The sequence below is a fragment of the Bufo gargarizans genome, chromosome 5, assembly GCF_014858855.1.
Source record: "Bufo gargarizans isolate SCDJY-AF-19 chromosome 5, ASM1485885v1, whole genome shotgun sequence".
NCBI classification, from domain to species: domain Eukaryota; kingdom Metazoa; phylum Chordata; class Amphibia; order Anura; family Bufonidae; genus Bufo; species Bufo gargarizans.
Genome location: NC_058084.1, coordinates 20638278 through 20770451, shown reverse-complemented (window position 1 = coordinate 20770451; position 132174 = coordinate 20638278). Strand labels below are relative to the sequence as shown.

The window sequence follows — 132174 nt, the reverse complement described above, 5'->3', positions numbered from 1 at the left end:
GATCGCACGTCCCTGTGATGTCCACGATCCATTTGGATATCTTCTCTATCAACTTTCGATGTTCTTTTCTGAGCCTACCATGTTGGTCACAGTTATCGGCGAATCAGGGTTCCACGCCGGAGAGGGAGCGTAAGAAAGAGACCAAATTCAAGGGAGGTTTATTATTTGAAATTAAATATGATCGAGCGGAAAAGTGGGACAAATTATTGAAGCGCAAATGTGGGACAAGTTGTTAAAACTTAAGCATTGACTGAAAGGAGGGGGAGCGCATCAATTAAAGAAGAATTTTTTAAATTTCATTCCCTGTCACCTATGCAGAGCAGAGGTTTGTATATGAGAAAATTGGTAAAATGTCACCTGACAATGTAACAGGCGATTTTTTTAAATTTAAGTCCCTGTTACCTATGCAGAGCAGGGGTTTAATTACGGCAAAAATTGTCAAATGTCACCCAAGAATGTAACAGACAAATTAGTGAAATTTTTTTAACTGTCTACTAGGTATAGCAGTGGTATATCACACAAAGATTTGTGAATTTCACCCAAAAATGTAACAGACAAATTAGTGAAATGACATAAAAAAAATAAACTTGATTTATGAGGTGGAGGTCCATATGGAGCAGGAGTTTGAGACGGCGGTGGAGGTGGAAGTGGCGGTGGAGGAGGATGAGGTAGCCAACACTGGTTTTAATTTTTTTTATTAGGGTACACTCCAAAAGAGTGTGAAATATCCAAAATACAACAATGAGCAATTGCGCTGAAGTATAACAATGGCTTGTTAAGGCCGATATACATGTCTATTCTGCACAATGTACGGACAAGTCCTGTGGGATCCATGCCTGGTTCATTTTAATGAACATGAGCTTGTCCACATTGGCTGTAGACAGACGGCTGCGCTTGTCTGTGATGACGCCCCCTGCCGTGCTAAACACACGTTCAGACAATACACCGCTGCAGGGCAGGCCAGCACCTCCAAGGCGTAAAGGGCAAACTCAGGCCATGTGCCCAATTTGGAGATCCAGAAGTTGAAGGGGCAGTGGGTGTGGGAACCCACCCTCATTGGCCACTTGTGAATGACTGGCCGGGAAACCCTATGAAATTATCCCTCTTCCTCCTCCTGTGCCAGGAGCGTTTTTTCAAGGAGGTATAGAAGTGGGATAGTAATGCTGACAACGGCGTTATCGGCATTGGCCATGTTGGTGGAGTACTCGAAACAGTGCAACAAGGTACACAGGTCTAGCATGTAGGCCCAGTCATTGGTGGTGAAGTGGTGCTGTTCTGCAGAGCGACTCACCCGTGCGTGCTGCAGCTAAAACTCCACTATCGCCTGCTGCTGCTCGCACAGTCTGGCCAGCATGAGCAAGGTGGAGTTCCACCTTGTGGGCCCATCGCATATGAGGCAGTGAGCGAGAAGGCCAAAGTTACGCTGCAGCGCTGACAGGGGAGCAGCAGCAGGGTGAGAACTCTGAAAGCGCGCACAGACGGCCCGCACTTTATGCAGCAGCTGTGACACAGCAGGGTAATTTTTAAAGGAACCTCTGCACCACCAAAATCAGCACATGCGCCAGGCAAGGGATGCGAGTCAAACTGGCTAGTCCCACAGCTGCTACCAGAATTCGCCCATTATCGCACACCACCGGGCCGGACTTAAGGCTCACTGGCACCAACCACTCATCGGTCTGTTGTTCAAGGCCCGTCCACAGCTCCTGCGCGGTGTGGGGTTTGTCCCCCAAACAGATAAGTTTTAAAACTGCCTGCTGTCGTTTACCTTTGGCTGTGCGGAAGTTGGTGGTATGCTGAACGGATGAGGAGCAGATAGAGGATGAGGAAGCGGAGTAGGAAGCAACAGGAGGCAAAGAGAAGCACCCTGCAATCCTTGGTGGTGGAAGGACATGCGCCAAACTGCTATCCGCCTCAGGCCCAGCCGCCACTGCATTTACCCAGTGTGCTGTTATGGAGATATAACGTCCCTGACCATGCTTACTGGTCCACGTATCCGTAGTTAGGTGGACCTTGCCACAGATGGCGTTGCGCAGTGCACACCTGATTTTGTCCCCCACTTGGTTGTGCAGGGAAGGGATGGCATGCCTGGAAAAGTAGTGGCGGCTGGGCACAACATATTGTGGGACAGCCACCGTCATAAGGCTTTTAAAACTCTCCGTCTCCACCAGAACGAATGACAGCATTTCAAAGGACAGTCATTTTGAAATGCTGGCATTCAGGGCCAGGGATCACAGGTTGGTAGGGGGGTACTTCCTCTTCCGCTCCAGTGTTTGGGAGATGGAGAGCTGAACGCTTCCGTGGGACATTGAGATGCTTGGTGACCCAGGTGGTGGTGTTGCTGGCAGATCCTCTTTTGCGGGGTGGCAAGTGGCACTGTCACTTCAGAGGCCGATACTGCAGCAGAAGAGGAAGCAGGAAGAGCCAAAGACCTTTGTTGGTTTTTGAGGTGTCTACTTCACTGCAGCTTGTGCTTTGCACTTAGATGCCTGGTCATGCAGGTTGTGCTCAGGTTGAGAACGTTTATGCCTCACTTCAGCCTCTGATTGCACGTCGTCAGCACATTGTCTGAAGAACTGCCATGCCAAGGAACTCCTTGGAGCCGGCTTTGGTGTGCTCGGTCCCTTGATGCGGTGGGCAGTAGCAGGCGTACTGTCTAGGGGACGGCCGCTCCGCTTTTGCACCCTGCTCCCTCTTCTGCTGTGCTGGTGGCTCTGTGCAACCACCGCCTCTTCCTCCAAACTACATAGGTCACTTACATCATCTTGATTCCATGTGGGGTCGAGGGCCTCATCGTCCTCCACATCTTCCACCCAGTCTTCACCCCTGCAGTTGGCACCTTTGTTTCGTCATCATCCGAGACATGCTGCGGTGGTCCTCCCATGTACTCATCTTGAAACATTAGTGGATGGGCATTGGTGTACTCAATCTTTTCCACTTCTGGGTCAGGGCTAGGTGGATGGCCCTGGGAAACCCTGCTAGCAGAGTCATCAAAAAGCAGAAGAGACTGCTGCATGACTTGGGGCTCAGACTGCTTGGCTGATTTGCAAGGGGGTGAGGTTAAAGACTGATGGACATCGGCTGCAGGTGCCAACTCTGATCTTTCAGCAGGAGACTGGGTGGGAGACAATGTAAAGGAACTGGATCCACTGTCAGCAACCCAATCTACTATCGCCTGTACTTGTTCTGGCCTCACTATTCGTAGAGCTGCATTAGGCCCGACCAATTACCGCTGCAGGTTTTGTCGCCTACTCGCACCTGAGGAAGGGGTTTCACTTGTGCGTGTAGCTGGCACAGATCGACCACGTCCTCTCCCTGCAACAGGAGCTCCACCAGCAGCACCACATCCCTTATTTGACGCTCTCCTCATATTTCTCAAATTTAGGATCTTGCCCAAAATGGGTGTTTTTTTAATAACAAACTAGAACAGCAGTATCTAACGCGTGTATCTTACACTGACAAGGCCGCAAATTTATTATTTGGCCCAAAATAGGTGTTTTTTTTAATAACAGAATAGAACAGCAGTATCTAACGCATGTATCTCAGACTGACAGATGCAGCAAAGGCTGCAATTTAAAGTACTTTGCCCAAAATGGGTGTTTTTTTAAACCCAGAATATTATTGCTGTATTTCAAGCTTGTATCTCACACTGACAGATGCAGACAAGGCCGCAAATTTAGTTTTTTGCCCTGTTTTTTTTTTTAGAACAGAATATAACGCTTGAATTTCACACTGACAGATACAGCAAGGGCTGTAAAATTTATTATTTTGCCAAAAAGGGTGTTCTTTTAAAACCCAGAAAATTATAGCTGTATTTCTAGCTTAAATTGCACACTGACTAATGTGGCATAGGCCCCAGATGGTGGGTATTGCCAAAAATGAGTGTTTTTTTAAAACCAAGAAAATTATTGCAGTATTTCAAGCTTAAATTGCACACAGACAAATGCTGCAAAGGCAACAGATGTAGGGTCTTGCCAAAAATGGGTGATTTTTTTTAAACCCTGAATATAATTGCAGTGTTTCAAGCTTCTATTTGACTGTCACAAATGCACATATGCTGTGCTGGTGCACAGAACTTGCATAAAATGTCCACCGCCGCCTACCTAAGGCTACTTTCACACTTGCGGCAGTGTGATCCGGCAAGCGGTTCCGTCGTCGGAACTGCCTGCCGGATCCGCCGATCTGGATGACTGAAAGCATTTGTGAGACTCATCCGGATCAGTCTCACAAATGCATTGCAAGAAGGGATCAGTCTCTCCGCTTGTCATGCGGACAGACGGATCCGTCTTGTATCTTTTTTCACATTTTTACTGGTCTGGGCATGCGCAAACCAGAAGGACAGATCCGGCATTCCAGTATTTTGAATGCCGAATACATTCCTAGGGGGAAAAATGCTGGATCCGGCATTCAGGCAAGTCTTCAGTTTTTTTCACCAGAGATAAAACCGTAGCATGCTGCGGTTTTCTCTTTTGCCTGATGAGTCAAAATGACTGAACTGAAGACCTCCTGAATGGATTACTCTCCATTCAGAATGCATTAGGATAAAACTGATCAGTTCTTTTCCGGTATAGAGCCCCTGTGACGGAACTCAGTGCCGGAAAAGAAAAACGCTAGTGTGAAAGTACCCTAACAGACGGATAAAAGTTATTTTCCTGGGTCACTGGGCTCAGAGCAGGGTAAAAAGATTGTGCTCTGCACCCAGAAAACACAGAGATCGCTGAGTTAACAAGCACTTAAGATTAAAGATTCTTTGCTATTCTCTCCCTCACAGCAGCAGCAGCATCCTCTCCCTACACTAGTAACAGCAGAGTGACGTGCGGTGCTACCTGACTCCAGCTTATATAGAGCCTGTCATTAAGGTACCTTGTTGAGAGGGAGGAAGAGTGGTAATTTTTTTCTGGAGGGGAAGACTCCAATTCCACATCGTAACCCTCTTTTATGATGTTTAGGATCTATGAATTTGATGTTACTTGCTCCCCTTACCCCCTTTTGCATAACTCCACCTCCCCGTTTTCCCCTTATCTTTCTTATGTTCCGAATGTTACTGACGGCCACAAAAATGTTGTCTTTTTTATTTAAATCTCTCTTCTGGAAAACCTCTCTTTTTGTCAGTGGCGTTTTCTAAGATATTGTCTAGATCTGGTCCAAAAACGTATTGGCCATGAAAGGGAAATGAGCTTGTTTTTGGATGTAATATCCCCTGCCCATGCTTTGAGCCATAGAACTCGTCTGGCTGTTAGATAAAACTGCCATGCGTGCTGAAAGTTTTACAGATTTAACTGCAGCATCCGCTAAAAAACTAGTTGCCATTTTTTTATCTGATCTATTGGCGTTTTATTGATTAGATAAATCTCCAATTGGTCTAACCACAAGTTAAGGGTTCTAGCTACACAAGTAGAAGCCACCCCTGGCTTAAGAAGATCTGCCATACCCGCCCAGGTTTTTCTTAGTAGGCTCTCTGCTTTCCTATCCATGGGGTCTTTAAGTTGCGCTGAATTTTCCAATGGCAGGGTGGTAAGTTTTGCTACCTTAGCCACAGGAGCGTCTACTCTGGGAATGGATTCCCAATCAGCGCAATCCTCATTGTTAAAAGGATAGCGCCTCTTGATACCTCTAGGAATGAAAGAGCCTTTATCCGGCTTCTCCCATTCTGACCTAATTAAAAGATAACTGTCACACTTAGACCCCAATTTCAATTTTCATATACAGGTCCTTCTCAAAAAATTAGCATATTGTGATAAAGTTCATTATTTTCTGTAATGTACTGATAAACATTAGACTTTCATATATTTTAGATTCATTACACACCAACTGAAGTAGTTCAAGCCTTTTATTGTTTTAATATTGATGATTTTGGCATACAGCTCATGAAAACCCAAAATTCCTATCTAAAAAAATTAGCATATCATGAAAAGGTTCTCTAAACAAGCTATTAACCTAATCATCTGAATCAACTTATTAACTCTAAACACCTGCAAAAGATTCCTGAGGCTTTTAAAAACTCCCAGCCTGGTTCATTGCTCAAAACCGCAATCATGGGTAAGACTGCCGACCTGACTGCTGTCCAGAAGGCCATCATTGACACCCTCAAGCAAGAGGGTAAGACACAGAAAGAAATTTCTGAACGAATAGGCTGTTCCCAGAGTGCTGTATCAAGGCACCTCAGTGGGAAGTCTGTGGGAAGGAAAAAGTGTGGCAGAAAACGCTGCACAACGAGAAGAGGTGACCGAACCCTGAGGAAGATTGTGGAGAAGGACCGATTCCAGACCTTGGGGGACCTGTGGAAGCAGTGGACTGAGTCTGGAGTAGAAACATCCAGAGCCACCGTGTGCAGGCGTGTGCAGGAAATGGGCTACAGGTCAAGCCACTTTTGAACCAGAAACAGCGGCAGAAGCGCCTGACCTGGGCTACAGAGAAGCAGCACTGGACTGTTGCTCAGTGGTCCAAAGTACTTTTTTCGGATGAAAGCAAATTTTGCATGTCATTCGGAAATCAAGGTGCCAGGGTGTGGAGGAAGACTGGGGAGAGGGAAATGCCAAAATGCCTGAAGTCCAGTGTCAAGTCCCCACAGTCAGGGATGGTCTGGGGTGCCATGTCAGCTGCTGGTGTTGGTCCACTGTGTTTTATCAAGGGCAGGGTCAATGCAGCTAGCTATCAGGAGATTTTGGAGCACTTCATGCTTCCATCTGCTGAAAAGCTTTATGGAGATGAAGATGTCATTTTTCAGCACGACCTGGCACCTGCTCACAGTGCCAAAACCACTGGTAAATGGTTTACTGACCATGGTATTACTGTGCTCAATTGGCCTGCCAACTCTCCTGACCTGAACCCCATAGAGAATCTGTGGGATATTGGGAAGAGAAAGTTGAGAGACGCAAGACCCAACACTCTGGATGAGCTTAAGGCCGCTATCGAAGCATCCTGGGCCTCCATAACACCTCAGCAGTGCCACAGGCTGATTGCCTCCATGCCACGCCGCATTGAAGCCTCCTGGGCCTCCATAACACCTCAGCAGTGCCACAGGCTGATTGCCTCCATGCCACGCTGCATTGAAGCCTCCTGGGCCTCCATAACACCTCAGCAGTGCCACAGGCTGATTGCCTCCATGCCACGCCACATTGAAGCAGTCATTTCTGCAAAAGGATTCCCCACCAAGTATTGAGTGCATAACTGAACATAATTATTTGAAGGTTGACTTTTTTTGTATTAAAAACACTTTTCTTTTATTGGTCGGATGAAATATGCTAATTTTTTTAGATAGGAAATTTGGATTTTCATGAGCTGTGGCCAAAATCATCAATATTAAAACAATAAAAGGCTTGAACTACTTCAGTTGTGTGTAATGAATCTAAAATATATGAAAGTCTAATGTTTATCAGTACATTACAGAAAATAATGAACTTTATCACAATATGCTAATTTTTTTAGAAGGACCTGTATGTAGTTACTAATAACATGATATTCCAGAATCAGTTACTATTAGACTGACTTACCCCATATTTAATAAGATTCAGCCTTTAGCAACCAGTCTGCATAAAACTGCAATCTCACTATTCAGTTAAGATAGCCGCCACTGCCCCCCCCCCCGAGGCTAATCTCGCCTGCCCTCTCTGGCCAGTAACAATAGCCCCCCAAAAGTGTCAGTAACCAGAGCCTTCCCCCTAAAGGGTCAATCTCCTGCAGCACAAAGGGGTCCTCTTACCACACGTTGCTGTCATTTATACACTGAGCAGACGGCAGATCTCCCTTCCCAGGTCTGCGCTGCTCCAACTCTGCATTCTCCAGCTCTGCTGAGTGAGGGAGCGTCTGCCAAGCGCAGGGACAGGGAGAAGTGCACACAGCCCAGGCACTGTTATCAGCTGCTGGGGAGGACCTGGCACTAATCATTTACCTACAGTCCCTGGCTGTCATTAAAGTGACCTTGTACGCTGCGTGCTTCTGCGTCCTCCGTCCTTCAACAGATAGACGGACCCTGCCTAGCAACAGATAGACGGACCCTGCCTAGCAACAGATAGACGGACCCTGCCTAGCAACAGATAGACGGACCCTGCCTAGCAACAGATAGACGGACCCTGCCTAGCAACCCTATTTTAAGCAGAGGTAAAAGTAGGCAGTAGAGGGAACAAAACTGTGGAATTAAGGGGTAATTGAATACACAGTGAAAAGTTGAAATAGGGCCACCAAGGAGATATTAATCACCACAATCCAATACTCAAAAAATAAAATAAAATGACAGTTATACTTTAACTTTAAAATGTTATCTGGAACTGGGAAAACAGACTTCCCCTAAATATCTCTTCCTGCACCGACTTAGGCTTCTTGGGTACCTCTATCTGTATTGCGGCTCTAATCGCTGTTACAAACTCATCAATGTCATCCGGATTAAATAAGAACCGTTTATATATATTCATTATCTTCTTCAGAAGATGCATATATTTTTTTCTTACATTTTGGCGTCTGAGCCTCCCAAAACATCAGAATCTGAGTCATACACTGGATTGTGATCATCAAGGATGACCTGAGGAGGGTTAGGGGGAGCTGGATCCCGGGAACTTCTTCTTTAACTAATGTTCTGATATCTTCCAGGAAACTAGAGGATTCAGCTTTAACCACATTAGAAGTACATTCTTTACATAAGGGTTTAGCTCCTGTGCTGGGCAAACGTTTATAACATATTCCACATTTCCTTGTCTTTTTAGGAGCTGAAGCAGAATCCTGTTCTCCCTGAAAGATGTAAGGGAGAGAAGGATCAGCTAACCAGGGTATAGGGGTGGTATCCCCATGTGCCCGATATCAGGCTACTCACAACTCCCGGATCTGCTGCAGGCTCGGCTCCAGAGTCCGGTGTGATCGGGGCACTCATCTGGAAAAAGCTCCCGTACGCCAGCAGCTGCACTGTTCCTCCTCCGGTCAAAAGGATTGCGCTGTCCGGACGCCACTGAGCAGGTCCTGCTATCTTTTATACTTCCTGTGACCTGCGGCGCCTGGAGACGATTTCATGATGTCCAGCCCCGCCCAGCGTTTGACATCATGCACCGGCAGGAGGGAACGCATCTCAATGTCACTCCAGCCGCCATCTTCCTTCCCCTCTGCATGAAGCCCGCCTGGACCACCGTAGGAGAATCTTCGAATTGGATCGCAACAGTCTGAGCCCGTGCACAGACCACCAGAAGGAGGACGAGCCGCCCTGTGGATCAGACCTTGGCCTGCATATATGTCTTACAGGTAGGCCCCAAAAGACCCTCCATGCACCTCTCCTGCTTCCTATCCTGGTAGGACAGGAACAACACTGGTGATGGAGGGGAAGGGGTGGGATTTAAACCTCTCTGTGTTTTTCCTATCAGGAAGTCAGTCTCAGGATGTGGTGTCATGGAGACGACTGGGCTAACCAGGATGCAGGAGATGAGCGGGAGCTATGAGGGGAGACCCTATGCCGCTATTGGACTCTGCCCCGATATGGAACGAGGCAGGAAGCAAAGGACTCCCGGGGGCCCGATGCTGCCCCATGAGGGCAGGGAAGAGCACCATAATATCATCATAGCTGAGAATGGGCGCAGGCTACGGTGGAGGTGAGGGACCCACATGGGGAGAAGGTGACCCCTAAACAGAGTTTAGGGAAACCCGACTGAGCCCAGGATCCAGTCAACGCATGCAGGCCAGCCAAGCCGATAGCACAGCAACCCCCCCAGCCACCGCAGGATCAGATGCAACCCAGGGGGAGTAATGGAGGGCAAGGGGACCTGCCACAACATGAACCACGGAACAGGGACCCAAGATAATATGTCCCACCAATGACGCTACATGTGGGCGGAGGGCACTGTGAAAATGGGGAAAGCACCCTCTGAGAAAAAGGACATCTCGTCCTCCCACTGGAAATTCCCTGCAGAGACCTCAAGAAGGCCATGAGGGAGGCAACACCCCTAGAAAAAAACAGGAAGTCAGAAAAAATGTTGGGAAAGAGTTTGACCTAGTCCTGGCAGAAACAGTAGATAGTGTAGCCAAAAATGAGGCACCCCCGGCGGACTGAAGCTGCAGGGAAGCAGGAAAAAGCTCCAAAAGGCTACAAAAAAGGGTATGCACAGAAAGGGGGTCAAAGCAACCCCCATTGGTGAGAAAAATGACCCAATAGAACCCCTGAATGGCAGGGAAAAATCAGAAAACAGATGTGGCCTTGTCACAGCCGGAGCAGGGGACTAAAGTAGATGCAGCCGAAAAGAAAACACCCTAAGCGGGCGGAAACCGCGGGACCTGGGGAAAGGAGGAAGGAATGGCCTGAGGCCAGAGCTTTTACGCCTCATGTTACAAACCCCTCCTGGTCTTTCATCTTTTCGGTCACGTTTTGTTCCTCCTCACAGACTATGACTGGCCCTAATGGCTGCATCTCTCACAGAAAACACACCATCACGTCTCGGGCTCAGGCCGTGCGGACGCCATAAATGGAAGAGTTTCCCGCCGGAGGTCATGTGACCCGCGGCACAAGTCACCTCCATCTGACCGAAGCTCACCCCGCGCCTGCGCACTGCTAAGGTCGTCCTGGCCATTTTGCTACACCCAACCTGACCTGAACTCCAGGCGTCCTTCCAGGACTGGGGAGCTGGAAGATGGCGGCAGGAAGTGACGTCATAGCTGTCAGTGAGGGCGGACGCCAGAGTTGTGACTTCCCTTCTAGCCGGGAAAGATGGCGGCGGCGTGTCTGGTACTACGGAGGTCGCTGCGGGCGGGACAGCTGCTCGGGGGGCGAGCCGCCTGGCCTGTGGCTCCTCAGGTGAGAGGCAGAGCGGGGAAGGCAATGGTTGGAGTCGGGGGCCGGAACAGGGTGCTGGGCGGAGGGGAAGCCGGTGACCGGGCGGTGAATGAAGGTCACCGGGGGAGAGAGAGGGAGGACGGGCCGGAGCCTGCTGCAGGTGGTCGGGTGTCAGCTGCTGTGTGGTGCCCTGGTGGGGGCAGGCCTGTAATGCCGCAGCGGTGCCGCATGTGCGGCCAAGTGTGCAGCAGGGCAGATCAGACTCCTTACATTAGCCCCCTGTCATATATGATGTGTGGCTACAGGGGCGGACGCCTGCACCGCTCTGGTCACACTGGACCGTCGTCCGCCGCGCTGCTCCTGATGTCAGAAGCTGAAGAACCGCTTCTGTCAGGGCATGCTGGGAGTTGTAGTGTTGTGCGGTAATGGCTCTCCGTATACACAGCCCTGACCGTATACAGGGCCCTGCCCTTATGTGATTGGTGAGAGACAGCGGCCATTGTGTCCAGCCTAGAGGAGAATGACGCGTACCCCAAATCTGCCATCAGAAATCCAGTCCGTGTGAGCCTGAGCCAGTGTATTCAATTCACCATCACCTCCTCGCTGCCCCGACTGTAGGGAGGCCCATCTATGACTATGATAAAACCTTCTTCCCTGATGTGGAGGGCGCCATCTTGTCCTGGGCAGACCGGGTATCGGGTCATCAGCCGGTCCTCTCTGCTGTCCCTTCATGTATTTGCTCCCGCTCTGGGCGACTGTTCGTGTTCATTCCTCCTAATGATTACATTTTATACGGGTATTCCAGTTATGAGAAGTTATTGCGTATCCTCAGGATAGGGGGATAACTATTAGATTGGCGAGGGTCCCGGCAGTAGGACGGGGACAGTGTGCCACTCAGGACCCCCCTGAAATACATAGCAGGCGGTTGGGCATTCATCTCTATGGGAGGTAGCGGAGCGCTGTGCTCGGCTGTTCCTGGAAGTCCTCTCCTGATGAATGGAGCGGGGGTCCCACCCATGGTCCACCTGCTGCTACGTTTTGCTTTTTCCTTTTAAGGAGGGACTCCCACTGTCCTGATTGGTGGGGATCCTGGTATTCTAATGTCTCACATCAGCAGTGCCCCTCTAGGAAAATCTAAGTCCAATTTTTGGTTGCCAGGGTCAGAAATTACTCCACACAGGCTGCGCTGATACACTGTTCCAGAAGTGAATGGGGCAGAGTGCAGTACCAAACACAGCCACAATACAGTGTACGGCGCAGTGCGCCAGGGCCTTCTCAGACAGCTGGTCAGTGAGGGTCCTGGATGTCGGACCCCCACCGATCAGATACTGATGACCTATCCTAAGGAAAGGTCATCGGTATAAAAATCTCAGAAAACCCTTTTAAGGTCGAATGCACACGGCGGTGAGCGGTCCGCGGTATCCCGGCCTGGCATCCTGCTGAGAGCAGCAGCGCACGGCATCATTGGTTGCTATGCCGCGTGCTTCATGCCGCCGCTGCACTCTGATCTATACGAGTGTATTACTGTAGTGCAGCGGCGGCATGAAGCTCGCGGCATAGCAACCAATGATGCCGTGCGCTGCTGCTCTCAGCAGGATTCCAGGCTGGGATACCGCGGACCGCTCACGGCCATGTGCATTCAACCTAAGTTGAACACTGAGATTTTTATTTATTTTTTGCGATATCACCCATCTACCTACATGTACAGTATAATTAGAGGCTCTGTCACCAGGACCAACCCTAATAAACCAGACATACTGGCTGGTGGGGCTGATCATGCTGATTAAAACAATACCTTTCTTTTGTCTTTATGCTAAACAGCTGTAGCTAAATCTCCATTTTTTTTTAAATATGCAAATGAGAAGTTGGAGCACCAGGAGGCGGGGCCGAATCCTTACACCTTACGTCTGTGGAGGCTTCGATCGCGGCTTTGGCTCCCAATCGCTGACCGAGCCCTGACGTGTGAATGAGGCTTTATTCACAGGCAGAAGGTACAATCGCACAGACGCCAGGGACACGTCTCGGCTTCTAAGCAGAGAAAAGGCTTCTTGTCATTTAACCCGTAATAAAAGGCTATAAAAATAATATCTAATAATAAGGCCTTACTACATTGAGAATAGTGGTGGTGTTTTTTTGCGGAGAAACCTGAAAACTATTACTGGCACAATGTATGACTATAAAGAAACCAGCAATACGCGTTCGCTGGACACGTGGAAGAAAAAACAAATATGTGAAGAAAAAAAACTTTAACGTTTCTCAGAACTGGGATCTCTACACACAAAGCCATGCTGATACCTCCAAGCTATAGGATTACTACATAGAGGAAAAGTGTCTCTCCCAGGATCTCTACATGCCAGCCGTGCACGTATGACCAAGCGACAGCATCACCACACAGAGAAGTACAGTCCTGATCAAAAGTTTAAGACCACTTGCTAAATGGCAAAAAATCCTATTTAGCATGGCCGGATCTTAACAAGGTCCCAAGTGGAGCTTCAACATGCAACAAGAAGAAATGAGAGTGAGACATTTTTTGAGCCTTCAATTTAATGAAAACAACGAATAAACTGAAACCGGCTGTTTTTCAGCTGATCAAAAGTTTAGGACCACACCTCCAAAAAAAACTAACCCCCCCCCCCCCCCCAACAGAAATCCAACTTCCAAACATGACCTCAGTAATGAGTAGCTCCGCCGTTATTGTTTCGGCATGCTTGATGCAAGCGTTTCCATGAGTGGGAACATTTCTCCAAGTGGTGAAGATGGCCGCACGAAGGCCATCTACTGTCTGGAACTGTTGTCCATTTTTGTAAACTTCCCTTGCCATCCATCCCCAAAGGTTCTCAATTGGATTTAGATCAGGGGAACACGCAGGATGGGCCAAAAGAGTGATGTTATTCTCCTGTAAGAAGTCCCTTGTCCTGCGGGCATTGTGTACTGTAGCGTTGTCCTGTTACCACACAGACGAGGGCCGTCAGCCATGAGGAATGCTCTCTGCGACATCTGGACATAGCCAGCGGCCGTTTGACGCCCCTGCACTTCCTGAAGCTCCATTGTTCCACTGAAGGAAAAAGCACCCCAGACCATTATGGCGCCCCCTCCACTGTGGCGCGTAGAAAACATCTCAGGTGGGATCTGCTGGTCATGCCAGTAACGTTGGAAACCATCAGGACCATCAAGGTTACATTTTTTTCTCATCAGAGAATAAAACTTTCTTCCACCTTTGAATGTCCCATGTTTGGTTCTCTCTTGCAAAGTCCAAACGAGCAGTTCTGTGGCGTTCAAGGAGACGAGGTCTTTGAAGATGTTTTTTGTTTTTGAAGCCCTTCAGTCTCAGATGCCGTCTGATGGTTATAAGGCTGCAGTCAGCACCAGTAAGGGCATTAATTTGGGTCGAGGATCGTCCAGTGTCTTGACGGACATCCAATTGGATCCTCCGGCTCAGTGCTGGTGAAATTTTTTGGGGTCTTCCACTTGACTTTTTTGTTCCATAACCCTCAGGATCATTTAAGAAATTTCAAATGACTGTCTTACTGCGTCCCACCTCAGCAGTGATGGCGCGCTGTGAGAGACCCTGCTTATGCAGTTCAATAACCTGACCACGTTCAAAAAGGGAGAGTTTTTTTGCCTTTGCCATCACAACGTGTGACTACCTGACAATGAATCCACATCTTTGCACAGATTTGGCCTTTTAAAAGCATGTCGTCCTAAAAAAAATGTATCAGCTGAAAAACAGCCTGTTTCAGTTTAATCGTTATTTTCAGTTAATTGAATGCTCAAAAAATGCTTTGTCTCCCTCCCATTTCTTCTTGTTGCATGTTGAAGCTCCACTTGGAACCTTGTTAAGATCCAGCCATGCTAAATAAGATTTTTTTTTGCCATTTATCAAATGGTCTTAAACTTTTGATCAGGACTGTGTGTTTTCTCTCTGCTTAGAAGCTGTCACATATCACTGGTGTCTGTATGATCATATATTATCTGTGAACAAAGCAGTGCTATGTAGGTGAGCTTTCTGAGCAGATCTCAGTGTGGTGATGCTACAGTACATAGTGTATATGATATGTAGATGCTAGGACACAGCTCTGCCCTCAGCATGTCTTTCCTATACTTAGAAGCTGTCACATATCACTGGTGTCTGTATGATCATATATTATCTGTGAATAAAGCAGTGCTATGTAGGTGAGCTTTCTGAGCAGATCTCAGTGTGGTGATGCTACAGTACAGTGTATATGATATGTAGATGCTAGGACACAGCTCTGCCCTCAGCATGTCTTTCCTATACTTAGAAGCTGTCACATATCACTGGTGTCTGTATGATCATATATTATCTGTGAATAAAGCAGTGCTATGTAGGTGAGCTTTCTGAGCAGATCTCAGTGTGGTGATGCTACAGTACATAGTGTATATGATATGTAGATGCTAGGACACAGCTCTGCCCTCAGCATGTCTTTCCTATACTTAGAAGCTGTCACATATCACTGGTGTCTGTATGATCATATATTATCTGTGAATAAAGCAGTGCTATGTAGGTGAGCTTTCTGAGCAGATCTCAGTGTGGTAATGCTACAGTACATAGTGTATATGATATGTAGATGCTAGGACACAGCTCTGCCCTCAGCATGTCTTTCCTATACTTAGAAGCTGTCACAGATCACTGGTGTATGTATGATCATATATTATCTGTGAATAAAGCAGTGCTATGTAGGTGAGCTTTCTGAGCAGATCTCGGAGTGGTGATGCTACAGTACATAGTGTATATGATATGTAGATGCTAGGGCACAGCTCTGCCCTCAGCATGCTGATGGCTAACCTGTCAATCAGGGGGAGTGTGCAGAGCACAGGGGGTGTTACAAAGAAGTGCTCCAAGGATTCAGCACCGCCTCCTGGTGCTCCAACTTATTTACAGATGAATAAAAACACCACTGTGCGGCTGATTAGCATACCGACAAAAGAAAGGTATCGTTTTAATCAGCACGATGAGTCCTACCAGCCAGTATGTGTGGTTTATTAGGGTTGATCCTGGTGTCAGAGCCTCTTTAAAGCCATCCTGTCATGCCGTGCCCCCAACCCTTCCTGTGGTCGCCTCCTCTGCTCTAGTTCAGCCGTGTCCTCCTTAAACACAGTACTTCATACGTGACCAGGGGAATACGCATGTATACCGGGTAGATCTGTAATATCATACATGTTATATACGTGCTCAGCACATTATATACTATACAGTGTAAGGCTACATGCGCACGACCGTATGTGTTTTGCAGTCCGCCCCAAAAAAGGATGACATCCGTATGCCATCTGAGTTATTTTTTATTTTTTTTCGGATACATTGTAAGAATGCCTAAAACGGATAAGAATAGGACATGTTCTATTCTTTTTGGGCAGTGCTATAGAACGGACATACGGATGCGGATAGCACACGGTGTGCTGTCTGCATTTTTTGCGGACCCACTGAAATTAATGGGTCTGCATCCTATCTGCAAAAAAATGGAATGGAAACGAACAACGTTCGTGTGCATGTAGCTTAATACACATATACACCGAGTAGATCCTGTGAGGAAGGCTGGAGAAGAGTGCCTCCTAGATCCGGCTGCAGCTGCTGCATCATCACCAATGATCAGAGGTTATTATATAGTATGGCTTCCTCGTATCACACTGTAACGGATCTCCTGGCACCCCGACTGGGTACCTCTGTTGATGGATGCTCCTAGTCCTGTCCGAGGGCTCCAAGCACTCACTTGTCACTTAAGCACTGCCAACCCCACGAACTGCCGCAGCTTGGTTGGGATCTCGCCTTCTTGTACCCACACTGGGCCTATGACGAGGCTTCCAGGTCCCAGTGGCTGAACCTCTCTTCCTTCAGAGAGCGATGCAGGAACAAGCTCTTAAAAGAGCTCGGGGATTATAGCCAGGGGAGTATACAGCGTACAGCATTCCCCAGTGTAGATGCAGCCTTGTCCCCCACACATGAGACAAGACTCTATTGACCAGTGTCACTTTATGTGGTAATAACTTTAAAACGCTTATACTCATCCAGGCCGTTCTGAGATTTTCTTGTCACATTCTGTACTTCATGACAGTGGTAAATTTGAGTCAAAATATTTTTCTTGGTATTTTTTTTATAAAAAAATAAATAAAAAATTCGCAATTTTCCACATTTATATTTCTCTGCTTTTAAAACATAGTAAGTAATACCTCCTAAACTAGTTATTACTTTACATTCCCCATATGTCTACTTCATGTTTGGATAATTTTGTAAATGACATTTTCATTTTTTTGGGGGGGAAGTTAGAAGGTTTAGAAGCAAATCTTGAAATTTTACAGAAAATTTCCAAAACCCACTTTTTAGGGACCAGTTCAGGTCTGAAGTCACTTTGTGAGGCTTACATAATAGAAACCACCCAGAAATGACCCCATTCTAGAAACTACACCCCTCAAAGTATTCAAAACTGATTTTGCAAACTTTAACCCTTTTAGGTGTTCCACAAGAATTAAAGGAGATGTAGATGACATTTCAGAATTTCACTTTTTTGGAAGATTTTTCAAATTTTTTTTCCCACTAACAAAGCAAGGGTTAACAGGGGCATAACTACAATAGCGGCCGACCATGCAACTGCTATGGGGCCCAGGGCAAGAGGGGGCCCAGTCTTAGTTGGGATTATCTCTTCTGCTGGAGGAGAAAACTTGGTCAGGACTCTACCCTCTAAAGCAGGGGTGCACAACGTTTCCTGATTGGGGGCCACATTGCCAGACTGAACCAATGACGAGGGCCGATATTAAAATTTAAAGGTGTATTAACAACTTAAATATTGTACTTATGGCATATTGAACACATATACCATTAATGTCTAGTTACACTTCCAGGACTCCCATCTAATGGGAGAAATACATGTGAGCAGCCACAAGACATAGGCATAGATGTCTGTTACCAGATGGTTGGGGGGCCGCACAGAATGGTATCAAGGGCCGCATGTGGCCCCCGGGCCGCAGGTTGTGCACCCCTGCTCTAAAGGAACAACTTTTAACAAATGAGGCAGCGGAAAAATGGCCCAAGGGTCATTGAAAGGGGTTTAGGAAAAAATCTTCTGTCCTGTGTGGGGGGCCCGGTTTCATCCTTGCTATGGCTAACCACTAATTCTGTAGTTTATAGAAATACCCCATATGGTCGTAAACTGCTGTACGGGCACACGGCAGGGCGCAGAAGGAAAGGAAACGCCATGTGGTTTTTGGAAGGCAGATTTCACTGGGAGAATTTTAAGTTGCCATGTCACATTTGAAGACCCCCTGATGCACCCCTAGAGTAAACTCCCAAAAATTAACCCCATTTTGGAAACTACGGGATAAGGTGGCAGTTCTGTTGGTACTAGTTTAGGGTACATATGATTTTTGGTTGCTCTATTACACTTTTTGTGAGGCAAGGTAACAAAAATAGATTTTTTGGCACAGTTTTTATTTTTTATTTACAATGTTCATCTGACAGGTTAGATCATGTGGTATTTATATAGAGCAGGTTGTTATGGACGTGACAATACCAAATATGACAACTTTTTTGGTTGTTTCAGGTTTACATAATAAAGCATTTTTGAAAAGTTTTTTTAGTGTCTCCATATTCTGAAAGTCAGTTTATGTAGGGGCTCATTTTTTTTTTTTTCGGTATGAGATGACTGGTTGATACTATTTTTAGGGTGCTTATAATGTTTTGATCGCTTGGTGTTACACTTTTTGTGATGTAAGGTGTTATCGTGTTCACCTGAGGGGTTAGGTCATGTGATATTTATATATAGCAGGTTCTTACAGACGCGGCGATACCTAATGTCTACTTTTTATTTTTTCTGGGCGATTTGTCTTGGGGTATTATTTTTTGCGGAAGGAGATGACTGGTACTATTTTAGGGTGCTTATGATTTTGATCGCTTGGTGTTACACTTTTTGTGATGTAAGGTGACAAAAAAATGGCTTTTTTGACATCGGTTTTATTTTTTTATGGTGTTTATCTGAAGGGTTAGCTCATGTGATATTTTTATACAGCAGGTTGTTACGGAAGCAACGATACCTAATGTCTACTTTTTTATTTATTTAATTTTTTTTACATTTTAACACAATAAAAGCATTTTTGAAACCAAATAAAATCATGTTTTAGTGTCTCCATAGTTTATTTAAAAAAACTTTGGACGATTCTTAGGGGCTCATTTTTTCCGGGATGAGGTGACGGTTAGATTGGTATGATTTTGGGGGGCATACGCCTTTTTGATCGCTTGGTGTTCCACTTTTAGTGATGAGGTGACCCAGTCGGGGTGCAAGGCGTTCCGTTACACTCTCCTAAATCCAGAGCAGGGACCAAGAACAAGCTCTTACAAGAGCTTCTACTCAGGGGAGTATTGTGATATAGCAATCCCCAAAATACCACATATCCCCATAAAAGTCACATCCCCCGATAACCTCGATCTGGGTGAACAAAGTATCCAAAAATCACCCAGATCGGGTCAGGGGTTCGGGAATTTCCTGGAAGTCTTATTTTTGCACATGGTCCCATGCCCCAAATAGTTCCATACACTCAACGTAAAACACTGCTGAACAATTTAAGATGGCCGCCGCCACCACATGTTTAAATCTGTTCCAGTTAAAAGTCCAAGGGGCAGAAACGGTGCCTTTAAAATCCAATATGCTCAAATAGTGTCCCAGGGGCCATAGTCACAGGGCAAGAGGCTGGCAAGCAGGCCTTTCCAAATCCCAGTGACGAAGGTGCTTTCGCCACACACCCCAAAGCCCAACATATCCCCATAAATTATACATCCATGGATGGCTCTGATCTGGGCGAACAACATATCCAGAAATCACCCAGAGCCGAGCAGGGGTTCCCGAATTCCATGGCTGTCACATTTGACCGCACGCATGGCTTTCCTGCCCACAACAGTTCCACAGATTTAGGCTGTGCGGCCGGTCTGTCTTCTCCTTCATAGTTTTAGTATATGGACCATAATCCTGAGGGAGGAGGCTGCAGACGGGCCCCTCCAAAACCCAGCGGCCAAGTTGGTTCCACCACACCCACAATTCCCTGCTCTGCATTAGCCATAGCTGTGCTCATCCTGAGCCTCCTGATTCCATCACTTATCTTAACTCTTTCTATTCTCTTGTTTCAGGCCAACATGTCATTCTCCTCCCTTTCCCGAGGCAGGAGACTGGCACTCTCCACCATCGGGGTCATCGCCGCCGGAGGAGCCGGATTGGTTTTCGCTCTCCACAATTCGGTTAAAGCCACTGACCTGGAACTTCACGCTCCTAGCTACCCCTGGAGCCATGGCGGCTTCCTCTCCTCCCTGGATCATGCCAGGTAATGGCCTGAGAGTGGAAATGCTCCTCATCTGCCCCTTCATGGTGTCATGTACACATGATAGTGACATGGCAAAATTATTAAAGGGGGTGTTCACTACCAGCAGCAATCTGAGGGTCCTAGGACACGTCTACCATGTGCATGGTAAGGTGGGCATCGCTGTATCTCCCAGTGGGCAGAAGCTGCTGGAGGTGAACTGCACCTTTAAAGAGCATCTGTCAGCAGGTTCAACCCTATTAAACCAGGCATAATACCTGGTAAGTTTGTTCTTCATCCTCCAGTAAAATGATATCTAGGATGTTACTGTTATGCCTATCCTAAAAAAAAGAGGAAGAGGCTGTAGTGCATACCGGAAGTCAGACCCCACCAATCAGACACGGTCTATTCTGAGGATAGGCCATCGATATCAAAATTTCAGATATACTCTTACATATGCAAATTTGATCTTCAGTGCAGTAAGGAGTGGATACAAGGCCCTCGGAGCACCAGAGCTCTTATGTTCTGCACTTAGACCACTCACCAGCGCATCTGCCTCTGCACCACCCTGCAGCGCAGGCGACTACTGTAGATGCGCCAATGATCTCATCCTTCACCTGAATGAAGCAGAGGGTCTCCACTTCCAGGTGGAGGATGTCATCTGCAACGCTAGAGAAGTAGAGGCAGATCTACTGCTCAGACGTCGATATATGGACTATGGCGCAGAAGTGAGATTACGGGTCCAGGGGAGATGCCTGGTAGTTGTAAACTAAAGAGACAAGTGGGGTGGTCCACGTGCAGAGCACAGGAGCTTTGGTGCACGGAGGGGCGTGGGCTCATCCCCCGGTGCACTGAAGTCCTAATTTACACGGTTGTATGGGGTTGATCCTGCTGTTATGTGCTCCTTGAAGGGTCACAGAGTTTTTAGTAACTTTTGATATGTCAGACAGTGTTTTGATCGCGGGGTTCTGAGACCCCTAACAGTTGCTAGAACGAGGAGAGGAAAGCGCTCGCATATCTCACTTTCATTGCTGCAGGAGATGGGCTCCATAGAAATGGGCCCATCTCGCAGTGAGGGGAGAGCGTGAAATGTGAGTGCTTCTCTAATCTCGTTCTAGTGTTCCTCAGGGTCTCGGCACTCCAATCCCCGCCAATCAGAACCCTTGATATGTCTGGTGATTTTATTTATTTTTTTAAACTCGGCTTCTGGCATTTTAGACGCTGGAGTTTTGCAGCAGGTTGAGGACCACTGCCATAAACAATAACCCAGCACCTCATTTGTGGACATAGTAGTCTGGGTGTGATGTAACGCTGCTTCTGTCCCATGCAGCGTCCGCCGTGGTTACCAGGTGTACAGGCAGGTGTGTGCCGCCTGTCACAGTATGGACTACATCGCCTTCAGGAACCTGGTTGGGGTTACTCACACAGAAGCCGAAGCCAAGGCCCTCGCTGAGGAGGTGAGTGTGCCCTTCAGCTGTGGGGGGAGGGGAGCCGGCCGCAGCGTTATTTCCTGCACCTCGTTGTTGGACTGACAGCAGCTGCTGCTTTGTCTTTATTTTTTTCTCATAAGTTTGAGATCCTGGATGGTCCCGATGACAACGGCGAGATGTTCACCCGTCCCGGTAAGCTGTCCGATCTCTTTCCAAAGCCGTATCCCAACCCTGAAGCAGCTAGAGCAGCCAATAACGGAGCCTTGCCCCCGGATCTCAGCTACATCGCCAATGCCAGGTACCCTGCCGCCGGTACATAAATCGGGCTCCCTGCAGGATCTCTGTATCTCTGTACACGGCCCCTATAAAGTATTCACACCCACCTGGAACTTTACATCCTTTCAGCTTATTGTAAAACATTGAGCCTCAGTGAATCTGCAGTACTGTGCAAAAGTTTTAGGCAGGTGGAGAAAAACACTGTGCCGTAAGAATACTTTAATAGGGATATAGGGTGTTTATATTAATTCACAAAATGCAAAGTGAAAAGAGAAATCCAAATCCAGCCAGTATCTGGTGTGACCGTCCTTTACCTCCAGCATCACTTTCGGCAGGGAGGTTCTAGACCTCTCGTAGAACGATGCACAGATCTGTGGCTGTCGGCTTGCTCAGATCATTCTGTCTCCGTATAATCGCAGACAGACTGGATGATGCTGAAATCAGGGCTCCCGGATCATCTTTAAGCTGAAGTTTAGTTCTTAATGACAATGGCCGGATGTTTGGGGTGGTAGTTCTACTTCACAAACTGTGCAAGTGTACCCAGAAGAAGTGATGCTGACGGCAAAGAGCGGTCTCGCCGAAATATTGATTAGATTTAGAATTCTCTTCTTTGACTTTGCATTTTAATTGGTAAAAATAAACCATTAACACTTAATTTGCAGCATTTTTCCACAACTTTTGCACAGTACTGTAATATGGTTTTTGTGACCATGATCCTGAGAACCGTATGACTGGATCTGCATCTGGGTGCTGATTCATTCATTTCAATGGATGCGGACAGCACATGGAGTTTCGCGGCCCCGCGAACAGCATGTGGACAGCACATGGAGCATGTCCTTTCTTGTCCGCAATTGTGGACGAGAATAGGCATTTTCTATCATGGTGCCGGCCGCAAATTGCAGAACGCATGAGGAGCACTTGTGTTCAGTCCGGGGTGTGAATACTTCATATAGCACTGTATTGCTAACCACTGAACTGTTGGGTCTCCTAACCTCCTTGTTGGTTGTGTTTCCAGGCACGGGGGAGAGGATTACATCTTTTCTCTGCTCACTGGATACTGCGACCCTCCAGCCGGCGTCACCCTGAGGGAAGGACTGTACTTCAACCCATACTTCGCAGGCCAGGCCATCGGTATGGCACCTCCCATCTACAGTGAAATTCTGGAGTATGACGACGGTAGGTGTAAATACTTGTGTAGGTCCATAATCAGTCTGTGTACATACATTGTAATAAAGCGTTGAGGCACTCAGGTTGATTTGCAATTCAAGTGAGGTTTATTTCATAATCTCTGCATCATCCATTTGCCCGTGGTATATATGGAATCAATAACAAAATATTTCTGACCAGGCGTTTCGGTCACGGTGGACCTTCATCAGTGGTCATGTTATCTGAGTGGTGGGTAGTGGTATTTCTGGGGCGCTGGATACATTATCCTGTACTGATGTGGAGTAACATCCTGTTTCTTTTATTAAAATTTAAAAACATAACAAATACAGAAATCACAGCAAAACATAACACAAAACCCAAACCAAGTATACAGACCTAATGCTCCTCAGCACGGTACAGACAACACCCATCCAGCCCAACACTCACTTCCGCATAGAACACCCACTATTTACAGGATTTACCATTTCAATATCGATGTGCTAACCTTCCTGATCCGGTTGCACCTACCTACAAACAGCAAAATTACAGAAATCTTGCAAAACAAACTTATAAAAATCCCAAGCACCAACAATACAACACACAACAATTCATAATATTATATTTTATTTTTATTTTTTTGGGCCCTGAGCAGCCCACCACCAGGAAGACCACAGGCTAGGGTACCCTAAAGGTAAAACCCCTCCAGAGGAGAGAGGTCTGGCCACACACAACCTCTCATACTCCAGAGAGTGCACCTTCACCAGGTCTCCAAGAATGTTCCTAACCACCTCATCCATGGGGAGGATTTTGCGCTGCTTCGAGACTAAACATCGTGCATGCCACGTGTAGTACCTGACCATTGAGCTGACTAGGAATAAAGTGCAGCGGTCCCTACCACCCAGGTGTCTGAATGCTTCATAGGCCCATTCAGCATAGGAAAGAGTGACCAGCCTAGGCAAGCCGATGGAGGTCCTCACCCTGGTGTAAACCTCTGTGTTAAAGGGACAATTAAGCAGGAGGTGGTCCATGCTCTCCAGCACACCACCGCGCTCCTCTCGGGGACACCCCCTGTCCTTAGAGCTCTTACACTTCAGATTTTCCCTCACACACAGTTTCTCATGGAAGCAGCGCCAAGTCAAGTCGAAAAACTTTAAAGGGATCCTAATGGAATAAAAAAAAGTGACCTGACCCCCAGATTCTGACTTTGGCAGTCCCTGAGGGCCAGAGGCTTCTGGAAATGGGTGAACAGAACCCTCTGAAGGAGTTTCCTTGACTGAGTCCTGATTTCCCACATCCCCAGACCCCACCGACGTAATACCTTCAGAACCACGGCAGCTTAAGCAGGGAAATGCCCATGTGGTGTGCGGAGATTCTTCACTTGCCCCCCTGTCTCCCATTCATGGAAGAAAGGCTGAAACCATCCCCAACAGGAGACTACCCACGGAGGAGCCCTCTCTTTCCGGAGGCTTGCAAGGTTAATCTTAATAAAGGTGTTCACCAGGAACACCACAGGGTTGACCATACCAAACCTTCCTAGTCTCCTCGTACGGTAAAGAACCTCCCTCCTGACAAGGTTTAGTCTATTTCCCCATAACATCTGGAAGAACAGACAGTAGACCCGAGTCCAGAAAAGTTCTGGCAAGATGCACACACTGCCCAGATATAACAGCAAAGGGATCAGGTAGGTTTTGATAATGTTCACCCTTTTCTGGAGGGTCAAAGACCAACCCTTTCACTGTTCCACCCTCTGAGCGGCAATCTTAAGCCTGTTGTTCCTCTTTCTGGATCATTTCGGTCACAATGTCGAGAGGTCCACTCCTGGTTCAGGAACAGTTGCAGCCAGGAAAGCCGATTATCTTATCACGATCAAGATCCCTCTTCGACATAAGATATGAGTAAAAGGATCTGACGAACTCAAAGATCCCTGATCTGGACCTTTTTAGGAAACCCGTACTATCAATCAGTCCTGACACAATCTTACTACTCGCTAACATCCTGCAGTTTCTGTAAGGGTCGGGTGAGCGGTATGTCCCGTAATCCTTCTCAAAAACCAAAGATACGTGTCTATCGTACTGACTCCACGTAAGCAAAGACTTCACTCTGGAGATCTCCCCATGGCTACCCCCCAGTTGAGACAAGACGTTCTAATTTCCTCCTCAGGCTCTGATACAAGCGGTACCTACTCAGATTCCTGAAGCTCAAGAGCTGGTGGAAGAATCTCCCCACCCTTTCCTTGAACATCTCCCACCACTCAGACTTACTGCTGCAAAGATCCAGCAATGGTACCTAGCTCTGAACGAAATCCTCAAAAGACCGTCTTATCTCTGCGTCTTCTGGAGGCTCAAGAGATGAATTGAGCCTCCAGTAGCCTCTTCCCATCTGGGGGGTCTCTGTAATATTGAGAGAAAACAAAATCAAACAGTGGTCGGAGAACTCCACCTCCACAGGAGACGGCTTCCTCTTTAAATAAAACTTATCTATTCTAGACCTACAACTACCCCTATGATAGGTGAACCCCAGGTGGCCTGGGGTGTGCCAGATGTGGACATCCATCAGGCAAGCCTCACTAGCTATACTATTAAGCGTGACGCTGTCATAAGTCAGCTTGTCCCTGGAACCTCCCCTATACCGGGGGCCTCGTGACATTATTGAAGTCCCCTCCAAAGAGCACCTCCCGACTTGTTAAAAGATAGGGCTTGATCCTAATAAAGAGACTCTTCTGGTCCCACTTGGACTGGGGACCATAGATGTTAATTAGAGGAAGTTCTTGTCTCTTCATGAGGACATCCAAGATCAGACACCTCCCCACTTCTAATTCAATAACCCGTCTGCATTCTACCGGTGCGGAAAAAAGGACCGCCACATCCTGTATTATACTCCAGAGTTGCAGTCACTATTCTGCTGGTGCAGTCACTGTGTACATACATTACTTATCCTGTACTGATCCTGAGTTACATCCTGTATTATACTCCAGAGCTGCACTCACTATTCTGCTGGTGCAGTCACTGTGTACATACATTACTTATCCTGTACTGATCCTGAGTTACATCCTGTATTATACTCCAGAGCTGCACTCACTATTCTGCTGGTGCAGTCACTGTGTACATACATTACTTATCCTGTACTGATCCTCAGTTGCATCCTGTATTATACTCCAGAGCTGCACTCACTATTCTGCTGGTGCAGTCACTGTGTACATACATTACATATCCTGTACTGATCCTGAGTTACACCCTGTATTATACTCCAGAGCTGCACTCACTATTCTGCTGGTGCAGTCACTGTGTACATACATTACATATCCTGTACTGATCCTGAGTGGCATTTTCTTCTTTAGGGACACCAGCATCAATGACTCAGGTGGCTAAAGATGTCTGCACGTTCCTGCGATGGGCCTCTGAGCCAGAACACGATGACCGCAAGCGCATGGGCCTTAAAGTGAGTTTTCCATGTAGACCGGGTGTAGGAATTATCAATAAGTTTATTTTTTCCTATAATGTTCAGTGCATGTTGAATTTTTTTTTTTAAAAACCCTCCCCTTTCCTTCCTGCCCCACATCCTTGTCCTCTTCCCCAGACTCGTATTGTTTGGCTGCAGTTGTGATGTCCTGTGTACCGCTGCTGCCACTTCCTGCTTCTGTCCTGACACGGCAGGAAGTGGCTGTGAATGCGGCTCATTCACTGGCAAATTTCCTGCCGTGTTTATCACAATCAGGAAGTGGAGCACAGTGGGGACCCGGGCACCATCGGATCAGCACCGGAGGGGAAGTTTTTTTTATCTGCTGGTGTACCCTCTTGGGACATTTTAGTCCACCCCTACCCTGTGTTGTTGCTCCAGTGCTTGGCTGCAGTCGGCTTCCTCCTCACTCGCTCCTTTCTGTCTCCAGATCATCTTGATGTCGACTGTGATTTCCGCTGTCCTCTACTACATGAAGCGACACCGGTGGTCTGTGCTGAAGTCCAGGAAGATGGTCTATAAACCTCCAAAGTAACGCAATGATTGTACTTCTTTCGAACCCTCCTCATCTGCGTTAGCGGCCTCGACGGTGAGATCCGGATCATGGCATCAGTCCCTTTCCTGCCTCTGGAAGCTGCACTTGGACAGAAAACTCCGTTGTAATATTATTTCCGGGCTCCTGTCGCCACAGGGTTCGCTCCTTTACATTTTTCTTTTGTTATTTTTGCCTGTCGATCAGTATCGTCCACCTGAGAGGATAAGGGACTGCAGGGGAAATCCACACAAAGTTCTCGATGTCCATTACAATCCCTACCTGGGGAGGCTGATAAATTAAATAAAAAAAAATCTTTTAAAACCCACGGAGGGTGAAGGGTCATTCGTGTCCTCACAATCTGTGCTGTGATTGGCTGCTGAGTCTCGTGAGGATCGTCTTTTGGATCTGCTGTGATAAGGTTTTATTTTGCAGCTGTTTGCTGAGGTTAGAGGAGCTGCCTTGGTTTTTGTGAGACATGTTAAAGTTTGTTGTTTTTTTTTTCATTTCATCCTCCATGATGGCATACCATGAGAGATGACCCCCCTCCAACCATGTAGGGACAGGAAGAATAAATTTGACCCTCCTCCAGCTCCTCCTCGGTGTCTTCCTGTCCCTCCAGGTGGAGATAGATTATCCTCATGGCACTTGCTGTGAGGCCGCTTCTGTGTAAGGCAGGCAGAGGTGAGTTATGATGGAATGCCTTCCACATGAGGGAAGCAGGCAGCACCCGTGCCCTAGTTGAGTATTTGAGGTGCTGGTAAGAATTGGGATCCCTGGTCCTTTCCTCCCGCTCTGCACGTCTGGCGTGGAGGTCCATGTGCGGACCGGACACTCGGAGTCCCTCCGGTCGTGTTCAAGCTCCTCATCGCAGCCCGATACCTTTCGGCACTTGCGATGATGTCACCGGAAGCCGTGTGTTTTTAGGAGGTACTTCCGGACTGTGGAGCGGACTAAAATTGGCACGCAGGATCAAGGCGGATGTCGCCCGCTGAGCTGAGGTCTGCAGGTAAGAGTATTTAAAGGGGTCAGAGGTAAAGTGGCCAAACATGTCTGAGCCTGGTACAGTCCAAATGGCGACCTCCCAGGGGCCAACCATTGTTAGTTACTAACAGTCTCTTGGGGAAATGCTGTATTTTGTTACTTATGCTAACACCCTTGTACCGCTCTCCCTGTGTGCGTGCAGAGTGATGAGGATAAAGCTCAGAGAGCTAAACCTAGTCCAAAAACTAAGAAATGTTATATGTTCAGTAAAATTACCTGAAAGGTATTACAAATATGGCAAAGGATCTGGTTCCTTCCATTAGAGAGGATTTAAGGGACGTAATCGGGGAAGAAATGCGAGCAGCTCTTTCTGAAAATTCTATGCCTACCCCTAGTACATCTGCGTCAAAACATAGGGAACCTAAATTAGGTTACTCTAGTTCATCAGAGTCAGAACAAGACTCAGATACAGAGGGCCTTGTCTCTTCTGATTCCTCTGGATCGGATTCAGAATTGAATAGTTTTCTCTTCTCCTCTAAGGATACAAAGGAGTTAATCAAAGCTGTCAGGGCTACCATGGATCTCTCGGATGATCTCCGTCCAAGATCAGATGTTTAGTGGACTAGAACAAAGGAAAAAGTTTTTTCCAGTACAAAAAAAATGCAGGAATTAATAAAAAGGGAATGGAAGACTCTGGATGGGAAGTTATTCCAGAAACTGTGAGACGGCACCTTCTATTTAGTGATTTAAGACCAAGCATTGTTTACATCCTGTCCTAAAGTAGATGTATCCCTATCAAAATTAGTCATGGGGCAAATGCCCTTCCATTTGAGGACATGGGGTCCCTAGAAGACCCCATGGATAAGAAAGCAGATTCAAGTCTGAAGACGACCTGGGAGGCCGCAGCTGCTTTATTCTAACCAAATCTAGCTGCTACATCTGTTTCTAGATCCCTAAAAAGATGGTTATCACCGTTGGAATCTCTTCTAAAATAAGGGGCTACTTATGACTCTCTAAAAGACCCCTTTCCTCTCACCCACGAGAGAGAGCGGATCCGTCCCCACAGACAGGAAACCTGAAGTACAAAAAGGCGGAGGCTCTCCTCCTACTTCAGTATGGTTTCCTGTCTCTGGAGGGAAGCCTGAAGTCACGTGTGGTTTCTTCCTTGGGTGCTCCCTCTTACCTGGTCCCAGTACTCTAGTTTGGTGGCATGTATTATGTGCCGGTGGACTGGCAGAGGCGCGGTAGCTGGCTGGAGAGTCCTGAAGCGCTTGGTGCATGTTTGGTGGTGTGGTTGCGCACCTTGGGCAAACTGAAGAGCGTCCCAGGGGAGGAGCGGGTGCTTCTGGAAGCTATCGGTGAGGAAGTCTGAATTCGAGGCTTGGAACACATGTGCCGGATGTGTAGGTGCGGTGTAATGACGTCATGGGAGGCGCATAAAAGGAGCGCGTAACCCGAATGTGGCTGCCGGCGGGTTGAATGGGAATTAAAGCACTGCATGTGAAAAGGCTCCTGGCAGGTCTTTTGCAGCCATACAACCTGGATTAGGAGCGTTGAGAACCTCTGGCAAGCCACAATGGAGGAAGACTAGAAGGATATGCCTGATGATCCTCCCTCCACTCCAGCTCTGGTACCTGAAACAGGGGGTGAGCGGCCTTGGCCATTTGTTCTTTCATAAAGCCTGTGTTAATGGTATATATAAGTATGTATATGTTACAGGGAAAGCCTAAAAAAAGCATTAACTAAGAGGAAGAATAAGGAGTGTGCACTATGCAGATGCCCTTTATCTTCTGAATATGTGAAGAAGCTGTCAGACCTGCATTGACAAGACGGTAGCAGAAGAATCGCCTTCTTTCTATAAGAACCTTCAGTCTTTGGTTAGGTCTGAGGTCAGCTGTTCCATGGCCAGAAATACAGGGGTACAGAAGGAACAGAAATATAGGCGGGTTCAGCCGGTAGACTCCTCGGACTCAGAACAGGAGCAGGATTTTCCTTCCTTTGAGAACCAATGTTCTGACGTCTTGTCTTATTCTTGAGGAGAAGGAAGTAGGGAGTCCCTTTTTTCCAGTAGAAGATATTGACTGTTTATTCAAAGCAGTAAAATCGACAATGGGTATTGAAGAATCTAAGAGAAGAGGCTGAAGAGGTTTTTTTCTTCAGTCAATCCTTGGGTGATAAGAAAAAGTCTAGCGACCAAAAATGACGCCAGGTTGCCTGTAGGAGGAAGACTAGCCAAAGAAGTTTCCAGCAGTTCATGGAGATTAGATACCATAGGTCAGGGTTTGAAGCTAGAGTTTAGCTCTCCTTCTCCGATAAGTGTTCTGATTCCAGTTCCAGGGGGACAAGAGGGAGAAGGTTTTTATTCACCTCTTTTTGGTGAAAAAAAACCTGATTATAGATTTAAAAAAGAAACTGTTTCTTGCTCTAAAAAAATAAAAATAATAATTCAGGATGGAGACAATACGTTCAGCTATAAATCTTCTCTTTCCAAATTGCTTCATGGCGGTACTGGACTTAAAAGATGCCTATTTTCATGTCCCTATTCATCAGGACTATCAAAAGTTTCTCTGGGTGGCAGTAGAACTAGAACGGGTAGTCAGACATCTGCAGTTTCAAGCCCTTCCCTTTTGGGCTTTCAATGGCACAGAAAGTATTCACAAAGGTGATCTCAGAAATGTGGGCTCATATCAGAGATACATTCTTTTTATCCCTTACCTGGACGACTTTTTGATAGTAGGAGAAACACTGGAATCCTGCAGGAATGCAGTACAGGAAGTGTCTCAGATCCTGGAGAAGATGAGTTGGATCCTGACCAGAGAGAAATCAAGACCAGAACCCTCACAGAACCAGCAATTTTTGGGGCTACTCCTGAATTCAGAAGTGCAGAAATGTGTTTTGACGGAAGAAAAAATTTAGAAAGTAAGAGGAAAAATACAGGACTTGATACAGAATTCAAGGATATCTTTGAGGAAAGGTATGTCGATTCTGGAGAGCCTGACCTCTTGTATTCCCGTCGGGTTTATGGGCCCAGTTCCATTCTAGGCTTCTGCAGTCGGACCTGTTAACAGATTGGGAAGGGGAGAAGACACCCTTAGATACAAGCTTTGTAATATCAGACCAGACCCTAGAGGATCTAGTGTGGTGGTTAATAAGAGACAACCTGATCCAGGGAGCGCCCTGGAGAAAGTGGCTTTTGTGCTTGACCACAGACGCAAGCCCTTGGGGTTGGGGGGCAACAAGACTAGTTTCCTACATAAACGGGGAGGTACCAGGAGCAGGAGTTTGATACTGATGGCGGGTGTTGCAGAAGATGAGAGATTGTGCAAGTGTGATTATGGTAGCCCCTTTTTGGCCCAGAAGTGAAAGACCTGTCTCAGGGACTGATTTTTCATCCACAAATAAAGGGGCTCCATCTAACTGCATGGAATTTGAAAGGTTCCTGCTAACCGAGAGGGTTTTCTTCAGACGTAGTCGATACCCTCTTAAAGTATAGAAAGATGGTTGCGATGTCCATTTATGCCAGGGTCTGGAAGAAATTCCTGAGTTTTGCTGATTTGGATTTCAGGAACATCCCCTCTCGGGCTCCGGTCGGCCAGATTCAGGAATTTCTTCAGAAAGGTTTAAAATTAAAATCATGACCCAGCAGGTTAAAGGTTTAGGTCTCGGCGCTTTCGGCTCTGTTTAACGAAAATCTGTCCTTTAGATCCATGGGTTTCTAGATTTTTTTTTATTTTTTTTTATTTTTTTTTAGATCTATTTCCAGATCCTCCCTGAACTTTTCTCCCACCAGGATAGCTCCTTGGTATTTAAATTTGGTGCTAAACGCTTTAACAAAAAAAAACTTTGAGCCTATTTCTATTAAAATTTTGTGTTTTTAAGCTATGTTTATTGGTAGCTTTAACCTCTGCCCATAGGATTAGTGAACTACAGGGTTTTTCTATCAACCCCCCTTATACTTCCATTTTAGAAGATAGGGTGATTATCCAACATGACCCAGCTTTCCTTCCTAAGGTAGCTTCCAGGTTTCAGAGATCTCAGGTAATTTTGCTTACAACCTTTTTATGAGTCACCATCTACAGAGGAGGAAGAGTCCTATCGTTGCCGTTAGGAGGTGTTTAATACAATACCTGTCCAGAACTAAAGACTGGAGGAAATCTTCCTCGATGTTTGTTTTTCAGGGGAAGAGGAAGGGCCATACAGCATCAAAAAAATACTTTGGCCAGATGGATTACATCTGCAATATCTTTGGCTTATTCATCGTCAGGGAAGTCTTCTCCAGAAGGCCTCAGGGCCCACTCTACTAGGGCTATTTCCACCTCTTGGTCTGAGAGGGCTTCTGTCTCTATTAAGGATATCTGTAAGGCGGCGGTCTGGTCCCCTCTGACTACATTTTTCAGATATTACCGTTTACTTTTAGACTCTGCTTCGGATTTAACCTTTGCTACTAAGGTGCTTTCGGCTGTCAACCCACCCTAAGTGTCTCCTTGGTTTTCACTCTCGTGGTGCTGTCGTGGGTGAGGGGAAAAATTAAGACTACTCTTACCGGTAATTGGATTTTCCTGAACTCACGACAGCACCCTTATTTCCCATCCCTGTTGTGTTGCTGGTTGGCGCTATCTTTTTTTCACAGGTGTTGCATAAAAAAATAATAATAATTACTCTGGACTGGAGATTTTGTTTCTAATAACTGTGGGCGGAGTTCCTCTCATCCTTGGAAAAACATACTGAATTGGGAGGAGAGCCTCCGCCTTTTTGTACTTCAGGTTTCCTGTCAGTGGGGGCGGAGCCTCGCTCTCTTTTCCACTCTTATTAAAAGCGGTGGACTTCTTGTCTGATTCCGCAGCAGAATCGGTCAGAATGGCAGCAAGAACCTTGGGACTAGCGGTAGTGGCCAGAAGAGCGCCTTGGTTAAAATCTTGGACGGGTGACATCAATTTCATGATGAAACAATGTAGTTTGCCCTTTCATGGGAATGTGATGTTTGGCCAGGATTTGGAAAGCATCTTAGAGAAGGCTTTGGACTCTAAAAAATAATTTCCTCAGGATACAAATAAAATAAAATTTCCCTTTTCAGAAGGTCAAAGAAAGTAGCTCCTTCCAGGCCAAAAGATCTACTAGAGAAGGACAGTGGTCCAGAGGAAAAAAATCTAAAGACTGGAAGCAGAGGCTTCTTGTTTAATTCCAAAAATGCTGAATCTTCCACACAATGATGCCAGGCTTCAGGTGGGAGGGAGATTGAAGTTTTTCACAAAAGAATGGTAAGAGATTACCATAAATCCTTGGGTTCTAAATTTTGTATCAAAAGGGTACGATAGTTCCTTTTCCTCTTCCTCCTCCCATGGATGTTTTCAGAGTAACCCCAATTCAAAGATTGGTGGTTTTCCCAAAAAATTGGAAGAAGGAATTCAGAATCTGGCTCAAAAAGCTATTGTCTCGGTTCTTCTTACAACAAAAAAAAAAGGGTTATTATTCAACAGTCTTTTTAGTGAAAAAAACATGGTGGATACAGTCTGATAATAAACTTGAAGAGCCTGAACAGATTCATAAAATACGACAAATTCAAAATGGAAACTATAAAATCCACCATAAATCTGTTTAAAAGAGATTTCTTGGCATCAATAGATTTTAAAAATTCGTATTGCCATATTCCGGTATGCGAAAAGGTCAAATTCCTCCGCATAGCAGTCTTTCTGGGAAAGGAACTACATCATTTCCCGTTTTAAGTTCTCCCCTTTTGGGATTACCTCTGCCCCGAGGGAGGGTGTTTACCAAAGTATTGCTAGAGGTAGTCTCTCATTTAAGTAGGAGGAACGTGTTAATAATTCCCTACTGTTAATCGTAGGATGCTCAAAAAGAGTCTTAGAAAACAATCTGTTCATAACCTGTCAGACGCTATATCAGACAGGATGGACAATAAACTGGAAAAAACAAACCCCTGTCCATTTCAGAGTTTAACATTTTTTAGATGGAGTCCGTCTAGACGCAACTGTCCAGAAGACCTTTCTTCCAACCTAGAAAGTGATTGGGATAAGCGAAAAAGTCTCAAGATTCCAAAGTCAGTCAGTATGCACAATCAGAGAGGCTATGAAGCTATTAGGCTCTTTAACCTCATGCATCCTAGCAGTAAGATAGGCCTAGTTCCACACTTGGATTGTCAAGCAATGGTTACTAGGGTGTTGGAACAGAAGTCAGGACTCGTTAGAGGAGACAATTCAAATTCCCTTACGAGTAAATCAGTCCTTATAGTGGTGGAAAAATCCAGACCATCTGATGAGGGGGTTTCTTGAAATCCTGAACAGCTGCAGGTTATTACCACAGACGTGAGCCTTTGGGGATGGGGAGCGCATTGCTCTCATCTCTTCCCAAGGACAATGGTCCGAGGATCAGAGGGAATTGTCTGCAGTCTGGGAAGCTATAAAGGCATTGTCCCATTACATAGAAGGCAAAGACATTCAACTAAGGACGGACAACACGACCGTTCTAAGCCATCAAGGGGGAACAAGAAGTGTAGGTTTAAGGCCCCTTTCACACGGGTGAGAATTCCGTGCGGGTGAAATGTGTGAGGTGAACACATTGCACCCGCACTGAATCCAGAGTCCTAGGAGTTGGACCTCCACTGATTACGACCTATCCTGAGCATAGGCCATCAGTATTGCAATCCTGGACAACCCTGTGCTGTGGTAGCCTTGCCTGTGGCTGTTCTGGTCGTCACATGATTGGGGCTAGCCCAATGAACAGGTCTAAAACTCATCATCCACTATAGGTAAACGTTGGCTGAAGTGGCAGATTTCCTCTGATCTCGCTGACTTTTCTAGCATTAGTTGCAGAAACAGGTAAGTAACAGGCAATCTGCTGAAATTTTAATCTGATTTTTCCATCTGCCTCCTGATGGGACTAACAGGAGGTTACCCCGCCTCTCAGGCACGGGGAACAACATGGAGAACAACAGTTTAAAGGCCCCCTCCCTTTTACCTGCTGCGATTGTTTCCTGTCCCTTGGGATGAAGTGGAGAATACTGGGCGCAGGAGTGCTCCTGCACAGGATTACTGCACAGCCTTCTGGTTTTGTTGTCCCTTGCTTGGTCAGGAGGGCTGCTGCAAAGAGTCGGGATGAGGACAGGTCTCCGTCTTCCTGAGTGCTTAGGCATAAGTGCTGTGGTACGGGCTACCCCGGGCTTCTGCTTAACTCCAGCGGGTGTTTACTGTGGAGGATCGCAATATGGTGGCTGCTGGATCCTTGGGCCGCGAGACTAGCTAAAGGTCACGTCAGGACATTGGGGGTGCGTCCGACGCAATGTCCATATGCTGGTCACGTGGACCCAGAAGATGGAGAAGAACGAAGTAGTTTTGGCTTTCACTCCACTACAGGCCTCTTCAGACTTCTCTAAAGCTCCTTAGGATGTCTGACAGCGATGTGGCATGGAAGCCTCCTCCTAAGGCCCTCAGCCCAGTAAGCCTCCTCCCAGATCCGATTACTGCGCATATTACACCTTTTGCTTTATTTGTATTATCTGTGGTGCGGCCGGCACTAATGTCTGAATTCAGAAAGTCAAATTTTCTAAAGAGCACAACTGGCTGACACTGCCCAAAACGTTCTCCCAAGACACAAAAAAACTCTGATGACTGGTTTTCCTCACTACAGATGTTGCTCTGCCTCCAAATCACAACTTATGTCATGAAGGAGAAAACAAATGTGGGCGGCACTCGCCAAAAAAGTAGCTGCTTTATTCAGACATCAAACATTATTGTTGCAGACATGGCGCAGACTTGGCATAGTGCAGGCAACAAGGATCGTGGCGACGGCTGTTTCGCACCTCAGCGCATTGCATGCTAGGATGTGGGAAGGCAGGATCCAGGGGGCCCAAGTAAATTCTTGTCCAGGGTTCAATCAATATTAAAGCAGGCCCTGATGCCCGTCTGGCTGAACGCCTGTGTGTCTATGCCCGTCTGGCTGGCTGGTTACCCCTTTGGGTTCATGCCTAAAAGATGGCTGCCTATGAGCCTGGGCCTTTCTGGCTGACTGCATTGAGCCTGTGGTATAAGAAGAAAAAACTTTCAGTCTTTGTGGCAGGGGACTATTTTCTTGGCCTCATGTACATATGGAGCCGATTGCTTCCTGTCCCTGGGAGGTCGGGTAACCTCCTGTTAGTGCAGTTGTGGAGGCTAATTAGAAAATCCAATTACCAGTAAGTGTAATTATATATTTTTTTTTTCGGTTGTCAGAACATTAAAGGGAATTAATATAATTAATGCTGAGGTGCTGTTGTGCACTCGGACATCGTTTAGGCATATAAGCGCACCTTTGGTATCTTTGTGCTATATGTAAATGAGGCACAAACTGCCCTTGAGGTAATTAAAATCTTTCAAAGAGCCCAAGCCTGTACCTTCTTCTCCCAGTACCTCGTCTGTGCCCTCCTAAACTGAGGGAGATCACTGCTGCCCTCCCCGCCTGCCTAAGACGTTACCTCTCCATTGTGTCCACTGCCTGGTCCTGCACACCACAGTACAAGCCTCGCTGTATGTACTGCACATGCACAGTGCTGCTGATTTTGTCAGCCATCTTGGTGGTCCTGCAGAGAAGTCGGGGGCATGGTGCATGCGCAGTACATACAGTGAGGCAAGTGCATTCACTTCATATTGTGGCGTTCGTGCCCAGGCAGGACACATTGGACACATTGGAGAGAAGTTCTCAGCTGCAGAAATGGACATAAATCGTAAAACAAAAGGAAAGGGAGTTCTGGGATAGCAGTTAAAAGTCCTGTGCTAAAGTCCAAACTGCTAGGTGCCCAAAGATCAGATGGTAATGCTTGTCAAACGTATTCAGAGCTGCATCACAAATATGTACCATCTACACATCAGCAAATTTTGACTGGGATACCACAGAAGTCCTACCTGAGTGAGATCACAAGGAGGGGGTAAATCCTGTAAGGAAGATCAGTCAGCAACCACTGAAGAAATAAATTTGGTAGAGACTTTCAGACATCCAATATATGTAAACACTGCTGGTCTTTGTTCGCTGGGTTTGGTCCAAAAATTTGTAGACAAATCTTTTGGGTAGAAACATAGAAGAAAAGTTGGTAAAAAGTTCTTAGTGGAAACTGGTGAGAACTTCAAATAAGGCTCTTTAGTGGACAAGGCCTGCAGTTCGCAAATTCTCTAGGCAGGAGAAAAAAATCACCAGAATGTCCCTCACCAAAGGATTTTAGAACTAAATGATCCTCATTTGGACAAGGCCTTCTAACACAGCTCTGATATTGTTCAGTAGCTATCAAAGGATGCTTAGAAAACTTCTTCTGAAAAGACATTGCTGGCTGAGAACTGAACTTTTAGGGAATTCAGGCCCTTTTCGAATGTTAGAAATGGATGACTGGAGATTTTTATTACATCAGACAGAAAATGCTTTCTAGGTTAAGAAAATCTTATTAACTTCAACATCTAAGACTTTTCTTCAGGTCGAGGTGATAAGGCTCTAGGCTGTCAGCTTCAGTTTGTCAAGATGGAGATGATGGAACCTAATTTGGAGAAGGAAATCTGGATGTTCTCACAGTCTCAGATAGCCTCCTCCTGAAAGATCTAATTCTGAAAACCATATTTGAAACCAGAATGGTGATATTAGAATTGCTGACTCTACCTTTTCTGTTCTGCATGTAAATGCATCCACCACCAGGTGATCTTTTTTGTGAAGAGAATAAATGTACAACATTTTGAATTCTTCCCAGCGCCCAAGACATCCAGAGTTAGGCATACCCCACCTCTCCACTATAAGGTCAAAGTACTTCTGATTCAAATCCCAAACCAGGGGACTTAAAGTTTTTCTGCTTTGGTATCGGAGACTCCTTTTGCATGAATCGCAGCTATACTGGTTATAATATCATGCCTTGCCGGGCCATTAACTTATTACTCGGGGTTTCTCCCAATTAGTTCTTAGTATAGTGTAGGAGGTTGTAAGATCTTATCAACACATTCTTCCCACTGACCAGTCTCTGAAAAAGGAACAGTGCCAACCCTACATCCTTCAACTCTTGAAATTTGAGGATCTTAGAGTGTAACATTGCCATCGACCCTGAATCATAAGATTTTGCATTAGCACCCCCAACCTAAGGATAAGGCATCGATGGTTATAATTTGTTCCTTAGACTTTCCTTCAGATTAATGAACTTCAACCACCTATGAAGCTCAAATTAGTGTGGGGTCTCAAAAGTACCGGAGGGGTTAGACTCTTTGGGTGTCTGTCCTAACATGACAGCATGTCCGGTTTTTGTCCTCCCTGTTAGGGTCAAGACTTTTGTCCAGTCGAGTGCAAAATAATCTCTTCAGCTCGAAAGGCAAAGAGCAGAGGTTGTTGAATTTGGTTTCTCCTACCCAGGGCATCACCCAAACTGCTCTTCTTATTAGAAAAAGCTATAATCTTTGAGGACATACACAACGCATTTAGCAGAAAATCATATAAAAATGAGCAGATTCAAGGCTTGTAAGGGATTTCACCAATTATTCACCAGCACCATTCTGAATGTGTAATGACCCAGAGTGCCATGACCACTCCTTTTGCCCCCTCGCTACCACTTTCTACGAGCGAATCTATATCATCAAATGTATTTGATTCCATCTGTGTATTGTGCAAATTTATTCCTATGCAACTGTATGGTTTAAGTGTATTAACCTGGTCTTCCACTGGGTGGCAGATATGCTTGGCAGAGAGGAGGAGTTAGCTAGGTTAGTCTAGCCTTCCCCCTCCTGGGGAGAGGTTGTGTGAGGAGTTTGTCTAACTTAACCCCTGCCAGGTATAGGCAGCAGGCCTGGTCCTGTCTGGACAGGTTCTGTTATCCCTACGCCAGCCTTATCACTGGAGGTTGCGCAAACCCAAGCATAAGTGAGCTTGAGGTACTCCTAACCAAGACAAGAAGTTCCTAGAGTTTTCCACAGCAAGACTACTATGATTAACATAGCTGAGCTAAGAGAGCTACTACACAGCAGAGAGGAGTTTGTTTGTAGTAAGAATTCGCCTGCCAAGGTATACTGAAACCTGCTGGTAACCAAGATGAAGTCTGGAGACTGTTTGCATTATCGATAATTACAAGTAAAACCAACTGTTCAACGTTTACTCAAGTCTGGACTGAACTGTATTCTACCTCATCCAAGTTAACTACCCCTTTATGCACTGCTTTGGACCACCCACACCTGGGATCCAACCGTATCCAAAGGTAGGAGCACCGTGACAAAGTGCAACACATCTCCAGGGATATTGTGGCCTATTACCACCACTCTGGCCTTCATACATCTGGGTACCATAACATCACTACATAGGGAGCCTTGTGCTTCTCCTGCTTCACCGCAGCTGGCGTCACGACTACTTACTCTAACAGAGGGACATATAATCGTAAATACCTCTAGAGGGGTAAGGGATCCCCCAGGCACGGCCAGTGGGTTCATTGCAAATGTCCCTGCCCAGCTGACTAAGCCACAGTCTATTGATTCTAATTTAGACCCTGGAAAGGGTCTGACTTAAGAAAACAGCAGCAGGACGGTGGATTCTCTTTATCATAGTGTATGCTGTTCTGTCCATGGAGTCATTCAGTAAGGAGGTATCATCTGCATGGATGAAAGATCACTTGTACAACTTAGCCATGACTACATTGACAATATCTGGTCAAGTTTATTAACTCGAATCTGGATCCCAGGTCAATTTTTTTTTTATTTCTATTTTTTATCCAATCTCTGTCAAAAATGGCAGCGAGGACAGAATGGCTGGGCAAGACTTGGTCCCTGTCCCTTAGAGCAGGCATGCTCAACCTGCGGCCCTCCAGCTGTTGAAAAACTACAACTCCCATCATTCCCTGACAGCCTACAGCTATCATCCTATGGAAGGGCATTGTGGGAGTTGTGGTTTCACAACAGCTGGAGGGCCGCAGGTTGAGCATCCCTGGTCTATAGGGTCTCCTACTAGCTCTGATGTTTGAAGTCACTTTATCCGATTGGAAGATTTGAATTATTTGGGTTTTCATCCAATCCCCCAAAAAATCCCTGGTTTCTCCTAGTAATGAATTTTCATTGTGGAGTGAAGAACAGGCCTTGTGGTCATCACCGGGCAATCTTCTGGTAAGAGCTGCGGAGAACCATGGCATAATCTATGACTAAGAAAACAACTGTCTAAAGTGTCTGTAGGGGGATCCTGCAGCGGAAATAGGGTAGGCTCATCTTCGTTCTTCAAGTGCCCTGTAGAGCTCCCAACTTCATCTCTAGCTTCTAGTGACGCTAAGGCAGCAGACGGAGTGCATTGTGCCTCCTCCCTGCACCCTTAACGACCCTATTCACATGCATGGGATGGTGGTTTCCGCTTCAGGAGACACTATACCGCTAGTGTACCAATATACCCCAGCACAGTTTACTGGTAAAGTGGATAACCTCATGACAATGGCGTCGGTCAAGGGGGCGGTATATGTTAGCCAGCAAGTTTGTTGGAAGCATGAAAAATGGGCAATTCTAAGGATCTGAGCGACAAGGACCAAAATGTCTAGACAGATGGGTCAGAGCATCTCCAGAAAGGCCTGTCTTGTGGGGTGTTCCCAGTATGTATTGGATAGTACCTACCAAAAGTTATCCAAGAAAGGAGAACTGGTTAACTTGACGGGGTTATGGGCGCTCAAGGCTCACTGATGTGGGGTGTGAAGGCCAGCCCTTTGGATGAGTCCAAAGTAATGACAACGTTAGGCCTGGTGATGATTGAAAGGTGTCAGGACATTGCAGCTCGCTATGGGTGGGGCAGTGTATCCACCGACCAGTCAGAGCCCATGATGACTCCTGTCTATTGCGGAAAGTACCAGGTGCTCTATGGGAAGATGGTGGCCTTGTCTGATCAATCATGTTGCATCATCTGGATGGCCTTGTGTGTGCGCGTCACTTACCTTGGGAAGAGATGGAACCAGGTGCACTATGGGCAGAAGGCAGCCTGGTCTGAGGAATCAAGTTACATCATGTGGACGGCCAGGGGTGTGTGAGTCGCTTACCTTGGGAAGAGATGGCACTGGGTGCACTATGGGAAGAAGGCGGCCTAGTCTGAGGAATCACGTTACATCATGTGGACGCGGGAGCGCGTGCGTCACTTACCTGGAGAAGAGATGGAGCCAGGTGCACTACGGGAAGAAACCGGCCTTGTCAGAGGAATCATGTTACATCATCTGGATGGCCTTGTGTGTGTGCGTCACTTACCTTGGGAAGAGATGGAACCAGGTGCACTATGGGCAGAAGGCAGCCTGGTCTGAGGAATCAAGTTACATCATGTGGACGGCCAGGTGCGTGTGCGTCACTTACCTGGAGAAGAGATGGCACCGGGTGCACTATGGGCAGAAGGCAGCCTGGTCTGAGGAATCATGTTACATCATCTGGATGGCCGGGTGTGTGTGCGTCACCTACCTGAGGAAGACATGGCACCAGGTGCACTATGGGAAGAAGGCAGCCTGGTCTGAGGAATCACGTTACATCATGTGGATGGCCGGGTGCGTGTGCGTCACTTACCTGGGGAAGAGATGGCACCAGGTGCACTATGGGAAGAAGGCGGCCTAGTCTGAGGAATCACGTTACATCATGTGGACGCGGGAGCGCGTGCGTCACTTACCTGGAGAAGAGATGGCGCCAGGTGCACTACGGGAAGAAACCGAGCCTTGTCAGAGGAATCATGTTACATCTTGTGGATGGCCGGGTGTGTGTGAGTTATTTACCTGGATAAGAGATGGCACCAGGTGCACTATGGGAGGATGTGGACGGCCAGGTTTGGGTGAGTCACTTACCTGGGGATCAGATGGCACCATTTGATGTGAAGCGGTTTGATGTCCGCCTGGCGATGAGGAGCTAAACGGATCCGTCCTGTCAATGGGGACCGATACGTTTTCACTGACACAATATGGTGCAATTGAAAACGGATCCGCCTCCCATTGACTTTCAGTGTAAGTCAAAAGGGATCCGTTTGCATTATCATGTTCATGGTAATGCAAACGGATCCGTTCTGAACGGATCTAAGCGTTTGCATTATAGGTGCGGATCCGTCTGTGCAGACACCAGACGGATCCGCACCTAACGCAGGTGTGAAAGTAGCCTAAGACGTAAAGTGGTGACTCAAAGGGTCTGCAGCCAGAAACCATGGGACACCTTCAGAGATCTTGCGACGTCCATGCCTCGACAGGTCGGAGCTGAGGGGAATATACAGTATTAGGTTGGTGGTTTTAATGTTCTGGCTGAGCGGTGCAGATCTCAGGCTCCTGGGCGTATTGCAGTATATTTGTTGCAGAAACGCCTGGAGCTGTTCTGTACATCTGAATAGGTCTTGCAGGAATCCATGAAACCGCTGCAGAAGACACCCCATCAGAAGACTGGCACGGATGTTAGATTCCTGCCTTGAACACCTCCATATGTTCTCAGACGCTCGGCGTGACGCCATACGATGCCTCGGATTCTCCTCACCTGCTTATATATTGTCTGAAATGTTCCCCTGACGGTTTCTCCATTTTATTTGGCAAGAAAAACTTATATTACACCCCCCCGCTAACTGATTAGTGGTGGTCCAACCACCAACCCTGAGAACTGGGGGTCCATTCTCCATGTGACAGCCTGGCATGGGTGAGCGCTGTACTTCACCCCAGTTCTCGGGACGGGTGGGGTCCAGTGAGTAACTTAGCTGGAAAAACCCTTTAAGGTGAACCAGGATACAGCTCAGCAGGTGACACTTCCCGGCTGAGATCACAGGAGGGACGACTCAGGGGCCGATCTGCAGCAGTCACTTTAATGCAAATGAATCAGAATATAAATTACATTTATACATTTCAAAATATATTCAATTGGCTTTAAGAAAAGAAAGCAACAGAGACGCCGCCGAGAGAGGAGAGGTGAAGGAAATCAGAGGAAGAAGAGACACCGCAGAGAGAGGAGAGGTGCAGGAAGTCAGAGGAGGAAGAGACACCGCAGAGAGAGGAGAGGTGAAGGAAATCAGAGGAAGAAGAGACACCGCAGAGAGAGGAGAGGTGCAGGAAGTGAGAGGAGGAAGAGACACTGCTGAGAGAGGAGAGGTGCAGGAATTCAGAGGAGGAAGAGACGCCGCCGAGAGAGGAGAGGTGCAGGAAGAGAGAGGAGAGGTGCAGGAATTCAGAGGAGGAAGAGACGCCGCCGAGAGAGGAGAGGTGCAGGAAATCAGAGGAAGAAGAGACACCGCAGAGAGAGGAGAGGTGCAGGAAGTCAGAGGAGGAAGAGACACCGCAGAGAGAGGAGAGGTGCAGGAAATCAGAGGAAGAAGAGACGACGAGAGGAGAGGTGCAGGAAGTCAGAGGAGGAAGAGACGCCGTAGAGAGAGGAGAGGTGCAGGAAGTGAGAGGAGGAAGAGACACCACCGAGAGAGGAGAGGTGCAGGAAATCAGAGGAGGAAGAGACACCTCCGAGAGAGGAGAGGTGCAGGAAGTCAGAGGAGGAAGAGACACCGCAGAGAGAGGAGAGGGGCAGGAAGTGAGAGGAGGAAGAGACGCCGCAGAGAGAGGAGAGGTGCAGGAAGTGAGAGGAGGAAGAGACACCGCCGAGAGAGGAGAGGGGCAGGAAGTGAGAGGAGGAAGAGACACCGCCGAGAGAGGAGAGGTGCAGGAAGAGAGAGGAGAGGTGCAGGAAGAGAGAGGAGAGGTGCAGGAAGAGAGAGGAGGAAGAGACACCACCGAGAGAGGAGAGGTGCAGGAAATCAGAGGAGGAAGAGACACCGCCGAGAGAGGTGCAGGAAGTGAGAGGAGGAAGAGACACCACCGAGAGAGGAGAGGTGCAGGAAATCAGAGGAGGAAGAGACACCACCGAGAGAGGAGAGGTGCAGGAAATCAGAGGAGGAAGAGACACCTCCGAGAGAGGAGAGGTGCAGGAAATCAAAGGAGGAAGAGACACCGCCGAGAGAGGCGAGGGGCAGAAAGTGAGAGGAGGAAGAGACGCCGTAGAGAGCGGAGAGGGGCAGGAAGTGAGAGGAGGAAGAGACGCCGCCGAGAGAGGAGAGGGGCAGGAAGTCAGAGGAGGAAGAGACACCGCCGAGAGAGGAGAGGTGCAGGAAGTCAGAGGAGGAAGAGACGCCGCTGAGAGGAGAGGTCCAGGAAGTCAGAGGAGGAAGAGACGCAGCCAAGAGGAGAGGTCCAGGAAGTCAGAGGAGGAAGAGAGATGCTGCAGAGGAGAATTAGACCGGGAGGCCATGATGAGGCAGATCCTTTGTATTTACAGACTTCCTCTATACGGCTGGAATATGTGACACACTAATGGGATTCAGTAAGGACGGCCGCACTTCTGGTCACCTGAGGCCTCGTTCAGACTGGACATAATGTGTCACCGCTGTGACCGCAGGTCTAATGCACTTACACCAGAGTCCGTCCCTGTTAGGCTGTTTGTTTGGGTCACTAGACCCGCGGTCGGGCAGGTTTGAGGCTGTAGAAAAGTGCGCCCACATTATGGTCATCTGAATGAGGCCTTACACATTCTGAACCACAAGTCTCATCCAACCACATCCAGAGCTGCGGTGAAATCATGTCTTCTACTCTAGTCACATCCAGAGCTGAGGTGAAATCGTGTCTTCTGCTCCAATCACATCCAGACCTGCGGTGAAATCATGTCTTCTGCTCCAGTCACATCCAGAGCTATGATTAAATCATGTCTTCTGCTCCAGTCACATCCAGAGCTGTGATTAAATCATGTCTTCTGCTCCAATCACATCCAGACCTGCGGTGAAATCATGTCTTCTGCTCCAGTCACATCCAGAGCTGTGATTAAATCATGTCTTCTACTGCAGTCACACCCAAAGCTGCAGTCACAATTCTGCAGATTGCCCCTATGCTTTCCCTTTATATGCAGGACCCTTGAGGAAGAGGAAGGAGTGAGCTCGCCGGTTCTGCTGGCCTTACATACCCGGGGGTCGGGGTGGATTTCATATTTTCAGACCAAACCCGGGTTCGGATCGACTGTAGTGTCACACAAAGTCGCCTGAATCTACTGAAGAGGGAAACGGTAGAAATCAAGGGAGCGGCAGGGCGTCTTCATTTATAGAGTCCGCGGCTCAAGGACCCGCCGTCACGGGACCTTCTGTGATAACAACTATAAGTGGAGTTTCCCTTTAAATGTGAAATAAAAAAGTAGACAAAAAAATCTGATCTTCTGTACAAAGAACACGGGCGTCCCCATCCCCTGCGCGCAGTGCGTATCAGGGTCTATGAAATGTAGGAGTGAGTGGCGCCTCCTGTCGTGAGGAGGCGTCATTGCATCTTTCTGCTTAGGTTACGGAGAGCACCTCATCAGCAGTCGCTTCTTTCCATCCAGGATTACCATTGGCGTTACATCAGCGAGGCGCGAGGCACAGAGGCGGCGATGAGGCAGATTCTTGCATATAATGGATGAGCAGCGTCTCTGTCGCCTTGCTAATGATCAGTGACAATTCTGACATCTTGGATCACATTTCCTTCCGTTCATGTTGCACTGACATCCCCCAGACGTGTCCCCGGGGCCCTGCGCACACAAGAAGAGGCGCCTCAATATCATCAGAGAGCACATGATCCGCTACAAGATGGCGGCTTGCACCATGCCATGTCCGCGGGACACGCGCCCTAGATGCAGGCTGCCACCTTGTCAGCATTCACACTGTGTTTCATAGCATCATTTTCAAGATCTCTGCTTGCTGCCACTGATTAGGAGTTCTCTTGTTGACGTCCAGGACAGAGGACTGATTATACTGATGGTTTGTTACAGTGTGTCAGTCCTCTGTGCTGGGCTCCCGGCTGACCACCTATAGGTGCTACCATCAGCTCCGTGACAGGACACGTGACAGCCGTGATACTCCCCTGCAGGAGGCGCTGTCATACAAACCCCGCCGTCTGCACCAGACTCCACTTTACCTGTGGCCCCCAGCGAGGGCCCTTGGTGACCCAGCAGATCTCAGTCTGACACATGGTACAGCGGATCCAGTCGCAGCCGTCCTTCTTCTGGACAATAATCTTACACGCTGGACAGTACATGGCCTCCCCCATCTGCACCAGGGTCTGAGAACACAGAGGAGAGTCCATGACACGTCTCCCCCTACAGGCTCCTCACACTCACTGCAAGGACGGAGCAGGAGAGTTACATGTTATGCACCTGCACACGGGCACTCACCTGCACACGGGCACTCACCTGCACATGGGCACTCACCTGCACACGGGCACTCACCTGCACACGGGCACTCACCTGCACACGGGCACTCACCTGCACACGGGCACTCACCTGCACACAGGCAGTCACCTGCACACACACACAGGCAGTCACCTGCACACACACACAGGCAGTCACCTGCACACACACACAGGCAGTCACCTGCACACACACACAGGCAGTCACCTGCACACACACACACACAGGCAGTCACCTACACACAGGCAGTCACCTGCACACACACACAGGCAGTCACCTGCACACACACACAGGCAGTCACCTGCACACACACACACACACACACACAGGCAGTCACCTGCACACACACAGGCAGTCACCTGCACACACACACACACACAGGCAGTCACCTGCACACACACACAGGCAGTCACCTGCACACACACACACAGGCAGTCACCTGCACACACACACAGGCAGTCACCTGCACACACACACAGGCAGTCACCTGCACACACACACACAGGCAGTCACCTGCACACACACACAGGCAGTCACCTGCACACACACACAGGCAGTCACCTGCACACACACAGGCAGTCACCTGCACACACACACACACACACACACAGGCAGTCACCTGCGCACACACACACACACAGGCAGTCACCTGCCACACACACAGGCAGTCACCTGCACACACACACACACAGGCAGTCACCTGCACACACACACACACACAGGCAGTCACCTGCACACACACACAGGCAGTCACCTGCACACACACACACACACAGGCACTCACCTGCACACACACACAGGCACTCACCTGCACACACACACACACACACAGGCACTCACCTGCACACACACACACACACACAGGCACTCACCTGCACACACACACACACACAGGCACTCACCTGCACACACACACACACACACACGCAGTCACCTGCACACATACACACAGGCAGTCACCTGCACACACACACACAGGCAGTCACCTGCACACACACACACACAGGCAGTCACCTGCACACACACACACACACACAGGCAGTCACCTGCACACACACACACAGGCAGTCACCTGCACACACAGGCAGTCACCTGCACACACAGGCAGTCACCTGCACACACACACACAGGCAGTCACCTGCACACACACACACAGGCAGTCACCTGCACACACACACACAGGCAGTCACCTGCACACACACACACAGGCAGTCACCTGCACACACACACACAGGCAGTCACCTGCACACACACACACAGGCAGTCACCTGCACACACACACAGGCAGTCACCTGCACACACACACACACACAGGCAGTCACCTGCACACACACACACAGGCAGTCACCTGCACACACACACACACACACACAGTCAGTCACCTGCACACACACACACACACACAGTCAGTCACCTGCACACACACACACAGGCACTCACCTGCACACACACACACAGGCAGTCACCTGCACACACACACACAGGCACTCACCTGCACACACACACACAGGCAGTCACCTGCACACACACACACAGGCAGTCACCTGCACACACACACACAGGCAGTCACCTGCACACACACACACACAGGCAGTCACCTGCACACACACACACAGGCAGTCACCTGCACACACACACACAGGCACTCACCTGCACACACACAGGCACTCACCTGCACACACACACACACAGGCACTCAGCTGCACACACACACAGGCAGTCACCTGCACACACACACACACACACACAGGCAGTCACCTGCACACACACACAGGCAGTCACCTGCACACACACACACACAGGCAGTCACCTGCACACACACACAGGCAGTCACCTGCACACACACACACACACAGGCAGTCACCTGCACACACACACACAGGCAGTCACCTGCACACACACACAGGCAGTCACCTGCACACACACACAGGCAGTCACCTGCACACACACACAGGCAGTCACCTGCACACACACACACACACACAGGCAGTCACCTGCACACACACACACACACACAGGCAGTCACCTGCACACACACACACAGTCACCTGCACACACACACACACACACACACAGGCAGTCACCTGCACACACACACACACACAGGCAGTCACCTGCACACACACACACACACAGGCAGTCACCTGCACACACAGGCAGTCACCTGCACACACACACAGGCAGTCACCTGCACACACACACACACAGGCACTCACCTGCACACACACACACACAGGCACTCACCTGCACACACACACAGGCACTCACCTGCACACACACACACAGGCACTCACCTGCACACACACACACAGGCACTCACCTGCACACACACACAGGCACTCACACACACAGGCAGTCACCTGCACACACACACACAGGCAGTCACCTGCACACACACACACAGGCACTCACCTGCACACACACACACAGGCACTCACCTGCACACACACACACAGGCACTCACCTGCACACACACACACAGGCACTCACCTGCACACACACAGGCACTCACCTGCACACACACACAGGCAGTCACCTGCACACAGAGACACACACACACACACACACAGGCAGTCACCTGCACACACACACACAGGCAGTCACCTGCACACACACACACAGGCACTCACCTGCACACACACACACAGGCACTCACCTGCACACACACACACAGGCACTCACCTGCACACACACAGGCACTCACCTGCACACACACAGGCACTCACCTGCACACACACACAGGCACTCACACACACAGGCAGTCACCTGCACACACACACACAGGCAGTCACCTGCACACACACACACAGGCACTCACCTGCACACACACACACAGGCACTCACCTGCACACACACACACAGGCACTCACCTGCACACACACACACAGGCACTCACCTGCACACACACAGGCACTCACCTGCACACACACACAGGCAGTCACCTGCACACAGAGACACACACACACACACAGGCAGTCACCTGCACACACACACACAGGCAGTCACCTGCACACACACACACAGGCACTCACCTGCACACACACACACAGGCACTCACCTGCACACACACAGGCACTCACCTGCACACACACACAGGCAGTCACCTGCACACAGAGACACACACACACAGGCAGTCACCTGCACACACACACACAGGCAGTCACCTGCACACACACACACAGGCACTCACTGCACACACAGGCACTCACCTGCACACACACAGGCACTCACCTGCACACACACAGGCACTCACCTGCACACACACACAGGCAGTCACCTGCACACAGAGACACACACACACACACAGGCAGTCACCTGCACACACACACACAGGCACTCACCTGCACACACACAGGCACTCACCTGCACACACACACAGGCAGTCACCTGCACACAGAGACACACACACACAGGCAGTCACCTGCACACACACAAATAAATACATGCACACAGAGACACAGCAGGAGACATCTATACTCACCTGCACACACACATAGTCACTTACCTGCACACACACTTACAGCTGCACGGACACAGCAGGAGACATCTATACTCACCTGCACACACACAGTCACTTACCTGCACACACACTTACAGCTGCACGGACACAGCAGGAGACATCTATACTCACCTGCACACACACAGTCACTCACCTGCACACACACACAGTCACTTACCTGCACACACACTTACAGCTGCACAGACACAGCAGGAGACATCTATACTCACCTGCACACACACAGTCACTTACCTGCACACACACTTACAGCTGCACGGACACAGCAGGAGAGATCTATACTCACCTGCACACTCATACACTATATAATGTGCACGTTCTAGAGCAGAGATCTCCAGCCTGTGCGCTCCAGCTGTTGTGACTATCAGGACATGATGGAAGTTGGAGATCCACAGGTTGGAGGTCACTGTTCTGGAGACTGTGGGTCCAGGTGGTATCAGAGTGGCAGGGTCCTCACCTTCAGCATGTCGCTGGTCTGTTTAGCGGCTGTGTCATTCTGAGCGCGGATGCGCAGATCATCCTGGTATTCTTTGCAGTTCATCCCATTGTGTATGGCCTAGGGTGGGGGCGAAGTCAAGAGGTGTAATTCCTAATAAATGTAAATGGTGCCCCTACCCTGGGACCCCAACCACATGCCAGGGGTGCAGCCATGATGGGTCACACTGCCGGCACAGAGCAAAACCCACCAGCACCGGACCTGCCCCATTCTGGAGCTCAGTGCAGGGCTGGACCCCATTATGACATTATGACCTTCATTCCTGCTGCCTGCACTATTACTATTCCCCGTACACCCAGTGCTGCCCCCTCCAGGCCGCCCCCGTCATCGCAGCAGACTGTACCTTGCAGATCAGGCAATTCTGAGCGTCACAAATAGGACAGATGAACTCATTGACCGAGTCTTCGTAGATGCACCATCCTTTACAGTCCGCAGACCGGCAATGGTAACTGTTCTGGCTTCTGCTCTCCGCCACCACCAGGCCGCGCTCCAGGAAGCGGGTGTACTCGCCCGCTGACACCAACTGCAAGCACAGAGACACAGCGCACATACATACAGATGTCTGTGGCCCCCCCTGAACAGAGGGGTACATGGAGAGGAGAGGGGACACAAGGAGAAGAGAAGGGCACGGGGGTAGAGAGGAGAACAGCATAGAAGTGAGACGGGATGAGCAGAGCAGGAAGAGAGGGAGAAAACAGAGGAAGAAGAGAAGAACAGAGAAAGCAAAGGAAGTGCAGAGGTAGAAGAGAATGATAGAACAGAGGAAGAAAAGCAGGGAAGAGGAGAAAAAGGATCGGTGAAAAACAGAAGGAGAGAGAGGAACAGCAGAGGAGGAAGACAGGGAGAGAGCTGAGGAAGAAAAGAGAAGGTCAGAGAAAGGAAGAGCAGAGGAAGGAGATGGGATAAGCAGAGGAAGAGAGGGAGGAAGAAGAGAAGAAAAAAGAAGGCAAAGGAAGAGCAGAGGTAGAAGAGAGGGACAGAACAGAGGAAGAAAAGCAGGGACGAGCAGAGGAGGCAGACTGGTGAAAAGCAGAAGGAGAGAAAGAGAGAGCGCAGAGAAAGAAAAGAGAAGAGCTGAGCAGAGGAGAAGAAATGGAGAAAGCAGAGGGAGAAGAGAGGAAAGGAGGAGGAAGAGCAGAGGAGGAAAATAGGTGAAGGGCAGAGGAAGAAGAGAAGAACAGAGAAGGAAAAGACAAAGAGCAGAAAGACAAAGGAAGAGGTAGAAGAGAGAGATAGGGCAGAGAAGGCAGACTGGTGAAGAGCAGAAGCAGAGAGAGTTAGAACAGAGGAGAGGAGAAAGAGAAGGAAAGACCAGCGGAAGAAGAGAAAAGCATAGGACGAAAAGAAGGATACAGCAGAGGAAAAGAGAAGGATACAGCAGAGGAGCCCAGTGGGTGAAGAGCAGACAGAGAGAGGGGATAAGTGCAGAGGAAGAAGAGAGAGACAGAGAGCAGAGGAGGAAGATGGGAGAAGAGCAGAGGAGGAAGATGGGAGAAGAGCAGAGGAGGAAGATGGGAGAAGAGCAGAGGAGGAAGATGGAGAAGAGCAGAGGAGGAAGATGGGAGAAGAGCAGAGGAGGAAGATGGGAGAAGAGCAGAGGAGGAAGATGGGAGAAGAGCAGAGGAGGAAGATGGGAGAAGAGCAGAGGAGGAAGATGGGAGAAGAGCAGAGGAGGAAGATGGGAGAAGAGCAGAGGAGGAAGATGGGAGAAGAGCAGAGGAGGAAGATGGGAGAAGAGCAGAGGAGGAAGATGGGAGAAGAGCAGAGGAGGAAGATGGGAGAAGAGCAGCGGAGGAAGATGGGAGAAGAGCAGAGGAGGAAGATGGGAGAAGAGCAGCGGAGGAAGATGGGAGAAGAGCAGAGGAGGAAGATGGGAGAAGAGCAGAGGAGGAAGATGGGAGAAGAGCAGCTGAGGAAGATGGGAGAAGAGCAGCGGAGGAAGATGGGAGAAGAGCAGCTGAGGAAGATGGGAGAAGAGCAGCGGAGGAAGATGGGAGAAGAGCAGCGGAGGAAGATGGGAGAAGAGCAGAGGAGGAAGATGGGAGAAGAGCAGAGGAGGAAGATGGGAGAAGAGCAGAGGAGGAAGATGGGAGAAGAGCAGAGGAGGAAGATGGGAGAAGAGCAGAGGAGGAAGATGGGAGAAGAGCAGCGGAGGAAGATGGGAGAAGAGCAGAGGAGGAAGATGGGAGAAGAGCAGCGGAGGAAGATGGGAGAAGAGCAGCGGAGGAAGATGGGAGAAGAGCAGCGGAGGAAGATGGGAGAAGAGCAGCGGAGGAAGATGGGAGAAGAGCAGAGGAGGAAGATGGGAGAAGAGCAGCGGAGGAAGATGGGAGAAGAGCAGCGGAGGAAGATGGGAGAAGAGCAGCGGAGGAAGATGGGAGAAGAGCAGAGGAGGAAGATGGATGAGGAGCAGGGGAGGAAGATGGGTGAAGAGCAGAGGAGGAAGATGGGAGAAGAGCAGAGGAGGAAGATGGTAGAAGAGCAGCGGAGGAAGATGGGAGAAGGGCAGCGGAGGAAGATGGGAGAAGAGCAGGGGAAGAAGATGGGAGAAGGGCAGAGCAGGAAGATGGGAGAAGAGCAGAGGAGGAAGATGGGAGAAGAGCAGAGGAGGAAGATGGGAGAAGAGCAGCGGAGGAAGATGGGAGAAGGGCATGGGGGGGTAGAGGGAAGTGGTGAAATTTAGGAGAGAACAGAGGGAGAAGAGAGGGCAAGAGGAATAGAAGAAGAGAGAGAGGAAAGCAGAGGAGAGCACATGAGAAGGAAAAGAAACAGAGAAGTGAGAAAAGTAGATAAGGGAAGGAAGGAGGTGGAGGATAAGAAGAGAAGAAACGGAAAAAGAGAGAAGGAAGAGATGACAAGATAATAGGAAATTAGAAGGAAAAATAAGGAAGGGCGAAACAGGTAAAGAAAAAAAAAGAGAGGAGATGAGAAGGAAAGGATAAAGAATGGAGGATAAGGAAAGAAAAATGCAGAGAAGGGACAGCGGTGGTGTGAATGGCCGTGGCATCAGATCCTGCCCGTCCGCCATGTTACCCATCACCCATAGTGCTGCAGACATGGGGGTAACAGCGGCAGCAGAGGTACAACCCCTCACGCTCCAGGTTGGGGGAGACGGAAATGTCTCCACCTCCGGGTCACTCACCGCTCGGACCTCTCTCTCCTGCAGCTTTCGGTCACAGGCGTATGTCTCATCCCGGAAAGGGCAGGACACCTCAGGATCCTCACAGCAGTTCACCACTTGTCTGAGACATTCTCTGAGGAGGCGAAGAAGACATTATGTGTTATACTCCAATCACAGCCAGAGCTGCAGTAACACTTCTGCACACCCTCCATACCACAGGCAAGGATTCCTTGCTGTTTGGAGTAAGACATCTAAGAGCAGAATTTTGTGGTGGTTTTGATATTTGAGATGTGATAGGTGGGCCCACACCTACCTACAGAAACTATGCAGACACTCCCTCAGGAGAACCCCACCTCCCGCTGGGACATCGGTGTAGCAGATTCGGCATTCTATGGGCTCCTGGTTGGGGATGAGAACCTCATTGTCCAGTTGTAGGATATGCAGGAAATTCTGCTGCCGCTCCTCCTCCAGTGCCTGTAAACAGACGGACAGAACGTGACAGGTGTCAGGACATTGCAACACCAGCTCTGCTACATCACATCCTCCTCATAGGAGACAATGTTAATCCAAACAAAATGAAGCAACGTTGCCAATGGTTTTACTTACACATCGCCCACTGTCTTCAGCCCCTCTGCAGACCTCTGTGTCACCATAGTTACAGACTACAAACAGTCCCTGTGTAGTCTGATCCTGCAGTCATGCGTTACTTTCTCTTATTATTCCCCTTCTTTCTAACCTCCTGCACACGTGTTACCAGGAAGCAGAGATCCGTCCAGAGCGGCCGTGTCGGCCGGCGTTGTGGGAGATGTAGGGTTTATGTCACAAACTGTACGGCTTCTTGTACGGAAACCGGGAAACACGTCATGCAATTTACCAACTCACAGTGGGGCTCTGGACGCTGTGAATGCAGCTCTGTATGTGACTAGAGTGAACGCATAGCATGATGCAAAACACAGGATCAGTAAAAAGAAGCAGCTCTAGATGTGACTGGAGCATGAGGTAACTGACAGTAGAATAAAAGTCCAGCTGTTTACAGACCCCAGACGCCGGACCAGAGGACTCCACCTGTTAACAGACCCCGGATCGGAGGACTCTAGCAGTTTACAGATGCCGGACCGGAGGACTCCAGCAGTTTACAGATGCCGGACCGGAGGACTCCAGCAGTTTACAGACGCCGGACCAGAGGACTCCACCTGTTGAGAACAGACCCTGGATCGGAGGACTCTAGCAGTTTACAGATGCCGGACCGGAGGACTCCAGCAGTTTACAGATGCCGGACCGGAGGACTCTAGCAGTTTACAGACGCCGGACCAGAGGACTCCACCTGTTGAGAACAGACCACGGATCGGAGGACTCTAGCAGTTTACAGATGCCGGACCGGAGGACTCCAGCAGTTTACAGACGCCGGACCGGAGGACTCCATCTGTTTACAGACTCCAGACCAGAGGACTCCAGCTGTTTTCAGACGCCAGACGAGAAGACTCCAGCTGTTTTCAGACGCCAGACGAGAGGACTCCAGCTGTTTTCAGACGCCAGACGAGAGGACTCCAGCTGTTTTCAGATGCCAGACGAGAGGACTCCAGCTGTTTTCAGACGCCAGACGAGAAGACTCCAGCTGTTTTCAGACGCCAGACGAGAGGACTCCAGCTGTTTTCAGACGCCAGACGAGAGGACTCCAGCTGTTTTCAGACGCCAGACGAGAGGACTCCAGCTGTTTTCAGATGCCAGACGAGAGGACTCCAGCTGTTTTCAGACGCCAGACGAGAAGACTCCAGCTGTTTTCAGACGCCAGACGAGAGGACTCCAGCTGTTTTCAGACGCCAGACGAGAGGACTCCAGCTGTTTTCAGATGCCAGACGAGAGGACTCCAGCTGTTTTCAGACGCCAGACGAGAAGACTCCAGCTGTTTTCAGATGCCAGACGAGAGGACTCCAGCTGTTTTCAGACGCCAGACGAGAGGACTCCAGCTGTTTTCAGATGCCAGACGAGAGGACTCCAGCTGTTTTCAGATGCCAGATGAGAGGACTCCAGCTGTTTTCAGATGCCAGACGAGAGGACTCCAGCTGTTTTCAGATGCCAGACGAGAGGACTCCAGCTGTTTTCAGATGCCAGACGAGAGGACTCCAGCTGTTTTCAGACGCCAGACGAGAGGACTCCAGCTGTTTTCAGACGCCAGACGAGAGGACTCCAGCTGTTTTCAGATGCCAGACGAGAGGACTCCAGCTGTTTTCAGATGCCAGACGAGAGGACTCCAGCTGTTTTCAGACGCCAGACGAGAGGACTCCAGCTGTTTTCAGACGCCAGACGAGAAGACTCCAGCTGTTTTCAGATGCCAGACGAGAGGACTCCAGCTGTTTTCAGACGCCAGACGAGAGGACTCCAGCTGTTTTCAGATGCCAGACGAGAGGACTCCAGCTGTTTTCAGATGCCAGATGAGAGGACTCCAGCTGTTTTCAGATGCCAGACGAGAGGACTCCAGCTGTTTTCAGATGCCAGACGAGAGGACTCCAGCTGTTTTCAGATGCCAGACGAGAGGACTCCAGCTGTTTTCAGACGCCAGACGAGAAGACTCCAGCTGTTTTCAGACGCCAGACGAGAGGACTCCAGCTCCTCTATTCCCATAAGAGTTCTCTGCGCTTGCATGCGCTAGATTATTATGCCTTCTATATGATTTTACATCTAAATTGCTGGTGAATTCACACCCTGAATATATAACCTCCTATAATAATGTGTAATAACCTGTGACATGAGATCCCATACAATCTCATATACAAATAACTTATCTCAAATCGCTCTTTATTCAAAACCTACATTTCATCGCACCGATGTCGACCGATGTCGACCGATCCAGGAAGCTTCCCTTTGGCTCATTTTTAATCAAGTTTTCCCTCCCACAACACTCTCTATTTCAAAAGCATAAAATTCAGCAGCCCCTCAAGTACTCGGAGTATTTCCAGTGGAAGTATACAGGGATGGCACACAACTCTCGCTAATGCCCCAGTGAAACTCTCTCTAATATACTTTATACATCTTCTATTTTTACTGCACTTTCTCTGCCTAAGGCCTCAGTCACACGAATGTATTTTCTTTCCGTGTCCGTTCCGTTTTTTTTTTTTGCAGACAGTGTGTGGAACCATTAACTTCAATGTGTCCGCAAAAACAGATGGAAGTTACTCCGTGTGCACTCCGTTTTCGTGTGTCCGTTCCGCATAATATAGAACGTCCTATTATTGTCCACATTACTGTTCTACTAGGGGCCAGCTGTTCTGTTCCGCAAAATATGGAATGCACACGGATGTCATACGTAATGTTTGCCGATTCCTTTTTTGTGTACCGCAAAATATATACGTTCGTGTGCATGAGCCCTAAAGCGCACCATTCACGGTGCACTTAAAACTCAGTTCTGTGTACACGGCTGACAGCTCAGCGGTGCACGGATTACGGACTGTGACGTTTTATGGACCCCAGCGGCGCTGTCAGTACAGGCAGGAGCGCAGATTGCTGCTCCCACCCGTGCTCCCTGGATGATTGCCGACTCTTGGCATAGCAGTTCTCTTAGCTTAGCGAAGCGGAGTCTGGTGCAGGCTCTGTAAACTGGTGGAGTCTGGTGCGGGCCCTGTAAACTGGTGGAGTCTGGTGCGGGCTCTGTAAACTGGTGGAGTCTGGTGCGGGCTCTGTAAACTGGTGGAGTCTGGTGCAGGCTCTGTAAACTGGTGGAGTCTGGTGCAGGCTCTGTAAACTGGTGGAGTCTGGTGCGGGCCCTGTAAACTGGTGGAGTCTGGTGCGGGCCCTGTAAACTGGTGGAGTCTGGTGCGGGCTCTGTAAACTGGTGGAGTCTGGTGCGGGCTCTGTAAACTGGTGGAGTCTGGTGCGGGCTCTGTAAACTGGTGGAGTCTGATGCGGGCCCTGTAAACTGGTGGAGTCTGGTGCGGGCTCTGTAAACTGGTGGAGTCTGGTGCGGGCTCTGTAAACTGGTGGAGTCTGGTGCGGGCTCTCTAAACTGGTGGAGTCTGGTGCGGTCTCTCTAAACTGGTGGAGTCTGGTGCGGGCTCTCTAAACTGGTGGAGTCTGGTGCGGGCTCTCTAAACTGGTGGACTCTGGTGCGGGCTCTCTAAACTGGTGGACTCTGGTGCGGGCTCTCTAAACTGGTGGACTCTGGTGCGGGCCCTGTAAACTGGTAGAGTCTGGTGCAGGCCCTGTAAACTGGTGGACTCTGGTGCGGGCTCTCTAAACTGGTGGAGTCTGGTGCGGGCTCTGTAAACTGGTAGAGTCTGGTGCAGGCCCTGTAAACTGGTGGAGTCTGGTGCGGGCCCTGTAAACTGGTGGAGTCTGGTGCGGGCTCTGTAAACTGGTGGAGTCTGGTGCGGGCCCTGTAAACTGGTGGAGTCTGGTGCGGGCTCTCTAAACTGGTGGAGTCTGGTGCGGGCTCTCTAAACTGGTGGAGTCTGGTGCGGGCTCTCTAAACTGGTGGAGTCTGGTGCGGGCTCTCTAAACTGGTGGAGTCTGGTGCGGGCTCTCTAAACTGGTGGAGTCTGGTGCGGGCTCTGTAAACTGGTGGAGTCTGATGCGGGCCCTGTAAACTGGTGGAGTCTGATGCGGGCCCTGTAAACTGGTGGAGTCTGATGCGGGCCCTGTAAACTGGTGGAGTCTGATGCGGGCCCTGTAAACTGGTGGAGTCTGGTGCGGGCCCTGTAAACTGGTGGAGTCTGGTGCGGGCCCTGTAAACTGGTGGAGTCTGGTGCGGGCCCTGTAAACTGGTGGAGTCTGGTGCGGGCCCTGTAAACTGGTGGAGTCTGGTGCGGGCTCTCTAAACTGGTGGAGTCTGGTGCGGGCTCTCTAAACTGGTGGAGTCTGGTGCGGGCTCTCTAAACTGGTGGAGTCTGGTGCGGGCTCTCTAAACTGGTGGAGTCTGGTGCGGGCTCTCTAAACTGGTGGAGTCTGGTGCGGGCTCTCTAAACTGGTGGAGTCTGGTGCGGGCTCTGTAAACTGGTGGAGTCTGATGCGGGCCCTGTAAACTGGTGGAGTCTGATGCGGGCCCTGTAAACTGGTGGAGTCTGGTGCGGGCCCTGTAAACTGGTGGAGTCTGGTGCGGGCCCTGTAAACTGGTGGAGTCTGGTGCGGGCCCTGTAAACTGGTGGAGTCTGGTGCGGGCCCTGTAAACTGGTGGAGTCTGGTGCGGGCCCTGTAAACTGGTGGAGTCTGGTGCGGGCCCTGTAAACTGGTGGAGTCTGGTGCGGGCTCTCTAAACTGGTGGAGTCTGGTGCGGGCTCTCTAAACTGGTGGAGTCTGGTGCGGGCTCTCTAAACTGGTGGAGTCTGGTGCGGGCTCTCTAAACTGGTGGAGTCTGGTGCGGGCTCTCTAAACTGGTGGAGTCTGGTGCGGGCTCTCTAAACTGGTGGAGTCTGGTGCGGGCTCTCTAAACTGGTGGAGTCTGGTGCGGGCTCTCTAAACTGGTGGAGTCTGGTGCGGGCTCTCTAAACTGGTGGAGTCTGGTGCGGGCTCTGTAAACTGGTGGAGTCTGATGCGGGCCCTGTAAACTGGTGGAGTCTGATGCGGGCCCTGTAAACTGGTGGAGTCTGATGCGGGCCCTGTAAACTGGTGGAGTCTGGTGCGGGCCCTGTAAACTGGTGGAGTCTGGTGCGGGCCCTGTAAACTGGTGGAGTCTGGTGCGGGCCCTGTAAACTGGTGGAGTCTGGTGCGGGCCCTGTAAACTGGTGGAGTCTGGTGCGGGCTCTCTAAACTGGTGGAGTCTGGTGCGGGCTCTCTAAACTGGTGGAGTCTGGTGCGGGCTCTCTAAACTGGTGGAGTCTGGTGCGGGCTCTCTAAACTGGTGGAGTCTGGTGCGGGCTCTCTAAACTGGTGGAGTCTGGTGCGGGCTCTCTAAACTGGTGGAGTCTGGTGCGGGCTCTCTAAACTGGTGGAGTCTGGTGCGGGCTCTCTAAACTGGTGGAGTCTGGTGCGGGCTCTCTAAACTGGTGGAGTCTGGTGCGGGCTCTCTAAACTGGTGGAGTCTGGTGCGGGCTCTCTAAACTGGTGGAGTCTGGTGCGGGCTCTCTAAACTGGTGGAGTCTGGTGCGGGCTCTCTAAACTGGTGGAGTCTGGTGCGGGCTCTCTAAACTGGTGGAGTCTGGTGCGGGCTCTCTAAACTGGTGGAGTCTGGTGCGGGCTCTGTAAACTGGTGGAGTCTGGTGCGGGCTCTGTAAACTGGTAGAGTCTGGTGCAGGCCCTGTAAACTGGTGGAGTCTGGTGCGGGCTCTGTAAACTGGTGGAGTCTGGTGCAGGCCCTGTAAACTGGTGGAGTCTGGTGCGGGCCCTGTAAACTGGTGGAGTCTGCTGCGGGCTCTGTAAACTGGTGGAGTCTGGTGCGGGCCCTGTAAACTGGTGCGGGCCCTGTAAACTGGTGGAGTCTGATGCGGGCCCTGTAAACTGGTGGAGTCTGGTGCGGGCCCTGTAAACTGGTGGAGTCTGGTGCGGGCCCTGTAAACTGGTGGAGTCAGGTGCGGGCCCTGTAAACTGGTGCGGGCCCTGTAAACTGGTGGAGTCTGGTGCGGGCCCTGTAAACTGGTGGAGTCTGGTGCGGGCTCTGTAAACTGGTGCGGGCCCTGTAAACTGGTGGAGTCTGGTGCGGGCCCTGTAAACTGGTGGAGTCTGGTCGGTGACAGCGGAGGGGATGAATTGAGAGCTGAGGCACAGACGACCTCCTGCTGCTTCTCCTGTGGTCACAGCTCAAGGTCACTTCTCAGAAACACAAGACAAAGACGACTGAGAAATGAGAGAAGGACACAGACTCGGGGCAGTAGCCGCAGGTGACGTCACCACCACTATATAGCGGCACAGCCTTCCAGAGACCACATACATCTACACAACTGGAGGCATCATGGTACTACAACCCGGAGCAAAGTATGATGAACACACACATCATACCATGTACCGCACACACGTCCCTCCACATAATACCATGTACCGCACACACGTACCTCCAGATATCACGTACCGTACACTTGTACCTCCACATAATACCATGTACCGCACACACGTCCCTCCACATAATACCATGTACCGCACGCACGTCCCTCCACATAATACAATGTACCGTACACATGTACCTCCACATAATACCATGTACCGCACACGCATCCCTCCACATAATACCATGTACCGCACACACGTACCTCCACATAATACCATGTACCGCACACACGTCCCTCCACATAATACAATGTACCGCACACACGTCCCTCCACATAATACCATGTACCGCACACACGTACCTCCACATAATACCATGTACCGCACGCACGTCCCTCCACATAATACCATGTACCGCACACACGTCCCTCCACATAATACAATGTACCGCACACACGTCCCTCCACATAATACCATGTACCGCACACACGTACCTCCACATAATACCATGTACCGCACACGCGTCCCTCCACATAATACCATGTACCGCACACACGTACCTCCACATAATACCATGTACCGCACACACGTACCTCCACATAATACCATGTACCGCACACACGTACCTCCACATAATACCATGTACCGCACACACGTCCCTCCACATAATACCATGTACCGCACACGTACCTCCACATAATACCATGTACCGCACACACGTACCTCCACATAATACCATGTACCGCACACACGTACCTCCACATAATACCATGTACCGCACACACGTCCCTCCACATAATACCATGTACCGCACACACGTCCCTCCACATAATACCATGTACCGCACACACGTACCTCCACATAATACCACGTACCGCACACACGTACCTCCACATAATACCATGTACCGCACACGCGTCCCTCCACATAATACCATGTACCGCACACACGTCCCTCCACATAATACCATGTACCGCACACACGTCCCTCCACATAATACCATGTACCGCACACGCGTCCCTCCACATAATACCATGTACCGCACACACGTCCCTCCACATAATACCATGTACCGCACACGCGTCCCTCCACATAATACCATGTACCGCACACGTACCTCCACATAATACCATGTACCGCACACACGTACCTCCACATAATACCATGTACCGCACACACGTCCCTCCACATAATACCATGTACCGCACACACGTCCCTCCACATAATACCATGTACCGCACACACGTACCTCCACATAATACCATGTACCGCACACGCGTCCCTCCACATAATACCATGTACCGCACACACGTACCTCCACATAATACCATGTACCGCACACACGTACCTCCACATAATACCATGTACCGCACACACGTACCTCCACATAATACCATGTACCGCACACACGTACCTCCACATAATACCATGTACCGCACACACGTCCCTCCACATAATACCATGTACCGCACACACGTACCTCCACATAATACCATGTACCGCACACACGTCCCTCCACATAATACAATGTACCGCACACACGTCCCTCCACATAATACCATGTACCGCACACACGTACCTCCACATAATACCATGTACCGCACACGCGTCCCTCCACATAATACCATGTACCGCACACACGTACCTCCACATAATACCATGTACCGCACACACGTACCTCCACATAATACCATGTACCGCACACACGTACCTCCACATAATACCATGTACCGCACACACGTCCCTCCACATAATACCATGTACCGCACACGTACCTCCACATAATACCATGTACCGCACACACGTACCTCCACATAATACCATGTACCGCACACACGTACCTCCACATAATACCATGTACCGCACACACGTCCCTCCACATAATACCATGTACCGCACACACGTCCCTCCACATAATACCATGTACCGCACACACGTACCTCCACATAATACCAGTACCGCACACACGTACCTCACATAATACCATGTACCGCACACCTCCACATAATACCATGTACCGCACACGCGTCCCTCCACATAATACCATGTACCGCACACACGTCCCTCCACATAATACCATGTACCGCACACACGTCCCTCCACATAATACCATGTACCGCACACGCGTCCCTCCACATAATACCATGTACCGCACACACGTCCCTCCACATAATACCATGTACCGCACACGCGTCCCTCCACATAATACCATGTACCGCACACGTACCTCCACATAATACCATGTACCGCACACACGTACCTCCACATAATACCATGTACCGCACACACGTCCCTCCACATAATACCATGTACCGCACACACGTCCCTCCACATAATACCATGTACCGCACACACGTACCTCCACATAATACCATGTACCGCACACGCGTCCCTCCACATAATACCATGTACCGCACACACGTACCTCCACATAATACCATGTACCGCACACACGTACCTCCACATAATACCATGTACCGCACACACGTACCTCCACATAATACCATGTACCGCACACACGTACCTCCACATAATACCATGTACCGCACACACGTCCCTCCACATAATACCATGTACCGCACACACGTCCCTCCACATAATACCATGTACCGCACACACGTCCCTCCACATAATACCATGTACCGCACACACGTACCTCCACATAATACCATGTACCGCACACACGTCCCTCCACATAATACCATGTACCGCACACACGTACCTCCACATAATACCATGTACCGCACACACGTCCCTCCACATAATACCATGTACCGCACACACGTACCTCCACATAATACCATGTACCGCACACGCGTCCCTCCACATAATACCATGTACCGCACACACGTACCTCCACATAATACCATGTACCGCACACACGTACCTCCACATAATACCATGTACCGCACACACGTACCTCCACATAATACCATGTACCGCACACACGTCCCTCCACATAATACCATGTACCGCACACACGTACCTCCACATAATACCATGTACCGCACACACGTACCTCCACATAATACCATGTACCGCACACACGTCCCTCCACATAATACCATGTACCGCACACACGTCCCTCCACATAATACCATGTACCGCACACACGTACCTCCACATAATACCATGTACCGCACACACGTCCCTCCACATAATACCTGCAGTGCCTGGCAGTAATGGAGTCAATGAATATAACACTGCGTGTCAGTAGAAACTGCTTTATTCCTTATGGCAGAAGTTACAGGTTAATGAACAGAAAAACCTGAGGAGGCAAATACCTAGGAGTCGTCATCACCGCCGACCCCTACGCTGCAGAGACGCGGTCACCGCACATCCCACCATCGCCTATAAAGTGCATGAAGTTTAAAGGGAAACTCCACCTGTACACGACGCGTTACAGCATTTCACGAGTGGGAATCCTGTGCCGTACTCATCTGGGACTGAGCTGAACATACTCCAGTCACTCCCAGAGCTGCAGTCACAATTCTGCTGTTACATCATGCATGTCTTCTACTGTACTCGCATCCAGAGCTGCAGTCACATCAGGCATGTCTTACACTCCTGTCACATCCAAAGCTGATTTCCTGTTAGCTCAGATGGCGCTTCCAGAGTCCAGACTGAGCGGCTGTGTCACAGGACTGCTGGGTGAGCGCTGAACTGTAGTCCGTATCCAAGGGAGACCAGCAGATCTGCAGCTCTGGATGTGACTAGAGTCTAGACTAGAGCATCATTTAAAATGACTACAATGTAAATGCGGCAAATTAATTACAAAGATTTACAGAGTAAACGAACCCTGAGAAATGTCGGGGTTACACTTTAATCGCGATGACGACAGTTGTGACTGTTACATCCAGACTAAACGGTAAGAGCGCGACTCCGCCCCCAAGAAAACTCTGATTATGGCCTCCTGCACACAAACGGTTCGTTTTTTTGCGTTCCGTATACAGAACCATTCATTTCAAAGGATCCGCAAAAAAAAAACGGAAGGTAATCCGTATGCCTTCTGTTTCCGTTGAAAGATAGAACATGTCCTATTATCGTCCGCATAACGGACAAGGAGAGTACTGTTGTAAAAAACGGAATTCACACGGACGTCATCCGTATTTTTTGGCGGACCGCAAAATACTATAAAAGCCATACGGTCGTGTGAAGGAGGCCTGAGGCGTGGACTGCTGCGGGACCGCTACCCCACGTGATGAGCCAGCTCAGAGCTCCTGCGCCAGTCCCGCCGTCCTGACCGCCCGCTAGAGAACCTTCAAAATGTTCCTCAGCTTTAGCACTGGTTTAAATATCTCCGCAGAGCTGAGAAGCCTTGTAAGTACTTGTGTTACACCCTGTCCTATGCTCCAGTCACATCCAGAGCTGCACTCAAAATTCTACCATCTCTTAGAGGGCTAATCATATAAACTGGTTGTGACTGGAGAACAAGACGTGATATGACGAGATCTGCGACTGCCGCTCTGGTTACAGCAGAAGTGTGAAGGCAGCTCCGGCTGTGACTGGAGTACAAGACTTGATGAATTGCAAGATCAAGTAAAGCCAAATATTTACAGCGTTAGGCCTCATGCACACGGCCGCTGCCCGCAAACAGCGGGTACGCACTATGGGGGCACCGGACGTGTGCTCCCCGCTTCACCTGAATGGGTTCGCAATCGGGAGCTGCTTTGCGGAACGGAGGCACGGAAGCACTATGGAGTGCTTCCGTGGTGTTTCTGTCCGCGCCTCCGCACCGCAAAAAGAGAGAGCATGTTCTAATTTTTTTGCGGTGCGGAAGGATCACAAACCGATTTAAGTTGAATGGGCCTCGATCCATCCCGGCAAATTGCGGTCCCCGATGCACGGAACGAGCGCACAACGACCGTGTGCATGAGGCCTTCACTCAGCGTTCTGTACGGAGACTGGAGCATAAAAATGGCGCTCGGTGGTGGAGCTTTATACGGGCCGACACAGCGTAATACGGGGACTCCGGGCTAGCAGCAAGAGGATACACAGAACAGAGCCCACCAGCGACAGAACCATACATTCATATTATCTCGTCTAAAACCCCGCCCTCGGCTCCGCCCCTGCGCAAATAACCGCCAAAAACTCATCTGCAATCACGATATCTAAAAAGATAAAACAAAAATATTCAATCTAAAAAGAGAAAAGAAAAATTCCTCCAAATCTTGTACCAAACACGAAAGAAACTGGAAAAACCTTAACGAGGGAACGTTCTGAACAGAAAGCGTCAGATCGCGCCGGCGTACGACACGTGCTCCGTATTTATCAGGGGACTGCGCCATTATCAGCCCGAGCAGGCGTTATCAATGCTGGAGCCCACTGCCCATCACGTATGTACGGTACTGGTGGTGCCGCAATATGGCGGCATTGTATATTCTTGACCTGCCCTATGTGTACGTCTGTTATGGGGGGGGGGGGGCGTTAGGAGATGAACGTGACAAATAAGTGGTAAGCGGCTGTGGCGGTGACTGCGCCATTGTCCTGTGCAGTACACCGACACGCGAGAGTCCAAGGCACTGACGATTCACATGGCTCCTCTACTTCCTGGGGGGAACGCCCTAAGACTGAATACTAGCAATGGTGGGACGCCCCGCGCTGTCCACAATTGAAGAATAATGTTTCCTGATGATCCACATCCGTTTTTTCACCCCAGAGCTGACGATCTGTCACGTCGGCATCAGGGAACTCCCCCTAAACGCATTTTCCTTCCAGGTGGAGTTCCCCTTGAACAGCCGGTGACTACGGAGCTTCCTCCGCGTGCTCCTCATCCTCTCAGTCCCACAAAGTCTGTTTGATCATGGCGGCGCTGAGGGTCCAGGGGCAGGAAAGGCCGATCCCGGCACGTCCCTGCCCCCCAGGTGTCGTTACTGTAATAGAGTAAAACCTTCCAAAGAGTCGCCGCTCGTCTGGAGCTGGGTAGGGGGCGCCGCTTCTCTTCTTCCTTTTTCCTGGAGAAAGAAAGAAGAGAAGGTTTCCGTCATAAAAATGGGTCACTTCCCAGCTGTTAAAGGAGGACTCTGCCCGCAGTGAATACATGTTATAATGAGGAGTGCTACAATTTCTGCAACAAATCCTGGCAGTTTTCAAGATCTCTGCTTGCTGTCATTGCATAAGAATCTACCAGGGCATAGAAATCATCCCTGGACATGTGATAACTTTACTGTAACGAGCCGTGCGCCTGGGTGACCAGAACAGATTTCTATTCACTGCTAGATTTCTTTGAAATGACAGAAAGCAGAGATCTTGAAAAGTGTGATCAATTTTCCTTAAGCAATGGAAACTGGACAAATCAAGGCAAAGTGTAGATCGGGGGCAGCCAGAGGTTGTGACTTCTATGGGAGGTCTCAGAATAATTAAGCGATTGTGCATGCTGGGAGTTGTAGTTACTAAACAACTGGAGTGTCGGAAGTTGCTGACTAGGGATGAGCGAACTTCACATTCTGAAGTTCGAGTTTGTGTTGTGGTATTCACTGAATTGCGTTATGGATTCTGTTACCACGGACCAGAGCGCAATTCCATGACGGAATGTCTTTAGAGGCATTCCGTTATTCCTCCGTCATAATAGAAGTCTATGGGCTGAATAACGGACCCGTCCAGTTTCTGTCCCTATTGCTGACCTTTGGTGTAGACCTATTAAATGTGGGAGGGGGAGGAATAAGATCAGGAGCCATGCATTCCCAACACTTCATGCATAGATTTCAGCTGAGCATGCGTGTGTATGGCGGAGTAGGGAGGAATAGCTGTCAGCTGTGCTGAGCATGCATGTGTATGGTGGAGTAGGGAGGAATAGCTGTCAGCTGTGCTGAGCATGCGTGTGTATGGCGGAGTAGGGAGGAATAGCTGTCAGCTGTGCTGAGCATGCGTGTGTATGGTGGAGTAGGGAGGAATAGCTGTCAGCTGTGCTGAGCATGCGTGTGTATGGCGGAGTAGGGAGGAATAGCTGTCAGCTGTGCTGAGCATGCGTGTGTATGGGGGAGTAGGAAGGAATAGCTGTCAGCTGTGCTGAGCATGCGTGTGTATGGGGGAGTAGGGAGGAATAGCTGTCAGCTGTGCTGAGCATGCGTGTGTATGGGGGAGTAGGAAGGAATAGCTGTCAGCTGTGCTGAGCATGCGTGTGTATGGTGGAGTAGGGAGGAATAGCTGTCAGCTGTGCTGAGCATGCGTGTGTATGGCGGAGTAGGGAGGAATAGCTGTCAGCTGTGCTGAGCATGCGTGTGTATGGGGGAGTAGGAAGGAATAGCTGTCAGCTGTGCTGAGCATGCGTGTGTATGGGGGAGTAGGGAGGAATAGCTGTCAGCTGTGCTGAGCATGCGTGTGTATGGGGGAGAAGGGGGAATAGCTGTCAGCTGTGCTGAGCATGCGTGTGTATGGGGGAGTAGGAAGGAATAGCTGTCAGCTGTGCTGAGCATGTGTGTGTATGGGGGAGAAGGGGGAATAGCTGTCAGCTGTGCTGAGCATGTGTGTGTATGGCGGAGTAGGGAGGAATAGCTGTCAGCTGTGCTGAGCATGCGTGTGTATGGCGGAGAAGGGGGAATAGCTGTCAGCTGTGCTGAGCATGCGTGTGTATGGGGGAGTAGGAAGGAATAGCTGTCAGCTGTGCTGAGCATGCGTGTGTATGGGGGAGTAGGGAGGAATAGCTGTCAGCTGTGCTGAGCATGCGTGTGTATGTGGGAGAAGGGGGAATAGCTGTCAGCTGTGCTGAGCATGCGTGTGTATGTGGGAGAAGGGGGAATAGCTGTCAGCTGTGCTGAGCATGTGTGTGTATGGTGGAGTAGGGAGGAATAGCTGTCAGCTGTGCTGAGCATGCGTGTGTATGGCGGAGTAGGGAGGAATAGCTGTCAGCTGTGCTGAGCATGCGTGTGTATGGGGGAGTAGGGAGGAATAGCTGTCAGCTGTGCTGAGCATGCGTGTGTATGGGGGAGTAGGGAGGAATAGCTGTCAGCTGTGCTGAGCATGCGTGTGTATGGGGGAGTAGGGAGGAATAGCTGTCAGCTGTGCTGAGCATGCGTGTGTATGTGGGAGAAGGGGGAATAGCTGTCAGCTGTGCTGAGCATGCGTGTGTATGTGGGAGAAGGGGGAATAGCTGTCAGCTGTGCTGAGCATGTGTGTGTATGGTGGAGTAGGGAGGAATAGCTGTCAGCTGTGCTGAGCATGCGTGTGTATGGCGGAGTAGGGAGGAATAGCTGTCAGCTGTGCTGAGCATGCGTGTGTATGGGGGAGTAGGGAGGAATAGCTGTCAGCTGTGCTGAGCATGCATGTGTATGGCGGAGTAGGGAGGAATAGCTGTCAGCTGTGCTGAGCATGCGTGTGTATGGGGGAGTAGGGAGGAATAGCTGTCAGCTGTGCTGAGCATGCGTGTGTATGGGGGAGAAGGGGGAATAGCTGTCAGCTGTGCTGAGCATGTGTGTGTATGGTGGAGTAGGGAGGAATAGCTGTCAGCTGTGCTGAGCATGCGTGTGTATGGCGGAGTAGGGAGGAATAGCTGTCAGCTGTGCTGAGCATGCGTGTGTATGGGGGAGTAGGGAGGAATAGCTGTCAGCTGTGCTGAGCATGCATGTGTATGGCGGAGTAGGGAGGAATAGCTGTCAGCTGTGCTGAGCATGCGTGTGTATGGGGGAGTAGGGAGGAATAGCTGTCAGCTGTGCTGAGCATGCGTGTGTATGGGGGAGAAGGGGGAATAGCTGTCAGCTGTGCTGAGCATGCGTGTGTATGGCGGAGTAGGGAGGAATAGCTGTCAGCTGTGCTGAGCATGCGTGTGTATGGGGGAGAAGGGGGAATAGCTGTCAGCTGAGCTGAGCATGCGTGTATATGGCGGAGTAGGGAGGAATAGCTGTCAGCTGTGCTGAGCATGCGTGTGTATGGCGGAGTAGGGAGGAATAGCTGTCAGCTGTGCTGAGCATGCGTGTGTATGGCGGAGAAGGGGGAATAGCTGTCAGCTGTGCTGAGCATGCGTGTGTATGGCGGAGAAGGGGGAATAGCTGTCAGCTGTGCTGAGCATGCGTGTGTATGGGGGAGATGGCGGGAGAGGTAGGCTGTCAGTCTAGGCTCTGACCAGCAGCAGTGCTGTGTGGTACAGCTCCAGTGAAGGTAACGATAACGCACTGGCCGGCCCACTGCACAAGTCTGTCATCAAAAGAGAATTGGCCAAAGACAAACAATCTCTGTTTGCTGTCAGTGAATGTGAACATGCATTCTTACACTGAAAAACTGATTGTGAATGTCACCACAGGACCTCAGTATATTGCCATGTAACTCTGCAAGACCTTCTTGTACCGATCCCGAGTTACACCAAGAACTGCAGTCATCATTTTATACTCCAGTCACATCAAAAGCTGCATTTACAATTCTAATACACTGCTCACACCCAGAGCTGCGTTCACAGTTATGCCGATTTCCTCATACCCTGCTGCTTCAGGGTCTGCAACACATTGTGTCGTTCTCTACAGCAATCTAATGTAGTAACAATATGCAAACCCGTGCAGTGCATCATGGGAGCTCTCGGGAAAGGCCTATAACCTGGCGGAGGCCTCATCTCACTGTGCCAACCAAAAGAAGCAGGATGGCTGATAACAGAGGCAGATAGCTTACTTTATTGTACTGCTGAAAGCTGTCGTCCACCAGCTGCAGCCTGCGGCGCTCAATCTCATCTGGCTTATACTCCTCTGGCACCATGTAGTCCGCCGGGCGGTCAGCGGTGCATATCTCACAGCCGGGGCGGGTGGGTCTATTTATGAAGGTGCACTGGGGACATGACCAACCGGGCTGCATGAGGAAAAACATTACATTACACTTTGAACACCCCCGTATCATTAAGCATGCCCTCAGACATCCACCTGAAAACAGTACCTACCTGTGCGGGAGAAGGGGGCACCGGTGGAATCTGGTGCTTTTGGTTTAATTCCAGGCCCAAGTTGTGATGTGGCTGCTCCATCTTCTCTGGCTGGGAAATTTGTGAAACTAGGGGGGGGGGGGGAATAATCAGCACATGATCTCCAACTGCAGGCAATCGGATAACTCCAACCCTGCCTCAAAAATGAGGAAAAGGGTATTATATTACACATAGCTTCTCCTGAGCAGTCCTTTCTCTCTTAGCTCTCCCTGGCAGCCTCTGATCCCAATCATCCTCACAGTGCGGACACATAAGCTTTAATCGATGACCAACAGGACGTATCAGCAGAACACAGCCTTCACCTAATTTACAGCTTATAAAACTAATTAGACCAAGTACAGCCTCCAACTCATCTACTGCCTATAATTCTATCAGACGGAGCACAGCCTTCACCTCACCTACATCCTGTACATGTATCAGACGGAGCACAGCCTTCACCTCATCTACATCCTATACATGTATAAGGCGGAGCACAGCCTTCACCTCATCTACATCCTATACATGTATAAGGCGGAGCACAGCCTTCACCTCATCTACATCCTGTGCATGTATCAGACGGAGCACAGCCTTCACCTCATCTACATCCTATACATGTATAAGGCGGAGCACAGCCTTCACCTCATCTACATCCTATACATGTATAAGGCGGAGCACAGCCTTCACCTCATCTACATCCTGTGCAGGTATCAGACGGAGCACAGCCTTCACCTCATCTACATCCTATACATGCATCAGACAGCCTTCACCTCATCTACATCCTATACATGTATCAGACGGAGCACAGCCTTCACCTCATCTACATCCTATAAATGTATCAGACGGAGCACAGCCTTCACCTCATCTACATCCTATAAATGTATCAGACGGAGCACAGCCTTCACCTCATCTACATCCTATACATGCATCAGACTAAGCACAGCCTTCACCTCATCTACATCCTATACATGTATTAGACGGAGCACAGCCTTCACCTCATCTACATCCTATACATGTATCAGACTAAGCACAGCCTTCACCTCATCTACATCCTGTGCAGGTATCAGACGGAGCACAGCCTTCACCTCATCTACATCCTGTGCATGTATCAGACGGAGCACAGCCTTCACCTCATCTACATCCTATACATGTATAAGGCGGAGCACAGCCTTCACCTCATCTACATCCTATAAATGTATCAGACGGAGCACAGCCTTCACCTCATCTACATCCTATACATGCATCAGACAGAGCACAGCCTTCACCTCATGCACATCCTATACATGTATCAGACGGAGCACATCCTTCACCTCACCTACATCCTGTACATGTATCAGACGGAGCACAGCCTTCACCTCATCTACATCCTATACATGTATCAGACGGAGCACAGCCTTCACCTCATCTACATCCTGTGCAGGTATCAGACGGAGCACAGCCTTCACCTCACCTACATCCTATACATGTATAAGGCGGAGCACAGCCTTCACCTCATCTACATCCTATAAATGTATCAGACGGAGCACAGCCTTCACCTCATCTACATCCTATACATGCATCAGACAGAGCACAGCCTTCACCTCATGCACATCCTATACATGTATCAGACGGAGCACATCCTTCACCTCACCTACATCCTGTACATGTATCAGACGGAGCACAGCCTTCACCTCATCTACATCCTATAAATGTATCAGACGGAGCACAGCCTTCACCTCATCTACATCCTATACATGCATCAGACTAAGCACAGCCTTCACCTCATCTACATCCTATACATGTATTAGACGGAGCACAGCCTTCACCTCATCTACATCCTATACATGTATCAGACTAAGCACAGCCTTCACCTCATCTACATCCTGTGCAGGTATCAGACGGAGCACAGCCTTCACCTCATCTACATCCTGTGCATGTATCAGACGGAGCACAGCCTTCACCTCATCTACATCCCATAACTGTATCAGACTAAGCACAGCCTTCACCTCATCTACATCCTTTGCATGTATCAGACAGAGCACAGCCTTCCCCTCATCTACATCCTGTGCATGTATCAGACGGAGCACAGCCTTCCCCTCATCTACATCCTATAAATGTATCAGACGGAGCACAGCCTTCACCTCATCTACATCCTGTGCAGGTATCAGACGGAGCACAGCCTTCACCTCATCTACATCCTATAAATGTATCAGACGGAGCACAGCCTTCACCTCATCTACATCCTGTGCATGTATCAGACTGAGCATAGCCTCCAACTAATCTACATCCTATAAATGTATCAGACGGAGCACAGGCTTCACCTCATCTATATCCTATACATGTATCAGACTAAGCACAGCCTTCACCTCATCTACATCCTGTACATGTATCAGACGGAGCACAGCCTTTACCTCATGTACATCCTACACATGCATCAGACGGAGCACAGCCTTCACCTCATCTACATCCTATACATGTATCAGACTAAGCACAGCCTTCACCTCATCTACATCCTGTGCATGTATCAGACGGAGCACAGCCTTCACCTCATCTACATCCTGTACATGTATCAGACGGAGCACAGCCTTCACCTCATCTACATCCTATACATGTATCAGACGGAGCACAGCCTTCACCTCATCTACATCCTGTACATGTATCAGACGGAGCACAGCCTTCACCTCATCTACATCCTGTACATGTATCAGACGGAGCACAGCCTTCACCTCATCTACATGCTGTGCACCTCATCTATATCCTATACATGTATCAGACTAAGCACAACCTTCACCTCATCTACATCCTGTACATGTATCAGAGGGAGCACAGCCTTCACCTCATCTACATCCTGTACATGTATCAGACGGAGCACAGCCTTCACCTCATCTACATCCTGTACATGTATCAGAGGGAGCACAGCCTTCACCTCATCTACATCCTGTACATGTATCAGACGGAGCACAGCCTTCACCTCATCTACATCCTGTGCATGCATCAGACGGAGCACAGCCTTCACCTTATCTACATCCTATACATGTATCAGACGGAGCACAGCCTTCACCTCATCTACATCCTATACATGTATCAGACTAAGCACAGCCTTCACCTCATCTACATCCTGTACATGTATCAGACTGAGATAACTGCCCACTCTAAAGGTCTGACCCAGAAGGGTTTTGTCTTAACCTCAGTAAATTCCCGTTGGACTGGTGAGAGGGTCATTACTGTGTGATATTTGGGGGTACGCATGGTCTCACACCCAGTTTGGTAGCAGCAGCTATTTTGTGCTGCCTTCTCGGCAGTATATTACACTCAAACCCAGCTAGCAACTCACCGCCATTCTTCGGACTTGGCCTAGCAGGCACAGTGTTATACAGGGGGAAGGGCTGGAAGATGCTGCTTGCACACTGATCTTGCGGAGTCAGTTTCGCCTGCTTAGCCCCCAGCAGGTAAAGGAACGCGGTATCTCCGTCTTTCCTAATGCCGTAAGAGCCAACTGTGCGGTCGTCGGAGCAGAGACACTGGCCGATAATCCAGCGCTGGATGCTGGGGTGGAACTGGTACTCACGAAAAATCTGCAGAAACATGCATGGAAACAGTCACTTCTGCTTCTCTGCTTCTTTTTATACTCCAGTCACATCCAGAGCTGCAGCGGCAATTCATCTGTGGCAGATCTTCTACAATGCAGAACAGCAGAGCCTGTAAGGTCCTTCAGCCTCAGGAAAGCAATAGAATTACCACTGCAGCTCTGGATGTGACTAAAGCATATGACCTGACTGCAAAGAACCTGTTGGTACCGCCCATGTCGCTGGCCACATACTCACTGCTGCTCAATCCCTCCCTCTGGTTCCAACAGACATTCGTATATACTGCCACGCGAACAAGCTTCGCCGTTTCAGGGAGGGGGCGGGGCTTCTCCACTTACCTGCTGCTTCAGAAGGGCGATTGTAGTCTGAGCGGTCACGTACGTGGAGATGTTAACAGACGCCGAGGCGTCCTCCACCCCGACCTTCATGCTGCCGAGAGAGGGGAAGGGTCAGTGCTCCCCCGACATCACACACTGCAGCGGTCACCGACAGTCACATGACTCACCAGATCTCATTTTTTGGGTAGCAGAGCGGCTTAAGCTGGAGCTGAACCGGAACCTTCTGCTTAGCAAGCTCCGAGGCGTACTGTGCCGCCAACACCTGATCCCCGGCTTCAATACACCTGCCGAGCCGCACCGCCAAATCCTCTGCAATGAGAGAAATAGACCTCCTCAGTGTGTGCAACACCCACTTTACATAGGACTGCAGGTGACATCTACTACATTATCTGTAGTAGGAGAGTTATCACTGTGTTATCTGTGGTGTTACATAGGACTGCAGGTGACATCTACTACAGTATCTGTACTAGGAGAGTTATCATTGTGTTATCTGTGGTGTTACATAGGACTGCAGGTGACATCTACTACAGTATCTGTACTAGGAGAGTTATCACTGTGTTATCTGTGGTGCTACATAGGACTGCAAGTGACATCTACTACAGTATCTGTACTAGGAGAGTTATCACTGTGCTATCTGTGGTGTTACATAGGACTGCAGATGACATCTACTACAGTATCTGTACTAGGAGAGTTATCACTGTGTTATCTGTGGTGTTACATAGGACTGCAGGTGACACCTACTACAGTATCTGTTTTAGGAGAGTTATCACTATTACCTGTGGTGTTACATAGGACTGCAGGTGACATTCTCTACACTGTCTGTAGTTATCACTGGGTGTTTCGGCTCTGCTACATGGGTGCATGCTGCTGCTCTCACCTTTTGTGCCCAGATCCGTCTGCCCTTTTAGTGGTTCGTCTTCTGTAGTCGGGGATTTAAACCCAATGACGTCTGGTAGGAGGCGGGGCTTGTTCGCGAGCGGGGGCTTCGATCCCAGAACATCCACGTGAGGCTGCGCAACTAAAAGCAAACGACAGTGAGGATGAAGCCGCCTCCCCGTTACCCGCCCGCCATTACTGGGTGATCGTCAGCAAAGAGCCGCAACTGATGGCATAGGGGGCGGAGCATCACACGATTCTGGCAAATCACAGCTGCTTTCTGACTCACTGGCCCCTCCCCCGTGCTCACCTCTCCTGGCTTCCCGCACGGAGCTGCTCACCACCGTCCACCATTTCTGCGCTTCCTGTTCATCGTCGAATTGAAACGTCATGATGCGGGGGGGCCGCCCCAGAACGGTGAGCTGGTGGCATCGGGGGGTCTGCATGTCGTACAGGACGTCCCGCAGCTGGAAGTCCCCAATTACCTGAAGGACAAATTAGACAAAGAAATGACGGAGGGGCCCCTCAGGTTTGAGTGGTCCAGCAATCTAAGGGCAAAAAAATATATATTGAAAAAATTAATTGTGAATGCAGCTCTGGATGTCACTGGAGCATAGGTCCCGTGAATGCAGCTCTGGAAGTCACTGGAGCATAGGTCCCATGAATGCAGCTCTGGATGTCACTGGAGCATAGGTCCCGTGAATGCAGCTCTGGAAGTCACTGGAGCATAGGTCCCGTGAATGCAGCTCTGGATGTCACTGGAGCATAGGTCCCGTGAATGCAGCTCTGGGAGCTCCCGGACAAGGGAGGGGCGATCGCGAGTTAAGATACTAATCGATATGAGGATGAATGCAGAAGACAATTGGCCGATGGGAATACATCTATCCAACTGGAAAATGATCCCGTGGAACCTTATTACAAAGAACTGGTCGTAGGCCACATGCACAAAACAGAGTTTGTTTTGTGGTCCGCAAATTGCGGATCCGCCCCAAAAAACGGATGACATCCATATGCCATCTTTCTTTTTTTTTGCGGATCCATTGTAACAATGCCTAAAACAAACAAGAATAGGACATGTTCTATGTTTTTTGCGGGACTACGGAACGGACATACTGATGCGGACAGCACACGGTTTGCGCGGTGTGCTGTCCGCATTAAAATGAATAGGTCCGCATCCTATCCGCAAAAAAAAAAAAAAAACGGAACGGACACAGAAACAAACAACTGTCGTGTGCATGAGGCCTTAATGTATGAAAAGGCAAGGAATAATGATACTTAATAAATCTGAGATTGATTTTATTTTAGGAACTCCAAGAAGACTACGGGTGTTCTACTGCATCCCCAAGGGTCATAAGGATTCATGGATAAGACCAAAATAGTGTCATCTCCAAATAGCCCAAGTTTATTAGTTGATCCCAGGGATCTCAGGTGAGCTTCAAATGCTTTCCGCTAGGGGTTCCATGATCAAAGCGAAAACGAGAGGGGACACGGGACACCCTGGTCGGGTTCCATTCGTAATGTCAAACCTAGAAGATAGAAAGTATAATCTATCACATTGGGGAAAGAATAAAGAGCTACGATGGCTACAAAAAAGGTTCCTTGAAATCCAAATTTTAATAAAGTAGCTCTCAGAAAGCCCCAATGAACCCTGTCGAACGCCTTCTCCGCATCCAAAGATAGGAGCAGAGAAGGCGTTCCACGTCTCCATATTATATCCAGGAGGTCTGTACCGTAAATTTGGTACCGTCAGATGTCTGTCTATTTTTCACAAATCCTATCTGGTCACTATTTTTAAAGTAGGCAAAATATCTACCAATCTATCAGAGAATAATTTAGAAAAGATCTTGAGATCGGAATTGAGTAATGATATGGGGTGGAAATTTTCTGGAGTGTCGGGAGGTTTGACTATTAGGGCTGAGAGCATTTCCTTGGGAATGGGATTGCCTCCAAAGAATTGCTGGAAACATCCCTTCAGGTATGGAGAGAGGATCGGGGAAAATGTATTGTAAGACTCATTGGTTAAACCGTCTGGCCCTGGCGATTTGTTTAGTTTGAGAGAGGTTATTATTCGAGTGATTTTATCAATATGGATATCTGCGTTTAATATATCTCATTGTTCTGACGATAATTGGGGAAGAGAGATTTTATTCAGGAAGGTGTTAATTGTCTCTTCAGTAGGTTGAGGAGTATCAACGTCTAGGGCGAGATTATACAATTTAGAGTAGTGCGAGGCCAATTCATCAGCTATTTCTTCTGGATTCATAATTTTCTTACCTGCTCTGCCCTATAAAATGGGGATCCTAGATTTGGCAGATTTAGCCTTAAAGACTTCATTTTTGCGTTTTCATATTTTCGATACCCAATTCGATACGTTTGCCTGGTATCGCCCTCGATACCAGGATTTGCCTTTTTTCGATACTAGGCTTCGCTATTGCGCAGTCTAGTATCAGAGAACAAGGAGCGCGCTGCTCTCAGCGTGCTCTCCTCAGCACCACAGGGGAGAAGGAAGCAGTCTCCCCCTCCCCCTGTGCCGCTGCTGCCACCGTTGAGGAGCGAGGGGCAAGCGCACTGCGCCACAAATGAAAGTAAATGTTTAATACAAATCCCCTCAGGTGCCGCACCCGCCTCATTTATTAAATATTAATTATATTATCATTGGTGGCGCAGTGCGCCCTCCCCCCTCTTCCTAATCAATCATTGGTGGCAGTGGCCACAGGGTCCCCTCCCCTCCTCCTCATCGGTGGCAATTTTGATCAGAGCCCCAGCAGTGTAATCCTGGGGCTCCGATCGGTTACCATGGCAGCCAGGACGCTACTGAAGCCCTGGCTGCCATGGTAATCTCCCTGCTGCTGTGTGCACTAGGCCCAGGGCAGCAGGGAGAGTGTGAAGTCCTAGTCACCGTTATAGATCTCTATCAGGGTGCATAGGACAAGGGATGAAAGATCCCAGGTTCTGGCCCCTAAGGGGGAAATAGTTATTAAATAAAAAGTTAAAAAATAAGTTAAAAAACATAAAAATATTAAGTATAAATCACCCCCTTTCCCAATTTTACATATAAAATATATAAACAATAAATAAACATATCACATATCGCCACGTCTGAAAAGTCCAAACTATTAAAATATTTTTAAAAAGTCTTTTGCGGTTAGCGCCGTAACAAAAAAATAAAATATATAAAAACTGCACGATTCCCTATTTTTTTTGTCACGTTGTCCCCCCCAAAAATAGGATAGGACTGTGTAACACCCCAGAGTTGTGTTACGAAACTCTTTTACCCCCCGCTACAACCTGTTAAGGGCATTAACGTTGTCATCTAATGTGCATTCAAATCCTTGTTACATATATATTGCTGTAATTTCCATATTCACCAGCAGGTGGCAGCAGTGTGTTAGCAGGGACTTAGTTTCAGTTTAGTGTTTCTAGACTGGAATAAAACATTCCAGTTTAGCTCCCCCCTCTGTGGGCAGAGTGGATTATCCCATATCCTGCCTCATGGGGAGAGAAGGAAGTTAGAGCGAGTGTGCCAGCCACCCCGGCTAGGGGAAGGCTGTGCGAGTAGGAGCTCCTAGATATAGGGATCCAAAGCCAGGATCTTGTCTCAGCTGAGACAATTGATCATCATCCTCAGCCTAAGCCCTGCAGCCTCAGCTGGTAGAAGCAAGCAGCCATCTCCAGAATTCCAGGAAGAAGCATACCCTGAGACAATAACTGTGAGTAACGTCCAGAGACCCCAGGAGAAGCCAAATTCCTCCTCAGCAAGTCAGTCCCCAGACAGCAGAAGATAGATAGTGCAGAAGATATATTCTTGCCACATTACAGAGCTACTAAGCAGACGTCCCTTTCCTGCAAAAGCTCCGGGCACATGAGAGAGAAGAAGATAAATTCCTGCCACACATTGCCAATACCTGCTGGGACCCAAGACTAAAGCTATATCTTGCATGGATGAAAGCTACAACCAGTAAAGACAAGTTTGAACTTTATCAAAGGTCTGGATCTCAATTACTGCTGCGAATTCCTCAATTACTCCTACTAGCGCCACACTCATTTTATTGCATGTGAGCCAGGATCCAGGAGTCCAGCCGTACCCAGGTAGGAGACACAGTTGACACCATTACCACCACCATACAGAGACATTACACCACTCTGGCATTCCTAGCCGGGTACGTGAGTTAAAACACCTTAAATGGCCCTGTGTTAGTACGCTGCGCGCGCTGCAGTTGGCGTCGCGAACAAAACTATAGACTATCACTTACACCTGACCCAGCCATTGCATATTATTGGCGTCAGAGTGCATACCCCAACCCGGCTCTATTGCAACTGTTCGATTATAGGCTGGACGTTCCATAAAATGCGGAATGCACGTGGCTTTTTTGGGCGTTTTATTTTTTTTGAGTGGGATCGAATGGTATCGAGTATCGCAATATTTTTTTATGGTATCGAAACCGAATCAAAATTTTGGTATCGAAACAACCCTATTCAGAAGCGAGGAGTGGGCATGGATGTCTGACCTCTGTGAGGTTTTAAGAATCTTTGAGGAATCAACGCAGATGGTGAGCGGCGATGACGCCATTATCAGCGTCACCATCCCTCTTCTGTGTCTACTCAAACACTCGCTGCTCACAATGAAGGACGACGCTTTGCAGGTGGAAGAGGTGGAAATGAGGGAAGACATTACACAGGGTGATAGCCAGACCACCCTCCGTCCATCTTCTGAGCGCGAATTGGAGGCTGAAGAGGAGGAGCAGGAGACGGTTGCCTCCTCTACAGAGGGTAGTACCCATGGAAGTTTAATTCCATCTGTTCAGCGTGGGTGGGCAGAAGAGGAGGAAGAGGATGAGGAGATGGAGAGTCATCCTCCTGATGAGGACAGTGAAGTCTTGCCTGTTGGTACTCTGGCACACATGGCTGACTTCATGTTAGGCTGCCTTTCCCACGACCCGCGCGTTCTACGCATTTTAGACAACACGGATTACTGGGTGTTCACCCTTCTCAACCCCCTGCTACAAAGAGAAATTCTCATCTCTCATTCCTCTGGTGGAGAGGACGAGAAAAACGGTGCAATGCCGTTTGTCCATCTGACAATGCTAGCGGCAGAGTCCGTAGTTCCTTGGCCAACCAAGGAGGGGACAGTCTCATGACACCCGCCAGCACCCTCACCCTGATGCGCGGCCTAGTGTCACAAGGAGGGAAACGTTTTGGAAGATGGTGAAGGAGTACGTAGCAGAGCGTGTCAGTGTCCTCAATGATCCCTCAGCCTTACAACTGTTGGGTGTCCAAGCTGGACACGTGGCACGAACTGGCGCTCTACGCCTTGGAGGTGCTGGCCTGCTGCATTATAACAGATAAGCGCATCCGCCTGTCAACTGAAAATGCTGACAGGTTGACTCTTATAAAAATGAACAAGGCCTGGATTGCCCATGACTTCCCCACCAGAGGAAAGCGGCTGAACATGAAGTCCCTTTACATGTGTTGTTTATAATGTACTGAATACTCTGTATTCCCTGCACCCCTTCCACCACAAACAGGGTATATGGCTGAATCTCCCTTTTCTCATCCTCTTCTTCCATCATATGAACATGCTTATTCGTCGCATATAATCTTTTACGGGGTCGGCTCACCTACAGGCGCTCACCTACAGGCTCTCACCTATTTATACCCAATAGATCATTTGCGCGCATGCTGCCTGGCTTGGATGTGGTAGCCGTTTCTCAGGCTCCCTCTCCGGAATCGAACCCCGATTCCCCCGTTACCCGTGGTTTGCGCTCACAATAACATTGAAAGTTGATAGGGCAGACATCCGAATGGATCGTCACCATCATGGGGATGTGTGATCGTCCCAGGTTATCTAGAGTCCCCAAAGCGGTGGCAGCCCCTCACCCATAATGTTTGAGGGTCACCAGCAGCACTTGCACTTTATATACAAGTAAATATACAGGAAAGAATGTTTTCTATTTTATCTTCTGTTTTGTGCGTATTATTGTCAGTCTGTAAAAGTGGCGACTACTCGGACATCGTTCCCAGCAGCGACCTGGGAGTCCAAGATGCATCCAGACATCCCCCCCAGGCTATTCCCGAACCATTTTGGTGGTGTTTCCATCAATTTCTGACCTTTTCCTGTGAACCAGACGCCCTCCCCTCCTCAGAGCAGGCGGTGCCTGGTTTACTGTTCGGGTTCTCCCATTGACTTCCATTATACTCGGGTGGTCGAGGTGTTCGGCCCGAGTCCCCCCCACTACGGTGCTCGATCAACACTAAGTGTCACCTGTAACAGTGTAGAGGGAAGGGCGATATTTGAATATATATGAATATATATATATATATATATATATATATATATATATATGTGCTAAGCAAATGTATATTTGCTGTGTTTGTATGAGGGGAGGCGGGGTTTAGCGTTTATAGGCCTCTGCCTTCTCCCTCTCCTCACCAGCGTCAGCTCGTTTGCGGCTGGTGGTGCACGTCTGCGTCACTTCCTGGTATCGGTACTTTCGTTTCACAAGCAGCAGTAAAGTTCAACATTGGCATTTTTTCTACCCTACTACTTCTGCTAGATAGCGGTAAGATCGGGGCTGTACGGCCAGCGCACAGGGGAGAGAGAAGGGGGTGTTTGGCATACGATCGTACTAACCTTCTGCTGTTTCACTGTCGGCATTTCTCTTGGTGTATCGTGCTATGCTGGCTAAAACTGTACTTGCACGCCTTCTACTGGTCAAAGTCAGTATTGCTACTACTATACTAAATCATTGCAAGCATTAATGTTCATGGTTTTACTTAAATTGAATGTGTATCTGAATTATCAGTTAGGATGATTATTAGTTAGTCACATGAGGTCAGGCTGATGTATATGTGTATATATAAAAAAAAAAAAAAAGGGTAGATTTAGTACTTATAGCACTACTGTGATTTTCCTAGATATACGGTTTGCCATCTGGCAGATAAGGATCTCTGCGATTAGAGGCGGCTGAGTTATCTGACACGCACGCATCCGGGTCATGTAAGATACAATTTATCTTAGCGTAGGGTAGGTTGAGGTTATAGCCAATAGTACCTAACCCTCTGTTTATGTATTCAGTCTCATAGCAGTTTTCGCATCCACGAGCAAACAAACTTCAGGTATAGTACTATTGTGGTAGTTTCCACAACTCACGTGTGAAGAAAAAAAAAAAAATAATTTTTTTTTTATATATATAATGTTTTTCAACACATAGCTTTACATAGGACTTGAATATGTCTGTTAGGTGCACAACTACGTTATAGCCTGTCATGACTATAGGCCACACGCTGCAATACGCATGTTGCGTCCTAGATACACATAGCTGGCCACAGGTCTGTCATGTACAGATATGTTAAAGTCCTGTCACGACTACAGGCAACGATCCGATACGTCTGTCACGACTACAGACTAATTAAGTCCTGTCACGACTACAGGCAACGATCCGATACGTCTGTCACGACTACAGACTAATTAAGTCCTGTCACGACTAAACTAATTAAGTCCTGTCACGACTACAGGCAACGATTCGATACGTCTGTCACGACTACAGACTAATTAAGTCCTGTCACGACTACAGGCAACGATCCGATACGTCTGTCACGACTACAGACTAATTAAGTCCTGTTACGACTACAGGCAACGATCCGATACGTCTGTCACGACTACAGACTAAGTCCTGTCACGACTACAGGCAACGATTCGATACGTCTGTCACGACTACAGACAGGTTCAGGTCCTGTCCTCACCACAGTTACCTCTTGCATGCCTTACGTCACTACCACGGGTCAGCCGGCACTCGCTGGGGCTTCACAGTTAGTTCTATTGTATCCACATTCTGGTTATGCCACTGTGTGGTTGTAGGGTGATTTGTGTCCTGGGTACGAGGGTTCTTAGCACGTTTAGGCTTAGGTGAATTCAGGTGGTGGCTTTTGTGTTCTACATTAACCATGTCATATTCTAGTAAAGATGTCTCAAGAATCCGTGGTGGGCGACACATCATCTTCCCGTGCAAGTGTGGCATCAGGTTCAGCAAGAGACTCCAGGCAGTCGTTAAGATCATGGACAGTGCCCAAGTTGATGGCAGAGCTGACCAAAAGAGGCATCCCATTCCCAGCCTCCGCAAGGAAGGCGGAACTCTTTCGTTTGCTGTCTTCAGATCCGGCGGGCCACAGTCAGGAGACGGTTTCCATGGCTACGATCCAGACCTCGCTCACCCAACTACACTCGGCCATCAACTCTATGGCATCATCTATGTCGGACTTTCAAAATAGATTAGAGTCGGTCGAAGCCGGCAATACAGCTACTCGGTTGATGGCACAGAGTGTGGCGGGATCTTCTAATTCCCACAATAGTATAACTGGTGGGTCAGGTCTAACACCCTCTATAGCACCTTCCATTTTATTCCTGCTAACATCAGGCAGGATATAATTGATGGCAAGGCTGTTAATTTAGCATCCTTGCTAATAGCAGCACATGAGGCACCGGACAACAAAACTATAGTCTGTGGTGAAGTCTCGGTTGTGCTCAAATCCAAAGATGTGCGGTTGAACAGGAAACTCAGCATCCCAGAGTTTGTCTTAGCTTTCAGCTTATATAGGGATGTTGTTTGTTCAGGTAATCCTCAGCGCAGGGAAGAGTTAGACCTGTATATGTACAAGGTGGTGGATTTGGCTTATAAGTATGGTGGGTCAGCTTTTTACGACTATCACCGTTCTTTCTCAGCAAAAGCTGCAGCGGCGTTGGCTCAATTCCAACATACGGTAGATTGGTCTAATATTGATACAGAGTTATTCTGTAGACACTTTGCCGGTCTCAAAGCCTCAGCCTGCTCCAAATGCAATTCATACTCGCATATGACAGACTGGTGCTCAGTCGGTGATAACCCAGCTCTGTCACAGGCTAGTACTACTCCTGGGCCGTCAGTCAGCAAGGCTACATCGGGGGTAGACAAGTTGGGGCGACCCATCAAGTATTTGGGCAAATCCCAAATCTGTAATAACTTCAATTTCGCGGTTTGTCATTTCAATCAATGTAGGCTATTGCATTTATGTGCCATATGTTTCAGAGCCCACCCCCGGGCATCTTGCCCACAGAGAGACCAGGAACCGGCATGACTAGGCGTGGTGAATGTCGGCCTCCTTCAGTCTTTTTTAGGTTCTCATCCAGATACCAACTGGGTGAGTTTCATCATTAAAGGTTTGTCAGCAGGTTTCCATACAGGTTTACTGGCTCTTCCTCAGTCCAATCATGAATGTAAGAACCTGCTGTCAGCCTCGAAGGATCCCGAAGCAGTTTCCCAGCTTATTCAGGCCGAGCTCAATAAGGGGTATCTCATTGGGCCATTTGAGCAACCTCCCTTTGATTGTTGGAGGATTAACCCAGTTGGTGTAGTGACTGGCAAATTTAGCAATAAAAAGAGGCTAATTTATGACCTGTCAGCTCCACATTCTTTACCGGTACCTAGCCTTAACTCATTAATTCCTTCAGAGGAATATTCGATGAAATATGCATCCATTGACGAAGCTATTCAGCTTATTCTCAGGCTGGGTAGGGGAGCTTGGCTATCTAAGGCCGACATTACTGATGCCTTTAAGTTGCTCCCTGTCCAACCAGAGTTGTGGCAATGGTATGGCATTAAGTGGTCAAATAGGTACTACTTCGCTAATAAATTGACCTTTGGTTCAAAGTCTAGCCCCTGGATTTTTAACCAGTTTGCCATAGCCCTGCATTGGATACTTCAAGAGTTGTTCAGGGTCAATCACGTAATTCACTATCTGGATGACTTTTTGTTAATAGAATCCCCGAACCATGCGCCTCAGGACCTACAGGTGCTGCAAGCGATGTTTGCAGATCACAGGGTCCCCGTTGCCCCACACAAGATGGATGGTCCTGACACTACCATCACCTTTCTCGGCATTTGCTTAAATACTGTTAAAATGGAAGCTAGTCTCCCGCAGGACAAGTTGATCAGAGTTAAGGAAGCAGTTCATAGGTTAGCACGCGTCAGGACTGTCACCAAAGCAGATCTCCAGTCACTGCTTGGCATGCTTAACTTCGCTACACGCATTATTCCACAAGGCAGATCATTCATTGCTAGACTATTGAAGCTCTTGAAACACGCTCACGATCAGGATAGCTTGGTAGTCATAGATCAGAATGTGATGGCAGATCTAGTCATGTGGGATGAGTTCCTGTCACAGTGGAACGGCATATCGTTGTTTGTTCCATCAGTTTCAGGTGAATCTCCAGTAGTTCATACAGATGCCTCATCCTTAGTAGGATTTGCAGCTATTTTCGGTCAGAGGTGGATGGCAGATCAATGGCCAACAGAGGTGATCAGGTTGGAGGGCTTTACCAGGTGTTCCTCATTATTCGAGATATACCCGCTGGTGGCGGCAGCTCGGGTGTGGGGTCCACTATGGAGGAATCAGTCAGTGCTCTTCCTGACAGATAATGAGGCCTTAGTAGAGATACTCACTAAGGGGAGATCGGCCTCCGCTCAGATTATGTCATTTGTGAGGAGACTCGTATGGTTATCTCTTCAGTATAATTTCAATATTATATGCGATCATATTAAGGGGCAAGCTAATGTGGCGGCGGATGCTTTATCTAGGGGTAACCTGTCGCTCTTCTTTCAGGTCTCTCCACAGGCAGACCGCACACCAGCAACCATTCCCGACTTCGACCAGTTAGTGATGGACTAGCGGCTCACCTTACCACTGCTAGGTCTCTTATGACTAGATCGCTATCCGATAACACCTTGAGGATGTATAAGAAAGCTTGGGCGTCATTCTGTAACTTTAGGAGAACGCACCCGTCAGGGGGAGCAGGATATATATCTTATCTACTGGCATTTGGTGCATTTTGCCACTCACACCTGAAGCTGTCTTACAGTACTATTAAGTCATATCTGGCCGGAATACAACATCATTTGTATTTGAAACATCCTCATCTACCATCATTGTTTTCTGCGCATCCTATCAGAATGTTACTGAGGGGTATACAGAAAGGCTCTGCTGTCACCCGTCCTTCCCGGCAGCCATTTACGGGGAAGATGTTCAGGTCCTTATCTGATATGTTGCAAGGATATCCTTTTGGTGAATATACTAGCTTGCTGATAAAAACAACTATGTATCTGGCCTTCTATGGTTTCCTCAGACCAGGCGAATTCACCTGCTCTGCGAGCTGTAAAAATTATCTGAGGAAGAGTCAGCTCTCTTGGGACGGGTCTTGTTACATTCTTACGCTAACCTCTACAAAGACGACACGCCCAGGACAGCTGACTGAAGTTAAATACTTTCCTACTGGTAACAAATGGTGTCCTGTGAAAACCATTCGAGAGTGGTTACAGTTTGTTAAGGAAACCCCGGGTGAGGCACCTCTGCTTAGATTAGGATCTGCTCCTTTGAGTTGCACTAATTTCCTTAAGTTCATCCGTATTTTGTTGAGGAACATTGGTGTCGACCCCAGCTCGATTACGGGGCATTCTATGCGCATCGGGGCGGCCTCGCCGCATCTAAGCACAATGTCCCGGTACATGTGATTAAGAAGCTAGGCAGGTGGAAGTCGGCTTGTTATGCCCGATATATACCAAACCCGCAGGTTGAAATGTTTAGTGCCTTCAGTAATCTAGTTTTGTAATTGTAAATAAACATAACATTTAACCTATGTTTGTGATTTTTGGCCCCTTTAGCCTACCGTCCGTACAGCAGTCTCGGCACACCTCTACTGCTTTAGAAGTAGATAGGTAGGTCTCACACGCATAGACGACCCGAATACAAATATATATATCAGCCTAGTTCTGTGTGTGACGCCATGGTGTATCTGGGGGGGATGCTCTCATTTACACCTTGGGCAGGAATTCCTTGGATTCCTTTGTCTGTACAGATCCCGAGCCTCAGGCGGCCAACCGGCAGTTCAAGCATTCCGTCACACGCCCACGATGATGTCATCACCCTCCTGTTGAAGAGGGGGGAGGTGGGCTGCTTTTGGGCTTACATTAGCCAGGACACAGGCGCTCTCTCTTGGGACGGCCTCAAACAGAGACACAAGGGGGCAGCTCCATGAAGGAAGAGAGGCAGAGCCCCACATGCCCCTGGAGATGGCTGAGTAACCCTTTCCCTCCAGCATTGCAGTACCCCTGATACCCCTGCCCTGATTTACCCCTGGCCTGCATTGGGTTAACCCTTACCCTGCAGTTAACCCCTTTCTGGAATGATCCTTCCTAGCAGAGCCCTATACCCCAGTCCTGCCCTATAGCCGGGATTCTATCTCCAAGATGTCTACATGTGAATTCGGATCTTTGGGGTTAAATGCAGAACGGGAGATATTTGGATTCCTGTGATGGGATGGGGGTCAGTTCACACACAGCGCCGATGCCCGGCTGTTCACCAGCGCGTCTTCCCCGAACATCCCCTCCGATACAGTTGGCATCATCTGATTATTACTATCTTACTATTACTGTTATCCTTTAGGCGGCATTTGTGTGAGGAGTTCGCCGTGAGGTCATCCTCCGTCTGGTATATACATTGCATCCAGACTAGGCCTCATGCACACGACCGTCCGCAAAAAATACAGATGACGTCCGTGTGCAGTCCGTGATGCAGCCGACCCCTGATAGAACCGTCCTATCCTTGTCCGTTATGCCGACAATAATAGGACATGGTCTATTTTTTGGTGGAAATATGGACATACGGAAACGGAACGCACACGGAGTAACTTCTGTTACTGAAGTGAATAGTTCAGCATACGGTCTGCAAAAAAAAAAAACGGAACGGACACGGAAAGAAGATACATTCACGTGCATGAGCCTTAACATTGTAGACGCTAAGACGCGAATATATTCGAGACGCCATTTATCCGATATGTATACTGTATATATGTGTGTCACACACCACAGAGGAAGGAGCGTCGTGTGGATACGGCCTGTGAGAAGCTGAGGACACGCACTAGTACGGTGGTTTCAGCGTCCCCGCACTGGGCGCGTGAGAAGATCCGAGGGATACGACGACGCGGTCACGGCGCTGTGGGTTCCGCGAGGGACAGATCCCTCAAGCCACCACCAATGGAAGCAAACACGACGATCTAATATATGAAGATCACTTCTAAAGACGCAGTCGGACTGGACAGAGCACCGCGAACAGCACCAAGACGGGTGCACTACAAGTCCCAGCCTGACACAGCTGGTTATAGAGGAGCCAGCGGTATCACGCGGCCGCATCTTCTACGTAACGCGAGAGCTCCGCATCTTAAACGCTTAAAGGGGTCGCGAATACGTTTTTGATGATTTTTCTTTGAATACTGGCGATATTGTTTGACGACATTTCTAGACGTTCTATATAACATACGCATTGTACACCGCGAGAAACTGTAGGATTGAAGCGCGCTGGCGGTGCGGTACTAGGCTGCGTTTATCCTGCGCCGGATCCGTGCGCCCGATTTACCCCCTGGATCCGGCCGGGCCGCTCTCCACTTTAACCCCTTCCTGCCCCTGGCTGTACAGTTACACCACTTCCTGGGGCCATTTATAGGGGGTATTTTGTGGCCTTTAGCCATCATGTGACTGGGGGCAATCGTCACATGACAGGAAACCTCACGTGACAGGGGCCGCCCCTACGTCACAGGCAGACAGTATCGCTGTACTGAGGGGCTACCCCGGGAATGGAGGGGGGTCCTCACCAGTCCTGCCGGGCCCCGGGCCGCCGCCGCCTGGCTCCTCCGCACGGACAGGCGGAAATCCCCGGCTCTCTCGGGATCCACGCTCAGCTGTAGATTCACGGTGTCCCGGACGCTCCCCGCTTCCTCCAGCCAGGCCCGGGCCGACACCAGCACCGTGAGCAGCGGCTGTGAGGGGACGAGACCCCCGCACGCCATGTCTCCCCGGGCTGGGGAGCGCTCTCACTTCCTGGTGACCCGCGACCCCTGGTGGCTGTGACTGGTACTGCAGCCTGTCATCCTAGCGGCTGTGACACTGAATCTCACTACCCCTGGTGGCTGTGACTGGTACTGCAGCCTATCATCTCTAGCAGCAGTGACACTGATCTTCACTACCCCCTGGTAGCTGTGACTGGTACTGCAGCCTGTCATCCTAGCGGCCGTGACACTGAATCTCACTACCCCTGGTGGCTGTGACTGGTACTGCAGCCTGTCATCCTAGCGGCCGTGACACTGAATCTCACTACCCCTGGTGGCTGTGACTGGTACTGCAGCCTGTCATCTTAGCGGCTGTGACACTGAATCTCACTACCCCCTGGTGGCTGTGACTGGTATTGCAGCCTGTCATCTTAGCGGCTGTGACACTGAATCTCACTACCCCCTGGTGGCTGTGACTGGTACTGCAGCCTGTCATCCTAGCGGCCGTGACACTGAATCTCACTACCCCTGGTGGCTGTGACTGGTACTGCAGCCTGTCATCTTAGCGGCTGTGACACTGAATCTCACTACCCCCTGGTGGCTGTGACTGGTATTGCAGCCTGTCATCCTTAGCGGCCATGACGCTGAACTTCACTAATGAGAGTGTCTGCAGACTGGCGTGGCATGCTGGGAGTTGTAGTTCCTATGCCGTGGTATACCTCATGTGACATGCCTATACATAAATTAGGTGCTTTCACTTTCGTCTCTCTCTTCTGCCGCCTGCCAGTAGTAAACATGGCGTTTTGCAGGCGCAGAGCGTGATGACGTAGTCTGACGTAAGGGACGTTCCACTAATAGGCGGGCTCGGTGTAACCCGTGATTATCCGGCGGCGGCGCTCGGGGTTGGATCCGGATCTGGAGAAGGTGAGAGACTGAGGGGCCCCCAAACCTCCCCCGTAGACTGAGGGGGCCCCAAACACCCCCTCCTCCCCCGGAGACTGAGGGGCCCCCAAACACCCCCGGAGACTGAGGGGCCCCCAAACACCCCCTCCTCCCCCGGAGACTGAGGGGGCCCCCCAAACACCCCCTCCTCCCCCGGAGACTGAGGGGCCCCCAAACACCCCCGGAGACTGAGGGGCCCCCAAACACCCCCGGAGACTGAGGGGCCCCCAAACACCCCCGGAGACTGAGGGGCCCCCAAACACCCCCGGAGACTGAGGGGCCCCCAAACACCCCCGGAGACTGAGGGGCCCCCAAACACCCCCGGAGACTGAGGGGCCCCCAAACACCCCCGGAGACTGGTGTCCCCCCAAACCTCCCCTCCTCACCCCCGGAGACTGGTGTCCCCCCAAACACCCCCTCCTCCCCCGGAGACTGGTGCCCCCCCCCAAACCTCCCCTTCCTCCCCCTGAGACTGGTGCCCCCCCCAAACCTCCCCTTCTCCCCCTGAGACTGGTGTCCCCCCCAAACCTCCCCTCCTCCCCCTGAGACTGGTGTCCCCCCAACCTCCCCTCCTCCCCCTGAGACTGGTGTCCCCCAAACCTCCCCCTCCTCCCCCTGAGACTGGTGTCCCCCCAAACCCCCCTCCTCCCCCGGAGACTGAGGTGCCCCCCAACACCCCCGTAGACTGGTTGTCCCCCCAAACACCCCCCGTAGATCTGGTGTCCCCCAAAAACACCCCCCGTAGACCTTGGGGTCCCCCCCAAACACCCCCGTAGACTGGTGTCACCCCCAAACACCCCCGTAGACTGGTGTTCCCCCAACCACCCCAGTAGACTGGTGGTCCCCCACAAACACCCCCGAGACTGGTGTCCCCCCAAAACACCCCCGTAACTGGTGTCCCCCCAAACACCCCCGTAGACTGTTGTCCCCCCAACACCCCGTAGACTGGTGTCCCCCCAAACACCCCGTAGACTGGTGTCCCCCCAAACACCCCCGTAGACTGGTGTCCCCCCAAACACCCCCGTAACTGTGTCCCCCCAAACACCCCCGTAGACTGGTGTCCCCCCAAACACCCCCGTAGACTGGTGTCCCCCAAACACCCCCGGAGACTGGTGTCCCCCCAAACACCCCCGGAGACTGGTGTCCCCCCAAACACCCCCGTAGACTGGTGTCCCCCCAAACACCCCCGGAGACTGGTGTCCCCCCAAACCTCCCCTCCTCCCCCGGAGACTGGTGTCCCCCCAAACCTCCCCTCCTCCCCCGGAGACTGGTGTCCCCCCAAACACCCCCTCCTCCCCCGGAGACTGGTGCCCCCCCCCAAACCTCCCCTCCTCCCCCGGAGACTGGTGTCCCCCCAAACCTCCCCTCCTCCCCCTGAGACTGGTGTCCCCCCAAACCTCCCCTCCTCCCCCTGAGACTGGTGTCCCCCCAAACCTCCCCTCCTCCCCCTGAGACTGGTGTCCCCCCAAACCTCCCCTCCTCCCCCTGAGACTGGTGTCCCCCCAAACCTCCCCTCCTCCCCCTGAGACTGGTGTCCCCCCAAACCTCCCCTCCTCCCCCTGAGACTGGTGTCCCCCAAACCTCCCTCCTCCCCGGAGACTGAGGGGGCCCCCCAAACACCCCCTCCTCCCCCGGAGACTGAGGGGCCCCCAAACACCCCCGTAGACTGGTGTCCCCCCAAACACCCCCGTAGACTGGTGTCCCCCCAAACACCCCCGTAGACTGGTGTCCCCCCAAACACCCCCGGAGACTGGTGTCCCCCCAAACCTCCCCTCCTCCCCCTGAGACTCTGTAGCATCCTCCTATCGATGCTAAACTCATTACCCCCAAACATACGACCCGTCACCCCTAATAGTCACTGTAGCCCCCAGCCGCCTCCTGTAAGCTGTGGACCCCCTCCTGTGACCCCCAAACCTTGCACAGATGCGCCCCAGACATCCTGCTCTCGCCCCCAATTACACTGCGGCCTCTTGTCTCTGCAGGAGATGTCCTCGCGGTAGCGGCCGCCATGTCGTCCCTGCTGTTTATCTGCAGCCGGAAGTTGGTGTCGGACCACGGCTCCCTGCGCAGCGCTCTGCACCTCATCCCCAAGGAGCTCTACCCCGTGCTCTTCAGAGCCGCCTTCCTGGACCAGAAGACGCTGGTGCTGCAGGATTTGGTGCAGCGATGGCCGTTCCCTGTGCTGAGCCTCCAGAAGCTGCTGCAGGGTGATGGCCGCCTCCAGCTCTACGAGAAGGCCAGCAAGCTGTGTGTGCAGACCGTCATCCTGGGCGTCATGGCGTACCTGAGGGAGGCGCTGGCTGGGCAGAAAGAAGGGCGACCACTGAGGTAGAGGGGTCCGCAGAGCTGGCCCTGTAGGGGTCCGCACACTTGGCAGTGATGTGCCATTTATTCGCTTTCCTAATTGCCGCGTTCTACTTTCAGGAAGCAGAGACTGCGGCTCCTGGACATGACTGGTACCCATGACGGCGGCTTGGAGCAGCGCCCCGACACCATGAGTCTCTGGTCCCGCACTGTCACCCTGGCAAAGTCCTGCGTTGATATCGCCAGAAGACAGTGCAGGGAAATGGCTCAAGCCTCGAAGCGCATGAAAGGATCCAATGATGCAGCGGGCGGGTCCGTGTGTGTGGCGGTGCGGGCGGATCTGTTTGTGAACAGCACTTCCTATGGTGTCCTGCGGGAGGCGCTGCTGGTTGGCTCCAGCGGTCCCCTGTGTTTGCAGTGCAGGGACATCTGGGCGGAGGAGCTGTCTCTGCGGAGCACTGTGGGACTGCTGGAGCTCCTGAACCCCACCGACCTCCGGCAGATAGACCTGCGGTATAATAACCTGGGTCTGTCAGGTCTGAATGCTCTGCTCCCGTACATGACGCGTTTCAGTCACCTGCAGAGCCTGAAGTTACCCTACAGCAACATAGACGTGAGGCGACTCTCACCCGCTGCTGAGGAAGACATGCAGAACTTCGCATCCCAGATCTGCCAGCTGCCTGCGCTGAAGGAGCTCAACCTCGGATCCTCGCGCCTCTCTGGACGCATTCAACAGCTGCTCGGGTAAGAGCGGTCACATGATGTAATCACTGCCAATCAGATAACAGTACAGGATAAGTAATGTATGTACACAGTGACTGCACCAGCAGAATAGTGAGTGCAGCTCTGGAGTATAATACAGAATGTAACTCAGGATCAGTACAGGATAAGTAATGTATGTACACAGTGACTGCACCAGCAGAATAGTGAGTGCAGCTCTGGAGTATAATACAGGATGTAACTCAGGATCAGTACAGGATAAGTAATGTATGTACACAGTGACTGCACCAGCAGAATAGTGAGTGCAGCTCTGGAGTATAATACAGGATGTAACTCAGGATCAGTACAGGATAAGTAATGTATGTACACAGTGACTGCACCAGCAGAATAGTGAGTGCAGCTCTGGAGTATAATACAGGATGTAACTCAGGATCAGTACAGGATAAGTAATGTATGTACACAGTGACTGCACCAGCAGAATAGTGAGTGCAGCTCTGGAGTATAATACAGGATGTAACTCAGGATCAGTACAGGATAAGTAATGTATGTACACAGTGACTGCACCAGCAGAATACAGAGTGCAGCTCTGGAGTATAATACAGGATAAGTAATGTATGTACACAGTGACTGCACCAGCAGAATAGTGAGTGCAGCTCTGGAGTATAATACAGGATAAGTAATGTATGTACACAGTGACTGCACCAGCAGAATAGTGAGTGCAGCTCTGGAGTATAATACAGGATGTAACTCAGGATCAGTACAGGATAAGTAATGTATGTACTCAGTGACTGCACCAGCAGAATAGTGAGTGCAGCTCTGGAGTATAATACAGGATAAGTAATGTATGTACACAGTGACTGCACCAGCAGAATAGTGAGTGCAGCTCTGGAGTATAATACAGGATGTAACTCAGGATCAGTACAGGATAAGTAATGTATGTACACAGTGACTGCACCAGCAGAATAGTGAGTGCAGCTCTGGAGTATAATACAGGATGTAACTCAGGATCAATACAGGATAAGTAATGTATGTACACAGTGACTGCACCAGCAGAATAGTGAGTGCAGCTCTGGAGTATAATACAGGATGTAACTCAGGATCAGTACAGGATAAGTAATGTACGTACACAGTGACTGCACCAGCAGAATAGTGAGTGCAGCTCTGGAGTATAATACAGGATGTAACACAGGATCAGTACAGGATAAGTAATGTATGTACACAGTGACTGCACCAGCAGAATAGTGAGTGCAGCTCTGGAGTATAATACAGGATAAGTAATGTATGTACACAGTGACTGCACCAGCAGAATAGTGAGTGCAGCTCTGGAGTATAATACAGGATGTAACTCAGGATCAGTACAGGATAAGTAATGTATGTACTCAGTGACTGCACCAGCAGAATAGTGAGTGCAGCTCTGGAGTATAATACAGGATAAGTAATGTATGTACACAGTGACTGCACCAGCAGAATAGTGAGTGCAGCTCTGGAGTATAATACAGGATGTAACTCAGGATCAGTACAGGATAAGTAATGTATGTACACAGTGACTGCACCAGCAGAATAGTGAGTGCAGCTCTGGAATATAATACAGGATGTAACTCAGGATCAGTACAGGATAAGTAATGTATGTACACAGTGACTGCACCAGCAGAATAGTGAGTGCAGCTCTGGAGTATAATACAGGATGTAACTCAGGATCAGTACAGGATAAGTAATGTATGTACACAGTGACTGCACCAGCAGAATAGTGAGTGCAGCTCTGGAGTATAATACAGGATGTAACCCAGGATCAGTACAGGATAAGTAATGTATGTATACAGTGACTGCACCAGCAGAATAGTGAGTGCAGCTCTGGAGTATAATACAGGATAAGTAATGTATGTACACAGTGACCGCACCAGCAGAATAGTGAGTGCAGCTCTGGAGTATAATACAGGATGTAACTCAGGATCAGTACCGGATAAGTAATGTATGTACACAGTGACTCCACCAGCAGAATAGTGAGTGCAGCTCTGGAGTATAATACAGGATAAGTAATGTATGTACACAGTGACTTCACCAGCAGAATAGTGAGTGCAGCTCTGGAGTATAATACAGGATGTAACTCAGGATCAGTACAGGATAAGTAATGTATGTACTCAGTGACTGCACCAGCAGAATAGTGAGTGCAGCTCTGGAGTATAATACAGGATAAGTAATGTATGTACACAGTGACTGCACCAGCAGAATAGTGAGTGCAGCTCTGGAGTATAATACAGGATGTAACTCAGGATCAGTACAGGATAAGTAATGTATGTACACAGCGACTGCACCAGCAGAATAGTGAGTGCAGCTCTGGAGTATAATACAGGATCAGTACAGGATAAGTAATGTAATGTATGTACACAGTGACTGCACCAGCAGAATAGTGAGTGCAGCTCTGGAGTATAATACAGGATAAGTAATGTATGTAGACAGTGACTCCACCAGCAGAATAGTGAGTGCAGCTCTGGAGTATAATACAGGATCAGTACAGGATAAGTAATGTATGTACACAGTGACTCCACCAGCAGAATAGTGAGTGCAGCTCTGCAGTATAATACAGGATGTAACTCAGGATCTGTACAGGGGGGCTCGGGGTATTCTGCACATTCTGACCAGTGTTCGGTAGATCTTTTAGCCTTTCTGTTTTTCTCCTTCTCGCAGGGGATTGCGGACCCCTCTGGAGAGCGTGGAGCTGGCGTTCTGCTGCCTCCTCCCCGCAGACCTGCACTATCTCTCCCGGAGCATCCATGTCTCATCTCTCAGGAAATTGGACTTGAGTGGGAACAACCTGAGTGGCGTCCTCCTGCAGCCCTTCCTGCAGCTCCTGGACCAGGCCTGCTCCTCCCTGCTGTGTCTGGATGTGATGGACTGCAAGCTGAGGGACTCCACCCTGTCGGCGCTGACGCCCGCGCTCTGCCGCTGTCGCTGCCTGCGCTACCTTGGGCTGCTTGATAACCCGTTATCTGGTCAGGGCATCAGATCTCTGCTGCACAGCTCCCTGCACCTGGCCGACCTGCAGCTGGTGATCTACCCGCTCCCGCTGGAGTGTCACCCGCGTTCAGCCGATGAGTCCAGTCCTGATGTTATTGGGTTCGTAGACTGTGATAAAGAAGCTCAGTTTAAGGCAGAAGTGCAGGAGGCGCTGGTGAGAGCGCAGAGGACGGACGTGGTGTGGACTGCGGACATGGTGACTCGCCACCCGCCCGAGTATCTCAGCTTATAGCCACGGGGGGAGCGATCACCTGGGCTTCTTCTATGTGCAATTATTCCCACCCATAAATGACCGCCAAAGTGCAAGCTACCGACAGCGCCAAATGTGTTCAGAGTAATGTAGTGGAGTATGACAGGAGACGGGGCCACACCACCAGCTGGATCCTGCGGCCGTGGCAAGGAGATGGGCGGCAGCCACAAGGACGGGAAAAATGGCCATGACAGCTGTTGCTTTTGGCCATTTTTAGGACCAATTTAAGTTTTTGGGGCTATTCACACAGCTGGGTTTTTATTGCCCGGTGAATAGCGGACATGTCCTATTTCACAGCCAGATGGAACCCATTGAAATCAATGGGCCTGTTTTTAACGGCAGTTTAGACAAGCGAGGACCCGTCTAACTGCTATTAAAAACGGGTATTCTGTTATTTTTTATTTAAAAAAAAAAAAAAAGCCATTCAGGGGTTAAAAATAAAAAAAATACCTTAACCACTTCCACTGGCGGGGACACTTGCTCCTCACTGAATGCGGCAGGACCCGTGCTCCCAGTGTGATGACATCACCATGCTGGAGGAGCAGGTCCTGCTGTATTCAGTGAGGAGCGAGTGTCCCCGCCAGGGGAAGTGTTCTTGTTTCTCTCTGGGGTAGCCACTAGTGGGGCATTACTAACACTAGGGGCTACTAATTGGGGCATTAATATTACTGGGGGAATTTGATGTCCAAGGGGCACTACGACAACTGAGGGGACCGCACGGGTTGGGATTAAAAAAAAATTGCATCAATCAGTTTTTAATGGTTGGTCTTAACCATTAAAAATCTGATGCAAAATGGACAGACGGCTCGAGAATGGATGCACAAATGGTTGAGAAACTGTCCGTGCGTTGTGTGAAGACGGCCTTAGGAGATGAAGAGATATTGGGAGCAGGAAGGGGCGAGACAACTCCTCGGCCTGGGGCAGCTTTTACACAAGCTTACAAGTGGGGGCGTCTTTGCTCCTCTAAAACCTGAAGTGGGGTCAGGGACCCGAAGTAAGACCGCAGCCACCAGTGCCCGGAGGGAAGCGGGGCTGGGCCGGGCATACCGCTCACATGGAAAAAGTTCAGCTCTTTTTATTTTTTGATCTTAAAGTCAAAAATGTTATAAATTATATAAAAACCAGTTTCTAATGTTGCTAGAAAGGAGCTATCCCTGTGATTATACGCCCAGTGCGCTTATATGGCAGATATTGGAGTTGTATCATTGTGCAGAAGATAAGAGGAGGGAAGCAGATGTTTGGTGCACTGTGTTGGGGGATACGCCGCTGACCACTGGGATTCGCCCCCATTACAGAGGGTGTCATCGCCCAGATGGTTAGTGTCCTGTGCACACTGGCCATAGATCCAGCCTTCTCCGCTATCCAGACCTGTATGAAAGCCGGGGCCCCAAAGATCAGACTGCAGTGGAGGAGGACTGCTCACTGAACTGGATCGCTGGCGCACACCCAAGAGAGACGGGGGCAAAATACTTAGAGGGGTTTTCAATATTGATGACTTATCCTCAGGATAGGTCAGTGATGGTGAACCTTTTGTAGACAGAGTGCCCAAACTGCAACCCAAAACCCACTTACTGTATTTTTCGCTTTATAAGGCGCAGTTTTTTTCCTTCAAAAGTGGGGGGGGGGGAATGGCAGTGCGTCTTATAAAGCGATGGTGTCATTTTTACATGGCTGACACTGATGTTTTGCGGGCCGGTATGCTGCACAGCGCTGCCGGCGATACATCAGTTTTGGTTATGCGGGGTGGGAGGAAGGGCCGGAGGCAGGCAACTCGCGGCGGGGCCCGGTGTAGTCGCTGTATTCCACAAGGCCCCGCGCACAGCAGTCTCTTTGTATGTAAAGTCTATTTCTCTCCTTTGATAAACTAGCCTAATCGTCTGAAACAGTACTCCCTCTATGACTGCAGCGGTCCGGCCGGCGCGTGACGTCACTCAGTCGCGCTCCTGCTTCATGAATGACTGAGTGACGTCACGCGCCGGCCGGACCGCTGCATTCATGGAGGGAGTACTGCGTCACGCCCCAGGTTCCCCATAACAGTGCGTCACGCCCCAGGTTCCCCATAACAGTGCGTCACGCCCCAGGTGCCACATAACAGTGCGTCACGCCCCAGGTTCCCCATAACAGTGCGTCACGCCCCAGGTTCCCCATAACAGTGCGTCACGCCCCAGGTTCCCCATAACAGTGCGTCACGCCCCAGGTTCCCCATAACAGTGCGTCACGCCCCAGGTTCCCCATAACAGTGCGTCACGCCCCAGGTTCCCCATAACAGTGCGTCACGCCCCAGGTTCCCCATAACAGTGCGTCACGCCCCAGGTTCCCCATAACAGTGCGTCACGCCCCAGGTTCCCCATAATGATCCGCTGTTTGAAGAGTAGGTCACGCTCCAGGCGAATGCTGCCTGCCCTTCACAGTTTACCTGCTCGCTGTCGACATCACAGCGGTGATCGGTGTAATTACAAGTATGGCGTCCTGTTCACTTAAAGTGTATAGGACAGAGCCGCCCATAGAAGTGTATAAGACGCCATAATTGCACCGATTACCTGCTCGTCGTTGATATCGCAGCAGTGAACTGTGAAGGGAAGGCAGCGTTCTCCTGGAGCGTGACCTACTCTTCAAACAGCTGATCGGTGGGGGTGCCGGGTGTCCAACCCCCACCAATCTGATATTGATGACCTATTATGAGGATAGGTCACCTGTATTAAAATCCCGTAAAAAAACCTTTTAAGATTTCAGAGAAAAAAAAACACTAAATGTGAGCAAAACAATAAAGCAGAAACCACCTGAACATGTACAGTATATATATCCTGACACTGGTCAATATCTTCTCAGCTTCTGATTTTCTGTAAATATTTGAGGTGCTGAATGTTGGGTCCAAAACCAAATCAACAGAAAAAAAAATCATACATTGCAAGTAAATGTCTTACACAAAACCCACTGTACCGAAAATAACGTTTGGCTATTCCTGTACATCTGATCCCTTGGTCCTGTTAGATGCTGTGCTCCACTGTTCCTGACCAATTCCGTTAGACGCTGCGCTCCAGTGTTTCTGACCAGTTCTGTGTCCTGTTAGACGCCACGCTTAGTTGTTCCTGACCAGTTCTGTGTCCTGTTAGATGCCGCGCTCCGGTGCTCCTCACTAGTTCTGTGTCCAGTTAGATGCCGCGCTCTGGTGTTCTTGACCAGTTGTGTGTCGCGTTAGATGCTGCGCTCCGGTGTTCCTGACCAGTTGTGTGTCGCGTTAGATGCTGCGCTCCGGTGTTCCTGACCAGTTCTGTGTCCCGTTAGATGCTGCACTCCGGTGTTCCTGACCAGTTCTTTTAGATGCTGCGCTCCGTTGTTCCTGATCAGTTGTGTCCCATTAGATGCTGTGTTTCTGACCAGTTCTGTGTCCCATTAGACTCCACACTCCGGTGTTCCTGACCAGTTATGTGTCCCGTTAGATGCTGCGCTCCCGTGTTCCTGACCAGTTATGTGTCCCGTTAGATGCTGCACTTCCATGTTCCTGACCAGTTCTGTGTCCCGTTAGATGCTGCGCTCCCGTGTTCCTGACCAGTTCCGTTTTTAGATCCTGCGCTCCCGTGTTCCTGACCAGTTCTGTGTCCTGTTAAATGCTGCGCTGTTCCTGACCAGTTCTGTGTCTTGTATACCTGAGAACGTCACAATGAAGAAAATTAATACCTGCCCGGGTCCCTTGTATGGATTATTTATACCTGCACCCGTGACGCTCCAGATCCCTTCACGGCCACCGTGGGGGGAGCAGCCAATTCCAGACAGAGACGAGCCCCCCTGGTTCACGTGGCAACCCCACCCGTCGCCAGAGATTTTGATTCGAAAGACAGGGATGCTGCATTGGCCGTGCAGGGATCCGGAGCGACGCGGGTGTTGGTAAGCAGGTAAGTATAATCCACACAAGGTGACCGAGCATTGGGGGGATATTTTAGATATTGGATAACCCCTTCAGCAATTCTGATTCATGTACCATCAAAATTATAAGGTAGAAAACAACTGAAGCCCAGCTCACAAGAGCTTACAATCTAAGCTGAGCGAGTGCATTGGGTGTGGAGATCACTGAAGATGTTTAGTTCAGAATGGGGGGGTGTTACAAGAGTAAGTTTACCGAACAGAATGAGCCTGCCTGAAAAGATGTGTTTTTAAGGCAAATTTGAAGTTAAGAAAGTTGGGAATTACCCTGATTGGGAAGAGCATTCCAGAGAGTAGGTGCAGCTCGAGAAAAGTCTTGAAGATGGAAGTGTGAAGTACAAATTATGGAGGGTGTTAATCTTAGGTCACTAACCGAATAGAGAGCCCGAGTAGGGTGGTAGACGGAGAAGAGGGTGGAGATTATGGAGGTGCAGAGCTGCGAGGAGCTTTAACTGTATGTATAGTGAATTGACTGGCACCGGGCGGAGGCATCGGCAGCATCACAAGCCGTATCAGCCGGCAGAATCCGATCTGCCCAAAGGTGCAGAGACCTGAACGGGGACCATTGTCAGCATCTTTTGTGACTTATGCGGAATAAAAAAAAAAAAAAACAAGCCCCCTGGTCGTTCATACTGTCACTGGAGGCGACTACTTTTTCATGGGTCGTCTTGTAGTAAAGGAAAGAAGATTGTGGCAAGAAACTGTGCAGAGGCAGAAGAAGACAAGCATACTGCCATTATCTGTGAGCATGGCAGAGGAGGTCAGCTGTGAGAGGCCAAGAGAGGAGGTTATAGAAAGAGACTGAAAGAAGAGGTTATAGAATGGGAGAGGAGGGGCATGGCTGAGTGACGACGCACACACACAGGTCCACCTTCACCTAAAGTGCTGGGAAACCCTTTCTTACCTCGCCTGCAGGGCCATGACAAAGGGGAGGAGGTCAAGGAGTCAGTCGGTGGTCCCTCCTGAGCAATCCATAGGCCGATACTCGTGCTCCGGATCATCGAAGCTGGCGCTACCAAAGGCTTTTAAAATGGCAGCCTCAGCAGCACCCTTCACTCTGGCACGCGCGCCGCGGCGCTTCCATACAGGAGATGGAGACTAGCCTCCCGCACAATCGGCTCCTTCCTCGCACGTTGATGGAAAACACCAGGCCACACATGGAGGCAGCAAGCAGGCTCAGGCCTCAATGTCACCCCAGCTGGATGATGACCAATAGATGAACCCCAGGGCGGCAGGGCAAACCGCACCACAGGTACCAACAAACGCTATAGCGGTGTCTGAATCGCCACCCCTCAGCCAGGGCACACATACAGTCTGACAGAGTTTCCATACTTGAACAACAATACCCCACCTCAGCTTCTGCAATGTCTTTGCTTTCTGCCATCATGGACACTCATGTCATGCTCAAATGAAGGACTTTTCACTCAACCTAGAGGATGTCGAAAAATAGGGGACGCCGCAATAATCTTAAAATATACCGGAATCAGTCCCTGGTGACCTATTATACGACACTGGTAACCATTTTTAACAAAATATTAGTCCACTGGATACCGCGATTGAATAAGAGTACACACGGTGGCAAGCCCGAAGAACCGCGACCCAGCTAGAGCTTGTGATGTAATCTGCAGCGTACATTTTTACAAGGTGAAAGAAGACATACTCTGCGGAGCTTGGGAGAAAAGAGAGATCCTCCATGAAGATCCACCGGTTACCATACTACCGGACGTATCATGTCTGACCCTCTATGCGCAGGCTAGTCCATCCTCTGTTAGAAGCCACAAAAGAAGCAGGGGCCTCATACAGTTGGGGCCACCCCTTCCACATTATCTTACGCAAGCAAGGGGGACTCTCTATGACTATCTATACTCCGGAGGATCTTCCTGAAGCTTTCCGCTTTCTGAACGTCCCGCCGGTACGAGTTCCAGGATGGACCATACCACCGCAGCTTCAGGCCCAGCAGCGGGCGGGCCAGGAGGAACCGCCCATCACTACCTCAATGCTCACCGACAAGTCGTCATGAGTCTGCCTGGACCCGGCCTCGACATTCCTCTGCGATACATCATCAAGTCTTCCCTCGCTGATACTGTGGCTAAGTGATGTTATAAAGGAGACACCTTGCTTGGATTAGGACAGTCCCCCCAGAGAACTATACAGTGTATTCTACTTAGATGGGAACCTTAATCTTAGCGGTGGGGGCTGGAGGTCCGGTAACTGCTGGGGTCACTGGACTCCTGATGCTGCCGTTCCCCTGTTCTCCTCACCTACACTTACCTATCTGCCCAGAGTTTCCCTTAGTCGATAGTTTCAGTTTTTTCTTTTTAGGGTTTGGACCTAGGAGGTCCCTCTGATGTTTCTCTTTAGTCAGCTAGCTGTTCCACCTTCCCCCACTAGGGTACTGAGCTTCGTGCCTTCGGGTGGAATTTTAAATTTTTTTAGCCGAGTTGGACGAACCACAGTTAAACAGAGGTTTATCTCATTTCTAGATTTTACTGTAGAGACTTCGTCTCATCTACAATTTACTCCAAACTTTTTTCATCACTTCAATCCCTTACCTCCCTACCCTCCTCCAACCCCCTTTTTTTTTTATTTATTATTATTATCATTATTACTATGTCAGATGTAATAATTGTTTCTCTCAACGCCCAGGGCTTGAACATTCCAGAAAAGAGGTCCTCCCTTCTCGGGCTTTTGTGGAAGAAAAGAGCACAAATCGCATTTATACAAGAGAGTCGCTTCCGCTCAGACGGCATCCAGTCTCTTATCGGTGTCCGGTTTCCCCATGTGTATCACTGTACCTCCCCAGACTCTAAGACCAAGGGAGTGTCCATCCTCATTTCCAACTCCGTGTCTTGGGAACTGATCGATGTCTGCACAGATGGATCGGGTAGATAAGCTGGCTGGCACGGTGACCACTCTAGCCACAATATATGCCCCAAACACAGGGCAGGTCAGATTTTTAGGCAAGACACTAGCAGCCCTAGATAAATTGGCGGAGGGGATCCTGATATTAACCTCACATTAGACCCTACTACTGACTCCTCTAAAGGTCACTCATACCTACCTCATTCCACATAGTCCAGACTAACGGAACTCCTGCCTAGCCACCAACTGGTGGATGACTGGCGCCTTTTACACCCGACAGACAGAGACTATACATTCTACTCCAATCACCACATTTCATACTCCAGATTAGACTATTTTTTCCTGCATCACACCAGGCTGGAACAGCTAACTGGGACACGGATTGACCCAATTACCTTCTCTGATCATGCCTTAATATCAATGACACTCACAATCCCGACCCTCCACAGCAGAGCATAGCACTGGCATCTGAATGACTCCCTATTACAAGACCTACAGGTCACAATGGAGATTCGGAAAGACTTGTCTGACTATTTCTCACTTCACACCACTCCAGACAGTGATCCTCTCAGTAGTGTTATCTGGACTTATATCTAAAATATATGACCTGGAACGCCTTCATAAGTCTACACTAGATAGACACCTTGGAGCTGAAGTGACACAGTTACAAGAGCAGGTCCGAGCCTTGTGCCTGTCCAGGGCAAAAGCAACCTTAGAAAAATGCTGCAGACAATACTACGAACACGGAAATAAACCCGGCAGAACCTTAGCGAGGGCATTGCGTAAGAACAGGGTAAAGTCTTATGTACCCTTTCTTACTGATAATACAGGTCAGCGTGTAACTTTTCCCCAAAAGATTACTGAAACTTTTAGATGGTACTATCAATCCTTGTACAACTTACAATCCCCCCAGAGTCCTGAAGCCCACATACAAGTCATCCGCGAATACCTATTATCTTCGGGATTAGGTCGCCTATCGACTGAAGCCATTGCCACATTGAAGGCTCCCCTGACTCTTGCTGAATTGGCCTTAGCCATGATGGATTCTCAGACAGGCAAAGCCCCAGGCCCAGATGGCCTGCCCTTAACTTATTATAAAACCTTTACCGACATCTTGTCTCCGCAATTCCTGTCCGCCTTCAATTCACTTGTCTCGACCTGCACCTTACCATCCGACACACTTCGAGCTCATATCACGGTAATTCCCAAGGAAGGAAAAGACCCATCGCAGTGTCAAAGCTACCGACCCATATCTCTTATAATTGTTGATTTAAAATTATTCCCTAAAAATTTGGGGATCTGTCTTATGCCACACATGCAAAATCTCATTCCCTTAGGTCAGACTGGCTTCTCACCCTTGAGGGAGGCTCGAGACAATACTACCAGGGCTATAGATATGATATATCATGCGATTATGACTAAACTCCCCATGTTCCTTCTCTCTACTGATGCCAACAAGGCATTCGACACGGTTGACTGGACTTCTATGTTCAAAACGCTGGGCCATATGGGATTGGGGGAGACGATGATGGCCCACATCCATAACTTTTACTCAAACCCCTTAGCGTCAGTCAAGGCGAACGGTCAAGTTTCAGCGCCATTTTCGATACACAATAGTACGAGACAGGGGTGCCCCCTCTTCCCCCCTGATCTTTATTCTTTGTCTGGAACCACTTCTAGGTCACATAAGAGCCAACCACGACATAACTGGAGTCCAGGTCCAGGGAGTCTCGCACAAGATAGCCACCTATGCGGACGACCTTCTTTTCTTCCTCACACGCCCCCATATATCTTTACCAAATCTTTTGAAATAACTCAAAATGTATTCACTGCTATCTAATTTTAAGATAAATTTCCAAAAATCAGAGGCCATGAACATCACCCTCCCTCCGAGCCTTGCTGTGGAATTAGCAGACAACGTTCCATTTAAATGGTCTAGATCCTCACTAAAATATTTAGGTATACAGCTAACCCCAAACCTCTCCAATCTCTACTCGGCAAACTATCCTCCCCTTTTGAGGAATATAAAAGCAGACCTTGACCGCTGAAACAAAGGTTATCTTCACGTGGTTTGGGTGGATTTCCATCTTTAAAATGAATGTTCTTCAGCACACACTCACCCCACCAGAGGCCCGACATTGAAGTCAATATCAACTATCTTTGAATTACCGGACATCTCGCCTTCAACCTCGCCAATGTTTCCTATTCTGGGTAACCCCATGTTCCCTCTGGGATTAGATCAGGGACCGTTCCGACAGTCCCTGATCTAATCCCAGAGGGAACATCCCTGACAGAATTGGCTACGGAGAGCAGGATCATTCCACTCCTTATCCATAGTCCATCTCCTAAATTTAGAGCAATTGATCTCCTCTTGAACGCTCTCCCTGCCGTAAACCACGTAACTTGGTTTCGGCCAGGGCGATCGATCCGGGTCATCGTAGATGAGACCTAGCGCTCTAAAAAATTCATCTACTGACCGGAGGGTCTGTGATCCGGTTGGTAGAGAAAATGCCCAAGACTGAGTGTCCCCTTTAAGTAACGACATGATAATGCCCACTCTTTGACTCTTATCCCCAGATGAGAGCGGACGTAACTTAAAGTACAATTTACACGACTCACTTTCCCCCGAAAATCTGTCCAGAAGTGCAACCTTAGGTTCAGGACAGGCCTGGTAACTACTACTGGCACCAGCAGCCTATGATCCCTGGATCTGCGTGCGGAGGTCAGCTACCTCTATAGACAGACCCTGCAACTGTCTAGCCAGTGCAGCGATTGGCTCCATAGCCTCACTGACATAATCAAGAATTGACTGTATATGGCGGTTGATAATGTCACGGCGCGGTGTGGGTAGATAACTCCACACCGACCACAAGAGAGAAGGGAAAAGGTACTAGGCCTGGAAACTTCACCACCTAGTGAATCCCTAAACCGAGCCCTGACAACTATCAGTATGAACAGACGTTGATGGTAGGAATGTTCGTACACTGGAACCTAGGGCCCTGGAAATAGTGTCAGGACAAGAGATGACCTGTTCCTTCCCAGCTGAAGGAACAGGAGACTCCCTCAGGCCTAATACCAAAAGGTAGGGAAAAACAACAAACAAGAAATAAAGCAAAGACACTTAACTCTGAAGTATGCGGATGAGCAGGAACTCAGAGGAGAACCAACACCAGCACTTCCAACATCCGAAAGGAGCTATCAACTGCATAGCATGATGGGTGATGCTGGACTAAATAGAGGAGTTGGAATGACCAGAGGTGCGGTCATACCCAGCAACAACAGAGAAGCAAGTGAAACCAGAGAGGCTGTCAGATCACATCACGTGCAGCCAGTCTCCTAGATCTTCTGAGTTCTGACCCCTGTCACAGGAGAGACCGTGACAGTTATAGAAAGAGAGAATGAGGCCCATAGAGGAGGTTATAGAAAGACAGGTCGAGAGAGTTTATATATAAAGAGAGTGAGAGGCCCAGAGAGGAGGTTATATAAAGAGAGAGGCCAAGAGCTGCGTTAAGAGAGAGGAGGTTATAGAGAGGCCGATGGGGAGATCAGATCGGGGATATTAAAGCACCCATAATAAGAGCTGGTGATTTAGAAGTGAGAAATGGGGGCTGCAAAGTGATCCAGGAACTGGTGGGGGGCGTCAGACGGCAGCCAGTTGCAGGGGGAATGGGCGGAAGAGTCTGATGGTGCGGACCTCAAAAGTGGGTTCCATTCTCCAACATTGGAAGCTTTGCTACTTCATCTCCACGAGGACGAGCTTTTAACCTCTTAGGACCAAGGTTGTTTTCAATAAATAATTTCTTATTGAGCTGTCCAGGACGGCTCTGGCGCATGCGCAGCAATGTTTCAGCCGTCCTATGTTGCTCTCTAATGGCTTGAGATATGCTGGATGTTGTAGTGCACGCCTATAGATGTAATGGGCAGCACATGGTTATACACATAGCCTGCAGCAGACTGTCACATATGGAGGTCCTCTCTGTGTCAGTATCCAGCAGATCCCCCCTTCCTTTCTCCCGTCAGGCTGTTGCCTTCTCTCTGCCCCTCCTGCAGTGAGGTGGACCTTACATGCCTGTGACATGAGGCGTGCTGCTGCGCGGGGCACAGTTACCAGCGTCTCCTGGGCCTTCACTGAAATCCCCACGGCTCTCATAGTCTTAATGAACACTTTTCATCCAGCGGCGCGGCAGCCCTTACACACTAACCCTCCGGTTATTTACTCGCTACAAACTTACCCTCCGGTTATTTACTCGCTGCATACTTACCCTCCGGTTATGTCTGTCTTTACTCGCTGCTGTCACTACGTAGTATGATATAAAGCTGTAGACAGAGCGAACAGTACATCCATTTAACCTCTTGGCTGCCAATTTAATCATGAGGTTCTGGGCACTTGTACAACCAGTGTGTATGCATGTGACTATGTACTCACCCTTCTCTACAGCTTCAGATACAACATATACAGTTGCAAGAAAAAGTATGTGAACCCTTTGGAATGATATGGATTTCTGCACAAATTGGTCATAAAATGTGATCTGATCTTCATCTAAGTCACAACAATAGACAATCACAGTCTGCTTAACCTAATAACACACAAAGAGTTAAATGTTACCATGTTTTTATTGAACACACCATGTAAACATTCACAGCGCAGGTGGAAAAAGTATGTGAACCCTTGGATTTAATAACTGGTTGAACCTCCTTTGGCAGCAATAACTTCCACCAGACGTTCCCTGTAGTTGCAGATCAGACGTGCACAACGGTCAGGAGTAATTCTTCACCGATCCTCTTTACAGAACTGTTTCAGTTCAGCAATATTCTTGGGATGTCTGGTGGGAATCGCTTTCTTGAGGTCCTGCCACAGCATCTCCATCGGGTTGAGGTCAGGACTCTGACTGGGCCGCTCCAGAAGGCGGATTTCCTTCTGTTTAAGCCATTCTGTTGTTGATTTACTTCTGTGCTTTGGATCGTTGTCCTGTTGCAGCACCCATCTTCTGTTGAGCTTCAGCTGGTGGACAGATGGCCTTAAGTTCTCCTGCAAAATGTCTTGATAAACTTGGGAATTCATGTTTCCTTCGATGATAGCAATCAGTCCAGGCCCTGACGCAGCAAAGCAGCCCCAAACCATGATGCCCCCACCACCATACCTCACAGTTTGGATGAGGTTTTGAGGTTGGTGCGCTGTGCCTCTTTTTCTCCACACATAGTGTTGTGTGTTTCTTCCAAACTCAACTTTGGTTTCATCTGTCCACAGAATATTTTGCCAGTTCTGCTGTGGAACATCCAGGTGCTCTTGTGCAAACTGTAAATGTGCAGCAATGTTTTTTTGGACAGCAGTGGCTTCCTCTGTGGTATCCTCCCATGAAATCCATTCTTGTTTAGTGTTTTACGTATCGTAGATTCGCTAACAGGGATGTTAGCATATGCCAGAGACTTTTGTAAGTCTTTAGCTGACACTCTAGGATTCTTCTTCACCTCATTGAGCAGTCTGCGCTGTGCTCTTGCAGTCATCTTTACAGGACGGCCACTCCTAGGGAGAGTAGCAGCAGTGCTGAACGTCCTCCATTTATAGACAGTTTGTCTTACCATGGACTGATGAACAGCAAGGCTTTTGGAGATACTTTTATAACCCTTTCCACCGTTATGCAAGTCAACAATTCTTAATCGTAGGTCTTCTGAGAGCTCTTTTGTGCGAGGCATCATTCACATCAGGCAATGCTTCTTGTGAAAAGCAAACCCAGAACTGGTGTGTGTTTTTATAGGGCAGGGCAGCTGTAACAAACACCTCCAATCTCATCTCATTGATTGGACTCCAGTTGGCTGACACCTCACTCCAATTAGCTCTTGGAGATGTCATTAGTCTATGGCAGGGATGTGAAACTCGTGGCGCTCCAGCTATTGCAAAACTACAACTCCCATCATGCCTGGGCATACTACAGCTTTCAGAGAATGATGGGAGTTGTAGTTTTGCAACATCTGGAGGGCCATGAGTTTGACATCCATGGTCTAGGGGTTCACATACTTTTTCTTGCAACTGTGTGAGTGTTAAACCCCGTGGGGGCCAATTCCATCGTACAATCTGCGTTTCCATTATGCATATAAGTGTCGCTCACCCTATAACCCCTTGGATTTGCTGACATTGAGGTACTACATTTGTAGGTGATAACGTGCCGACCTGTGATCGCTATTTGTACCGCTATCCCACGTGACATGCTGAGCCCATTTCACAGTCTATACACTGGCTCTAGTACTACTACCAGTCCGCTCATCATCCTCGGTCATGTGCACTCGGCTTGGTTACACCTGCTACGTTGCTGTTGTAATTTTTACCTCTTAGGCCTCATGCACACAAACTTATTTTATTTCCGTGTCCGTTCCATTTTTTAGCGGACCGTATGCGGAACCATTCATTTCAATGGGTCTACACAAAAAAAAACGGAAGTTACTCTGTGTGCATTTCGTTTCCATATGTTCGCATTTCTGTTCTGCAAAAGAATAGAACCTGTCCTAATATTGTCCGCATTACAGACAAGGATAGGACTGTTCTATCAGGGACGTGTGCATGAGCCTTCTGTGACAGGCACGGGTAGGTGGGCACAGATGGGGTAGGCGGGCACAGATGTGTTGGGTGGGCACAGATGTGGTAGGCGGGCACAGATGTGGTAGGCGGGCACAGATGGGGTAGGCAGGCACAGATGGGGTAGGCGGGCACAGATGGGGTAGGTGGGCACAGATGTGTTTTCGGATTTTATATCGGAGTGAGCGCTTGGTCCATGTATAATGTTGGCATCTATTGTCTTAGTACATTATATAGGAATGCACATCCCCATATTTATTTATCATATCGTGCAGGATGTTTTTATCTTTGTTTTTTTATCTTTTTTTCAGTGATTTTTGCTTCTTCTGCCATGAGTATATCTATCCTGATATTACCGCTATCATCCTACATGCGCTTCACATTCTTTTATTACTACTGCACATTTTGAGTTGTCATACATTCATTTATTTTTACGTCGGCCGTGAACGAGGTCCCGGGAGAGGAGTGAAGCGTCGGCCGTGAACGAGGTCCTGCGAGAGGAGTGAAGCGTCGGCCGTAAAGGAGGTCCTGGGAGAGGAGTGAAGCGTCGGCCGTGAAGGAGGTCCTGGGAGAGGAGTGAAGCGTCGGCCGTGAACGAGGTCCTGGGAGAGGAGTGAAGCGTCGGCCGTAAAGGAGGTCCTGGGAGAGGAGTGAAGCGTCGGCCGTGAAGGAGGTCCTGGGAGAGGAGTGAAGCGTCGGCCGTGAACGAGGTCCTGGGAGAGGAGCGAAGCGTCGGCCGTGAACGAGGTCCTGGGAGAGGAGTGAAGCGTCGGCCGTGAACGAGGTCCCGGGAGAGGAGCGAAGCGTCGGCCGTGAACGAGGTCCCGGGAGAGGAGTGAAGCGTCGGCCGTAAAGGAGGTCCTGCGAGAGGAGTGAAGCGTCGGCCGTAAAGGAGGTCCTGGGAGAGGAGTGAAGCGTAGGCCGTGAAGGAGGTCCTGGGAGAGGAGCGAAGCGTCGGCCGTGAACGAGGTCCTGGGAGAGGAGCGAAGCGTCAGCCGTGAACGAGGTCCCGGGAGAGGAGCGAAGCGTCAGCCGTGAACGAGGTCCTGGGAGAGGAGCGAAGCGTCGCCCGTGAACGAGGTCCTGGGAGAGGAGCGAAGCGTCGGCCGTGAACGAGGTCCTGGGAGAGGAGTGAAGCGTCGGCCGTGAACGAGGTCCCGGGAGAGGAGTGAAGCGTCGGCCGTGAACGAGGTCCTGGGAGAGGAGTGAAGCGTCGGCCGTGAACGAGGTCCTGGGAGAGGAGTGAAGCGTCGGCCGTGAACGAGGTCCTGGGAGAGGAGTGAAGCGTCGGCCGTGAACGAGGTCCCGGGAGAGGAGTGAAGCGTCGGCCGTGAACGAGGTCCCGGGAGAGGAGTGAAGCGTCGGCCGTGAACGAGGTCCTGGGAGAGGAGCGAAGCGTCGGCCGTGAACGAGGTCCTGGGAGAGGAGCGAAGCGTCGGCCGTGAACGAGGTCCTGGGAGAGGAGCGAAGCGTCGGCCGTGAACGAGGTCCTGGGAGAGGAGCGAAGCGTCGGCCGTGAACGAGGTCCTGGGAGAGGAGCGAAGCGTCGGCCGTGAACGAGGTCCTGGGAGAGGAGCGAAGCGTCGGCCGTGAACGAGGTCCTGGGAGAGGAGCGAAGCGTCGGCCGTGAACGAGGTCCTGGGAGAGGAGCGAAGCGTCGGCCGTGAACGAGGTCCTGGGAGAGGAGCGAAGCGTCGGCCGTGAACGAGGTCCCGGGAGAGGAGCGAAGCGTCGGCCGTGAACGAGGTCCCGGGAGAGGAGTGAAGCGTCGGCCGTGAACGAGGTCCTGGGAGAGGAGTGAAGCGTCGGCCGTGAACGAGGTCCTGGGAGAGGAGCGAAGCGTCGGCCGTGAACGAGGTCCTGGGAGAGGAGTGAAGCGTCGGCCGTGAACGAGGTCCCGGGAGAGGAGTGAAGCGTCGGCCGTGAACGAGGTCCTGGGAGAGGAGCGAAGCGTCGGCCGTGAACGAGGTCCCGGGAGAGGAGTGAAGCGTCGGCCGTGAACGAGGTCCCGGGAGAGGAGCGAAGCGTCGGCCGTGAACGAGGTCCTGGGAGAGGAGTGAAGCGTCGGCCGTGAACGAGGTCCTGGGAGAGGAGTGAAGCGTCGGCCGTGAACGAGGTCCTGGGAGAGGAGCGAAGCGTCGGCCGTGAACGAGGTCCTGGGAGAGGAGTGAAGCGTCGGCCGTGAACGAGGTCCTGGGAGAGGAGTGAAGCGTCGGCCGTGGTCTCGGTCATCAGGCAATTGTGATTTTTAAGCATAGTTAAGGATGATAATGGTGCCGCGGGCACAGCGCTGCCCTGCCAGGGATGAGAGATGGCATAGCGATCGCTCTGCTCCATGCCACGGAGGACATCACTGCCTGTAATACCGGCGTGTCTTCTGCTAGCTGTTGTCTGCGGCACTGCGGAGTCTAATGCGCTTTTAAGTCTTTATCTGAGGCCCCGAAGATTTCAACTACTGTATGTCAGTCCTTCCCCCTCGGGCTGAGCACCAGGACAATGTGACATATCAGAGGGCCAACCATGAGAGGGCCAACCATGAGACCTGCTCCAGCATCGTGTACACTGTGGAGTCATCTGCAGGCGGCTGGTTTCACATACAATTCGTTTTGCTGGCGTTCTCTGCAGCTTTCTAAAAGAGAAAACTGTGCCTATAGCGCCACCTGTTGGAAGCACACGCAAGCCTTGAGACGTAATGTAGGATTATAGCTAAGCCAGCACCCCATCTGATTGCCCCTCACCACTGCTGGGTCAGAGGCCTTCAGGACCTTGTGGAGGGCGCCTAGTAGACATAAGGAGTCTTATGCCTCATTCACACGTCAGTGATTTTGAGCCAAAACCAGATGCGGCCCTTAACATGTAGAGCTTGGAAGAAAGACGAGACAGAGGGGAGATGAGAGAGACTGCTAAATACATAAAGGGAATCAACTCGGTAAAGGAGGAGAGAAGATTTAAAAGAAGAAAAACTGCTACAAGAGGACATAGGGTTACATTAGAGGGGCAAAGGTTTAATAGTAATATCAGGAAGTATTACTTTACTGAGAGAGTAGTGGATGCAGGGAATAGCCTCCTGCAGAAGTGGTAGCTGCAAATACAGTGGAGGAGGTTAAGCATGCATGGGATAGGCATAAGGCCATCCTTCATATAAGATAAGGCCAGGGGCTATCCATAGGATTCAGTATATTGGGCAGATTAGATGGGCCAAATGGTTCTTATCTGCCGACACATTCTAGGTTTCTATGTTAAACACAGAACAGGAGACGATCTCTCCCTAAGGCCTCTTTCACACTTGCGTTGTCCGGATCCGGCGTGTACTCCACTTGCCGGAATTACATGCCGGATCCGGAAAAACGCAAGTGAACTGAAAGCATTTGAAGACGGATCCGTCTTCAAAATGCTTTCAGTGTTACTATGGCAGCCAGGACGCTATTAAAGTAGTAGGAGCGGGGAGCGGTATACTTACCATCCGCGCGGCTCCCGGAGCCGCTACACTGACGTCAGAGCGCCCCATGCGCATGGATGACGTGTACATGCGATCACGTCACCCATGTGGGTGGGGCGCCCTGACGTCACTCTGGAGCGCCCCGGAAGCCACACGGACGGTAAGTATACTGCTCCCCCGCTCCCCACTACACTTTACCATGGCTGCCAGGACTTTAGCGTCCCGGCAGCCATGGTAACCATTCAGAAAAGCTAAACGTCGGATCCGGCAATGCGCCGAAACGACGTTTAGCTTAAGGCCGGATCCGGATCAATGCCTTTCAATGGGCATTCATTCCGGATCCGGACTTGCGGCAAGTGTGCAGGATTTTTGGCCGGAGCAAAAAGCGCAGCATGCTGCGGTATTTTCTCCGGCCAAAAAACGTTCCGGTCCGGAACTGAAGACATCCTGATGCATCCTGAACGGATTTCTCTCCATTCAGAATACATGGGGATAAAACTGATCAGGATTCTTCCAGCATAGAGCCCCGACGACCGAACTCTATGCTGGAAGACAAGAACAACGCAAGTGTGAAAGAGCCCTTACACCTTACGTCTGTGGAGGCTCCAGTCCTGGTTTTGGCTCCAATCACTGATGAAAATCACTGACGTGTGAATGAGGCTTCAGAGGTAATGCAAAGACCTAATGGGGAAAGAGGTAAATTAGCGCTATTTCACCCTAAAAACAGCGGTCTGCAGATGAGATACTGGCTTGGCTATAATACTACGTTCTGTCTCCAGATGTGTTTCAGGGTCAGACGCTGACTCTCCAGCAGGCGGCGCCAGAGGCGGTTTACATTTGAACGTTTCCCACCGGTCCTTCTGCGTGTGCTTGGTGTCCAGGTCATGACTGTGCGGCTGCTTAGTGATGCCCTCTGTGCCCGTTCTGCCGGCTCCAGGAGTTGTGTATATTACATGTTCTTGCTCTTCACCTGGTGAGGAGGATCCTGTGAGCAGCTTGTCCAGAAGAGCAGCTCTTGAGGCTCAGGGATGGTGCTGGAGCAGCAGAGCCAAAGAGTCAACTCAGCTGAACCACAGTCTGATATAGCAGTGTCGATCCAGTGGAATACAGCAACAAAGCTCAAGCTGTTGAGTGGAAAAGCAATGCTGAGGAGGCAATGGTGCAGCAGACCTGAGGAGGCAATGGTGCAGCAGAGCTGAGGAGGCAATGGTGCAGCAGAGCTGAGGAGGCAATGGTGCAGCAGAGCTGAGGAGGCAATGGTGCAGCAGAGCTGAGGAGGCAATGGTGCAGCAGAGCTGAGGAGGCAATGGTGCAGCAGAGCTGAGGAGGCAATGGTGCAGCAGAGCTGAGGAGGCAATGGTGCAGCAGAGCTGAGGAGGCAATGGTGCCGCAGAGCTGAGGAGGCAAAGGTGCCGCAGAGCTGAGGAGGCAATGGTGCAGAAGAGCTGAGGACACAATGGTGCAGCAGAGCTGAGGACACAATGGTGCAGCAGAGCTGAGGACACAATGGTGCAGCAGAGCTGAGGAGGCAGTGGTGCAGCAGAACTGAGGACACAATGGTGCAGCAGAGCTGAGGACGCAATGGTGCAGCAGAGCTGAGGACACAATGGTGCAGCAGAGCTGAGGACACAATGGTGCCGCAGAGCTGAGGAGGCAATGGTGCAGCAGAACTGAGGAGGCAATGGTGCAGCAGAGCTGAGGAGGCAATGGTGCAGCAGAGCTGAGGAGGCAATGGTGCAGCAGAGCTGAGGACACAATGGTGCAGCAGAGCTGAGGACACAATGGTGCCGCAGAGCTGAGGAGGCAATGGTGCAGCAGAACTGAGGAGGCAATGGTGCAGCAGAGCTGAGGAGGCAATGGTGCAGCAGAACTGAGGAGGCAATGGTGCAGCAGAGCTGAGGAGGCAATGGTGCAGCAGAGCTGAGGAGGCAATGGTGCCGCAGAGCTGAGGAGGCAAAGGTGCCGCAGAGCTGAGGACACAATAGTGCAGAAGAGCTGAGGACACAATGGTGCAGCAGAGCTGAGGAGGCAATGGTGCAGCAGAGCTGAGGAGGCAATGGTGCAGCAGTGCTGAGGAGGCAATGGTGCAGCAGAGCTGAGGAGGCAATGGTGCAGCAGAGCTGAGGAGGCAATGGTGCAGCAGAGCTGAGGAGGCAATGGTGCAGCAGAGCTGAGGAGGCAATGGTGCCGCAGAGCTGAGGAGGCAAAGGTGCCGCAGAGCTGAGGACACAATGGTGCAGAAGAGCTGAGGACACAATGGTGCAGCAGAGCTGAGGACACAATGGTGCAGCAGAGCTGAGGACACAATGGTGCAGCAGAGCTGAGGAGGCAGTGGTGCAGCAGAACTGAGGACACAATGGTGCAGCAGAGCTGAGGACACAATGGTGCAGCAGAGCTGAGGACACAATGGTGCAGCAGAGCTGAGGACACAATGGTGCCGCAGAGCTGAGGAGGCAGTGGTGCAGCAGAACTGAGGACACAATGGTGCAGCAGACCTGAGGAGGCAATGGTGCCGCAGAGCTGAGGAGGCAAAGGTGCCGCAGAGCTGAGGACACAATGGTGCAGAAGAGCTGAGGACACAATGGTGCAGCAGAGCTGAGGAGGCAATGGTGCAGCAGAGCTGAGGAGGCAATGGTGCAGCAGAGCTGAGGAGGCAATGGTGCAGCAGAGCTGAGGAGGCAATGGTGCAGCAGGGCTGAGGAGGCAATGGTGCAGCAGGGCTGAGGAGGCAATGGTGCAGCAGAGCTGAGGAGGCAATGGTGCAGCAGAGCTGAGGAGGCAATGGTGCAGCAGAGCTGAGGAGGCAATGGTGCAGCAGAGCTGAGGAAGCAATGGTGCAGCAGAGCTGAGGAGGCAATGGTGCAGCAGAGCTGAGGAGGCAATGGTGCAGCAGAGCTGAGGAGGCAATGGTGCAGCAGAGCTGAGGAGGCAATGGTGCAGCAGAGCTGAGGAGGCAATGGTGCAGCAGAGCTGAGGAGGCAATGGTGCAGCAGAGCTGAGGAGGCAATGGTGCAGCAGAGCTGAGGAGGCAATGGTGCAGCAGAGCTGAGGAGGCAATGGTGCAGCAGAGCTGAGGAGGCAATGGTGCAGCAGAGCTGAGGAGGCAATGGTGCAGCAGAGCTGAGGAGGCTAAGGTGCCGCAGAGCTGAGGACACAATGGTGCAGCAGAGCTGAGGACACAATGGTGCAGCAGAGCTGAGGAGGCAATGGTGCAGCAGAGCTGAGGAGGCAATGGTGCAGCAGAGCTGAGGAGGCAATGGTGCAGCAGAGCTGAGGAGGCAATGGTGCAGCAGAGCTGAGGAGGCAATGGTGCAGCAGAGCTGAGGAGGCAATGGTGCAGCAGAGCTGAGGAGGCAATGGTGCAGCAGAGCTGAGGAGGCAATGGTGCAGCAGAGCTGAGGACGCAATGGTGCAGCAGAGCTGAGGACGCAATGGTGCAGCAGAGCTGAGGAGGCAATGGTGCAGCAGAGCTGAGGAGGCTAAGGTGCCGCAGAGCTGAGGAGGCAAAGGTGCCGCAGAGCTGAGGACACAATAGTGCAGCAGATTTGAGGAGGCAATGGTGCAGCAGAGCTGAGGAGGCACTGATGGGCAGGACACAGTGGAGGGGTATAGGAGAACTACAACTCCCAGCATCTGCAGCATTTTATTTTGTGATACCAGAGGACATTACAGGGAGTAGGTATAAGAGGAGAGGACTGTGCAACCTGTTATTATATGTCAGAGCACATTACAGGGAGGCGTATAGGAGAACTACAACTCCCAGCATGTGCAGCCTGTTGTTATGGGATATTCAGAGAGGGGCTATAGAACTACTACTCCCATCATGTCCAGGCTATTATGTGATATCACAGGACATTTCATCTAGGGGGTATAAGAAGGGAGAACTACGACCCCCAGCATTTCTCTGGCTCCCACACTGACATCTTCACTTCTCCATACAAGCCTCACACAGCAGCGCCTGCTCACCAGACCCCGCCCCCTAATGTGACTGATCACATGATCGTTGGATCCTCCCAGGTCCTTAGGCCACAACCTATCACACGCGCCACTGCTAAGCTCCGCCCCCTCATGTACGGATCACATGACTGTGACATCTCCGCAGGTCCTTTAACCATTCAGATGTATCCGCTGCGGTTCAGGTGCGGTATGTGTGCTAGAACCTGCAGCAAAGGAGCAGCAAACCGCCAGGTGTGAATCCGGCCTTGAGGTGAGGTTGCAGGAGGCGTGTTGTGCAGTTCTGTTACATTTTTTGCACAGTTGATGACATGATGGCAAAACTGCAGGTCCCCCCCCCCAAGGCCTCATGCACACGACCAGATGTATTTTGTGGTCCGCAAAAAATGTATCCACAAAAAGTACGGATGACGTTCGTGTGCATTTTGTATTTTGCGGAACAGAACAGCTGGACCCAATAGAAAGTAATGTGGACCATAAGGGTCCATTCACACATCCGTGTGATCCGCAAAACACGGACACCAGCTTTTTGTGGACCGCACATCGCCGGCACTTAATAGAAAATGCCTAATCTTGTCCGCAAGTGCGGGTCCGCGTTTCTGGATCCGGGCTGCACATCGTACGGCTCCATAGAAATGAATGGGTCCGCAAAACGCGGAACAGAATTGCGGACTTGTGAATGAAGCCTAATAGGACATGTTCTATTTTTTTACGAAACGGAAATACGGACATACGGAAACTGAATGCACATGGAGTAACTTCCGTTTTTTTGCGGACCCGTTGAAATCAATGGTTCCATATACGGGATTAAAAAAAAACGGAACGGATACAGAACAAAAATACGTTTGTGTGCAAGAGACCTAAGGCCTGTGCTGCCTGTTGCCGTATTGCGGACCCCAAATACACGGGTGCCGTTCTGTCACGGATGCGGACCCATTCACTTCAGTGGGTCCGCAAATCCGGAGATGTGGAACGGAAGCACGGAACGGAACACTGCGGAAGCACTACGGACTGCTACCGTGGAGTTTTGTTCCGTACTTCCTTTTAGCAAAAAGATAGAACATGTCCTATCTTTTTGCGGAATGGGCGGATCGCGGACCTATTAAAGTGAATGGGTCTGCGATCTGCTGCGGCTGCCCCGCGGTCAGTGTTCGTGCATTGCGGCCTGCTGCCACGGGGCGCACACATTCGCGTGCAGGAGGCCTGAGAGACACAGAAATCCGTGAATGGTTCAGACCTGTAATTGGTGGATTTACTGTGGAACGTTTTTTTCTTCCGTTTACATTTTGTTTTTTGCGTTCCGTCTACGTAAGTATTCATCTCAATGGATCCGAGAAAAAAAAAAGGTACTCCGTATGCCTTCCGTTTCCGTATTTCCGTTTTTCCGTTCAAAGATAGAACATGTCCTATTATTGTCCGCATAACGGACAGGGATAGGACTGTTCTATCAGGGTCGTCATCTGTATTTTTTGCAAATCCGTTTTTGCGGACCACAAAATACTGAAAATTCCATACGGTCGTGTGCAAGAGGCCTGAGGGGAAATCTGCAGAGAAATCTCATCCGCCATGAAACAGGAGCGCCGCTGGATTCCAAAATTCACCAAGTTTATAAAAATGGCGCAGATGGAGAGATCCCGCGACGCTCAGCGAACGCTGACATTAAAGTCAGTGGATTCAGCGCGGCCCCCGGGTACTCAGCAGTTTGCTGCAGTTTTTAGTCTAAACTGTTCTAAAACATTTTTGTGACAGATTTGCGCGAAACTTTGTGATTTTTTTCTCTCGTCACTCGCCAAGTTAGAAAAGTGGTGGAAATGTGGGCGTGCCCCGCGGCTGTAGTCGGTTATTAGAAGGAAAGCCTGAACATGGCGCCGATTCCTGACCGGTCATTGCAGTTGCACCAGATTTATTCGGAAGCTGCCGTAATGTTGTTGATGTCGTCTGTATGACCGCTGTCCCCTCCCCCGATACTAATATCCACTAACTTCAGCACCGCATCCGCCGCCTTCCTTCCGTTTCTGCACCTGGGGTCTCGTCGTTCATGGCCGTCCCGCTGGTCGCTCTCTTCTTCTTCCGATCCCAGCCTCAGCAGCAGTATGGCGTCCGCTGCAGTCAGGGGCACAATCGCCAGGCCGCCTGCACCATCACCGCACTGTACTTTTCAGGGAGTATATGACCGGTTCTCTTTAAATATAATGAAAACCTCAGCTGCCGCAGAACCTCTTTGTATGAATATGTGCTCTGGAATGTACAGGAATGGGGAAACCCAGAGACCTCCAACCTCCCTGGCGGGGCCCCCAGAGCGTCCAGATGGAGAATGAAGTGTCCACCTACCTGGAGCTCCTGAACCTGCACGGCCGCCTCATTCTTCTCCTGGATGCGGTCTCTGCCTCACAGGACGGGTTGGGAGACCCCGGTTCTCCTTGGAGTTGCAGGTCCTACACCTGGGTCTATAGACATTTATAAATCTCCATGTTGGGGCCCCTGGAATCCATGTAGTGGGGGTTCTGAGAAGCGGGGCCCCTCCAGGCTCAGGAAGTGCGGTTCTTGAGGTGACACCTGGTCTTGTCCCCTGGATGATTTCCTCTCCTCTTCTCGTAAAGGCGCCTGCAGTACTAGAAGCCTCCAGTTCTCTCCTCTTCTCCTGAATGACCACCAAGGATGGACAGGAAGGAGATCAGCAGAAGAATATTAGACCTCACCTTGGAGATCATCTCCCTGCTGAGCGGAGAGGTAAACTTTTCTAGATTTCTCTCCTCTTTATTGTATTCTGTAACAAGTCAGACATCGGGAAGGAGAATCCATCATAGGAAGTGATAGGAAGAGTCTGGGGTCCTGGAGAACGGCCTCCAGACCTTCCAAGTGACGGAGAACCTGAAGATCAGACCCCAATATGGTGAGTGATGTGTCATGTGACCAATAGTCATGTTGTAGGAGCCATGAGGAGGTAAGTAGGCACCTTGTACCCAGAAGCAGAGGGCCGGAGTGTGGCCTGGACGGAGGATTTCCGTTACTGTAAGAGCAGTGAGACTATGGACTCTATACTGTAAGAGCAGTGAGACTATGGACTCTATACTGTAAGAGCAGTGAGACTATGGACTCTATACTGTAAGAGCAGTGAGACTATGGACTCTATACTGTAAGAGCAGTGAGACTATGGACTCTATACTGTAAGAGCAGTGAGACTATGGACTCTATACTGTAAGAGCAGTGAGACTATGGACTCTATAATGTAAGAGCAGTGAGACTATGGACTCTGTACTGTAAGAGCAGTGAGACTGTGGACTCTTTACTGTAAGAGCAGTGAGACTATGGACTCTACTGTAAGAGCAGTGAGACTATGGACTCTTTACTGTAAGAGCAGTGAGACTATGGACTCTATACTGTAAGAGCAGTGAGACTATGGACTCTATACTGTAAGAGCAGTGAGACTATGGACTCTATAATGTAAGAGCAGTGAGACTATGGACTCTATACTGTAAGAGCAGTGAGACTATGGACTCTTTACTGTAAGAGCAGTGATACTATGGACTCTTTACTGTAAGAGCAGTGATACTATGGACTCTTTACTGTAAGAGCAGTGATACTATGGACTCTGTACTGTAAGAGCAGTGAGACTATGGACTCTATACTGTAAGAGCAGTGATACTATGGACTCTTTACTGTAAGAGCAGTGAGACTATGGACTCTTTACTGTAAGAGCAGTGAGACTGTGGACTCTTTACTGTAAGAGCAGTGAGACTATGGACTCTTTAATGTAAGAGCGGTGAGACTATGGACTCTGTACTGTAAGAGCGGTGAGACTATGGACTCTTTACTGTAAGAGCGGTGAGACTATGGACTCTTTACTGTAAGAGCAGTGAGACTGTGGACTCTGTACTGTAAGAGCAGTGAGACTATGGACTCTGTACTGTAAGAGCAGTGACTATACCTAACACCGCAACAAAATCCATAATTATCTCCACCTAAACGCATGCCTATGGCAAGATCAACTATAAAACCTACTAGAAAGCCAGCAGACGGCATGGACATACAATGCCAGGTTATTGAACATGATTCATAGAACATTACTTGTAAAACAAGCAGAACAAGTGCAGGGACGAGGCGACCTCTCCAGAGGACACTGGCCATACTGCTCCACATGGTGGTAAGAAAAGTTAAAGTTCCGATGAAATTATATCAATATAATCAATCATCAAGGCAGAATATATTACCCATGCTGTGCCTCCTCCGGGAAGGAGCCAACCCCAACGCGCGTTTCGGCGAGCCTTCATCTGGGCTCCGCCATCCCGGAGGAGGCACAGCATGGGTAATATTTATGGGAGACTGTTTTACTCTCTGCCAGAGGAGGTTGTGATCCGGAAGTCACTTGTCTGCAGTGTGATAATATTACAGGGGGAGTTGATCCAGGGGAGTTATTCTGATTTCCGGATTTGGAGTCGGGGCAGGTTTTTTTTTACATAAGATGTGGTACATTGGCTTCTACCTGCTGAGGGTCTTTGGCCTTCACCTGGATCAGTCTGAAATGGATGAACGTTCGTCCGTTTTTTCCCGTTTGTTACAGGGTTAATCAGCTTGAACATTACAGGCCATGAACAGGCGTGGAGTTGATGGCTGCCGTAAATTGCTTCTTGATATAGTCAGCAAAGACAAGGTGGTAGGAAGTGTAGATCATGGAGCTCAGGTCTCCAGGAGGATCTGAGGGTCACTCCACAGTGTGATGATGGAAGTCTTCCATGGTGTCAGGTCAGGAGTGATACTTCCATGCCTGAGGGGGATGAGGGACAGTGCCGTTACTCGGTCTCTATGATGATATGTCCTCCCTCCACAGGACTACACCATAGTAAAGAAGTCATCAGCAGACTGTGTGACTCCCATCATCCAGGAGTCAGGAGGGCGGAGCAGGACCCCCATCATTGAGCCTCACCCCCTGATACACGAGCAGAAGATCCTAGAACTCATCCAGAAGATGATGGAGCTGCTGACTGGAGAGGTGACACTGCTGGGAATGCTGGGAAATTCTCCAGTAACAGCACTGGAGGGGTCTGGGTGATGACAGTGTCATTGTGTTGTCAGGTTCCTATAAGGTGTCAGGACGTCACTGTCTATTTCTCCATGGAGGAGTGGGAGTATATAGAAGGACACAAGGACCTGTACAAGGAGGCCATGATGGAGACGCCCCGGCCTGTACCATCACCAGGTAAGAGGAGATCTGGCTCAGAGTGGGTTAAAAAATAAAAGAACCGTCACCTCTCTGGTCCCCTGCCGTTCCTAGTCTGTCTCCTGTGTCCCCAGTGGTCTGTGCTCCCATCAGCCAGTCACTGCCCGGGCCTCTCCCGTGGGACAGGAAGGTGGCGTGGGCAGCGGCAGAATGAGGGCGGCAGGGGAGCCATTTTTACCGACCACTTCTCCCTGGAGCTCCGCCTTTAATACCACAAGCGATGGTTTATAATGTGGGTGCTCCACACCACGTTACAGCCCTACATTTCCCCGAGGGCCGATAGATCCCAAAGGAGTTTTCCGTGTGATGAGCGACGCTTTTCCATACAGAGGCTTCCTACAAAAAACTTATCCTGTACAGTGTATGTTACGGGATTGTACGGCCAGTGTGTGCCGCTCCGTGACTTTATGTGGTGGATGTCAGCTTGACATACAGTACAGACCAAAAGTTTGGACACACCTTCTCATTCAAAGAGTTTTCTTTATTTTCATGACTATGGACAATTGTAGATTCACACTGAAGGCATCAAAACTATGAATTAACACATGTGGAATTATATACATAACAAAAAAGTGTGAAACAACTGAAAATATGTCATATTCTAGGTTCTTCAAAGTAGCCACCTTTTGCTTTGATTACTGCTTTGCACACTCTTGGCATTCTCTTGATGAGCTTCAAGAGGTAGTCACCTGAAATGGTTTTCACTTCACAGGTGTGCCCTGTCAGGTTTAATAAGTGGGATTTCTTGCCTGATAAATGGGGTTGGGACCATCAGTTGTGTTGAGGAGAAGTCAGGTGGATACACAGCTGATAGTCCTACTGAATAGACTGTTAGAATTTGTATTATGGCAAGAAAAAAGCAGCTAAGTAAAGAAGAACGAGTGGCCGTCATTACTTTAAAAATGAAGGTCAGTCAGTCCGAAAAATTGGGAAAACTTTGAAAGTGTCCCCAAGTGCAGTCACAAAAACCATCAAGCGCTACAAAGAAACTGGCTCACATGCGGACCGCCCCAGGAAAGGAAGACCAAGAGTCACCTCTGCTGCGGAGGATAAGTTCATCCGAGTCACCAGCCTCAGAAATTGCAGGTTAACAGCAGCTCAGATTAGAGACCAGGTCAATGCCACACAGAGTTCTAGAAGCAGACACATCTCTAGAACAACTGTAAGAGGAGATTGTGTGAATCAGGCCTTCATGGTAGAAGATCTGCTAGGAAACCACTGCTAAGTACAGGCAACAAGCAGAAGAGACTTGTTTGGGCTAAAGAACACAAGGAATGGACATTAGAGCAGTGGAAATCTGTGATTTGGTCTGATGAGTCCAAATTTGAGATCTTTGGTTCCAATCAGCGTGTCTTTGTGCGACGCAGAAAAGGTGAACAGATGGACTCTACATGCCTGGTTCCCACCGTGAAGCATGGAGGAGGAGGTGTGATGGTGTGGGGGTGCTTTGCTGGTGACACTGTTGGGGATTTATTCAAAATTGAAGGCATACTGAACCAGCATGGCTACCACAGCATCTTGCAGCGGCATGCTATTCCATCCGGTTTGCGTTTAGTTGGACCATCATTTATTTTTCAACAGGACAATGACCCCAAACACACCTCCAGGCTGTGTAAGGGCTATTTGACCATGAAGGAGAGTGATGGGGTGCTGCGCCAGATGACCTGGCCTCCACAGTCACCGGACCTGAACCCAATCGAGATGGTTTGGGGTGAGCTGGACCGCAGAGTGAAGGCAAAAGGGCCAACAAGTGCTAAGCATCTCTGGGAACTCCTTCAAGACTGTTGGAAGACCATTTCAGGTGACTACCTCTGGAAGCTCATCAAGAAAATGCCAAGAGTGTGCAAAGCAGTAATCAAAGCAAAAGGTGGCTACTTTGAAGAACCTAGAATATGACATATTTTCAGTTGTTTCACACTTTTTTGTTATGTATATAATTCCACATGTGTTAATTCATAGTTTTGATGCCTTTAGTGCGAATCTACAATTTTCATAGTCATGAAAATAAAGAAAACTCTTTGAATGAGAAGGTGTGTCCAAACTTTTGGTCTGTACTGTATGTACAATGGGAAACCGTCCCCGGCGCGATGTGGGCAGATCCTGGTGGTGGGAGTCCAGCACGGTGACGCTCCAGTATTCCCCCTGCCCTTCATGTCTCTGATTCTCTAGTCACTCCCCAAGCAGAAAAGATAAAACTCTCTGTATGTGACTGGAGGAGAAGGTGGCATCACCGGATCATCGTCCGTGGAGGCTCCACAGCCACAATACTTGCCTGGGGTCAGTGTTGGCTCCTGCTTTGCGCTGCTCAACCCCTTGAGTAACATTTTTTTAATGCTTTGATGTATGCGAGGCCGTGCTTGTTACAGGAGGAGCTGAACGTTACGTTCCGCCATCAGCCGTTATTTATAGATGAATTTCTCATTTTAGTAAAAATGCTGAAAAAGCAACTCTTGCTGCAAGTTACACCATATGGAGAAGTTCTGACCCCTCCACATTCCACCTCCAGGAGCTTTCATGACCTTCCACCTCCCATTCTACACCCATAGATAGTAATATGGAGTTGTCCCCCCCCCCCCCTGATCTTCTGGGAAAGCTTTCTACAAGATTTTGCAGAGTGTCTGTGGAAATGTTTGCCCCTTTTATCCAAAATAACATTTGTGAGGTCAGGTACTGATGGAGGAGAGGGCCGGGCTCGCGGCCTCCATTCTGGTGTTGGATGGGGTTCAGGTCGGGGCTGTGTGTGGACGGTCATTCTCTTCCAGACCAGACACCCCTGAATCACACCATTATGGAGCTTGCTTCGTGCACTGGCGCCCAGTCATGGAGGAACAGAAAAGGGTCTTCCCCAAGCCGTTGATGATGAGGATGATGGACGTGTTCAGGGTTCCTGGAGGCCATCTCCCTCATGGTGTTTTACAGTTAATGTTTGAGTCTTCTCCACCTGCTCACCATGGATTTCTCCTGAGAAAGGAGAGAAAGCAGCGTTCATGGACATTACTGCAGCCCCAGGCCAGAGGTTTCTCTGTGGGGTTACTGTATGAGCAGAACATTGACTGAACCTAGAAGTGACAGAAGCATCTGATCTCTAGGCAGGAGGTCACGTAGTCACCAGGGCTTGTGTCTCCACAGATGGATCCATTAGGAAACGTCCACCAGGGAGATGTCCCAGTCCTCTGTACTCCCAGCATTGTCCAGAGAATCATCAGGTAGGTGACTCCAACATCTGACCCTAAGTGGATTGAATCAAAGATCATTTTACAGGTTTCTTGTCTGTTTAGGAGGAAGATCTCCTGGATATTAAGGTTGTGGTTATAGATGAAGAGGGGGAGACGGATTTAATAGCCAATCAGCAGTGTAAGGAGGAGACGTGAATGCCTGTTCTGAGGGTCACTCAGATACTACTCCCATCATCTGATCATCACACCTAACAATCTATGTGTTTCCAACAGGTGGACAGATAGAAAGGAATCCCTCCGAGAGATGTCCCCGTCCTCTGTATTCCCAGGGCTGTCCAGAGGAGAAGGTCCCAGAGAACCATCAGGTAGATGGAGCTGAGCCCTATACACATCTATATAGGGGGGTCCTGCGGTCATAGAGGTGTCATAGATGGTGGGGGTCTCTTATGTGGTTCTCTTAGATTCCTCCTGGCCTGCCGTATCTGTACTGAATTTTTACAGGGGGGCGATCTGACTAATATTAAAGTGGAGGATGAAGACGAGAGGATGATGGGCGATTCCCCGTGTATGAGCAGCATGGCGGCAGATGTGACCACAGGTATGGAATAATAGACTCACAGAGCGAATTCAGAGGCTTCTAAAGGAGGTTATCACTGGAATGAGGGGTCCCGAGTCCCCACTACATGAGGCGGCAGTGCACACAGTTCTGTCAGTCCCCTAGAAGTGGATGGAGCGGTGGATCAATACTGTTCTATTCACCGAGGGGACCCCATGTTGTCAGGGTCGCTGGGGGCCCAGTCAATGGTCAGATCCCGACGAGCTGATATTTATCACCTATTCGATGTTCAGGTGATAAATCATTGTCGTGGGATGACACCTTTAAGGTGAGGGGCCATCTTAAAGCAAAAGATACATCTCCCCCAAAGCCAGCAGTGATACCAGGTCCCGTGGCAGAGTTTGAGGCAGCGCAGACCTCAGGTTAAAGAAGATTTGTTGGGTCCAGCACCACATGACGTCCTTTTGCTGATGCGTTAAACACATACGGAGCTTATTCCGAGCCTAAAAGAAAACAGGAAAATAGGAACTTTACAATCAAAAGCAACCAATGGAGCGGGCTAAAGCCAGTCACATGATCCGGGTCCAGGATCCTCCATCTTCTAATCACTGTGCAGCGCACACGCGTGTGCCAAACGTCTAAAATGTAAAATTACTGCATCATTCAGAGATCCCCAAAGCTTAGAATCTCATTGAATCCTGTATTATTATTACTATTAATAATTCCATGTACATCGAGGGGGTTACACATAGAGATGAGAGGAGAACTGAGCAGGAGGTCCTGTGAGGATCGGAGATTACGAGAAAGCAGGTCACAGATATAAGGAGGGGGCAGGTTGTGGACGGCCTTGTATGTCGTAAATATTTTAAACTGAATTTGCTGAGCAATGGGGAGCCTGGGAAGAGATAGGCAGAGGAGAAACGGGGGGAGAGGTGGATTAACCGTGCAGCGGAGATGAGAATAGATTGGAGGGGAGCGAGAGTGCTAGATGGGAGGCCACAGAGGAGGATGTTGTAGTAGTCCAGGCAGGAGATGACAAGGACATGTAGCATCATTTAGTTGGGTGAGGAAGCAGCAAATACAAAATATGTTTTTGATTTGAAATCGGCAGGTGGAGGTGAAGGTTTGGATGTGTGGCCTAAAGGACAGGGCAGAATCCAATGTTACCCCAGGCAGCGGGCTTGCGGGACTGGAGAAAGCTTTGTGCTATTAACTGTAATGGACAGGTCAGGTAGAGGGGCTGAGGGACATGGGGGTCAGACAATGAATTCAGTTTTCTTCATGCTGAGTTTTAGGAAGCGGGAGGAGAAGAATGAAGAAACACTGGGATTCTGGATAGGAGGGAAGTGACATCTGGGCCGGCGAGGTAATTGAGTGTCGTCAGCATAGAGGTGGCATTGGAAGCCATGGGACTCTATGAGTTGTCCCAGGCCGAATGTATAAATGGAGAAAAGTAGGGGACCCAGGACAGAGCCTTGAGGGACACCAACAGAGAGGGTGTGTGATGAGGAGGTAGTGTATGAATGAGAAACGCTGAAGGTTCTGTTGGTGAGGTACAAGAGGGTCCAGCAGAGGGCCGAAAAGAGGTTTTGTTTCAGAGGAGAGTGGTCGAATGTGTCAAAGGCCAATGGCAGGTCAAGGGTGAGGAGCACAGAGTAATGTAGAAGGAAGAGGACAGGTCTAGGAGGAGCACAGAGTAATGTAGAAGGCAGAGGAGGAGCACAGAGTAATGTAGAAGGCAGAGGACGGGTCTAGGAGGAGGAGCACAGAGTAATGTAGAAGGCAGAGGACAGGTCTTGATGGAGGAGGAGCACAGAGTAATGTAGAAAGAAGGGGACAGGTCTAGGAGGAGGAGGACAGAGTAATGTAGACGGTGAAGGACGAGTCTAGGAGGAGGAGCACAGAGTTATGTAGAAGGAAGAGGACGGGTCTAGGAGGAGGAGCACAGAGTTATGTAGAAGGAAGAGGACGGGTCTAGGAGGAGGAGCACAGAGTTATGTAGAAGGAAGAGGACGGGTCTAGGAGGAGGAGCACAGAGTTATGTAGAAGAAAGAGGACAGGTCTAGGAGGAGGAGTACAGAGTTATGTAGAAGGAAGAGGACGGGTCTAGGAGGAGGAGGACAGAGTAATGTAGAAGGTGGAGGACGGGTCTAGGAGGAGGAGCACAGAATAATGTAGAAGGCAGAGGACGGGTCTAAAGGACAGGGCAGAATCCAATGTTACCCCAGGCAGCGGGCGCACAGAGTAATGTAGAAGGCAGGGGACGGGTCTAGGAGGAGCAGCACAGAGTAATGTAGAAGGCAGAGGACGGGTCTAGGAGGAGGCGCACAGAGTAATGTAGAAGGCAGGGGACGGGTCTAGGAGGAGGAGCACAGAGTAATGTAGAAGGAAGAGGACGGGTCTAGGAGGAGGAGCACAGAGTAATGTAGAAGGCAGAGGACGAGTCTAGGAGGAGGCGCATAGAGTAATGTAGAAGGCAGAGGACGGGTCTAGGAGGAGCAGCACAGAGTAATGTAGAAGGCAGAGGACGAGTCTAGGAGGAGCAGCACAGAGTAATGTAGAAGGTGGAGGACGGATCTAGGAGGAGGAGCACAGAGTAATGTAGAAGGCAGGGGACGGGTCTAGGAGGAGGAGCACAGAGTAATGAAGAAGGCAGAGGACAGGTCTAGGAGGAGGAGCACAGAGTAATGTAGAAGGAAGAGGACGGGTCTAGGAGGAGGAGCACATTAATGTAGAAGGCAGGGGACGAGTCTAGGAGGAGGAGGACAGAGTAATGTAGAAGGTGGAGGACGGGTCTAGGAGGAGGAGCACAGAGTAATGTAGAAGGTGGAGGACGGGTCTAGGAGGAGGCGCATAGAGTAATGTAGAAGGTGGAGGATGGGTCTAGGAGGAGGCGCATAGAGTAATGTAGAAGGCAGAGGACAGGTCTAGGAGGTTAGGGCAGTTTTAGTGCAGTGATTGGGTCTAAAGCCAAATTGCAAGTGGGTCAGAGCTTTTCTTCTGTGACAGTGGTAAACTGGGTTATGTAGAAAGACCACTGGGCAGCTGTGTAGGGGGCGGTGGGGCTTGTTTGAAGCTTTCACAGATTTTGTCAATTTTATCTTTGAAATATGAGGCAACGTCTCGTATAGAAGATGAAACCAGCATGACACAAATTGAAGTATGCACACGAAACATGAGGATAGGCCATTAAAAGTAAAAGCCTGGAGAACCCCTTTAAGGCTGGAATCACAGGTGCAAGTTTTTATGCAGTTTTTAAACAAAAGCTATAAGTGGATGCAGCTGAAAGGAGAAATGTAGGTCCTTACGTCACATTACATCCTATTTCTCGTGAATCCACGTAAAACCAAAAACTGATGTGGTTTTCACACCAAGAAGTGTAACAGCACATTTTTTTTCCATAATGTGTATAAACTACTGCACAGGTTTCCTACTGATAACAGTGGGAGGCAGATCACGGGCCAGAATCCACACTTCTGCATTCTCACAATGGATCCAGACTGGCTTTGGTTCAAAAAAACTGCTCATCTGATTAAAGCTTAAGGCTGGGCCTACAGGGCGATCTTGGTTGCAACCCCACTCATGTGCCTCGAAGTATAGTGAAGGTGAATGGAGTTGCGACACTACTTCAGGCCTTGAGAACGCACCGTGGACTTAACACTGAGTTTGTATCCCCGCGTCTTTCTGCACATAAGCACTTTCCAGTAACGGCTGCCGTGAAGATTTTTGGTGAGTGCCGTGGATGATTTATCTTCTTTGGTTGGATTTCTTGTGACTGTAGTGTCGCACTTAAGACTCTATTCACTTTCACTATGCTGCATGCAGCATATCACAATTTCCAGTCGTACACCGTGTGTCATGGCGAAGATCGTCGTGCTGACCTAAGTTCCTTATATGGTTTTTTTTTTTTTTTTTTTTTACTTTGTGGGTTGGAATAATAATCACAAAATTCATTTTAATCCTAACAGAAAACATCCTGTTGTCTCTGAATTGTAAAGAAGAAGATGAAGATATCATGGAACACCCTTCAGAAGAAAATCTCACTCCCTTTAATGTACGTCCAGCAGTCCACCATTCCGATCCCTCATATACTCCCCATAATCATGAGGAACCTTCTCCCGACCCATCACAGACTGTTTTCATGCAAATTGGTCAGGAAGGAGATGAAAGGTTTCAGGCAAGCTCCGATCATTGTACACACACAAGAATTCACACAGGGGAGAAGCCATACTCCTGTTCTGAATGTGGGAAATGCTTTACTGAGAAATCAGGCCTCGATCACCATGAGAGAAGCCACACGGGAGAGAACCAGAATTCTTGTTTTCGATGTGGGAAATGTTTTAATTGGGAAACGGTTCTCGTTAAACATCAGAGAATTCACACAGGGGAGAAGCCACCTCCGTGTTCAGAATGTGGGAAGTGTTTCACAGATAAGTCAAATCTTGTAACGCATGAAGGAATTCACACAGGAGAGAAGCAATTTTCATGTCCTCAGTGCGGGAAGTGTTTTACCAAAAAATCCAATCTTGTGAAACATCAGAGAATTCACACGGGAGAGAAGCCATTTTCATGTTCAGAGTGCGGGAAGTGTTTTTACCAGAAAGCACACCTTGTGACACATGCGAGAACTCACACAGGGGTGAAGCCATTTGCATGTTCAGAGTGCGGGAAATGTTTTAACCAGAAATCACATCTTGTTATACACAAGAGAACTCACACGGGAGAGAAGCCATTTTCATGTTCACTTTGCGGGAAGTGCTTTACGGATAAATCGAGTCTCGTCATACACGAGAGAATTCACACAGGGGAAAAGCTGTTATCGTGTTCAGTGTGTGGGAAATTCTTTACGGGTAAATCCAATCTGGTTATACATGAGAGAACTCACACAGGAGAGAAGCCATTTTCATGTTCACTCTGTGGAAAGTGCTTTACGGGTAAATCAAGTCTTGTTAAACACTTGAGAATTCACACGGGGGAGAAGCTGTTATCGTGTTCAGTGTGTGGGAAGCGCTGCACTAATAAATCAGACCTTGCCAAACACGAGAGAATTCACACAGGGGAGAAGCCATATTCATGTTCAGTGTGCGGGAAATGCTTTACGAATAGATCAAGTCTTGTTAAACACGAGCGACGTCATGCGGGGGAGAAGACATTTTGACGTTGTGTATGTGTAAAATGTTTTACAAGGCAATCACTTTTTGAATCTCATCGAAGAATTCACACAGAGAAGAGACATTGCACGGCCAATTTGGCCTCATTCACACTTTTGTTGTGTAGTTTGCTTCAAGATTTGTAAGCCACAACTAGGACAACCTGGAGGATGTGCTGATCTTCCAGATATATAGTGACCAAAATACACAAATGTGAACATGGCTTTAAAGGGGTCCCCCCAGCTTTTACCACCTTTTGTGTTCTCTGTCAAGTCCCTGCTTGTAAGATTCCGGCATGGATATGGGTCACGTGTCGGGGCGCTCCAGCTAATGGCTACAGTCACTGGCTGGAGGGGCCAGAAGATTACACAGCGCAGTGAGCAGAGCTGTGGACGGAAGGAGTCAGAACCGAGCAGCGGGAGCAGCTCCAGAGTTAGAGGGGGAGCCAAACTGTGTTAAAAAGCTGCAGCGCCCCTTTAAGGCCAATAATTTGCCAAATATTCACATGAACTTTAGTTCCTTGCTTATGCGGGCATTAAAGGGGTTATGCCAACTGCTAGAACCAGCCCTGTACCTCAGCATGGATCCAGAGAGCTCGCCATTAATTACTCTGCTAAATTTATATCAAGCTGACAGCTTAGGGGGCGAGTCCTTTCTCAGGGGACATTTCCTTTCTGCTGCAGCTCTTGCCCTATAATAACTGAGATTGGAGTGTCCTTTCTACTGCAGCTCAGGGAGGGTGTCCTTTCTGCTGCGACTCTTTTTTTTTATCACCGTTCAGGAGGCAAGTCCTTCGTGCTGCAGCTCTTCTGCTATAACAGCTCAGAAGGCAATTGAAGAATGGAACTGAGCATGTGCGTCCACCTCAGTGAGATGGACAGAGAAGAAAAAGAGCAAACAGCAGGTGGTGCTATACAGATTTCATTTAATGATCAGTGAGTTAACCAAATTTTAAAATTACATGCAAGTATTCAAACCCAGAAGCTGGTTTGCAGCACATTGCCTTGTGTAAAAAGGGATCAGTAATGAAACTGACAGGCGTTTGGTCACATACAGTACTGATGACTGCTCCTTACAAACAGTACTGATGACTGCTCCATACATACAGTATTGTACACACAGTACTGATGACTGCTCCATACATACAGTACTGATGACTGCTCCATACATACAGTATTGTACACACAGTCCTGATGACTAGAGTTGAGCGGACACCTGGATGTTCAGGTTCGGCCGAACTTGAAAAAAAAAATCGGGTTCGGGACCCAAACTTGACCCCGAACCCCATTAAAGTCAATGGGGACCCAAACGTTTGGGCACTAAAATGGCTCTAAAATAGTCCTGGAAAGGGCTAGAGGGCTGCAAAAGGCATCAAACTGTTCTTAAGAGCATGGCAACTGTTCTGCTAACGTGGATAGGGAAATGACTTAAAATACCGTAAAATACAGAAAAAATTTAAATAACAATCTGGATCTAGGAGTAGGAGGTTGAGGAGGTGGTGGATGTGGCGGTGTAGGTTGATGTGGCGGTGTAGGTGGA

General features: G+C 49.5%; 4 protein-coding genes across 4 annotated transcripts; 3 read left to right on the top strand and 1 right to left on the bottom strand.

The window, feature by feature from the left end:
- Positions 1–10634: 10634 nt before the first annotated feature.
- Positions 10635–27203, top strand: LOC122938275 (cytochrome c1, heme protein, mitochondrial). The gene is made up of 7 exons (XM_044293674.1): positions 10635–10762; positions 19869–20059; positions 21366–21492; positions 21606–21763; positions 22757–22917; positions 26225–26325; positions 26774–27203. Exons 1-7 carry the CDS (start codon positions 10676–10678, stop codon positions 26876–26878), a joined length of 930 nt encoding a protein of 309 aa, XP_044149609.1. The 5' UTR covers positions 10635–10675; the 3' UTR covers positions 26879–27203.
- Positions 27204–45216: 18013 nt separating this feature from the next.
- LOC122939674 (ranBP-type and C3HC4-type zinc finger-containing protein 1-like) lies at positions 45217–88630 on the bottom strand. Its single transcript, XM_044295841.1, has 14 exons — positions 88384–88630; positions 75019–75193; positions 74710–74850; positions 74000–74141; positions 73833–73923; positions 73242–73482; positions 69914–70020; positions 69652–69825; positions 53462–53622; positions 53170–53281; positions 50371–50550; positions 49989–50087; positions 45744–45887; positions 45217–45357 (listed from the first exon to the last, which is right to left on the bottom strand). Exons 1-14 carry the CDS (start codon positions 88576–88578, stop codon positions 45277–45279), a joined length of 2043 nt encoding a protein of 680 aa, XP_044151776.1. The 5' UTR covers positions 88579–88630; the 3' UTR covers positions 45217–45276.
- Positions 88631–89346: 716 nt separating this feature from the next.
- Positions 89347–96182, top strand: LRRC14 (leucine rich repeat containing 14). Its single transcript, XM_044293562.1, has 4 exons — positions 89347–89481; positions 91482–91827; positions 91924–92547; positions 95209–96182. The coding sequence occupies exons 2-4, from the start codon at positions 91508–91510 to the stop codon at positions 95768–95770; spliced, it is 1506 nt and encodes a 501-aa protein (XP_044149497.1). The 5' UTR covers positions 89347–89481; positions 91482–91507; the 3' UTR covers positions 95771–96182.
- Positions 96183–119209: 23027 nt separating this feature from the next.
- On the top strand, positions 119210–131944 carry LOC122938253 (zinc finger protein OZF-like). Its single transcript, XM_044293637.1, has 8 exons — positions 119210–119265; positions 121364–121525; positions 121609–121732; positions 124883–124959; positions 125032–125107; positions 125203–125294; positions 125431–125527; positions 129454–131944. Exons 2-8 carry the CDS (start codon positions 121502–121504, stop codon positions 130641–130643), a joined length of 1680 nt encoding a protein of 559 aa, XP_044149572.1. The 5' UTR covers positions 119210–119265; positions 121364–121501; the 3' UTR covers positions 130644–131944.
- Positions 131945–132174: the final 230 nt, after the last annotated feature.

Coding starts and splice junctions, on each gene's coding strand:
- LOC122938253 (XM_044293637.1), top strand. CDS start 121,502: ATGATGGAGCTGCTGACTGGAGAG. Junction 121,526..121,608: donor TGGAGCTGCTGACTGGAGAG/GTGACACTGCTG, acceptor TTGTGTTGTCAG/GTTCCTATAAGGTGTCAGGA. Junction 125,295..125,430: donor AGGTCCCAGAGAACCATCAG/GTAGATGGAGCT, acceptor GAATTTTTACAG/GGGGGCGATCTGACTAATAT.
- LRRC14 (XM_044293562.1), top strand. CDS start 91,508: ATGTCGTCCCTGCTGTTTATCTGCAGCCGGAAGTTGGTGTCGGACCAC. Junction 91,828..91,923: donor AAAGAAGGGCGACCACTGAG/GTAGAGGGGTCC, acceptor TTCTACTTTCAG/GAAGCAGAGACTGCGGCTCC. Junction 92,548..95,208: donor CGCATTCAACAGCTGCTCGG/GTAAGAGCGGTC, acceptor TCCTTCTCGCAG/GGGATTGCGGACCCCTCTGG.
- LOC122938275 (XM_044293674.1), top strand. CDS start 10,676: ATGGCGGCGGCGTGTCTGGTACTACGGAGGTCGCTGCGGGCGGGACAG. Junction 10,763..19,868: donor CCTGGCCTGTGGCTCCTCAG/GTGAGAGGCAGA, acceptor CTCTTGTTTCAG/GCCAACATGTCATTCTCCTC. Junction 22,918..26,224: donor AATTCTGGAGTATGACGACG/GTAGGTGTAAAT, acceptor TTTCTTCTTTAG/GGACACCAGCATCAATGACT.
- LOC122939674 (XM_044295841.1), bottom strand. CDS start 88,578: ATGGCGTGCGGGGGTCTCGTCCCCTCACAGCCGCTGCTCACGGTGCTG. Junction 74,851..75,018: donor CGTGCGGGAAGCCAGGAGAG/GTGAGCACGGGG, acceptor GTTTGCTTTTAG/TTGCGCAGCCTCACGTGGAT. Junction 53,282..53,461: donor TGTCTGCATAGTTTCTGTAG/GTAGGTGTGGGC, acceptor TCGCCTCCTCAG/AGAATGTCTCAGACAAGTGG.